The 140,379-nt window shown below is 32.9% G+C and overlaps 6 protein-coding genes, 2 long non-coding RNA genes and 1 other non-coding gene across 15 annotated transcripts; 5 read left to right on the top strand and 4 right to left on the bottom strand.

The window, feature by feature from the left end:
- Positions 1–1,244: 1,244 nt before the first annotated feature.
- Positions 1,245–11,109, top strand: LOC11440579 (polypyrimidine tract-binding protein homolog 3). The gene is made up of 15 exons (XM_024786174.2): positions 1,245–1,350; positions 2,095–2,161; positions 2,827–2,898; positions 2,984–3,060; positions 3,221–3,299; positions 3,604–3,727; positions 4,209–4,273; positions 4,367–4,416; positions 4,668–4,709; positions 4,795–4,846; positions 4,935–4,992; positions 5,083–5,096; positions 6,027–6,134; positions 6,218–6,361; positions 10,268–11,109. The coding sequence occupies exons 2-15, from the start codon at positions 2,105–2,107 to the stop codon at positions 10,655–10,657; spliced, it is 1,332 nt and encodes a 443-aa protein (XP_024641942.1). The 5' UTR covers positions 1,245–1,350; positions 2,095–2,104; the 3' UTR covers positions 10,658–11,109.
- A 21,280-nt stretch (positions 11,110–32,389) lies between these two features.
- On the top strand, positions 32,390–39,292 carry LOC120580854 (uncharacterized). The gene is made up of 5 exons (XR_005646627.1): positions 32,390–32,817; positions 33,140–34,096; positions 34,264–34,387; positions 37,859–37,949; positions 39,100–39,292. It is a non-coding gene; the product is annotated as an uncharacterized lncRNA (long non-coding RNA).
- A 2,653-nt stretch (positions 39,293–41,945) lies between these two features.
- LOC112422629 (uncharacterized) lies at positions 41,946–42,529 on the top strand. The gene is made up of 3 exons (XR_003013113.2): positions 41,946–42,003; positions 42,306–42,376; positions 42,462–42,529. It is a non-coding gene; the product is annotated as an uncharacterized lncRNA (long non-coding RNA).
- A 200-nt stretch (positions 42,530–42,729) lies between these two features.
- On the top strand, positions 42,730–54,426 carry LOC25496153 (uncharacterized). The gene is made up of 7 exons (XR_003013112.2): positions 42,730–42,785; positions 49,565–49,629; positions 49,729–49,854; positions 49,956–50,011; positions 50,877–50,984; positions 51,074–51,217; positions 53,764–54,426. It is a non-coding gene; the product is annotated as an uncharacterized protein (transcript).
- A 4,683-nt stretch (positions 54,427–59,109) lies between these two features.
- On the bottom strand, positions 59,110–64,563 carry LOC25496155 (5-formyltetrahydrofolate cyclo-ligase-like protein COG0212). The gene is made up of 6 exons (XM_013596426.3): positions 64,169–64,563; positions 62,572–62,662; positions 61,510–61,736; positions 60,788–60,863; positions 60,249–60,374; positions 59,110–59,438 (listed from the first exon to the last, which is right to left on the bottom strand). Exons 1-6 carry the CDS (start codon positions 64,529–64,531, stop codon positions 59,284–59,286), a joined length of 1,038 nt encoding a protein of 345 aa, XP_013451880.1. The 5' UTR covers positions 64,532–64,563; the 3' UTR covers positions 59,110–59,283.
- Positions 64,564–65,667: 1,104 nt separating this feature from the next.
- LOC25496157 (polypyrimidine tract-binding protein homolog 3) lies at positions 65,668–81,511 on the bottom strand. 7 transcript variants are annotated; one of them, XM_039835265.1, is made up of 18 exons: positions 81,342–81,511; positions 78,575–78,813; positions 77,504–77,649; positions 76,355–76,823; positions 74,232–74,298; positions 73,429–73,500; positions 73,261–73,337; positions 73,012–73,090; positions 72,580–72,703; positions 71,976–72,040; positions 71,826–71,875; positions 71,546–71,587; positions 71,409–71,460; positions 71,263–71,320; positions 71,154–71,167; positions 70,186–70,293; positions 69,954–70,097; positions 65,668–66,413 (listed from the first exon to the last, which is right to left on the bottom strand). In XM_039835265.1, exons 5-18 carry the CDS (start codon positions 74,286–74,288, stop codon positions 66,024–66,026), a joined length of 1,332 nt encoding a protein of 443 aa, XP_039691199.1. In that variant the 5' UTR covers positions 74,289–74,298; positions 76,355–76,823; positions 77,504–77,649; positions 78,575–78,813; positions 81,342–81,511; the 3' UTR covers positions 65,668–66,023. The 7 variants fall into 7 exon arrangements, with proteins under 7 accessions (XP_039691199.1, XP_024641936.1, XP_039691201.1 ...); XM_024786168.2 differs by lacking the exon at positions 78,575–78,813 and having other exon boundaries at positions 76,748–76,823; XM_039835267.1 differs by lacking the exon at positions 78,575–78,813 and having other exon boundaries at positions 73,261–73,319.
- On the bottom strand, positions 77,184–81,446 carry LOC25496158 (5-formyltetrahydrofolate cyclo-ligase-like protein COG0212). Its single transcript, XM_013596430.3, has 5 exons — positions 81,342–81,446; positions 78,134–78,224; positions 77,932–78,030; positions 77,504–77,649; positions 77,184–77,192 (listed from the first exon to the last, which is right to left on the bottom strand). The coding sequence occupies exons 1-5, from the start codon at positions 81,444–81,446 to the stop codon at positions 77,184–77,186; spliced, it is 450 nt and encodes a 149-aa protein (XP_013451884.2).
- Positions 81,512–107,106: 25,595 nt separating the features above from the next.
- On the top strand, positions 107,107–110,001 carry LOC25496160 (ethylene-responsive transcription factor ERF110). The gene is made up of 2 exons (XM_013596432.3): positions 107,107–107,771; positions 108,885–110,001. The coding sequence occupies exons 1-2, from the start codon at positions 107,324–107,326 to the stop codon at positions 109,652–109,654; spliced, it is 1,218 nt and encodes a 405-aa protein (XP_013451886.1). The 5' UTR covers positions 107,107–107,323; the 3' UTR covers positions 109,655–110,001.
- Positions 110,002–123,366: 13,365 nt separating this feature from the next.
- Positions 123,367–129,182, bottom strand: LOC25496161 (mitochondrial import inner membrane translocase subunit PAM16 like 2). The gene is made up of 4 exons (XM_013596433.3): positions 128,973–129,182; positions 127,346–127,433; positions 124,144–124,271; positions 123,367–123,773 (listed from the first exon to the last, which is right to left on the bottom strand). Exons 1-4 carry the CDS (start codon positions 128,973–128,975, stop codon positions 123,645–123,647), a joined length of 348 nt encoding a protein of 115 aa, XP_013451887.1. The 5' UTR covers positions 128,976–129,182; the 3' UTR covers positions 123,367–123,644.
- Between the last annotated feature and the right edge of the window lie 11,197 nt (positions 129,183–140,379).

The raw sequence follows: 140,379 nt of genomic DNA on the forward strand, positions 1-140,379 counted from the left end.
GTTGTAACCTACATGATTTTTGCTCTTCCCCCAGCACATTTCACTCCCACCCAGCTGATTTGTCGAAAATGCCCATGCGTTAGTTAAGTCACGCTGCGTGACTTAACTAACGCACCTTATAAGCTCTGCGTGACTTAAGTCACGAACCACTGGCCTGGGCACGAGTTAACTCACGTACGTTGGCCGATGGTCAGAACTGAAGAACAAACATTTTTTGGACTATGGTCGGTTATTCAACATTCAATTCACACGTTTTTTTTTTACCAAATTTTACACGTTTTTTGACCACATTTATGTTTGTTATAACCTAAACTACCATTCCCACTTATAAATACTCCTCCATACTTTCCTATTTTCTCACACCATATCACCTTCTCTCCCTCCTCACTCTCTCCCTCTATTTCTTTTTTTTTCTTCAATAGTCTCTAGTCACTTGGGGTAAATGGTGGTCAGTTTTGAGGTAAATGGTGAGTAGCCAACTTGGAGGAAGTGATCAACCTTTGAGATAAAATTAAATTTGCTTCTTTTTACCCCAAAAACATTTTACCGTGGGTAAAAAGAATCTTCTTGGGGTATAAAAAGAACCAGATTTAAATTTAACCCAAGGGTTGATGATGTATTTCCTGGAAGAAAGCTTCTCACTGTTTATCCCATGACCGATCACTATTTACCCCAAGAGGGTAAAAAGAAAATAAGTAGATTATTTAGTGAATTCGAATAAATGTATCAATTATTGTATGAAGTTGATTAATAAAATGAAATGTTGTTATATGTATTAATTTTGTTCATTTTTTATTTATATTTGCTTTTATTTTATAATTTTGTATTTAATGAATTTTATTATATATATCAATTATTTAATGAATAATTCGAATAAATATTTATTTTAAGTGCATAAATAATTTATAATAACGTAAATAAATTAATTTGAATAAAGTAAATAAATAATTAATAATAACGTAAATAAATAAATTAGAATAAAGTGAACAAATAATTTAGAAAATAAATACATTATTATAAAGTGAACAAATAAATTAGAATAAAGTGAAAAAATAAATTAGAATAAAGCAAATAAAATATTTTAAATATAGTAAATAAATTTTAAAAAAGTGAGTTCTCTCTGTGTAATTTAACTCACGCAGAATGACGACTTAACTTACGGAAATTTTAGCACAATGCAGGGACATTATAGTATTTTCAGTCGGGTAAGAGTGAAATGGGCCGGGGGAAGAGCAGAAATCAACCTACATCATAGGTCAAGAATTTCATACAACACATAAACATCACATTTGAGTTACTTACACACGATCTCTCTCTCTCTCTCTCTCCTCTGTCTTTTACTCTCTTGAGGCAAGCTCTCTCTCTCTCTACATGTTTTCAGTGTTATATCTTCTCATTATTATGTACGATTTTCTCTTACAAGTTTTTTGCGCCTTTTTTTAACAAATTTGAGATACCCTTTTGCTGTATATCAATATTTTTCACAGCTCTTTCTTCCACTTCACTCGTTGATTCATTTGTTGAAATGGGTATCTGAGTTTTTCTTGAATTCAATTCAGTATAACATAAAGTTTGAATTTTTATGTGATTAGCACTTTTTTGATTGTTTCATGATTTTATATAATTGAATATTGATTTATTGTTAATTGGGTAAAATAAATTGGGTTTTTTCTTCTGTTATTTTGTTTTTTGGCGTTAGAATTGTGTTGTTGAGTTTCATTGTCAGCATATTTATGTTATTAGTGAATTGTAGGGTTTGCTCATTATTGCTACCGTTTGTGCATGTTTGGACGGACGGTGAGATTGAAAAATCACACTGAGCCACCGTAATTTGGTGAAGCTATAAAGTGTAGCTTTTGCCAGGATCATGGTGACTCACTTTGATTTTGTAAATTTCTTCGAGCTGAGCTCTATTGATGTGCCGAGGATCTCCGAAGGAATTTTAGGGTTCAAACTTTTAAAATTAACGTAATCGCTGATTTTTTAATATTTGTGTATCAATTAATTGATGAGCTGAGGGATTCTGAAGAAATTTTGAACCAGAATTTTTGTTAATCACTAATAAATTAATATTTTTATTTTCTGTTTTTGTAGGTAATTTGAAATGGCTGAACAATCCAAGGTCATTCATGTTCGAAATGTCGGGCACGAGATATCTGAAGTAAGATCTCTCTTTCTGTTTGCATTTGTATTTGTTACTAGTGGTTTTTTTAATATGATCATGTCATGGATTCATTTATATTAACTTAATTATGTCCAGTTCTGTGAAAGGAAGAAACTAGTTTAGATCCTTATTGATATTGTAATAAGTTCTATATTTATTTCTTTATGATATTAATTGCAACAGTTTTTGCACGCTCGAATGTGGGTATATAAAACTTAGTTGGATTGTATTAACTTCAAAAGTTGCTTGTTCTTTTCGTTATTAATTGTTATGTTTTTAAAAGAAAGCTCCAAGATCATGTCGGTAGATTAAATTCTGTTGACACCGTTTGAATTGATCCGATTTTTGAGCCAGTGATTGTGTACAATTTATTATATCTTGTACTGACTCATAAATGATTTTGAATCATGTGATGTGCATGAATTGGTGCAATTCCGTGTCATTGATACGAATGAAGGATTCACATTTCTCATATCACAATTATTTTTTATAATACATATCACAATTATTTTTTATAATACATATCACAATTCAGCGTCATTGATGTGCATGAATGTACGCCTATAGAATACATGGGGTGAACAACAAAGATGTTCTCCTTTAAGAACTTTTAGTTTCAAATTTCTTCAATTATTTAAATACTGTATCTCATCTTGTTGCAGAACGATTTGCTTCAGTTATTTCAGCCTTTTGGAGTCGTAACAAAGCTTGTGATGTTGCGTGCTAAAAATCAGGTTTTCTTTCATACCTTCAAATGAATCTTTTGGTTATTCTCAGACTCTTGGAACTCACGGATGATTTGTTTTATCATTCTTGCAGGCACTTGTACAAATGCAAGATGTTGCTTCTGCTGATAGTGCTATACAGTTCTATATAAATTCTCAACCAAGCATAAGGTATATTTCTCTTCTAATTTTTATCCGACATGAATACTATTATGTTAACTTAATGTTGGATGGCATATTTTTGGTATTCGGAAAGTACTATTCATTCTCAGTGATTTTAAGAAATTGTTGTTTACGTAACTTATGTAATTATCATTCTGTTTCATTCAAGGGGGAGAAATGTTTATGTCCAGTTTTCCTCTCATCGAGAACTGACGACAATGGATCAAAATCAAGGACGAGAAGATGAGGTTGGTTTTATTTTGGTTTTTCTTTAATGAATAATGTTTACCTTTTTTATTATAAAAAATGAGGTGAATCAATTAGCCTTTTTCATTTGGCATCCTTATTCTCCATTTTTCATGTGATCTTTACCCTATAAAAATAGATAAATAATATTTATGTTGTTATATAATTATATTATTTTCCATATAATTGATTTATTGTTAAATTTTCTCTTTCTCTATATCATATACCCCTCTATTTATTCTCCTTTCTTTCTATCTCTTCTCTTTCTCTATGCTGTCTGCGGTCGCCAACTCTTCGGATGCTTAGCCAAATCGAATTCTCTTAGTTACGGTTCATCAAGTGCTGTATCCTATGACTGTGGATGTTCTACAGCAAGTATTTTCTCCTCATGGATTTGTGGAAAAGATTGTGACATTTCAGAAGTCAGCTGGTCAGATTCTCTCAGATTTATTCCTTTCTTTCTCTTTCTTTCTTTCTTTCTTGTGAAGGGCTTTGAGATTATTATGCACTAATTTATTGTGAAACATATCAATATATTTTCATCTTTTTGTAAATAAACAGGAATTTTTTTGTTTTGAAACATATCAATATAAGTAAAAATATTTTTCTTGGTTTATAATGTTTCATGGAATGGTTCACTTTTCTCAACACAATGACAATACGCATATCTATAATTAGATATGGAGAGCGAAGAATGTCACTGCATTCAATCAGTGTTCTATATGTCACGAGAAAAATCAGTCACGAATATCTCGTCATTTCACGTGTCACTTTTTAAGAATCAAGAATAAATTTTCCAATAAGATTTTGACAGAAAACATGGCTGAATGGCCAATAATATCATTGTGAAATCAGGCAATTTCCTTATTTTTATGAATGAAGTTTGTGGTTATATTTGATAAATTGTGCAGGGTTTCAAGCTCTCATCCAGTACGAGACTCGTCAGAGTGCTGTGACTGCCAGAGGTGCTCTGCAGGTTGTTTTGCGATTACATGAACTTCATGCTCTACTTGTTAATTCTGATATCGTTTTTTCTAGAATGATGGTTGTACTTTTGGAATTTTTCTAGGGACGCAATGTTTATGATGGTTGCTGTCAGCTGGACATTCAGTTCTCAAAGTAGGTTAAAGTTATCTCTTTGTCAACAATTTCATTGTATGGATTACTTTCGGAAAAAAAAACCTAGTCGCGCATTGAAAAAAGTTTATAAAAAGTGGCAACCCTCATCTTACAAACCGGTTTTGTAAGGATGAGTTAGAGATTTTTTTGTGCTCCTTTGCTGGCTCATTTTGTATCCTCTCACCTTCTTTTAGTCTTTACCTTTACCTAACTATTTCTTCTGTGCTTCGTTTGATTCATGATAATTGCAGCCTTGATGAACTACAAGTGAACTACAATAATGACCGGTCAAGGTGATTCAATTGTTTTTTTTACTTAACGTAATTTATCTTTTAACACCCTATTCATCGTTGCTGAGTTGATTCCTCATTTCTGCAGGGACTTTACCAACCCAAATCTGCCTACTGATCAGAAAGGCCGACCTTCACAGGTACGTTTATAATTATTTGATGAACCAAATTTTCTTGTTAATCTTTGTCAACAGCGTTCTAATACTATTTTCATCTTCTATGGGATAGGCTGGATACGGTGATGCAGGAAATTATGGGGGAATTCAAGGTTCTGGACCCAGACAAGGTGCTAAACATTTTTACTTGCTTTGGTCTTTACAAGTATGTTCATTGTCTGTTTGTAATGTACTAATAGTTTGTTTTTTTCTTTTTACAGCTGGATTTTCACAGGTGGGTACTTTTCAAGCTAAGTTGAAGTCACCGCATTCAATTATGAATGCAGAATTTAATATATGACGGAGTTGCTATCAATTTGCATCTTATTAGAAGTAGCATTAGAAATGTCTAACTGTTTGTCTCTTTATTTTCTATTTTCAACCACTTGTTAAAATTCCGAATACTTGGTTTGCTTGAAGCCTCTCTATTGAGAGTCCTAGGTTAGATGAATGTGACCTGAAAATGAGCTTACAAGCCGGTTTTGTAGGATTCAGTTATGTTCAACCCAAATTATAAGCCGGTTTTGTATCTCAGCCTATCCTAGATCCGTTGCCCTGTCTTGGCCGTGAGGGAGTGTGTTGGGAGACATCACTCACTTTATAAGTCGGTTTTGTAAGACTTCCCACTAGCAACCAATGGTGGGACTTTTAGTTTGCTTATATTTGACAATATAGCTAGATGATGGGGCTATATGTTTTATTCATTTTTTTAATTTGTTTTAAATATATTTTGGCACAATCGGCTGCAAGCTGCTTGGATCTGGTTTTTCAAGGAAAAAAATTAAGAGGGAATAATTCTTAAAAATATCATACTTTTATGGACAAAAATATTTAGAAGCATTTTTCCTCATTGGGGTTTGTTTCACACGGAGGTTTTTATTGAGCTTTTTGCATTGTGAAACTGTATGGGATTTTCTTTTATTTTGTGATTAAATGACATTACTTTATCACACATTACCATAATTTCCTTGTTTTTAAATCAACCATAGATATGTATCTAATAACTTTTTAATATTTTCAGCCATTTTGTGCTAAATGACAATACTGTGTGTGAACCCATTACTATGGCTTTCTTGTTTATAGATTAAATGTTCACATGCATTTAATATGAACTTTTTTTTATCTATATTTATTGCCCTTTTTTTATCTATGTTTTGAATTATAGATGGGAAATGCTCAAGCAATTGAAGCTGCCTTCGGGGGAGATTTGCCTCCTGGAATAACTGGAACAAATGAAAGGTGTACCATTCTTGTCACAAATCTCAATCCTGACGTAAGTAAATTTGCTTGGAACTTTTCATTAAGAAAGTTGTCTCCCTTGTATTTTAATGTTTGCTTGAAATTTTGTTATTTCAGAGAATTGACGAGGACAAATTGTTCAACTTGTTCTCTATTTATGGGAACATTGTCAGAATCAAACTTCTCCGAAATAAACCAGATCATGCACTTGTCCAGATGGGGGATGGTTTTCAAGCTGAATTGGCAGTTCACTTTCTGAAGGTTAGTTTCATGGATACCCTGGTAATTATATGATCTTGTGATATCCTGATTAATGTTAAGGGTCATTGTTGCCTGTTATAGTTGTGCCTAATGATTAGAATCTATGAGTGAGAAAGTTAATCTGCCTGAAACTATGTAGTTTGATTGATGTGGACTCTTGTATTTATTGAGATGCATTCAGAGTTCTAGGAGTTATTGAGAGTTGGCAACAAAACCGACTCAGCACAATACGACTGATTTATATAGTGTACCTGTACTACACAAGCAATGTTCACACACCATATGAAAATACTCGATACTCTAAAACATGAGAAAATTATTATATATTTCTATTTTATTAGAAGATATTGTGGCTATTAGTCTTATTGTTAGTGGGCTTAGACATGTACTATTACTCATAATTATGTTCCGTTGTGCTAGTATTAGCTGTCTTTTTCTATCTTCTCTTTTTCTATTACTCATAACCGTGATTTATATCACAACATCGTGTGATTCCACGATCTCACTCAATCCTGGAAATCCAGATTGCATGTAGAATCGTATTCTACTAAGATTGAAATCGCAAAATATCTTGCGAAAAATCTTGCGACCTTGTTTTTGTCTACTATGGAAGAAGAATAAAAAGAAAGATAACACATTGGATATTGGGCTTGGGAGAAAAGAAGGCCCAACTCATTACTATTACCATTTTTTTGGGTTACATTACTTTTACCAGTTTGTTGGTTGACTTGATTCAAAAACTTAATGGGTTTTTTTTAAACTTTTTTATCTTTCTTTTTTAATTGTTGTGTTTTGTTCTACATTAGCACTGGTTTGGGCTATTTTAGTCGTGAAGTCCAAATAATAAATTAAGTAAATATTGATGAATTAATTTAAAAGTTTCTCTAACTACATTAAGTATTTTCTTTATAAAATCAATTAATAAAATATTTCTTAACTACAACTAAGTTTCTTATTCCCTTAAATCAATTATCTTTAATGGAAAGAGGTTAACTTAGTTTATGCTCTATGCAATGCGTGTGTAATTTCTCATTTTGGTAGTGTTCTGTCCTAGAACGATGTTATCTCAAAGAAGATAATCATACTCATTGATATGACGGATTGATGAAGATGATGATTCTTTGTGGAAGATCTTGCCGGAATCCATTGAAGAAACCCCGTTGCCGGTGAGACGGAAGGGGGTGGTACCTGCACAAGCACTCCGACGCCCAAGTCAGGTGGGAATCAAGGAGGTCGAGAGATTTATGAGATAGAATGAACTTAATTAGAATTGTAGTGGAGTTCCCTTTGTATAGGCATAAGAGAGTGTAATGAGTTTGAAGCTTTAGTGGGCCTTACATTGTAATTGGGCCTTTGTTAAGTGGATATAAGCTTTTAGGCGGGTTTAGGGTTTAGATCCGCCTAAAAGGCAATATCTATCTAGCAAAGGCCCAATTACATGGTAAGGCCCAATAAAGATGCTCTAAGCCCAATACACTCTCTTATGCCTATATAGAGGACACTCCACTACAATTCCAAGTAAGTTCATTCTATCCAATAAACCTCTCGACCTCCTTGTTTTTCACATGACTTAGGCGTCGGAGTGCATGTGCAGGTACCACCTCCTTGCGTCTCACCGGCAACAGGGTCTCTTCCGTGGATTCCGGCGAGATCTTCCACAACTAAGCTTCTTCATCATCCCGTCGTATCAATGCGAGTATGATTATCTTCCTCGAGATCGCATCGTTCTAGGATAGAACAAGTAGTATCTTGGAATTTTCCGATCTTGTTTAGCTCTCGAAAAACGTAGATTGTGAGAGGGTAACAAGATTGTAAAACATAAGATCCTACCAAAATGAAAAATTACACATGCATAACACAAACTAAATTAACCCTTTCCCATTTAAATATAGCTGATTTATGTTTATGGAAATAAGAAATTTGTTTGTACTTTGTAGTGAAGTAATATTTTAATCAAACTCATTTGATTTTATCAAGAAAATACTCCCTCCGTAACAAAATATAAGCAAAAATGAGTCAGAAGATTGATGTATTTGGTGTAAAATTTAGACCAGATACATCAACTTTCGTTGACTCATTGTTGCTTATATTTTGTTATGGAGGGAGTATTAATTAATTTAATATAGTTAGAATTCAATTCATCATTCCTTTCTTAGTATATTATTGGGTCTTATTGTTAAAACAATAACTCAACCCAAACCAATGTTAATGTAAAACAAAACAGCAACAAATAATTAGAAAAAAATTACTACCGCCGTCCCTAAATATAGGAGCCTTTTGCCAAAATTGCGGAGATTAAGAAAGTTGGTTGTAGTATTAAATTTGTATATAATTACTATTGTTTTTACAATTTTATCCTTAAGAGAGATAGTAAATTTATGTTTTCAATATAATATTTATTGTTTTTGAAGAAAAAATGCAAAATAAATAAGGGTATGTTGGTAAAGAAATAATTAATGTACTTGGAAACACGAAAGGGGTCTTATAAAAAGGGACAAATTATTTTTTCAAAAGGGTCTTATAATTAGGGACGGAGGTAGTATTATTATTTTTTAAAATAAAAGTCACTCGATTTTATAATTAAATCACAACAAAATAATAATTAGTTCCTAAAGCAAATGTCTTCGGACCAAATGCGTTTTTATTACTTCTATCAGTCGCGGACGTCTTATCAGCAGCAGCACTGCGACATCTTTCCCCTTCTTCTGGAGAAATCACGTACTGATTTCTCAACTTTTTGCCATTTTTTTTCAAAATATGTGACGGGTGACATGGTAGTCTAATTCTTCTCTTTATGCTATGTTGAAACCCGCTGATCTTCCTGGTCAGCGGTCACCGCTTCTTCCTCTAGTTTGAGCTTCACCTGTTTTGACAGTCTTCCCACTCTTCTCTTCTCCTATTTGAGACCTGTATCTGTCTGTGTTGAGTATCGTTTTTGTCCCACATTAAATACATCACTCCGAAACTGGTCTGTTCCCTTTAGAATAATTTCTTCTTTTCGTAATCACCTGTTTCTGTTGCCTTGCTAATGCATTTCATTGGCCAATGGCTTGGTGCCATGTCTTGCTGGCTGCAACCTGTGCAGTATCAATTGGTTTGTGCTTTTTGTTTTTTTTTTGTTTTTTTATAGATTGGTTTATTGTTTCTTTCTTTTGCCGTCAAGGATTGAAGACTTTACATATGACAACTAAACCACCTGAGTATCTTCCTCAGCAACTTTCCCTTTTAACAAACTGAAGTGTTGATAGTTTCCATCTGAACTTTTGTTTTATTGTAGTTTGAGAATTCATCACAAATTAGCACAGTTATCTGTAGAATATTCTAAAAGAATCACATTTTGGTTTCAATGGTTTGTTGAAGTAGTAAGTTCAGTTTTTAGACATTTGGGTTTTTCTTGGAGAAATATCAGAAATTGATTCTTCTGTTGATGATAAATATACATTTGAGTCTAATTCTTACCCAATATTGATTCTCCCGTCCTAATATTGTTTCCACTTGCCCACAATAAATTTTACCCTTGTGATATACAACATGATTGAAATTGAGAATTGTATTTCACGACGGTTTATTCCAACGACAATTTACAGTTAAAAATATTGTGCTCATATACTAGTTCATTATTAATTCTACTGGTGTTCATTTTTTCTCTATTCTTTCATTAATTTCACTAGTGCTATCTAGTATGCAATGTGGAATCCTTGAAATACTGTTTTTGATCCATATTTTTTAGATGTTGGGATCAAACATGTGGTCATTTAACGTTACGGATTGGCATTGGACCCTTTAGCCATCTACAAATTATGCATATTTTCTACCTCTATTGTTATTGTGGTCTGAAGAGTTATCTGTATATTTTCTGCTAAAGTGTGAAACTGATCACTAAAATCTTTTCAATTTCAAATATAGGGGGCCATGTTGTTCGGAAAGCATTTGGATGTGAACTTCTCAAAGCATCCAATTATAACCCAAGGTCCTGATACACATGAATACATGAACTCCAATCTCAATCGATTCAACCGAAATGCTGCTAAAAACTACCGGTATTGCTGCTCGCCAACAAGGATTATCCACATGTCCTCCCTCCCACAAGAAATTATTGAAGACGAGATTGCAAGTCTTCTGCAGGAGCATGGAATCATTGTCAACTGCAAAGTCTTTGAGATGAATGGGAAAAAGCAGGCTCTCGTTCAGTTTGAGACCGAAGAGGAGGCAACTGAAGCCCTTGTTTGCAAGCATGCAAGTTCACTTTCCGGCTTCGTGGTCCGTATCTCCTTTTCGCAGTTGCAAAATATATGATGTGGTGCACTTCAGTACGGAGCAAAGGAATTCTATTTTTATTTGGTATACGGGATTCTGAATTCTGGAAAGATAATTTTATGCCGACAATCCCATCTTCTGTCTTTTTATGGTCTCATTGGTTGTGAATTAACTTATAAAAACTTGTTCGTGATTTTTCTCTATGGATCGTTTTTCTTCTCATCTCCATTGCCCCTATTAGTACTTTTTATGTTAGATTGCTGAGACAAGGTTTATGGTTGCAGATGCATGAAGTTTTGAGTAGAAAAGAGAAAATTAGTTTCTTGTTTAGAGTTGAGGAATTGTCTTATGGTTTTTTTTTTGTTTATGATGATTGTTGATGTATATTATTTGGAATACAGGCTTAGTTGGCCTTTGTGTTGTATTCTCAATAACATCAAATTTTTCTTGTCCATCATATAATATTATAATCCAACTAATGTTAAAATTTATTCCCAGTTGGTTTTTTTAAAGCTGCCCAGAAAAACATGATAAATATGATACAAATCCCAACATCAGTTTGTACTAAAAATCTACAACTTTTAACTAAATGTTTGATTTCAAGTGGTTAATAAACTTTCATTAAGATAAATTGTGTAGGACAACCTAAGTTCGATTTTAGATTGAAACAATTTTTAACAAACTTTACTTATCTCTCGGTCAAACTTTAAATTACTAAAGTCATTATGTATAGCGTTTTCTGTCAATGATATCTTTTCTTTTTATACGGTTGATGCTCTCGTCTCTGCACCATTCCTTTTCCGTTTCACTATTATGTATAGCCTTTAATTACTATTTGTTCCGAGTGATGGTGATGATATACAATTATGAAATTATGAAGGAGCAAGTCAGTATTCACATAATGGTGGTCTGTAAGATTTGCAAAGGAAAACAGAAACATGCATATACACATTGGAAAAGTAGCTTTTCCGTTTTCACCATTATGTATAGCCTTTAATTACTATTTGTACCGAGTGATGGTGATGGTATACAATTACGAAGTTATGAAGGAGCACAACAATATTCACATGATGGTGGTCTGTAAGATTTGCAAAGGAAAATAGAAACATGCATGTATACATTGGAAAAACAGCTTATCCGTCTTCCCCATTATGTATAACATTTAATTACTATTTGTACCGAGTGATGATGATGTAAAATTTTTCATTCATTTTTTTGAGGTTTTGGTCGAAAAATCACACAATAAGAAGCTTCATTTTGTGTTTTTGATCTCCCTCCCTCTCCCTCTCCCTCCCTCCCTCTCTCTATCTCACTCTCTCTCTAAGCCACAAAAACACACTATCTCCAACCATTTTCTTCCTATTATTTATATAGATGAGATCATATTCATAGTTTCTTCTCCTTGAGATTCCCACTTTCTCCTCCTTCATTCCCTTAGCTCAACCTTAGATGGAATAAAAAGGTAAGTTAAAGTATTAGGTGAAGAAAAAGAACTTGTGCAGTATGCAGCGTTAAGGGATATGTTCATTTGCTTCTTTTAACAATATTCCCTCTCTTCTAAAATAAGGAACCTAGTTTGACTACGTGCATTATTTATATAACATAATTTAATTGTATTTTTTTATTAACTTATAAGACGAATGTTAGCATATAAGATTTTAGATTTGTCTTTGATGAATATTTTCTAAGTATTAAATTTTTATATTTTTTGCTAATTCATAATTCAAATATTAAAGGTCAAAGATGTGCATTGACATGTATGACACAAAGATTCCCTCAATTTATGATTCTCTCTATTTCTTTCATTTGAAGAGATAAAGACACAATTTTAAAAAAAATATAAAATAATTAATGATGGTGGAACCCACTATTTATTATATGTGTCTATCTCTCTAAATTACATATACTCTGTTTATTTTATCAAATGGATATGATCCTTACCCCCATGGTGTAATATGTGATTCTTGGTTGGATTTGTTACTTGATTGAATAGAAACACGATTTTGGACGGAAAATCCCTAAAGTACAACATTGTATGTTGATCTTTAGAAAATAATTAACATTTTATCTAAAAAATCTATGATAAATGATTCTTGAAGTTTAAAATTACGTTCAAAGATTCACTGTGCATTGCAGTTTTTCCTAAATTCTTCTATATGGTTAATGATATGTTTAAGTTTCAAGGTTTTCAATTGTGCGTGTTCTTATCAAGCTATTTTTATTTTAGTTATTTTTTTAAAGAAATTGTTTTGCTTCTTTGAGGTTTGATTCACGACCGACGGCGAAGTTCACACAATTTTTACGAGGGGGCCAAATATAAAAGTCATAAAATATATTTTCAAATCTAATATATTAAATTTAATCAATAATTTAAATAAAATTATAATTATTTTTACTTGAAACGATAACGAAGAAAATAAAAGTTAAATAATAGTTATTTATAAAAATTTAACTTTATGGAGTTATAAGAACTTAAATTTATCTATAATTTACACTAAACTAAATATATTATTATTATTTGTGCATATCATCTCTCTTTAAACCATCAAAATTGTTAAAAGTAACCAAATAATATATTAATGGGTAGCTACATATAAACCTTATATCAATTATTCAAGTTTTTTTTCTTCTTTTGGGATAGCTAATGCTACTCCATGGCTATGAAGCCAATCGCCCTTGTTCACGACATTTTTCAAACAAAAAATTATGTTCATCTGTTCGACATTATAAGAAACAAGAATAATGAAAAACATTCAAACTTTGGTCAATAGAAGGACTAGCTTCTAACATAGAGAGGGGGAGGACATAGAAGGACTTCACTTATTTATCAGGAAGGTAAGAATATCACATGACATTGGTCAATACAACTGTGACACATAGATTGATTCAATTACTCTTCTCTAAAACACACATGCGTACACACACACATTTTTTTTTTAAACAAATCAAAATGATATATATATATATATATATATATATATATATATATATATATATTACCAAACCAATGGCAATTCCTTCCGCACAAGGTGTGCAAAGAAAGAACACCGATAAATATTTACAAAGTTAAGGAACCAATAAGTAGTCACCACACACACATTTTAAAATAAATTGTATTGTCATGTGTCATAGTTGAATTGATCATGTCACACAAGCACATAGAAGGAAATCACAAGTAGTTTTTTATTTTAATAAAAGAGTAAATAAAATAAAAAACTAATAAGATTAAAAATGTAAGAAAATATAAAAAACTAAAAGCTATAAACTAAAACCTTATTTGAAATAACATCTCAAAATAAGTTACTCCCTCCGAATACTAATATAAGAGAAATAAAAAAGCAACAAAACCAATACAGTCGGTATTTATTGTAATTTTTAGAATATCTCTACAATTATACGCTTATAGAAATTGTGAAACATTGAATACATTTCTTAATATTAAAAAAAGTAAAATTACATGAGAGATATAAAAGTCTTTTAATAATAACTACACCTTAAAAATTGTGATTTTTTTTCTTTCTTATAAATAAAACCTATTATTTTTAACTGCACCTTAACTTAATAAAAATTGGAAAACATATAAAAACATATAATAATATCAAACAAGCTTATAACTTAATAAAATAAGCTAAAATGTTATCTGTGTTACCAAAATGGCCTTTATAAAATCAGTTTTTGTTCTTGTAATTGTAACTAACTAACAATAGTTCTAAAATGGAAACACAATCAACGAGGCCGCTTTCGAGGTGGAACAGCTCACCGTCGCCGCCGAAGTTCGCCTCTGAGTAATGGCGGTAACAGTGGAGAAATCTTTGAAGCAGGATCATCCGAAAGCTTGGAAATGGAAGGGATTTTCGTTGCTGCTGGTGGAACAATTTGAATTGGTTCCACATTTATAAAAAAATAAATTATACTTCTAATCTGTTTATTGGTATAATATATATTTTTTCTCACATGAAAACCATATGTAACGATGCAATTAATCAGAATATGTTTATTCCATTTTCAAACTTTCAATTCTAAAGATAGCATTGATCAATAAGGTTCGAGCTGTATCAACAATATGACGATGTTTTCGCTCAGCGACACCATTTTGTTGTGGTGTGTGTGGACAACTAGACTGATGTGTGATACCATAAGAAATAAAAAAAAGAGTTGAATTGTGCATAAAAATATTTTTTGGCATTGTCACTTCTCAAAACTTTGATTGTTTTCCCAAATTGAGTCTTTATCTATGAACATAAAGTCGTAAATGCACCAAATAATTATGAACGATCCTTCAATAAGGTTATCCAAGTCCATCGTGAGAAATCATCGATGGAAGTAACATAATACTTGTATCCTAAATTAGAGGGCACATGATTAGGACCCCAAATATCATAATGGAAAATATCAAAAGCATGTTTGGATCTTTTATTTGTCTTTTTGTGAAGAGATTGAAGGTGAAAAACACAAGAAGGGGGGGGTTGAATTGTGTTTTCTTTTTCTCTTAAAAAATACTTCTTCTGATAAAACTTCAGAAGCAGTTTGATTGCTTCTGATGAAATGATCAGAGTCAGATTGCAGCGGAAAAGAACAGAGCAGAGAAAAGAAAGACAAAGACACAAGCAGTTATCCTGGTTCCTTCCACAACACGGAAGTAGTCCAGTCCCCCTTGCACTTCCAAGGAGATTTCACTATAATCACAAAGATTACAACTGCTCAATACTTTCTAAGTATGAGACTTCACAAAAATGCTCAAGCACACACGCAAGAGTCTTCCAATGCTCAAGCACTAAGCAAGAGACTTCTAATGCTCAAGCACGCAGGCAAGAGACTTCTAATCAAACAACAATACAGAGAATTGAGTTTGAATTGAACACTTGATATACAATCAGTGGTGTTCACAATACAATACAGAAAAGACTCTAGACTTTGAATTTCTAAGATGTATCAAATCAGTGCAGAAATTCAGTGTGCTTTGTAGAATCAAATTGACAGAGTTTTGGCGCTTTTGAACTTATGTATTTCTATATGTTATCTTCAAGTCTTCACTCCTTTATATAGAGGCGTGAAAGAGACGTTGAGATAATCAGCACGTCTAAAGAGTCGTTTGAAATCCTTTGATTATCCACCAGTGATCCTTTGCCTGATTTGGGTGTAGTCCTTTGAAGAATAAACTTCAAATTCATTCCCATCTTGAGTGTACAATTCTGCAGGCATGGCTGTTGTTTTGTCTTGTAGCGTAGACAGAAAACAGAGTAGTGGAGGTAGTGGTTGTACACTTGTACTTTGTCAACTCTATTAACGAGAGACAAGAGCTCAGTGCTATCCATATATCCGTTGATACCTCCCTTTCAATTCTTCGTTCTTCTTTGATAAGACTGAATTGAAAATCAGCTACTTTGAATCTTCAGTTTGATTAAAGGATCAAATGTAGCTTCTGGTGAAGATATTGCTTCTGATGAAAACTTTTGCTTCTGATGACTTTCTGCTTCTGATGACGTCATCTCTTCAGGAGCAGTTTAGCTTCAGGAGCAGTTTTCTTCAGATGCTCAGAATTTCTTTTTCTTTCCATTGTTCTTCCAAGACCTATTGAAATAACTTGAGTAGCCTTTGGTCCTGTACACTTGAACAATTATTAGTAATAACCAATTGACAATTTTTAATACCTTGTTATCATCAAAACTTAATAAGGTTCATTGTGAAACACATTTTGTTCCAACAATCTCCCCCTTTTTGATGATGACAAACAATAGTATTTAAAATGTTCAATTGTTGTTGATCTAATTAATAAGTTGACTACTGGGACAGAGGTTTGTAAGCTCCCCCTGAGTCTAATAGATCTTTAAGGTGAGGTTTGTAAGCTCCCCCTAAGTTCTATTCTTATTAATTAAATTTCAATAAAATACTTATAAAATCAAATCAGAAGTATTTAAAAGAAATTTAGAAGTGGTTATAGTAGGGCTCAGTGCCTTAAAAAAATACTATACATTTACTCCCCCTTTTGTCATCAACAAAAAGAATAGAAACAAAAGAAAGAGTATCAGAGCAAGCAGCATTAAAAACAGTAAATATCATCAGAGTTAAAGCTTGTAAAACATATTGAAGGTGAAAAAGCACAAGATTCAGAAACAATGATAATATATATAAAGAAAGATTAAGATACAAAGACACAGCTACTAAGAACAAAAGTAAAAAACAAGCTAGAGTTGGGTGTGCAACTAAGGTTGGGCTTGCTTATACAACTGTTCTAAGAGATACTTGATCTGATCATCCTTCTTCTGAAGTAGCTCATCCTTTTCCCTCATTCTTCTTTTATATCCAGCCTGAATTCTAGCAGCCCTAGTGATGTACTCTTCTTCTGGATAGAAAGGAGTGATGTCCAGCAGAGGCACAAAATTCAGCTCTTTCTCCTTAGCTGCTTCATGCATATCATCCAAAAGCTTCTTCAGCGTAGCAGAGTGAGATGACACACATTTAGTTCTAAGCTGATCCAGCAGCTCATCAAAGCTCTTCTGTAGATCCATCCACTGATCATAATAGTGAATAGGAGGTGCAGGAACTGTTCTGCGAAGAATCAGTGCCTGAATCTCATCACTAAGTCTGATCAGTTGTTCCTCTATATACTCAGACTCCAGGATATGGTCAGGGATGGGTGAAGGTTCAGTTTGAGTTGTATTTGATGTGGAAGGTTGGTCAGAGGTTAAGTCTATTATAGTGGGTGAATCTGGTTGTTGTTGTTGTTCTGTTGTTTGGTCAGAAGGTATATGTTGGTCAGAAGTTGTTTGGTCAGGAGCAACTTGTTCAGAAGCAGTTTGCTCCTGAACAGTTTGCTCAGGGATGGTTTGGGTTTCTGTTTGGGTTTCCAAGACAGTCTTTTCAGAAACTGTCTTAGAGGCCTTAGTGGGTGTTGGTTGCATTTCACCACCTAGATGTTTTTCTAAGTTGTGAAGGGTTGAGGATTCTTGGTGTTGGGGGGTTTCTGAAGTAGTTGCATCTGAAGCTACTTCAGAGGCTTTTTGTGGAGATTGGTTATTTGGTGAGTTTGTTTGGGTAGGTTCAGGTTGTTGTATACTAACAGGTTCTGGAATATCTGGATATAGTGGATGAGTAGTAGGCAAATTGAATTTCTCACAAAGTTTTATCCTATTTTTTGAAAATTCTATTTGAGTACTCTCATAGTCAAGTGTTCCAAATTCTGTTAGTTTGGTAGGTTTGGTTTTTAGAAGCTTGTCTATATGTTGGCTAAGGGGTTGGTCATCTGATTCTGTGGATGATGAAGAGGGTGAAGAGGGTAGAGATAGAGACTGAGTATTAGTTGGAGCTTTAGATGGATTACCTGAGGACTGAGCTTCTGGATGAATTGCTTCTGGAGCTTTTGAAACTGGATCTGATGAAGTTGCTCCTGAAGCTTGCTTATTCTTCAAGGCTTGAGAAAGCAGAGTTGCTCCATACTGAACTGTTTCTTGCTCTAACTCAGAAGCTAAAGCAGCAATGACAGGAGTAGGCACATACCCTGCAGCCTTGAGACGCTCATCCCTATCTTTTTCATACAAAATCTTCATCCTTTTCTTTTCTGCTATCTTGGATGCAGAAACCTCCCTAGCATACTGCCTCATTTCTTCAGTCATTTCAAAACTGGGCATGACTATGGGCTCAGAAGTTGCAGTCCTTTTTGCCTTCTTGGGGCTTGAGTCTTCATCCCAATTTTCTTCCATTTCTTTCAACATTTCTTCCCTCCTTCCTTCAGCTGTCTTCAGATTTTTTGTTAAATTAGACCTCTTCCTTTTGATGGTCTGAAGAGCAGCTTCTCTTTTCTTTTTGGGACTTGAAGGCTTTTCAGAAGCAGCTTGATCAGAAGCAGCTTGTTCAGAACCAGTTTGTTCAGAAGCAGGCTGTTCTGCTGTTTCTTGAGTACTCCTTGTCCTTTTTCTGATAAGAGGGACATCATCCAAATCCTCCACTTCCTCAAGAATGGTGGACATAGCAGATTTTTCCTTCTTGGCTTTCTTATGCTTCTGAGCACCCACCTCAGTAGCATCTTCAGCAAGGTATTCTTCCTTGGTGATCTGCTTCTTTTTAGATTTTCTGCCTTTGGCCACAGGCAGATCACCACCATACATTTCTTCTGGGATATCTTTCAGGCTGATTTTCTTGTTGTAGCTCTTGTAGTAGTCCAAGATGTAGGCTCTCTGCACATTCAGAGGATCTTTCTTGCAGATGGGGATGTGATGAGTGACTAGATCAGATATGACATCAGATTCATGCATATCTGTATCTAGTTTCCTGCATGTTGAAATCAGCCTCATCTTGACTAGAGTTGCCCCATTGATTATTTTTCCTGTGACTGCTCCCAGCTTCTGATTATCATAAATACCCACGTCTTTCAGGGCACTTAGGAGTCCTCCTTCTTGAAAGATTATGGAGAGCAGCCTTCCATAGGGAACAAACTTCCTGTTCTCCATCTGGCTCTTCTTGAGTTCCTTGATCATGTATTTAAACATATACTTAGGAACGTTCATTGTTGTTTCCTGAGAGATGGTGTGATGCAGAAAGACTTTGTGACCAAGTGAAGGTTGATCATTTCCTCCACCTTTGGGAAAAATGTTTTCATTCTGGATCTTCAGCAGCATTTTCTTTTCCATGCTTAAGGTGCTGTAAGGCTTAGCATCCTTTGATCCGTAGATAGTGTTGTTTACTATTTCCTTCCAAGGGCTTGTTCTGGGGTTAGGAATCTCTTCTCCATCGTATGTCCCAGAAGCATCTCTCCTCATAGCTTGAGCAATCACTTGCTCATTGATTGTTACAGGAATCCCCATGACGTTTGATCTAATCTCAGTCCCAGTGAAGGCGAGTAGACCCATTTCTTCTCTGGTTTTTCCCTCCAAAGTAGGATCAACCAGAATCATCTGAGCTTCTTCCTGTTTAGCAGCAACTTTGTCAAACACTGAAGCTCTTACCCAGAATTGTCTGACAAACACTTCATAAGTAGGACCGTTGAGAAGACTGAAGTAACTCATTAGCTTCTGCTTCTTGTAGAATCTTACCAAGTCGCACCCATGGTGAGTTAGAGAAGTGAAATCCACAGGATTTTCCGCTTGAATGATTAGCTCCCATTCCTCAATAGACATAGTTCTTCCTTTGATTTCATAAGCAGGAGTATCTATATCCATATTCGATGAAGAACCACCGGCAGAACTTGAAGATGCCATTGATTTGAAGTAGAATTAGGGTTCTAAGGTGTTTTGAGAGGTTGAGAGAATGTGCTTACTTACACAGAGGGTTGAGAAGAAATTAGAAAGTGTTTGTTGTGAAGTGAGAAGTGTGTGAAATGACTTAGTGTTTTTATTAAAACGTTTGTAATTCAGAGGGGACAAACAAACACAGCATTAATGACAAATTGGGGGCGCGTGTAAGTATGTTAAAAAGCGAATAAAAACATCATTGCCCTTTTTGTTATACTCCAATACAAATAGACCACGTCAGAGACTCTTCAGAAAACTACCTTTTGGGTAATGGGACAGCTGTTACATAAAGTAACTGCCAACGTTCCCACTAACCAAGCTTTTCAGAAGCAAAGAATAACACTTCTGAAGTTTTAGTGCTGACGTCATCTTCAGAAGCACATTTTCCTCAGAACCTCAGTTAAGAGCTTCTGATGAACCAAAATGCTTCTGAATAAACTTCAGAACCAAACTTCTTATTCAGAGGCAAGCAAATTTTCAATCAGACACAAAATGCATGTTCAAATTTTTCTTAATAAAATCAAATCTTTCAACAGACAAAGGTTTTGTAAATATATCAGCCCATTGATGTTCAGTATCAATGAATTGTATATCTAAAATTCCTTTTTGAACATAGTCTCTGATAAAATGGTGTTTGATTTCAATATGCTTGGCTCTTGAATGTAGAATTGGATTCTTTGACAAACAAATAGCAGCAGTATTATCACAATAAATGGGAATACTGTTAGCATTGATCTGATAGTCTTCCAACTGATGTTTCATCCAAAGTAGTTGTGTGCAACAACTTGCAGCTGAAATGTACTCTGCTTCTGCTGTAGACATAGCAATAGTTGCTTGTCTTTTGCTTGCCCAGGATATCAGATTCTCTCCCAGGAATTGACAATTTCCACTGGTTGATTTTCTTTCAATCCTATCACCAGCATAATCAGCATCACAGAATCCAATCAACTTATAATCTAGGGATTTCCTATACAGGAGTCCAAGATTAGTTGTTCCTTTCAGATACCTGAAGATTCTCTTAACTGCAGTTAAATGAGATTCTCTAGGATCTGATTGAAATCTTGCACACAAGCATACACTGAATAAAATATCAGGTCTAGATGCAGTGAGGTATAACAGAGAACCAATCATACCTCTGTATAGCTTCTGGTCTACTACTGTTCCAGTATCTTCTTTGCTTAAGGTGCAGGTTGGATGCATTGGAGTGTTCATCACTTTACAATCTTCTAGCTTGAACTTCTTCAGAAGCTCCTTTGTATATTTTGTTTGATGAACATATACTCCTTCTTTACTTTGGTTGATTTGAATTCCCAGAAAGAATTTCAATTCTCCCATCATACTCATTTCAAATTCATCCTGCATTAACTTAGAAAATTCTTTGCAAAGAGATGCATTAGTAGAACCAAATATTATATCATCAACATATATTTGCACAATCAAAATATCTTTCTTAAGAGTCCTTCTGAAGAGTGTTGTGTCAACTTGTCCTCTTTCAAAATCATTTTTAATTAAGAAATTACTTAGTCTATCATACCAAGCTCTGGGAGCTTGTTTCAAGCCATATAGTGATTTCTTAAGTTTATAAACATGGTCAGGATGCTTAAGATCCTCAAACCCAGGAGGTTGTTTAACATACACTTCTTCTTCAATGACACCATTAAGAAAGGCACTTTTGACATCCATTTGATATAATATTATGCCATGATTAATTGCGTAGGATAGAAGTAACCTGATTGCTTCCAATCTTGCAACTGGAGCAAATGTTTCAGTGTAATCAATGCCTTCTTGTTGACTGTAGCCTTGAGCAACAAGTCTGGCTTTGTTTCTGGTTACTTCTCCTTGTTCATTCAGCTTGTTTCTGAATACCCATTTTGTTCCAATAATGTTCTTCTGAGAAGGTTTGGGTACCAGATCCCACACATCATTCCTTTGGAATTGATTTAGCTCTTCTTGCATAGCTAATATCCATCCATCATCTGAGAGAGCTTCTTCAACAGTTTTAGGCTCAATTATTGAAAGCAGTCCTATTAATGACTCTTCTTGTCTAAAATGTGATCTTGTTCTTCTAGGACTATCTTTGCTTCCAATGATTAGCTCCTCAGGATGTGAAGATTTGTGCTTGAATTTAGGTTGTATAACCTGCTGAGTGTTATCTAGAAAGTCCTCAGAAGCAATTTCATTCTGTACTTTTGAGCTAGGTTCTGCTTCTGAATTAGACTCAGCTTCTGGAGTGATTTCAGCTTCTGGACTAGATTCAACTTCTGTATACTTTTCAGAATCAGAAGGTTGATCAGATTCTGATGCATCTTCAGAATCAGTTGTACCTGCATTACTTTCACTTTGCTCTGAAGTTTTACTTCCAGGCTCTCTATCATCAAATTTTACATGCATAGATTCTTCAACACATTGTGTTTCTGAATTATACACTCTGTATGCCTTTGACCTTTCAGAGTAACCTAAAAAGATTCCTCTTTGAGCCTTGGCATCAAATTTCTTCAGATAGTCTTTAGTGTTTAAGATGTAACAGGTACATCCAAACTGATGAAAGTAAGAGATATTGGGTCTTCTTCCTTTAAAGAGTTCATATGCTGTTTTCTCCAACATAGGTCTGATATAGATCCTATTTTGAATATAACATGAAGTATTGACTGCTTCTGCCCAAAAATGTTTAGCTAAGTTGTTTTCATGGATCATGGTTCTGGCCATTTCTTGTAAAGTTCTGTTCTTTCTCTCTACAACTCCATTTTGTTGTGGAGTTCTAGGAGAGGAAAACTCATGGAGAATCCCATGTTTTTCACAAAAAAGTTCAAATGGCTCATTTTCAAATTCTCCACCATGATCACTTCTGACTTTCAAAATTTTCAATTCTTTTTCAGATTGTATTTGAGTGCAGAAGCTGCTAAACACTTCACATGCATAGTCTTTACTTTTAATGAATTTTACCCAAGTCCATCTGCTGTAATCATCAACAATGACTAATCCATATTTACTTCCATATAAGGATGCAGTGTTAACTGGACCAAAAAGATCAATATGGAGTAATTCTAAGGGTCTGGAGGTTGATACAATGTCTTTAGATTTGAAAGAACTTTTCACAATTTTCCCTTTCTGACATGCACCACAAAGTGCATCTGAATGATAATCAATGTTAGGCAATCCTTTGACCAGTTGTAACTTGCTAATTTTAGAAATTAATCTCCAATTAGCATGTCCCAACCTTTTATGCCATACCCATTTTTTATCATTCATTGACAGAAGGCAAACTACCTTCTGATCAGCCAGATCAGAGAAATTTATTTTATAGACATTCTCAACTCTCTTTCCCTTGAATGTAATGGATTTGTCATCCTTGTTGACTAGTGTGCAGTTGGTCTTACTGAACGTTACATCATACCCATTGTCACAAAATTGACTTATGCTCAATAGGTTATGCTTCAGACCATCTACTAGCCACACATTATTAATTGAGATGGAGGAATTACCAATAGTACCTGTACCAATGATCTTTCCAGTTTGGTTGCCACCAAACTTCACTTCTCCTCCATCTTTCATTGTAAGGGTAAGGAACAAAGCTTTCTCTCCAGTCATGTGCCTTGAACATCCGCTGTCTAGGTACCATGACCTTTGTTTCTCTCTTGCCCTTAAGCACACCTGCATTTTTGGCCAATTCAGATTTAGGTACCCATATCTTCATGGGTCCTTTTGGGTTAGTTTTGGAGGTTTTACTTTTCCTCCCTTGTACCTTAGGGTGAATGCTGAGTGGCTTCTGATCATTCAATACTTTAGGTTTGACACCTTTTGGTATTGTTTTCTCAGAAGCAGTAGCTGCTTTGTTCTTCTGATCCTTTTGTTTTGGAATTTTAGATTCTGGTTTAATCAGATTCTGATGAACAGGTTCTGATCTTTTCAGAATTTTAATCTTTTGACTCTTAGGATCAGATTTTGTCATTACCTTGATCTTAAGATTCTCTGGCTTTGATGTGATCTTAGCCTGTGAACCTGAAGCTTCAGGTTTTGACTGAACAGCAGTTATAGCATTTGTACCTTCAGACACAAAGGTGGATTTCAATCCATCCTTGATACAATCACAGTAGCTCTTGAGACTGTATTCTTTGGATTTCTCCTCAGAATATCCAATCCCTTTGGCTTTGTTCTTGTATGTGCTGTAGATCATAGAAGCAACTTTGCTTCTGTCTATTCCAGCCATAATAAAATCATCCAAGGCAATCTCATGTTTATTGCCTGAACCTTTATCACATTTTTCTTGTAGCTTCTGACAAAGACTCTTGAGTCTATCTTCATATGTTGTTGATATGAGGTTAAACCCTTTGAGTTCTTCTTCAGAAGCTTTCAGTTCCAATAGAGTTGACTTTTGTTGTTTCATCAAATCAACATATTTTTCTTTTAAATCTGTCAACTCATTGGTTCTGTGTTCAAACAGTGATAAAAGTTCTTTTAGAGAATCAACAAGTTCTTGTCTAGGGATTTTGGAATATACCTCATTTTCATCTTCTGAATCTGATTCAGCTTCTGATACTGCTTCTGATGATACTGTTGCCACTAACCCAACGGCTGCCTTAGCATCATCATCAGCTTCTTCTTTATCAGAACCAGATTCACTATCCAAATCTTCCCAGGTCGCCATCAAGCTCTTTTTGATTTGCTTTCTGAATTTACTGGAATTGAAGCTTGATTTCTTGGATTTGCCTTTAAACTTCTCCTTCTGAAGATCAGGGCAATCAGCAATGAAATGACCAGGCTTCTTACAATTGAAGCATCCCTTCTGATCTTCTTTCTTGGAGTTCTTGTAGCTACCTCTCTTGCTCAAAAATTTCTTCTGCTTCCTTGCCAGATACTCAAGCTTGTTGGACAGCATAGCCATTTTTACAGATTGATCTTCATCAGAATCTCCATCAGGTGATTCTTCTTCAGATTCACTGGCTTTGTAGGCTTTGGAAGATTTTGAGATCTTTCCTTTAGATGGTAAAGCAATGGATTTACTCTTCTTAGAGGTTTCATGCTCATTTAAACTCATTTCATGCACTTTGAGTGAGCTAACAAGATCTTCAACACTTAAAGTATTTAGATCCTTAGCTTCCTCAATAGCAGTTACTTTGGGTCTCCATCTTGAAGGTAAGCTTCTCAAAATCTTACTAACATGATCAGAAGCAACATAGCTTTTCTTCAGTATTTGCAATCCAGAAACTAAAGTTTGAAATCTTGAGTACATTTCTTCTATACTCTCATCATCCTTCATTCTGAAAAGTTCATACTGATGAACTAGCATCAAAGCTTTAGCCTCTTTTACTTTCTTGCTGCCTTCAAAGTTTGCACATAGAGAAGCAAACATAGCCTTCGCAGTAGATTTGTCACTCATTTTCATGTATTCGGTGCGAGGTATAGAAGCCACAATGATTCCTCTTATCTTGTGGTGTTTCTTATAAAGCTTCTTCTGAGCAGGAGTATGTATTCTTCTGTCTATAGCAGCTCCTTCTTCATCCAAATCCAGATCATCAACTCCATCTTCCAGTATATCCCATAGCTCTTCATCCAATCCCATGATAAAGCTGTACATATTAGTTTTCCACCATGAAAACTCTTCTGGATCTCCATTAAACTTTGGAGCTTTTCCAGAGTCTGTTTTCTTGTCAGCAGTATCATAGTCATGCTTGACACTTGTGTATTTTGTAGTAACTGATTCCTCATCTCCAGACATGTTTTTCTAATAGATCTTGAACTGTAACACGGTTAAGTGCTGTGATAACAAAGCAAGCTCTGATACCAATTGAAGGTGAAAAACACAAGAAGGGGGGGGGTTGAATTGTGTTTTCTTTTTCTCTTAAAAAATACTTCTTCTGATAAAACTTCAGAAGCAGTTTGATTGCTTCTGATGAAATGATCAGAGTCAGATTGCAGCGGAAAAGAACAGAGCAGAGAAAAGAAAGACAAAGACACAAGCAGTTATCCTGGTTCCTTCCACAACACGGAAGTAGTCCAGTCCCCCTTGCACTTCCAAGGAGATTTCACTATAATCACAAAGATTACAACTGCTCAATACTTTCTAAGTATGAGACTTCACAAAAATGCTCAAGCACACACGCAAGAGTCTTCCAATGCTCAAGCACTAAGCAAGAGACTTCTAATGCTCAAGCACGCAGGCAAGAGACTTCTAATCAAACAAAAATACAGAGAATTGAGTTTGAATTGAACACTTGATATACAATCAGTGGTGTTCACAATACAATACAGAAAAGACTCTAGACTTTGAATTTCTAAGATGTATCAAATCAGTGCAGAAATTCAGTGTGCTTTGTAGAATCAAATTGACAGAGTTTTGGCGCTTTTGAACTTATGTATTTCTATATGTTATCTTCAAGTCTTCACTCCTTTATATAGAGGCGTGAAAGAGACGTTGAGATAATCAGCACGTCTAAAGAGTCGTTTGAAATCCTTTGATTATCCACCAGTGATCCTTTGCCTGATTTGGGTGTAGTCCTTTGAAGAATAAACTTCAAATTCATTCCCATCTTGAGTGTACAATTCTGCAGGCATGGCTGTTGTTTTGTCTTGTAGCGTAGACAGAAAACAGAGTAGTGGAGGTAGTGGTTGTACACTTGTACTTTGTCAACTCTATTAACGAGAGACAAGAGCTCAGTGCTATCCATATATCCGTTGATACCTCCCTTTCAATTCTTCGTTCTTCTTTGATAAGACTGAATTGAAAATCAGCTACTTTGAATCTTCAGTTTGATTAAAGGATCAAATGTAGCTTCTGGTGAAGATATTGCTTCTGATGAAAACTTTTGCTTCTGATGACTTTCTGCTTCTGATGACGTCATCTCTTCAGGAGCAGTTTAGCTTCAGGAGCAGTTTTCTTCAGATGCTCAGAATTTCTTTTTCTTTCCATTGTTCTTCCAAGACCTATTGAAATAACTTGAGTAGCCTTTGGTCCTGTACACTTGAACAATTATTAGTAATAACCAATTGACAATTTTTAATACCTTGTTATCATCAAAACTTAATAAGGTTCATTGTGAAACACATTTTGTTCCAACAGAGATGTCCGAACATGTTTGCCAAGTTAACGTGACTCACAATCAAGAGACTTTAAATGTGACAGTTGTGGAACAAACACTTTTAACTTATCTAGACTTGAATGACCTAAACGATGATGAATAATATCTGGAGATGCAGAAACATCACATACAATTGGTGTAGGTGATTGAAGGTAATAGACCATGTTGTTCACAGTCTGCTCCAATTGTATTTCCGGTACTTTGGTCTTGTATAAAGAGAGAACCAGAAGTAAATGTTATGAAACAATTGAGAGAACATGTAAGCTTAATGATTGAAATCAAATTGAAAGGGCAGCCGGGGACAAATAACACATAATCCAAGGATAGAGATAGCAAAGGTGAAGCTTTACCAATACCAATAACCTGCGCCTTAGAATCATTAGCAAGGGTAATTTTGTGAGGTAGTTTTAGGAGGTGTCAAGTTATAAACAAGGGACGGATTACCAACTACATGATCAGAAGCGCCTGAATCTAAAATCCATGACCCCATAGAGTGAGATGGGCAAACTGTTGAATTACTTACATGAGCCATTGTGACTGAAGTTGAAACCTCTTGGACAACCATCAAATAAAAACACAAATATCGGAACAAACTAACTGCAAACCTTTCAAACAACAATGATAAAATGGGCGGATATCCACTGTAGATGCAAAATACAAAAGTGATTTACTGGAAAAGGAAACCAACAACAAGGGAACCTCCAAAGCACTTATCAAACGTAGTCAAAAGTTGCAGAAACAGCGAGCCAACACAAGAACGAACGCAGCTGATGCGGAAAAGCCACTAAAACGCACCTCAAATGTGGGACCCAAAAACTGGAAGGGGTCCAAAATGAACCAAGAAGGGGAAACGAGTCAGATGAGAAAAACCGCGGCGGAAGGTGATGCCCAGAGGGTGGCGTGTGTACTCCACACGTCGATAATTACCTAATGTGATGGCGGCGTGTGTCGACACGTGTATCTATAATTGCAGTGGCGTTTTAGGTGTTGATAGGTCGACGACCTTTGGTGCTTATGGTAGGGCGCGTGTTTAATATAAACTCTGATGAAACTTCGCCGGCGACAATAACTATTTCAAAGTAGACAACAAACAAGCATAAACTTCTAGGGTTAGCCTTGACGACGGCCAACCCTAAAAACCTGGATCCAGAACCTGCACTGGTACCAACTTGAATAATTTAAATTGAATAACTCATTCATTACAATGACGTATGCACACTTATATACACGAGAGAATCTCTCAAGAAAACATAAATAAGGAAACTAAATCAAGCATAATAAGTAGAGAATAATCAACACATACCAACAAGAGTCTTATTTCAAGGCCTTTTATTGCAGAGAATAGTTTATTTAGCTGTTGAATGACCTTTGGATATGTTACTGCACTTTGAACTTGAACTTTTCTTCAAATAAGAGAGGACTAAAGTGCAGGGATTCACAAAACTTGAATATGGTATGCTCCGGTATTTTGTTACTTTTCATTATCCCCTCCTTCAATATTCATGCTCCTTCCATGCTTAAATCATTGTTCATGAAACCACAAATTTTTTTTTTGAAAAAGGAAGGTTTTTTCTAAATTACCTTTGAAGAATGGTGGGTAATTTACCCACCAACCAATGAAAATGAACAATTTATTTGTGGGGTTAAGATAGTTCATAAATATGTGCTTATGTGGCTAATGTGTATTGGTTGGGGTAAATTACCCATCATTCTTTCATGGGTAGCCTAGTAACAAGAATAAAAAATGTTTATTAATTTATATCTTTTAATGCTCTATCTACCACCGTTCCGTAATCATGTTTTTGGTCATGTTTCTATCTAATTTTGTATCTTCCTTGATTGTGTTTAGATTTTTTGAATTTTTGAAAACCATTTTTGAAAATAGTTTTACAAACAAATTCTTAAAATACTTTAGCTGTTTTGTTTTTCTGAAGTTTTTTCAATAGGTATATGGACCATAGTAAAGTAACTCTTATGTTATCCAACAAGTGAAGCTCTGTTGATAGTTAGCAGGACATTATTTACAAGGGTCGAGGTTTAAACTCCGAGTTTCCCACACTTAAAAATGTGTGAATCTAGGTAATTGACTACTTGACCAAAAAAAATGTAATTGTTATGGTTCAATATAATTAATATTTACTTTAGATATAATAATTTAAATTTATTTCTTTTTGTACATAATCTAAAATTGAATAGAATATAAATTATGAAATTAATTATTCAATGTATTTTAATTTTTTTGACAAAGTGATTCAATGTATTAGTAAAGTAAACCCACTTGGGTTGACCTAGTGGTATTGACTTTGAACTTGGGAGTAAGCTCCTCCTCAAGGTCTCAGATTCGATTCTCTCTTGTGCCAATTTGAGAGGGTTAGTTTAGCTTCTTAAAAAAAAAATATTAGTAAAGTATGATTTTGTTAAGTTTTTCTGATAGGTATATGGGTCATAGTATGTAACTATTATGGTTAAATATAACTATTATATCATTTAGATATATAATTTCAATTTATTTCTTTTTGTATAGAATCTAAGTTTGAATATAATATAAATTATGAAATAAATGATTCAATGTATTTTAACTTTATCAACATGATTCAATGTATTAGTAAGTTGTCCTCGTTGCTTCAACCTAGTGCTGTGCCTTTGCAAACTTTTATGTTGAACCCTGGGTTCAAACCCAACTCACACATTTCCGAAATAGTTATTTAAAACCCCCAATCTAGTACATTTGGACCTGGATTCACTGCTACTCCCTCTGGAATGAAAGATAAATAAAAGTTGTAGTTGAAAGGTCAATGTATGTGGTTAAAAATAATATCCTTTGTTTACTTCAGGCGGATGGCTCGAAGCTTTTACTGCGTTGGATGAAATGCAAATCACAACTTTTGGGCCTTGTGAGTGAAAAAAAAAAGTTTTTGGCATTGGACCATACTTAGGGAAATCCCTCTCTCTCTCTCTCCTCAGGAAAATCCCTCTCCCTCTCCCTCTCTCTCTATCTCTCTCATCAGGAAATCCCCCCCCCCCCTCTCTCTCTCTCACATATGGCAATCCTTCTCTCTCTCATCAGACAAACCTTCTCTCTCATCAGGCAATCTCTCTCTCTCTCTGTCTCTCTCTCTTTGTGTGTAGCTGGTTTTCAATGTTATTCTGTCATTTTTTACAAAGTACTGAGATATCATCTTTCTGATGAATTTCATGCCTTTTTTTTTTTTTTTACAAATTATAGATCCCCTTCTGCTGTGTGTCAAATTTTTTCACCACTTATAGATTCATTTTTCAAATTGGTATGAGTTTTCTTGAGTTCAATTGAATAGCACATAAAGTTTGAATTTTTATTCGATTACCACTTTGTTTGAGAAGCCTAATGGTTTTATACAATTGAATATTATTTTTTTGTTGAAAAAGTATATAATTATATTTTATATAATTGAATATTGATTTTCTGTAAATTGGATTTTGAAGATTAATTGGTTTTTTTTTTTTTTAATTTGTGTTTTGATGTTGGAATTGTGTTGCTGAGTTTCAGCGTAGGCATTTGTATGTTAGGACAAAATGTTATTAGTTAACTATAGGGTTTGATCATTAATGATGCCATCATTGCCTACTCGGACGAACCGTGAGATTGAAAAATTATGTCGAGCCACCGTAATATTGTGAAGCTTCAAAGTGTAGCTATCGCCAAAATCACGGTGGTTCTTTGTTTTTTTTTTGTTTTTTGTTTTTTTTGTCAATTTCACCGCTCATCCAACGCGATTAATGAGCTGAGGAACTTCGAAGGGGTTTTAGGGTTCATCCTTTCATAATTAGCAGAATCACTAACTTATTAAATTTTGTCTACCAATCTTTTGATGAGCTGAGACTCTGTTGTCAAAGCGGAAAAGCAGCGCGGTATATATATGGGCGTGTAGCGTGCGCTATTTCATGACGCGGACACTAAAACTAAAAATAATATTATTAATTAAGGACTAAAAAAGTATGAAAATAATATATTTAGTATTAATATAAATGAAAATTTAAAGATCATCAATTTTTTTTTATTATTAAATACTATTATAAAATGTATTTAGTAGTTAATATTAATATAAATGAAGCATATATTAATCTAAATGAAAATTTATTTTGTATTAATACCATTGTGATTTACTTATTTAAAATATGTAAGCTTATGTCATTGGGCCTAGCTCAGTCATTGGGCCTAGCTCAATCTAATTAATAATACAATACTCTTCTACACTAACCCTAATTTCTTTCTCTCCCAGCAACCAAACTTTTTTCACAGATCTACTTTCCTTCTCTCCCAGCCGCCACACCTTTTTCACAGATCCAATTTCCTTCATCACTTTTCTCATGATTTTTTTTACGATTTGCTTGTTGTTTCACATAAATAAAACCATGAAAATCACAATCATCTTATCTTCATCGTTTTTATTCCAGATCTCTACTCATTCTTTCACTTCTTCTCCTTCTTCATTTTTACTGTAAAAAGAAGGATGCTCCCTCTTTGACTCGATTTTCCCCACTGCGCTCCACCCAAACACGTCCAATTTGACAGCTTCTTCCAAACGCGGAGTTCGAGTGCGCCTAGGTAGCGTTTTGGCATATTTGGCTGCTCCCCACCGGTAGCGGCCGCTATTGACAACAAAGAGCTGAGAGATGTTGAATGAATTCTAACCTAGAGTTTTTTTTTTTTTTACAGGTAATTTGAAATGTCTGAACCTTCAAAGGTCATTCACGTTAGATATGTTGGATCAACTCTATATTGATATTATATTCAGCTCTATATTTCTTATTTATGATATTAATTGTAACAGTTTATGCATGATCTAATGTGGGTATATAAAATCATGTTTGTAGATTATATTGTCTTTACAAAGTTTGAAGTTTGATTCGATCAAAAATATTTTAAAAGCCAGTATTTCTTATGTATTATACCTTGTGATGAGTCATGAATGATTTTAAATCATGCAATATTTGCATAAATTGGTGCAATAATGTGTCCCTGATATGAATGTAGAATTAAATTTTTTTGTTAATCTTCTTCCCATTCTCCCCTTTGTTTGCAAATTTTTATAATAGAAATTAAAAATTATTAAATCGTACATTCATATTTAATGACACAGAATTGAAACAATTCATGCATGTCGCATGAATGTCAGTGATATGAATATACTTTTCTGTTTTCTTTCTTTCTCTGACACACACACATTCCTTTTTGGTAACTTATCATCTTATTCAAATGCAAGATGATCTTCTGCTGTTAGCTTTATTCAATTTTTCACGAATGCTCAACCAAGAATAAGGTATACATAGATTATTTATTTCTCTTTAATGCAAGTTGACTACTCTTTTGTTAACTTGATGTTGGACTATATATTTTTGGTAATTGGAAAGCAGTATTCATTCCCATTGATGTTTAGAAATTACAGTTTACTTAACTTACGTAATTTTTGGTATGTTTCATTCTAGGACAAGAAGGCATTGAGTAAGCTTCCCACTGATACAGGACCCCACAGATGATCAAAGGTTGTGTGTTTTCTTAATTGAGAAGGCATTGAGTAAGTTGCCCACTGGGGAAGAGCAAATGTTTGCAATATTTGATCTTAGAGGTTTTGGTCTAGAAAATGCTGATCTTAAATACTTGAAATTCTTGGTAATGTTTTTTTTATACTATCTACGAAATATTTTTAGTTGAAAAGTCTTTAGTGACATCACCTATTTTCTGCTCTTGAACAAAAGTGATTAGCTACAAATACATTTTCTTTACTTTTGACAATTTGATGTGTTCTACTATTACTATCCCAATCTATTGTCTTAAGTATTATTTGTGGATGCTCCTGCGGTGTTTAAGCCATTTTGGCGGCTTATGAAGAAGTTGTTAAAATCACATGCTTCTCAGGTAATTGTTACGTATTTTAAATTTTATATATAGTGAACAATTAATACTAGTATTGTCTTTGTATAATATGCTAAGGGTGGAGATCGAAACCTCAATCTCTTTATTACTTCACTTTGCAATTTTTTCATTGAATCACCATGTCAAGTTTATATCCCCGATTAATGTGTTATATTGGTGGGAGAGTTGGACACCTGACATTTTTATCTTTCATACCTCTATAACATTCTCTTCACATTTTTAATCGAAAAAAAATCAAAAGATCCTGTAGGATTATTTTTAGTCTTGTTTGACATGATTGGTCCATTTTCTTTTTCCTTTACAGGTTAAATTTTGCTCTGCAGAAACTCTCAAAAAGGAATATTTTACAGATGAAACTTTGGCACCAAACTTTAATGATTGAAAGTTATTTGATGGCAAAGTTTCATCTGTAAAATATTCCTTCTTGAGAGTTTCTGCAGAGAAAAATTTAACCTGTAAAGGAAAATGAAAATAGACCAATCATGTCAAACAATGCTAAACATAATCCTACACGATCTTTTGTTTTTTCCGATTAAAAATGTGAAAACAACGTTATAGATGTATGAATCATAAAAATGTCAGGTATCCAACTCTCCCACCAATATAACACATTAATTGGGGATATAAACTTTACATGGCGATTTGATGAAAAAATAGCAAAGTGAAGTAATAAAGAGATCGATGTTTCAATCTCCACCCTTAGCATACTATACACAGACAATACTAGTATTAATTGTTCACTATATATAAAATTTAAAATATGTAATAATTACCTAAGAAGCATGTGATTTTAACAACTTCTTCATAAGCCGCCAAAATGGTTTAAACACAGCAGGAGCATCCACAAATAATACTTGAGACAATCGATTGGGATAGTAATAGTAGAACATATCAAACTGCCAAAAGTAAAGAAATGTATTTGTAGCTAGCCACTTTTGTTCAAGAGCAGAAAATAGGTGATGTCATTGTAGACTTCTCAACTAAAAATATTTGGTAGATAGTATAAAAAAATACATTTCCAAAAAATTCAAGTATTTGAGATCAGCATTTTCAGGACCAAAACCTCTAAGATCAAATATTGCAAGTATTTGCTCTTCCCCAGTGGAAAGCTTACTCAATGCCTTCTCAATTAAGAAAACAGACAACCTCTGATCATCTGCGGGGTCCTGTTCCCGCGGCATAAATATTCATCTTGTATATCGAGTTTTCCTCTCATCGAGTACTAACGACAATGGATCAAAATCAAGGACAAGAAGTCGTGGTTAGTTTTATTTATGTTTTTTTCGAAAGAATTTTTGTTTTCCTTTAAATGGTTTATTGTCAAATTTTCTTTTTTCTATATCATATACTTCTCTATTTATTTTCCTTTCTTTCTATTTGTTCATTTTCTCTATTTTGTCTGCGGTCGCCAACTCTTCGGATGCTCAGCCCAATCGAATTCTCTTAGTTACTATTCATCAACTGCTGCATCCTATGAATGTGGATATGCTATAATAAGTATTTTCTCGCCATGGATATGTGGAAAAGATTGTAACATTTCATAATTCAGCTGGTTAGATTCTCAGATTTATTTATCTCTCTCTAAAACATATTAATATTTTTTTATTGTGTAGCTGATTTATACAATACGGTCCCTGATTTATATAGTGTACCTGTATTACACAAGCACAATGTTCACACACCATATGAAAATACACGATACTCAAAAACATGAGAAAATTATTATATTTTTCTATTTATATTAGAAGATATTGTGGCTATTAGTCTTACTATTAGTGGGCATAATCTTGTACTATTACTCATACTTTCGTTCCGTTGTGCTAGTATTAGCCGTCTTAATTGGTTATGACCAGTGGTCATAATTGTGATTTATATAGCAACATCGTGTGATTCCAAGATCTCACCAAATCCTGGCAATCCAGAATGCATGTAGAATCGTATTATACTTAGATTGAAATCGCAAAAATCTTGCGACCTTGTTTTTTTCTACTCTGGAAGAAGAATAAAAAGAAAGATAGCACAGTGGATATTGGGCTTGGGAGAAAAGAAGGCCCAACATACTATTACCATTTTTTTGGGTTACATTACTTTTACCAGTTTGTTGGTGGACTTAATTCAAAAACTTAATGGGTCTTTTTTTAAAAAAATTATCTTTATTTTTTAATTGTTGTGTTATGTTCTACATCAACACTAGTTTAGGCTATTTTAGTCGTGAAGATCCAATAATAAATTAAGTAAATATTGATGAATTAATTTAAAAGTTTCCCTAACTACATTAAGTATTTTCTTTATAAAATCAATTAGTAAAATATTTCTTAACTACAAATAAGTTTCTTATTTCCATAAATCAACTATGTTTAATGGAAAGAGGTTAACTTGATCTATGCTCTATGCAATGCGTGCGTAATTTTTCATTTTGGTAGTGTTCTGTCCTAGAACGATGTTATCTTGAGGAAGATACGACAGATTGATGAAGAAGATAATTCGTTGTGGAAGATCTCGCCGGAATCCATGGAAGAGGCCTCGTTGCCGGTGAGACGTAAGGGGTGGTACTTGCAAATGCGCCCCAACACCCAAGTTAGGTGGGAAACAAGGAGGTTGAGATGTTTATGAGATAGAATAAACTTACTTGAAATTGTAATAGATTCCCCTTTTATATAGGCATAAGGGAGTGTATTGGGCTTGGAGCTTTATTGGGCCTTACCATATAATTGGGCCTTTGGTAAGTGGATATAATCTTTTAAGTGAGTTTAGGGTTTAGGTCCACCTAAAAGGCAATATCTACTTAGCAAAGACCCAGTTACATGGTAAGATCCAATAAAGCTTCAGGCCTATTACACTCTCTTATGCCTATATAAAAGCGGAATCCATTGCAATTCCAAGTAAGTTTATTCTATCTCATAAACCTCTTGACCCTCCTTGTTTTCCACCTAACTTGGGCGTCGGAGCTACCACCTCCTTTCGTCTCATCGGACGAGGTCTCTTCGATGGACACTACAAGAAACATTACCTTTTGCCAGGGGCAAAATCCCTGTCAAAAGGACAGAATCCCTGGCAAAAGGGACGTTTGTGAGGGAAAAAGCCAGGGGCGGAAGCCATGGCAAAAGCGCTCATCGCAAACCTTTTGCCAGGGGCTACACCCCTGGGAGAAAAACGAGGGGCAGAACCCCTGGCATAACACGTGACTTAAACCTTGGCATAAACCCTGGCAAATTCCCTCACTTTTGTCTGCAAATTTTCTGCAACTCTGACTGCGCCTGCGCTGAAGTGACTGATGTGAAGAAAGTCTGACCTGAAAAAAACCAGGGATATGCGAGGGGTTTAACCCCTGGCAAACGTCCATGTTATTTTTTTTTATAAATATTTTATTTATTAAAATGAATTTTTTATTAATTAATAAAATGTATTTAAATTAATTTAAAAATTGTTTTTTTTTAAAAGTTGTTTTTGATCAATAAACAACTTTAATTTTTTGTACTATACTATTTTTGAGTCCCTCTTTTTTAAACAATATGCATTATTATATTATATTGTTTTATTTTATAAATTGATAAAATATAATAATAGATTTTAATTTATTAAAAAAACAGATTTTAACAAAGTTTTAATTTAAAAATAAAACTGATTTATTATAAGCAATTAGTGTTTGACCATATTTTTTTTAAAAATTCTGCTACAATGCAACTACAACTACAACATGCATATATTTCTTTTATCACAAAAAAAAAAAAAACAGCATGAATAACATACAAAATAAATAACATTAATAAGTAATCAAAATTAATATCATGAAAAATAAAACAGATTTATTATAAGCAATTAGTGTTTGACCATATTTTTTTAAAAAATTCTGCTACAATGCAACTACAACTACAACATGCATATATTTCTTTTTATCACAAAAAAAAAAAAAAAACAGCATGAATAACATACAAAATAAATAACATTAATAAGTAATCAAAATTAATATCATGAAAAAAACATGTAACAAATGAAGAAATTTTTACCAAATATATGAACTTTGATGAATGTGTTGTGTGAAGGGGCTGTGTTTTATGAGAAGAAAGAAGAAATTTTTCTAAGTGTTTTTTAGGCTGCTAAGAGACCAGTGCATGGCTTATATAGGGATGGAAAAAAGACAGGGCCTATGTGAGGGACAAGCCCCTCGCTTTGTTGGTCAAATCCTAGCATAGCTAGGTTGCAGAACAGCCATAAAAAAGCCAGGGATTTCCTGCAAAAACCGAGGGGTTTAGCCCCTGGCAGGCCTGCACTGCACAACTTTTGCAGGCTTCAGTCAACTCAGCAGGAACAAAGCAGGGATTCTCTCACTTTTTGCACATCCGAGGGGCTTTCCTTGGTAATTTCCCTCGGTTTTTTCCTGACATGCAATTGATTCCTTCCCTTTTTCAAATTCAGTTCTGGCGCCAATAAAAACCCAGGGATTTTTTAAAATAAACGAGGGGCAAACCCCAGTGTTTTTTGCCAGCGGTTGTCCTTGGCATTTTCCCTGGCAAATTTGCCAGGGGCTTCAAACCCTTGTCAAAATCCTTGGCAAAAGGTAACTATTCTTGTAGTGGGATTCCGACGAGATCTTCCACAACGAAGATTCTTCATCATTCTGTCGTATCAATGTGAGTATGATTATCTACCTCAATTTAATAGTGTGTACCGCTACCATTAGCATCAGACCCTTTAGCCATCTACAAGTTATTGTGGTATGAAGAGTAATCTGTATATTTTCTGCTAAAGTGTGAAACTGATCTTTAAAATCTTTAGCCATCTACAAGTTAACGTCTTTATGAATATTTTCTAAGTATCAATTTTTTTTTATATTTTTGTTAAATCCTACTTAAAGATATTAAATGTCTAAGATGTGCATTAACATGTATGAAACGACCAATTAGATCACTTATTTTGGGACGGAGAGACTAATAGACTCTTGTTAAAATTGCACATGAGATCCTTTAACTTAATTTAAAGTATTAAATAGTTTTTTTTTTTTTTTTTTTTTTTTTTTTTGCAGATGTGGGAGCTTGATGTGTTTTGCGTTTCATAATGTTTGAAGGTTAATCCAAATTCTCCTCAGACACAAGTCAAATTTCTCACTCTTTCCGGTTAGTTAGATGCTTCACTTGATTTGGTTGATATGTTTCACAACTTGATTTGAATTAGCAATATAATTATTAGACATGGTAAATGGAGTAAAAAAGTTATTAAAACAAACTATCTATGCTCATAATAAGCAGGAGAATAATGCTACAATTCATTCATTGTGTTAAATTCAGATGTTGAGCAGTTGCGTATAATGTTGATTATCAGTTGTGTATAATGCTATATTTTTTGAAGAGAAAAAAAAAATATCAACTACTAGGAGATTGAAAATATTTCCAAACATTAAAAAAGAAAAGGAGATTGAGAAGGTTAGTGGTTACTTAGGGTTAGAATTGCAATTTGCAAGTAAAATCCGACTCTCTTCGTCTCGTGTCGATGGAGAAGAAATCAGAGGCTGCAACAATTGCAAAGGGGCGCAATTATATATCAGATGACATTTCCTTCACGATTCTATCCAAACTTCCTCTTAAATCTTTGTACCGATTTCGATGCGTTCGCAAATCATGGTCACTCTTATTTGAAAACCAACATCTCATGAACATGATTCGCGGAAATTTCTTACTACATGTAATTTGAATTGTTGTTCTTATTACGACCAAGCATCTCTCCTCCTGAAGTACTTGGATGAAACCCATGAAAATATTTTGTATTCCCTCTTAAGGATGTTGTCAATAACATACATTACAATAAATCCTACACATTGAATCGATGTTGTCAATTGCTGATCAAGGAAAATAGATGTTTGTGAAACTTGTACAATAGAATAATGATATAAGGCGACGATACTTGGTACAGAATAGTGCAACTTATTCCAAAGATGCTCCTCAAAAATTTGAGAGTCTGTGTAAACTTGAGGAGCATCTTTGGAATTAGATACAAATAAGTTTCTCATATAAGTTGCATGTAAACGCAGATGTATCTTCCTCAACTTTTGTAAAATTTGAGAGTCTGTATAAACTTTAGGAGCATCTTTGGAATTTGAGAATGGATAATATTAGCAAAGATTTTGAGAATCCACACCACATCACGTGGATGACATGGTGTATTTAGTCCTCATGTTTTGAGGACATGAAAGACCTTACTAATATATTTAGTCCTTCTTTTTCTTCTCCTTTTAGCTCTTTTTTAATTTTATTCTATTTACCTGTGCAGATGGAAAGAAGTTGTTAACTCCTCAACCACGCACGGCTACAGACGTTTTCTGTAATCGAGTCCAATATGTTAACTTCTGGTACCATCAAGGAAGCATGTACTTCTGTTGGTGTTGCGAATTATAAAGGTTGATCTTATTGTTATTGGATCTGTTGCAGTTGATCCGAAAACAGGTGCTCGATTGGAAAAAGTAGAGGTATGTTTAAATGCCCTTTACATTTCTTATGGCTATGTTTAATCATTCTCATATTTTTTGGTTGCATTTCTGTAATATGAAATCAATTTCTTGTTGGATTTGTATACGTTTAAATGCCTTTTACATTTCTTATGGATAGAAATATGAAATTAGATTATATTTCACTGGAAACCTATGTGAATAGATCGAAAGTTAAATCATAGCATCTTACAGTTTTACGATCTTACAACCACTGAGAGATCTTTCGGATGCTCTATCTACCACAGTTCCGTAATCCGGTTTTTGGTCATGTTTCTATCTAACTTTGTATCTTCCTTGATTGTGTTTAATTTTTTTGAATTTTTGAAAACCGTTTTGTGAAATAGATTTATAAAACAAAGAGTTAAATAAGTAAATAGTCCCCTTAAATATACCAACATTTGATTTTAGTCCCTATAAAACATTCTTTAGGCTTTTGGTCCCTCCAAAATTTTTCAATTAAGAAATTAGTTCCTGCTCTACATTGAGTATTACACTAGAGCAGGGACTAATTTCATAAATGAAATTTTTTAGAGGGACCAAAAACCTAAAGAATATTTTATGGGGACTAAAATCAAATGTTAGTATATTTAAGGGGACTATTTTCATATTTAACCCTAAAACAAATTCTTGAAATACTATAGCTCTTATGTTTTTCTAAAGTTTTTTCAATAGGTATATGGACCATAGTAACTCAAGTTTACCCGTTAGTGAAGTTCAGTTGGTAGTTAGCATGAACATTATTTGCAGGGGCTGGGGTTCAAACCCGAATTTCCCACACTTAAGGTGTGTGAATATAGCCATTTGACAAAAAAAAAAATGTAACTATTATTTTTAAATATAATATTATTTCATTTAGATTTAATAATTTAAATTTATTTCTTTTTGTACATAATCTAAATTGGAATAGAATATAAATTATGAAATAAATTATTCAATGTATTTTAATTTTTTTGACAAAGTGATTCAATGTATTAGAAAGTATGTTTTTCTGATAGGTATATGGGTCATAGTATTGTATCTCTTATGGTTAAATATAATTATTATATCATTTAGATATATAATTTCAATTTATTTCTATTTGTATAGAATCTAAGTTTGAATATAATATAAATGATTCAATGTATTTCAACTTTGTCAACATGATGATTCAATGTATTATTAAGTTGTCTTCATTGCTGCAACCTAGTGGTGTGGCTTTGAGAAATTTTATGTTGAACCTTGGGTTCGAACCCAACTCATCACATTCCTAAAATAGTTCTTTAAAACCACAATCTAGTACATTTGGACTTGGATTCACCGCTACGTACTTCCTCTGGAATGAAAGATAAACAAAAATGGTAGTTGAAAGGTTAATGTATGTGGTTAAAAATTAAGTCCGAATACATCATTTTTTCAACTATCATTTTTGCTTATATTTCATTTCGGAGGGAGTATGATATTTTCACCGAGTTTGACATTGCAATAGTCCTGGACTGTTTATTTGAGACGGGACGATTTAGATTTCAACCTCAGTTCACACATTGAAATAATCTCCTTTATTTACTTAAAAGTAGATGGCTCGAAGCTGTTACTGCGTCAGATGCGATGCAATGCAAATCACAACTTTTGGCCCTTGTGATTAAAAAAAAAAGCTTTGGGCCTTGTAGCATACATAGGCAAATCCCTCTCCCTATCTCATTAGGATAATCCCTCTCCCTCTCATCAGGCAATCCCCCCCCCACCCCTCTCTCTCTCTCTCATCAGGCAAACCTTCTCTCTCTCTCTCTCTCTCTCTCTCTCTCATCAGACAATCCCTCTCTCTCATCAGGCAATCACTCTCTCCCTATCTCTGTGGTTGTTTTTCAATGTTATTGTGTAATTTTGTACTAAGTATTGAGATACCATCTTTTTGATGAATTTCGTGTCTTTTAAAAAAAAAATTAGAGATCCCCTTTTCTTTTGCTACGTGTCAATTTTTTTCACCACTTATAGATTCATTTTTCAAATTGGTTTATGAGTTTTCTCGAGTTCAATTGAGTAGCACATAAAGTTTGAATTTTTATTCGATTACCACTTTGTTTGAGAAGCCTCATGATTTTATATAGTTTATTTATTTATTTTTATTTTTTTTGAAAAAGTATATAATTATATTTTATATAATTGAATATTGAGTTTATGTAAATTGGATTTTGAAGATTAATTGAAAAAGATTAATTTTATGTGTAATTTTTTTTTTCTGTTATTAATTTGTGTTTTGATGTTGGAACTGTGTTGTTGAGTTTCAACATAAGCATTTGTAAGTTAGGATAAAATGTTATTAGTTAATTGTAAGGTTTGATCATTAATGATACCATTTTGCCTACTTGGACGAACGGTGAGATTGAAAAATTATGCCGAACCACCGTAATTTTGTGAAGCTACAAAGTGTATCTATCGCCAAAATTATGGTGGTTCTCTTTTTTTGTTTGTTTGTCAATTTCACCGCTCATCCAACGCGATTAATGAGATGAGGAACTTCGAAGGAGTTTTAGGGTTGAACCTTTCATAATTAACATAATCACTAATTTATTAATTTTTTGCTGTCAATCTTTTGATGAGCTGAGGGATGTTGAAGGAATTCTAATCTATAGTTTTTTTACAGGTAATTTGAAATGGCTAAACCTTCAAAGGTTATTCACGTTCGAAATGTTGGACCTGAGATAGCTGAAGTAATAACTCTTACCCATCTCTCTTTATGTTTGTGGTTTTTTTTAATATGATCATGTCATGGATTCACTTGATTAACCCGATTATGGTCCGACATTCATATTATTGACATAGAATTGCACCAATTCATGCACGTCGCATGAATGTCAGTGATATGAACTTCTCTGTTTTGTTTCTTTCTCTGACACACACACACACACACATAATTTCTTTCTGGTCCACTTATCATCATAAATGAGAAACAAAAATGATTAGTAGACTGGTAAACCTAAAAATTTATTCGACAATATTATTCTTGTTGCAGAAGGATTTGCTCCAGTTATTTCAGCCTTTTGGAGTCATAACAAGCTTATGATGCTGCCTCCCAAAAATCAGGTTTTCTTTCATGCCTTTAAATGAATCTTTTGGTTTATTGCAGACTCTTTGAACTCACAGATGAATTGTTTTATCATTCTCGCAGCCACTTCTTCAAATGCAAGATGTTCCTTCCGCTGTTAGTGTTATACAGTTTTTCACAAATGTCCAACCAAGCATAAGGTATACATAGATTATTTATTTTTCTTTTATGCAACTTGACTACTCTTTTGTTAACTTTATGTTGGACTGTATATTTTTGGTAATTGGAAAGCACTATTCATTCCCATTGATGTTAAGAAATTGTTGTTTTTACGCAACTTACGTAATTTTCGGCATGTTTTGTTCAAGGGGGAGAAATCTTTATGTCTAGTTTTCCTCCCATCGAGTACTAACAACAATGGATCAAAGTCAAGACCGAGAAGATGAGGTTGGTTTTGTTATGGTTTTTCTTTAATTGAATAATATATACCCTTTTCGTTTGTGGAAAATGTGGAGAATCAGTTAGCCTTTTTTTATGTTATGTTATATAATTATTTTACTTTTTATATTTTTATATTACTTCCCATTAAATGGTTTATTGTCAAATTTTCTTTCTCTATTTATTTTCCTTTCTTTCTATCTGTGAATTTTCTCCATGTTGTTTGCGGTCGCCAACTCTTCGAATGCTCAGCCCAATCAAATTCTCTAAGTTACTATTCATCAATTGTTGCATCCTATATATGACTGTGGATGTGCTGCATCCTATGTAGCATTAGAAATGTCTAACTGTTTATGTCTCTTCATTTTCTATTTCATTTTCAACAACTTATTAAAACTTTAAATACTTGGTTTGCTACAAGCCTCTTGTTGAAATATTTCTTAATTAATATTATTTATTTTCTTGTTTAATGATTAATTATGAGTCATTATATTACTCCCAAAATAAAGGAGTTGACTTTGTATTTCTCTCCTATTAAAGGAGCCCTTTTTCTTTATAATAAATAAGAAATTATCACCCATATATTTTTCTACATGGTATCAGAGCTCTGTTAGGGCTAGGGTGATATTGTAAAGCTTTCCCTAACTAGTTGGGTTCGGGGACCCTAACCAAACACCACCCCCTGTTGTTTCTTACCCGACCGATCCAAACTATGGTGGACCCTAACCAAACACCACCCCCTGTCGGACGTGAAGGCGGCAACGCTAACAACAATAATTCTATGGGCGGCGCAAACAAAGATTCCGGCAGAGGAATCGGATTTACCATGCCACCACTGCTCAATTTCACGACAAACATCAATTTTAGTGGTGGATTCGGTTACGGAGGAGGTGATCCCAACAACAACATTTTTGGGTCCGGTTATGGGTACCCATTTGATGGTGGTTACAATAACTCAGGAGGTGGTGGAAGTCAAAATAACTCTCTCCAGGTTAATGCTCAGAAACTGGATGGCTCAAACTACGCTGAATGGTCCCAAACTGTTCGAGTTGTTCTAGAAGCAAAGGGTAATTCAGTTTTCTTACAGGTGATGTTCCAGTGCCTGCAGTAACACATCCTCATTCATTACAACACATCCTCATTATAGATTCTAGAAATCTGAAAACTCTTCAATTATTGCCTGGCTTAGAAATACTATGAAGGAAGGTATGAGAAAATCATACATGTATCTGCCCACAACAAAAGATGTTTGGGATGCTGTAAAACTGTCCTACTCTGATATTAAAAGTTTCTTTCAGATTTATGATCTGAAATCAAATTTATGGAATTTAAAGCAGAATGACATGGATGTCACTACCTACTATAATAAATTGATAGCCCTTTGGCAAGAGTTGGATCAATGCTATTATAAGGATGACATTATGTTGTGACATTTAAGGTTAGGCCATCCTAGTTTTAAATATTTAAGTTCTTTGGTTCCTAAACTTTTTGTTAAACAAGATATTTCTTTACTTCAATGTGAGGTTTGTGAGTTTGCTAAACTTCATCGAAGTTCTTTTCCAATTTAATCTTATAAACCTTCAAAACTTTTTCAGTGATTCATAGTGATGTTTGGGGGCCTAATCGTACAAGTATTTTATCCAACAAAAAATGGTTTATCACTTTCACAGATGATCATACTAGGCTTTGTTGGGTATACTTGTTGAAAGGAAAATATGAGGTAGGTCAAATCATTAAAAACTTTTGTAAATTGGTGCATAATGGGATTGCAGAGAGGAAAAAGTCGACACCTTCTTGAAGTTGCACGAGCATCAATCTTATATACCAATGTCCCTAAATATTTATGGGGTGAAGCTGTCTTGATAGCGACACATTAAATAAACCATTTGCCATCCCATGTTTTAAATATTTGGATGCACGACTTTTGTTTACGAACACAAACATCTTGGTAAACCCTGTGCAATCAAATGTGTTTTTATTTGGTATTCACATTCTCAAAAAGGTTAGGCTAAAGTTCACTTTTCCCCCTTAAGTTTCCAAAAGTTGCGATTTTGACCCTCCATGAAAAAAATGAATAATTTGGTCCACTAAGAATTATCCCCTTTACAAATGATTATGAATTTTTTATTTTTTTTAAATTCAATAATTACACATGTGGCATGCCACATATGCATTGACTAAGTTAAAATTGGCCAAAAGGTCTACTATAAGGGGCTAATTCTTAGGAGGTAAAATTATTCATTTTTTTATAGGGGGCCAAAATCACAACTTTGTGAAACTTAGGGGTGGAAAAGTGTACTTTAGTCAAAAGGTTATAAATATTTTGATGCTAATACACAAAATGTTTGTAACAATGGAAGTTACTCCTTTTGAAAACAAACATTTTTTTGGTAATGATCATCTTCGGGGGGGGGGGGGGGGAACAAATGAAGATTCTCCTGAATTGTTTGAAAACATAATTATCTCAGAAGATGTGTATACATCACATTATTCTGTTTCATGTACATCTGCACCTAAAGGAAATGCCTTGAAAAACTTAGATCAACTTACTCCTTCCATTAGTAAGGATCAATCAGAGTTTGAAGCAGCAAATCAAAACAAAAATTAAACAAAAGTTTTTATGGATATTAATCAAAATGCACCACAAAAAGATCCCAGTATTGAAACAGAAAAAAAGATTTGTGGAAGGAAATCAAATTTGGAAAGGAAAAATTTATGCCAGAAGAAACAATGATGAAGTAGTAGAAGACAATATTCCTCAGATCAGCCAAGAATCTAAACCGAGTGAAAGTCAACCGACTCAAACAGCTAAATCTCTCTTTGATCCTAATTCTCTATATACCGATCTTGATGTCCCCATAGAACTTAGGAAACAATATCCTGATCTTAATGTTTCCATAGCCTTTAGGAAGCCAGGTAGGCCATGTACTAGGCACCCCTTGTCTATCTTTGCATCATATTCAAACTTGTCTCCCTCTTTTGCTGCCTTTACAGCTAATTTATCTAGTGTCAAAATTTACCGAGTAATCTATGCCATTGTTCTGAGTGAAGTAAAGGCAACCAAATTCACTCTTGTACATTCTTAGGAATTTTGACAGTAGATAAATTAGAAGTAAATGCAGCAAAATAGGGTGACAAGTTTGAATATGATACAAAGTTAGAGAAGGGGTGCCTAGTACATGGCATACGCTTCTTAAAGGCAATGGGAACATTAAGATCAATATATTGTTTCCTGAATTCTATGGGGACATCAAGGTCGGTATATAGAGAATTAGGATCAAGGAGAGATTTACCTGTCTGAGTCGGTTGACTTTCACTCGGTTCAGATTCTTGGCTGAGCTGAGGAATATGGTCTTCTACTACTTGATCATTGTTTCTTCTGGCATAAATTTTGCCTTTCCAAATTGGATTTCCTTCCTCAAATCTTTTTTTCTGTTTCATTATTGCGATCTTTATGTGGTGCATTTTGATTAATTTCAGAAAAAAACATTTGTTTGATCTTCGTTTTGATTTGCTGCCTCAAATTCTAATTGGTCCTTACTCATGGAAGGAGCAAGTTCATCTAATTTTTGTCAAGGCATTTCCTTTAGGTGCATATGTACATTGGAACAAATTTAGGTGATGTATACATATCTTCTTCGATAATTAAGTTTTCAAACAATTCAGGAGAATCTTCATTTGTACATCTGCACCTAAAGGAAATGCCATAAAAAAAATTAGATGAACTTACTCCTTCCATTAGTAAGGATCCATCAAAGCTTGAGGCAACAAATCAAAACGAAGACCAAACCTATATGTTTCTTCTGAAATTAATCAAAATGCACCACATAAAGATCGCATTAGTAAAATAGAATAAAGATTTGAGCAAGAAAATCAAATTTGAAAACGCAAAATTTATGCGAGAGAAGAAATAATGATCAAGTAGTAGAAGACCCTATTCCTCAGCACAACCAAGAATCTGAACCGAGTGAAAGTCTACCGACTCAAACCGGTAAATATTTCCTTGATCCTAATTCTCTATATACCGATATTGATGTGCCCATAGAACTTAGGAAACAATATACTGATCTTAATGTTTCCATAGCCTTTAGGAAGCCAGGTAGGCCATGTAATAGGCAACCCTTGTCTATCTTTGCATCATGTTCAAACTTGTCTCCCTGTTTTGCTGCCTTTACTTCTAATTGATCTAGTGTCAAAATTTACCGATTAATCTATGCCATAGTTCTGAGTGAAGTAAAGGCAGCAAAATTCACTCCTGTACATTCTTAGGAATTTTGACACTAGATAAATTAGAAGTAAAGGCAGAAAAATAGGGTGAAAAGTTTGAATATGATACGAAGTTAGACAAAGGGTGCCTAGTACATGGCCTACGCTTCCTAAAGACTATGGGAACATTAAGATCAATATATTGTTTCGTAAATTCTATGGGGACATCAAGGTCGGTATATAGAGAATTAGGACAAGGAGAGATTTACCTCTCTGAGTCGGTTGACTTTCACTCGGTTTAGATTCTTGACTGAGCTGAGGAATATGGTCTTCTACTACTTGATCATTGTTTCTTCTCGTGTAAATTTTGCTTTTCCAAATTGGATTTCCTTCCTCAAATCTTTTTCTGTTTCATTACAGGGATCTTTATGCGTTACATTTTGATTAATTTCAAAAAAAAACATTTGTTTGATCTTCGTTTTGATTTGTTGCCTCAAATTCTAATTGAGTCTTCCTCATGGAAGGAGTAAGTTCATCTAGTATTTTCAAGGAATTTCCATTAGGTGCATATGTACATGGAACAAAATTAAGTGATGTATAAATATCTTCTACGATAATTAAGTTTTCAAACAATTCTAGAGAATCTTCATTTGTACATTTGCACCTAAAGGAAATGCCTTGAAAAAATTAGATGAACTTACTCCTTCCATTAGTAAGGATCAATCAGAGTTTGAGGCAACAAATCAAAATGAAGATCAAACCAATATGTTTCTTCTGAAATTAATCAAAATCCACCACATAAAGATCCCAATAGTGAAAAATAAAAAAGATTTGAGCAAGAAAATCAAATTTGGAAAGCCAAAATTTATGCCAGAAGAAACAATGATCAAGTAGAAGAAGACCCTATTCCTCAGCTCAGCCAAGAATCTGAACCGAGTGAAAGTCTAATGACTCAAATAGGTAAATTTCTCCTTGATCCTAATTCTCTATATACCGATATTGATGTCCCCATAGAACTAGGAAACAATATACTGATCTTAATGTTTCCATAGCCTTTAGGAAGTCAGGTAGGCCATGCACTAGGCCCCCCTTGTCTATCTTTGCATCATATTCAAACTTATCTCCCTCTTTTGCTTCCTTTACTTCTAATTTATCTAGTGTCAAAATCACTGAGTAATCTATGCCATAGTTCTGAGTTAAGTAAAGGCAGCAAAATTCACTCCTGTACATTCTTAGGAATTTTGACACTAGATAAATTAGAAGTAAAGGCAGCGAAATAGGGTGACAAGTTTGAATATGATACAAAGTTAGAGAAGGGGTGCCTCGTACATGGCCTATGCTTCCAAAATTCTATGGGAACATTAAGATCAATATATTGTCTCCTGAATTCTATGGGCACATCAAGGTCAGTATATAGATAATTAGGATCAAGGAGAGATTTACCTGTCTGAGTCGGTTGACTTTCACTCGGTTTAGATTCTTGGCTGAGCTGAGGAATATGGTATTCTACTACTTGATCATTGTTTCTTCTGGCATAAATTTTGGCTTTCCAAATTGGATTTCCTTCCTCAAATCTTTTTTCTGTTTCATTACTGGGTTCTTTATGTGGAGCATTTTGATTAATTTCAGAAAAAACATTTGTTTGATCTTCGTTTTGATTTGTTGCCACAAATTCTAATTGATCCTTACTCAGTGAAGGAGTAAGTTCATCTAATTTTTTCAAGGCATTTCCTATAGGTGCATATGTACATGGAACATAATTATGTTATGTATACATATCTTCTGCGATAATTAAGTTTTCAAACAATTCAAGAGAGTCTTCATTTGTACTTCTGCACCTAAATGAAATGCCTTGAAAAAATTAGATGAACTTACTTTTTCCATTAATAATGATCAATCAGAGTTTAAGGCAACAAATCAAAACGAAGATCAAACCAATATGTTTCTTCTGAAATAATCAAAATGCACCACATAATGATTTTGTATTTTCTCGCCATGGATATGTGGAAAAGATTGTAACATTTCATAAGCCAGCTGGTCAGATTCTTAGATTTCTCTGTCTCTCGTGAAGTGCTTTTGAGATTATTAGGCAACAACTTATTTTAAAACATCAATATTTTTTTCATCTTTTTTATTAGTGAACAGGAAAAAGTTATTTTGAAACATATTATTATTATTATTATTATTTTTAAATTATAACATGAAAAACGATGAAGCAAGTTATTTTACATGAGTGGATTTTTTTTCTTGGTATTTAATGTTTCATGGAATGGTTCAGTTTTCTCAACAGAATGACAATATACATAAACTCCTATAATTAGATCGGGGAAATGAATATCGCTGCTTTTGATCTGTGCTATATTTCATGAGAAAAATCAGTCACAAATATCATGTCATGTACATGTGTCGATTTTTAAGAACCAAGAATAAACATTTCAATAAGATTTTGACGGAAAACACGGGTGAATGGCCAATAATACTATTTAGTTTTTTGACAAATAATGATGAGCTGTTTCGTGACATCAAGCGAATTCCTTATTATAATGGATGAAGATTATCATTATATTTGAAAAATTGTGTAGGCTTCCAAGCTCTGATCCAGTATGAGACTCGTCAGAGTGCCGCGACTGCCAGAGGTGCACTGCAGGTTGTGTTGTAATTACATGAACTTCATGTTCTACTTGTCTTGTTAATTCTGATATTATTTTTCTGGAATGATGATTGTTGTACTTTTGGAATTTTCTAGGGACGAAATGTTTATGATGGTTATTGTCAGCTGGACATTCAGTTCTCGAATATTATTGATGAACCACGGAGCAGGGACTTTACCAACCTAAATCTGGCCACAGAGCAGAAAGGCCGATCTTCACAAGTACGTTCTATGTGATTTTTTTTATAATATATTGATGAACCAACATTTCTAGCCGATCTTTGTAAACTTCACTCTAATATTATTTTTATCTTCTGTGATAGTCTGGATATGGCGATGCAAGAATGTATGGAGGGATTCCAGGTTCTGACCCTCACCGGTGGGTACTTTTCACGTTAATGTAGAAGTCACTTCAGTTTGCATCTTATAAGAAATGTGTAACAATTTATGTCTCTTCATTTTCAATTTTGATTCATATTATTAAAAATCTGAAAATGTTGAATACCTACCTAGTTTTCCTAATGCCTCCCTTTTGTGAGTCCCACATCTGATGGGACATATCTCATCTTACAAACTGGTTTTGTAGGGAGTAATTATGTCCAATCCAAATCTTAAGATGATATTAGAGTCTATCTGAGATGTGTTGGCTTACCTGCTATTCGGAGACTCGGGTCACACTCCAAATTAGTTTAAAGGTGGGAGACACGTTTCACTTTACAAATCAGTTTTGTAGGCTTGAGTTAGGTCCAACCAAAATTGAGTCTCCCCATTAGCATCCAACTGTGGGAATTTAAATTTTCTTATCTTTGACAATAAAACTAGATGATGGGGATTTATTTTTTAAATATATTTCCATGCAGACGGCTGCAAGGATTTGAGGTTTTATTTAGAAGCATTTTTTTCTGCTCATATTGAGGTTTGATTCATATAGGAAGGTTTTTATTGAATATTTTGCATCATGAGATTGTATTGGATATTCTTCCATTTTGTGATTAAATAACATAACTCTATGTTCTTCTTTGTAAACCAGCTGTAGATACACATTTAATAAATTTTTAATATTTTCATCCATTTTGTAATAAATGACATGGTACGGTGAACCGCACATGCATTTAAAATGTTTTGTTTAGCTTAATTTTAAGATTTTCCACTCTAAACCTCGTTAAATAAGATTTTAATTATAAGACTTTTTAAACACAAAGGTTAATCCCTCCACATACTTATCAATGTGTTTTGAATTATAGATGTGTAATGCTCAAGCAATTGAAACTGCCTTCGGGGGAGATTTGCCGCCTGGAATAACTGGAACAAATGAAAGGTGTACAATTCTTGTCACAAATCTCAATCCTGATGTAAGTACATTTGGTTGTGACATTTTTCATTCTGCAAGAAAGATATCTATCCATTATTTTAATATATTATTCAAATTTGGTTATTTCAGAGAATCGATGAGCATAAACTGTTCAACTTGTTCTCTCTTTATGGGAACATTGTCAGAATCAAACGTCTCCGAAGTAAACCAGATCATGCGCTTGTCCAGATGGGAGATGGTTTCCAAGCTGAATTGGCGGTACACTTTCTGAAGGTTAGTTTCATGCATACCTTGGTTATTATATAATCTTAATACTATATCTTGTGATATCTTATAGGTTGTGCTTGCATATTAGAATTTTCATACTAGGATCTGAGTGTGAATATTTGATTGATATGAACTCTAAGAATTATTGAGAGTTGGACCGGTTATACAATAAAGATTACTTTGTATCACTCAACACAATACAGTCACTGATTAACAGTGTACCTGTACTACATGAGCACAATATTCACACTATATATGCAAATACTCGAAACTCTAAAACATGAGTAATTATTATATTTTTCTATTTTTGTTAGAAGATATTACGGTATTAGTCTTGCTGTTAGTGCGCTTAGACATGCACTACTAATCATACTTCTGTTGTGCTAGTATTAGCCGTCGTTTTCTATCTTCTCTTTTTTCTGTTTAAACCCTATTGTTTCTGACCAATGTTGTCATAATTGCGATTTATATCGCAAGATCTAATGAAGTATCGTATTCTATTGAGGTTGTAGTGAAATTGCAAAAACTCTTGCAAATATCTTGCGATCTTGTTTTCGCTAGCTCTGGAAGAAGAATAGGAAAGAAAGATGGCACATTGAGGCTACTAATGGAGGTAGGCAGCCGAGGATAAAAGAAAGCTAGGTCTTGAGAGAAGAGTATTGGGCTGTTTTAGGACCTACTCATAACTATATTTTTTGGGGGGTTATATTACCATTTTGTTGCTTGACTTAATTTAAAAACGGAGTGGGTCTTTTTTAAAACTTTTTCTCACTCTTTTTTTTAATGATATTTTTATTGTTGTTTTCTGTTAATCAACATTGGTTTGGGCTATTTTACTCTCCGATCACTTCCAGTTTTACTAAAAGCCATAAATCATAAATGTTTAAAACAGATATTATCCTAATTATTATTTGGGGCATTGAAGAAAGTTGATTCAAATTCCAAATACATGTTTAACCTAAAAAAATAATATTCATGCGTGTAGTTGATTGAGTATCTTCTATTGATTTAAAAATGATTGGTATGTTATCTTCTAAGAAACATAAAATCAATCAAATTGAATTGATTTATCTATCTAATTGAGCGATAAATCGAAAGAAGCACCTATATTAATGACCCATTATAGCAATTAGCAAGCATGTGTTTTGCTTGGCTGTTCTTCGAAGAATAATCGCAGGCTACTCCTGTTAAGAGTCCCACATCGGACAGGACATGGCCTGACAATGTGTTTATAAGTGGGGGCAATCCTCACCTTACAAGCCGGTTTTGTGGGGTTGTGTTAGGCCCAACCACCATTTCTAAGATGGTATCAGAGCCTCTCCAAGATCCATTGGGCCACCTGTTATCAGGTTTCCGCTATCGGGCCACCCACCATTTATGTCCACGAACCAAGCCCAATAGTGCTGGTCGTGAGGGGGTGTGTTAAGAGTCCCACATCGGACAGGACATGGCCTGACAATGTGTTTATAAGAAACCTTGGAGCACCAGGCTACTCCTACCACAATGCCATTTTTTCCTCAGGATTTGTCATCTCTGACTATAGTCAATCTCTTTCAATGCTCAAAATATTTCGAACTCTCCAAATATAAACGGATGGAGCCTAAACGCAATAAGTTCTTTATTGAATGTGGCTTTTCTACTATTGATGTCTGGTCTAGGAGCGAATTTGGAGGGCGTGGATGTTGCTTTTAACTCGTGACCACAATCGTCAATAACCAATGATACTTTAATCAATGCATAAGAACTTCTTTGTATACCTTGATATCATTAAAATGTGGAAATTTATTTACATAACGATTAAATCAAATATAAATGCTTTGGTTCAGTGCCTAAGATTGTAAAATGTTAGATCTTACCAAAGTGAAAAATTGCACATCCATAACATAAACTAAATTAACTTTTGTTTTCCATTTAAAGTAGTTGATTTGTGGAAATAAGAAAACTATTTGTAGTTAAGTAATATTTTTTCAAAAAAAATTGATTTTATTAAGAAAATACTCCCTCCGTAAAAAAATATAAGCAAAAATGAGTCAGAAAATTGATGTATTTGGTCTAAAATTTGGACCAGATACATCAACTTTCGTTGACTCATTGTTTCTTATATATATTTTGTCACGAAGGGAGTATTAATTAATTTAATATAGTTAGAATTCAATTCATCGTTCCTTTGTTAGTATATTACTGGGTCTTCATTGGTAAAACATTAACTGCGTTGTGGTTCCTGGTCAATGGTCGCTGTTTCTTCCTCTAGTATGAGCTTCACCAGTTCGAAGCTCTGTTGAGCTCACAGATTGCTGTTTTGGGACAGTCTTCCCAGAAAACTCTTTGTTTGGTACTTTTTCTTTTGTTTATGAATCTTACTTGAAGATTGTTATTCATTGTTTTCTTTCTTTTTCTGTCAAAGATTGAAGACCTTGGAAACTCATAAACAACCCAATTTGATTTATTTAAAAGACTGCGTGCTCATTTATTTATTTAAACAAGATTAATTTTAATGGCGTTCATTAATTATTGTATTGTTATTAATCTCACTAGTGTTCTCTGGTATGCAGTGTGGTTTTCAAATATTGAATTTCAATCATATTTTCTAGACGCTGGAATCATACATGTGTACGTGAAGTCAAGTCTCAACAGGTTCAATCAGAATGTTGCGAAAAACTACCGATATTGCTGCGTGCCGACAAAGATTATCCACATGTCTACCCTCCCAGAACACATTATTGAAGAGGACATAGCAAGTCTTCTGCAGGAGCATGGAACATATGATGTGATGCATTTCGGTAAGGAGCAAAGGAATTATATCTTTGTCCGGATTAAGGGATTTCGAATTTTGGAAGGATAATTTTATGCAGACAATCCCATCTCCCGTGTCTTTATAATGGTCTCATTGGTTGTGAATTAACTTATAAAATTTGTTCTTGAATTTTGTCAAAAATAAATAAATATTTGTTCTTGAATTTTTCTTTTAATCATTTTTGTTCTCATCTCCATTGTCCCTTTTAGTTCTTTTATGTTAGATTCTAACATAGAGTAAATGAGGCAAGGATTATGGTTGCAGATGCATCAAGTTTTAATGAGTAGAAAAGATATAATTAGTTCCTTGTTTAGGTACTGCATTATTGGTTTTTATGATGATTGTTGATGTATTATATTATTTGGAAAACAGGCTTAATTGGCCTTTATGTTGTATTCTCAATAAACATAAAATTTCCTTGTCCAAATAATGAACTTTTTTTTTTAGTTATATATTCATCATTATGTGTGGTTGAATGTCTTCCTCGATCGAGTAGTAACACGGTTGGTGGCAATAGAGACAGTGGCAGTAGTAGTAGCGAACTTTGATTGATTATCAATAACATAAACCTTTTTTCACGGTTTTGGTTAGGGCTTGCAATGAACCAAATCAACTCGAATATAGTTCGAAATCAAATGATTCGGTAATTAATCTGTTGAACTTGATTCGTGAACCAAATGAGCCGAACTTGAGCTGATTTTTTTTTTTGTTTGAAGAAATCAAAATGAGATATATAACCAAAAGGTGTTTCCACTCGCACAAGGCGCACAAGAGAAAGAAACACCACAAATATTTACAAAATTACGGCAACTGGTGACAAAAAAGCACCAACCAAGGAAAAAAAACATTTACAAAAGAATACCCATCCAAAGCAACGGATGTTTCCACCAATCTATGTAACTATAAACGAAAACCACCTGTTTAGATTTCAACCAGAGCCACCTGTTGAGCTGAAAATTAAGTTCGTTAATTAAATGAGCTGAACATCAGATGGCTTGAATATATATATAGGAGATAAATGGATCTTTGATGTAATCCAAAATATGGGTTGTCTTTGACAATGTTACCACTGGTTAGCATCACAGGTGGAGTGGATATACTTTGATGGCTGAAAAGAATTTCATTTTCTGGGTAGAAGGATTTCCTTTGTAGCTATGCGGAAGAAGAAAAGAGGTGCGCGTGGGTTTTTAATAGAGCAATTAAATATCAGCCTTTAATTTTTAATCTAATGGTTCAAAATCATTCCTATCATTCTCAAATAAGATGTTCATTCTCACTTGATATGTCATTCTTTAATTTTTAAATGTAAGTATCATAACATCTCAATTTTGATTTACCATAAAGTTGGTCTTCACCCTGAGAAAAGACACGTTTAACTTCGTTTTTCTCTTGGACCTCTTCTTCATTGTTATCATCATTATCACTACATATCATTATCACCTCCATGTTGATCATAGTATATGTTTCATCTTGCAGAAAGTGCATCAACTTTGGCCATTCTCTTATTTCTGTTATATATGAAATATTTTAATAAAGCAATAAATACATAATAAAAATGACACGTGCATTGTTCAATATATTTTGCATGAAATATATACATGAAGTGGGAATACAAAAATAAACATGCATTTTTATAGGATTTTTAGATCCTTAAACTTTGAAAGTTAGACTTACCTAAACAAATGTAACCAGGATGTATAAGGAGGTATCTTTTCAACACGTTGTAATTTGATACTTTTCTTAAATATTATATCTTAATTCTAAAAAATAAAATTTCTTGACAAAAATATGTAAAAGCATTTTTCCTGCTCATATTGGAATTAGCTCTATAAGGAGGTTATTAAATAACATTGCTATAATTTTCTTGTTATAAAATCACCTATAGATACGTATTTAATAACTTTTTTCATATTTTCATCAATTTTGTGATAAATGACATGGTTCTGTGAATCACACATGCATTTAAAATGTTTTGTTTAGCTTAATTTTTAGATTTTCTCCAAAGCTCGTTAAATAAGATTTTAATTATAAGTCATTTTAAGCACAAAGGTCAATCCCTCGACATACTTATCAATGTGTTTTGAATTATAAATGAGAAATTCTCAAGCAATTGAAGCTGCCTTCTGGGGAGATTTGCCTCTAGGTGTACAAATCGTGTCAGAAAAGTACAATTTTTCTTACAATTATACGATCTTACAACCACTGGGAGATCTTACACGATCCTAAAAGTTCAATTTTTCTTAGCCAAGTTTACTCTTTGACACCTTAAACTATTTTTTAAACCCACTTTATACTCAAAAACCGATTTTTGAGACGCAGTACAAGATCTTACGATCCTACATATTACGATCATGCTTCCCCCTTCATGGTCCTTAGTAGGATTTCACTCCTGACAACTTTGTATATTATCTTGGGTAGAAAACTTTGCTTTCGAATGGTGCTTTACCTGCATTTTCAAATTTTATTAATTTCCTACCAAATTAACTGATAGCTCACAAGCATACCCACAACAGTCTTAATTCAAGGCCTTTTATTGTTGAGAATAGTTTATTTGGCCGATGAATGACCTTTTGATATGTTATTGTTGTTTGAGCTTGAATTTTTTTGGGTTAATAGGTCTTTACCCCTCTATAATAGAGGTCATTTCTGGTTTTCCCTCCTGTAAATATTTTTGTTTTGATTTACCCCCCTAATAGGCCAAACAAAAACGAAAATTTTTGAAAAAAAAATAAAATTGGTTTTTGTTTGGCCTATTAGGGGCGTAAATCAAAACAAAAATATTTTACAGGGGGATGAATTAAAATAAAATTTTTACAGGGGAAAAACCAAAAATGACCTATATTACTGGAGGTAAAGACCTATAAACTCAAATTTTTTTCAACTAAGAAATGAGTAAAGTGCAGGGACTAGTTGTTACTTTTCATTATCCATTCATTCAAATGCTTCTAGAAAATGACTTAATGTACATTCAATATTTATGCTCTTTCCATGCTTTAATCATTGTTCATGAAACCACAATTTTTTTTTTTTTTTGAAAAAGGAGATCTTTCTCTTCTTTACAAATATAATTTATATTATTTTTGTTTTACATCGCATACTATTCTCTAAGACACTGATCTTTATTATGTAAAATCAGGTTATGCTTTAAAAGAAAAAAAGAGTAAAAAATGGTTATTAATTTATTTCTTTTGATGATCTATTAACCATAGTTCTATAATCCTGTCTTTGGTCATTTTTCTATCTAACTTTATATCTTCATTCAATGTGTTTAGATTTTTTTTAATTTTTGAATACTGTTTTGTAAAATAGTTTTACAAATGGAAATAGTTTTTTCAACAGGTATTTAGACCATAGTAAAGTAACTGTTATGTTGTGTTGTAAATGAAGCTCAGTTGGTAGCTAGCAAGATGGATTCCTCCTCTTTTTGCTAATATTTTTGTAGTTTTTGGTAGTTTGATTTGAAACAAGTGGAAGATATAGCTCTGGTTTTGACGCTACAGCGTAGTACTGGAGCTCTAGCGTGTCATATCGTTGGTATTGGGGGAGAACTGGATTTGAAATATCAAGAAAGGAACTGAAAGGGTTAGATTGTGGTATGCACTATAACTGGAAGGATAACGAGGTAAGATAATAACAGTTGAGGCCTTGAGGGGAAGTGTGGAGCCTGAACACGTGGCGTGAGGGGTCCTTGAGCACCGACATCACCACGGCAAGAGTACTCTTCTTCTTAATTACTCCTCCGTTCCACAATAGATGACTTATTTGAAAATGTGTAATTTTGACCTAACTTACTTTGACCATATTTTGTTATTAATATACAAAGATAAATTATTTAATTACTAATAAGTTCCACTTATTATTTTATAAATAAGTCTTACTTATTTATTTATTTATTTCTCTTATCTATCTGTCATTTGTGTGTGACAATGTAGGTTCACGTAACCTTGACAATAATATATTAAATTACATATTTGATACTATTAACAGTGAGCGATATCTAGCAACACATTATTGCTCCTAGTCATAAGAATGTCATGTGATCCGACAAAGCTTTCCATAATAACAATTACGTGTATCATTACTCTTTTGTCTTCATGTCTATATTGAACACAACACATAGTATGCCACCCTTGTTGAATTCAATATTGGACCCTTAGACGATTCTACTGTTATGTAGGAGGGACAAATTCCATATAGGTCACTCATGTCCCTCACCATGATTCGTTGAATGTCCATCAACCGACTTTATAGTCATCCTGTTACGGACGATGTTTGTACGGCAACAAAATACTCGACTCCTACATCTAAGGTACATAGTGGTTTCAGGTCGAAGGGTGGAATACACCACTTATCACTATGAGAATAATTTATGACATTTACATAATTTTCAATGTAGTATTCATGGTGAGACAATTCAATATAAATACTACTTCTAATACTTATATCTAAGTGAAGATTTGATAACTTTTTATCCATGATTTGCGAGATGTGATCATCAGTCTATCCATATAATAGTCTCTACGCTTTAATGTTGTCCCATTTCACAATAAAGGTTGACTACGGATACTTTAAAAATAATGTTTTTATGTTTAATGGAGTTTCACGATTAAGTTATACTTAATGCTCCATTAAGCGAACTAACTATTCTAGGGACTTTATTATTTTGAAACAAAACAAAATAAATAAATAAATGCCTTATTATTATATATTCATAATATATATTTAGATCAATATCATGATACAAAGTCAAACCCAATGAATATAGATTGGCTATTAGGACTTACTCCCACAAATTAATCAAACAAATTCTTGAAATAAGTTTACCGTTATGTTTTCTGAAGTTTTATCAATAGTTATATGGACCATAGTAAAGTAATTGATATAAGTGAAGCTCACTTGGTAGCTCACAAGAATATTATTTGCAAGGGTTAGGGTACGAACTCTGGATTTTCCGCACTTAAAAATGTGTGAATCTAGTCACTAAACTATTTGACAAAAAAAAAAAAAAAAAATACAATATAAGAATACAACTTATAATATCCTCATCATCATTTTATATTCTGACATAAAACATATAAACACTCATCTCAATATGCTCCTTACCTCCATGAAATCCAATTAGTAACATTTAACAATAAGCAATATTCAGATTGGGCAAGTGCTTGCTTCAATTACTTAAGAACTGGTATTCATATAGCCTTATACAACATTTCCTTTTGAAGTATATGTTAAACATTTCAAATATGTACATAAATCCATCAAAACTCATATTTACTATTTAACCTCTTCTATTTCTTTGAGCAGTAGGGGGTAATTTCTCTGACGGACCAGTAGGAAGCTTCTTTCCAATCTCTAATTCAATCCTCCTCTTGAGCTCTCTAAGTATACGAATTTGTCCCAGCTTTTCAGGAGACAATTTGTCCCAATAAATTCCTGTGGTAAAAGAAGTAAGTTGAGTTTGAGCCTGTTTGAATTTTTTTTCAAAAACTATTTTTAGCTTTTAAAAAAATTGTTGGAACAACAATCAGTTTCGAACTATGAAGCACGGACACTCTTCGGATTAGGCGTGTCTCAGTGTCGGACATTGTTGTGTCTGACACCGAAACATATAATTACACTGAATTATGTGATTTTCTCAAATTACTAGTGGTGTCGACGTGTCTGTGTTCGTATCGTGTCCAGTGTCCGTGGACTCATAGGTTTCGAATGAGAAATAAACGATAATCGCAAAAAATAGACAAACAATGTTTAGTAAGATAGTTCAGCTAAATATGGCTACGTCTCCAACCCTGCCCACTTGTCAGTACCTATGAGCCATACCGAACAAAACTGAAAGGTCAAGCTTGGATAAAAGTTTAGTTATGTGCTTATAACTAAGCGCTTATCATATAAGTGCTTATGTGCAAACTATTTCTATAACAAAATATAAAATAAAGTCAAGCAGTTTTCATACGAGTCGTAAGTTATTTTGATAAACTATCCTAAAAAGCTTATGGAAATAAACTTAACATAACTTCTAGACAAGTCATAAGTTTTCTCAATAACACTCAAACAATCTCATAAGTGGTTATGTCAATAGATAAACTAAATTATGTCAATCCAATCAAGTCTAAAAACTTGTTTGATTAATTTTTTCTTTTAAAACTATTTTATAACAATCATAACACAATCAAAGAAGCCTGTAGAAGGAAGGCACTATAAGCAAAAAGAAAATGCTAGGTTAGATAGAAATGTTTCACCAACCTTGAGGCTTTGGAATGGATGTATTTGTAAAAATGACCTGAGTTGGAGTACAAATGATATCCACTGGTACATCATGGATTAACAGTTTTTCAACTGGAATGTCATCCACCAATTGGCAGTCATGCACTGTAAGAGAAGTTCTCATTGTGTTATAATATCAATAAATGAAAATTATAAATTTTTCATACGAGTAGATTAAATAATCAAACATGAACCGAAACAGGATTAAAGGACAGCGAAAGATATCAAAATATTTTGGTATCTTCCGCTGTCCTTTTAAAGAAGAGATTTCACTACAAAATATAGACTTTTATACCATCTTAGAATTTGTGCTGGACCAGTCACTTTCTGAAAACAACAAAAGTTGATTTTGCCACCGTCGAGTATGTTTAACCAAAATAATATTTTTTACATATTAGATATTAGAGAATAATATGCAATGTGAAAAAGATTAAAGCGCATGAATACTAAATGCACATCTTTGAGAAGTCTTTGAGGAATTGCTAAGGAAAAGTTACAAAAGCAAGAACCAAAATTACCTGAGGTAACAACTAGTGTTGAATCATCGATAGCTCCCATATAACGCAACATACCATACTCAAGTTCTGCAAATCCCTGCACCTCAGTCCTCTCTTAGTTGATGTAACATTCAAGTTCGTAAGGTCATTCATCAAATAAATCAGCTATTCTATACAATAACTATTGGTAAATAAAGTCACAGAGAAGTAAGAAAAATATAGTTACAATAAAAGGTCGTGAAACAAGAATCATGTCGGAATGTTTGTGAGATATTAGTTATTGGTTAGAAATTTTATAATATTTAAACAAGCAGGTGAAACATAATGCCGAGGCAGACTTTTCTAACCAGGATAACAAAGGTTGTCGAGATCAAATTCCTACTTAGGATCATGAGGAGGGGGGGTAGTATGATCATGAAACGTAGGATCGTAACAAGTATTGTTAGATCCGGTCTTACATAAGAATGAGTCATTTCTATGGTATAAAATAGGTTAAAAGACTGGTTTAAGGAATCAAATAGTGAGCCTGACCAATCTCGCAATATTAGCAATTTTGTAAGTAACCGGAGTTAGATTTCCCTGTGGCTGTAAGTTCATAAAATCATGTGATTATACGATTTAACTTGCGATCTTAACAACACTATTGACATAGGTCTATCCTTTTGATGAATAACAGGAAAAGAACATGAGATTGATTAAACATAACCAAAGGAAATGTAAATATAAAAGGCATTTAAATGTACCTCTCCCTTTCCTAATCGAGCACCTGTGTTCGGGTCAACAGCGACAGATCCAATAACAATAAGATCTACTTTTATCTTTTCATCTAATCCAATTGGTCGACCATATTTGGCAACCCCAACAGAAGTACATGCTTCCTTGATGGTACCCGAAGTTAACATATTTGACTCAATTACAGAGAAAAAACCTGTCCTCAGACGTGGTTGAGGAGTTAACAATTTCTTTCCATCTGCACAAATATTGATAGTAACATTAAAAGAGAACCAAAAGGAGAATAAAAAAATGGAAAAGTACTGCAAGTTTTGAAAATATATCTACAACTCTCGTTTCAGCAGTCGGAAACTTAATTATCGTCGGACAAGATTTCTGTTTTATTAAGCTTAGTTTCTTAGTTGTACTTTTGTTCTATGTTAGATTAAGGGTCTAGTCATACTCTCCCTTGTCAAATAGTAAGACCAAACAAGTGCAAATACAGCAGGTACCAACGATGACCATAAGTCTAAAAGGCATCTATAGTAAAGTTAAAATACTAAAATACAACACTATCCACGAAAAATGATATAAAATCTGAACAACTTATAGCATGTTTGGAATTGCTTTTGGAGGGTGCTGAACGCGCGGCCAGAGAACTCTTCATGTTCAGGACTTTGCCTCAGCTTGAGCTGTCACCTTGGAAACTTTTGTTTCGAAACACTCTTATTCTGGATCCGGCTCCTCTAAATTGAACGATTCACATTAGATTGTAAGTGAGATACATCAACCATTAATTTAAAAATCAAGAGTAGACACTTTAGACTTTACAGGATCCTTAATGTTCATAGATACCTTCATATTGAAAAGATCTTGCATGTTCTAACAATCAAATTGTGGAACGTTGATTTTAATAACCCTTTTACTCTTCTGTTATTTCCTATATCTAATAATGCTAATAAAAATCAAATTGCAGAACTTAGACGTAAAATCAACAAGGCAACAATCACAAAAGGTGTTTATACTTCTTGAGTAACCTTCCCCCTCCCTACTCAACAACCATACAAAAACTCCAAATAAAGTACCTATCTAACCTGAAAGAGTGAGAAATCTGACTGGTTTCTGAGGAGAATCTGGGTTAACCTTCACACATTGTGCATCGCGGAACACATCTAGTGCCCTCATCTGCAGAAAAACCCACACGCATCGATTAATTCCTACTCAAAATCACAAATAACACTCATTTCTCCTTCCACGCCCTACCAAAATTTCACCAAAAAAGATGAATCAGAAGGAAGCTTGTAGGATAGTCTAATTACCTAACAAAACAAACAGTGACAATGTTAACTACTATGCTACTAACTAACTGATACAGTTACAATTTAATAGCAGTTATTTTTGTCTAGCTTGCATATCAAATGGGAAGAATCTTGAACACTGCAAATGTTCTAATTACGGATTACGTTTAACAATCTGGACTCTTGATTGTGATTTGCATACACCCATCTGTTTTCAAACACGAAACAGAAATAGAAGCCTGGTCTGGTATCAGACCTTCGGCTTAACACATTAGAGTGCCTGGAAGTGTGTGATACTTTCTTAAGCCAGCAGTATGCAAAAATTTGATAAATCTGAAATCATAATTTTCAAAGTTCTATCAACAAAATTGTAGCTTCAGTGAAAGACATGACCGATAATGAAACAGCCTTGTACGCTAAGAAAGCAAGCAATAGACCGATCATCATATCTGTATATGTGAGTGATGTTCAGTAAAGCAGCGACAGAGCAGAACAAATGGAAAATCATATAATAGTAGTTCACTTATTAACTCATTTTCAAGCCATATCTAATCAAATGTAGGACTCTTAACACATCCCTACACTTCTAGGATGATATCAGTGGCCTAACGAGTCTAAGATAATCTCTAATATCATCAAAGGTTTTTATATTGGCATAATTCATCTTTACAAAACCAGCTTGTAATGTAAGAGATAACTCCTACTTATATAGTCATTTTAGGCCATATCATTTCATCCAAATATGATAGCACGGGTCCAACAGGTCTTGGATAAGCATATCATTCGTATAGTTGATCTCTATTTTACTATACAGATTTATAAAATAAATTGATGAAACGACTAAATTCATTAACTATCATCAATTTCAGAAACTGATTTACCATTCTATGATGACCCAATTTGATCCCTCACAATTTTCTCTCGGTGAAATTTAGTTCCGACAAAAGATTAACCCATATTAGTCTCTTACATTTTGATATGAAGGACAAATTAGTCATTCATTCATTATAATAGACGGACTAACTAGTTTGAGTTTATACTTTGTCAAGACTAAATTGGGCTGAGAGAAAGTTGTGAGGGTCAGATTGGATCTTCACCTATGAAGCACAGACACTCGTCGGAATAGACGTGTCCTGGTGTCAGACATGTATCGTGTCCAACACCGACACATATGATTACACTGAATTATATGATTTTCTCAAATTATAAGCAGTGTCGGCATGTCATGTATGTGGCGTGTCTAATGTCCCTATACGTGTTTCATAGATCTTCACTCATCTATTAATTATTGTGGAATCAAACTGCTCCACAATTACAATTTCTTGAAAGAAACAAAAATTCACTCCAAATTTTATGCAAGAATTTTCCATTAAAATCACATTCACCAGCATACCTTATCAGCAGCAAGAGAAGCACCAACAAAATTAGGAATCCTATGATGAACAGGTCTAGGATTCTGAGCAAAATTATTCCCTTCCATCAAATCCCATATCCTCTTTCTAATCACCCATTTCCAAGCTTTTGGATCATCCTGCATCGAAGATTTCTCCTCCTCAACCGCCATTGCTCGACGAGCTTCAGCGTCGAGGGTGAGCCGCTCCGCCTCGAAAGCGGCTTCATTGAAGGAAGCTTTGTTGTTGTTGCTGTTGGTGGCTTCCAGTTTGAATGAAATGGAAGTGTGTGGTTTTGTGGAGAGAGAGCGGTAAAGAGGAGAGAGAGTGAATGGATAGCGTAACCGTAATGCTTGTGTTTCCATTTTGGGTAAAAAATTCTCGGTTTGTTAGTTACAAAGTATAAAAAGAGAAATTGTGTTTTTTTTGTTTGGTTTTAAAGGGAGAAAAAATCATATGATTAAAAGATAAAATTACATGTCATTTATATTTTTTTATGAAACATAAAATTATATGTGATTTCATTCGATTTGAAGGACTCATTTAAAGCGAGAGTATAGCTGACTTGATATGAACTTAACCCATCAATATTGGTATCAAGGAAAGCTAAACCAGAAACTTTGAGAGTAGCACGGCCTAAGGTCTCAAGCCAACATCATTAAACCAACCCAAATGGATTAATATACGAAAAATATTGGTTTCCATAACATTCCGAGCTATTTTTCGAATTACCAATTTCCGAGCTTTCGGATTATCCCAGAGAGAAGATTCCTCCTCAAATGTCATAACTCGTCGAGCTTTCACGTCAAAGGTGAACCACTCAGAGAGAGTCCAAAGAGGATACTGTATTTTGCAATAATAGTAGTTGGTACTTATAGTGGTGGTGGTAGTATTGATGACGGTCCACTTTGCGATAAATTCTCTATTTCTAATTATGAATAGAAAAGTTCCAAATTATATGTATCTTTTGTTATTTTATATTTTTTTTTGTCAACCTTTTTTTTTTTTCAATTCCTATTTTAATCTAAAGTTTGGTTGGCTATCGGTACCCTGTATGTAACTGTAAGTAAACCTCATTAAAAAAATGATTTATTTTTATACAAAAATATAACTTAATATTGAATAATTTGATGATGGGTATGTACTCAACCAAATTCAAGGGTATCACTGCATGTACCCTTTTTATGAAGCAAGTTGTAATTCTTTTCTGACGAAAAGAAACTTATAACATTTTGTTAATCAGAATATGTTCGATACAACGTGATACATTGATAAATATCTAAAAACTAACTGATGAAGTAGCATCTTTAACAAGGTTATGAGCAACCAACCTCCCTCGTTGTCTATAAATAAACTCAACACTCGAATTTTGGTCATTTAAAAAAATAATTATGGATTTTCTTCTCTATTTGTTGTCTTCACATTTTTTTCTTTGATCCATTCACCTCTGTCTATGTCCCTCAAAAACACTAATTGAATACCTCAAAGATAAAAGATCAAAGATAAATAAATACCTCAAACACTAATTGAAGCCTGTATTCCAAATAATACAACAGAAAGGCCAACTAAAAGCCTGAATTCCAAATAACATACATCAACAATTATATCTTTTCTACTCAAAACTTCATGTATCTGCAACCATAAACCTTTGTCTCATTGTCAGAATCAAACATAAAAGAACTTACAGAGGCAATGAAGATGAGAAGATAGAGTAAAAGTCACAGACAGGTTTTTATAGTTTAATCCACAACCAATGAAGATGGGATTATCTGCATAAAAATTATCTTTCTAAAATTGAGAATCCTTTTGTACCAAATACAGATAGATTTCCTTTGCCCTTTACCAAAGTGCATTGCATCATATATTTTGCGCCTGCGAAAAGGATATGCGGATCACCAAGCCAGAAATTAAACTTGCATGTTTGCAAACTAGGGCCTCAGTTGCCTCCTCTTCAGACTCAAATTGAACAAGCGCTTGCCTTTTCCCATTCGTCTCGAAGACTTTGCAGTTGACGATGACTCCATGCTCCTCCAAAAGACTAGCAATCTCCTCTGCTACAATGTCTTGTGGGAGAGTTGACATGTGGATGATCTTTGTCGGCGAGCAGCAATACCGATAGTTTTTAGCAGCATTTTTGTTGAACCGATTCAGATTTGACTTTGTGTACTCATGTGTATCAGCACCTGGGATTATGTTTGGAGACCTTGAGAAGTTCACCTCCAAATGTTTTCCAAACAACATGGCACCCTATATTTGAAATTGAAAAAGTTTTAGTGATCAATTTGAGCAGAAAAAAACAAACTAATCTACAAGCAACAATAACAATAGAGTTAGAATAATAATCAATCACAAAGTAGATTACTCAATTTCATTTGTGTTGCATGCAACATACAAAGGTATCAAGAAAATATATCCACTAACACTTGAAATTGAAAGTTAAAACTAATTTAATTATAAGGGAAATATTTCTGATGGGCAAGTGAAAACAAAAGTCAGGACTGGAGACACGAAAACGGCATGATTATGGTACAAACAGTCAATTGGAACTGTTTGGAGTGAACGAAATGACAAAAACTGAACTTAACTCACTACTACATCAAAACATTGAAACCAAAATGTGATATATTTTCTCTTCAACAACATTTCTTCATGATGTTTGATATTCTACAAATTACTGGACAATTTGGGATTAATTCTCAAACTGCAGACAACAAAACTTAAGATGGAAACTATCGACAGTTGATATGTAAGTGTTCTCTGTAGTACTTGTGACCTCTAAACTGTTCTCTAATTAGCTTTGTAGCTCCCATTAATACAAATCGGGTAGTTTATTAGTGTCCCAAACAAAATAAACTTCACAGACTAAATGAGACCCTTATCAGCATTAACAAGGTAACAGAAACAGGTGATTATGAAAAGAAGAAATTATCCTAAAGGAACAGGCCAGTTTACAATTTATAAAGAAGCATAAGATTAGAGGGATAGATATATTTCATGTGTGGGAGGGGGGCAAAAACAAAGCTCGCCAAGTATCATAACAAAATAAAGGGTACCAAACAATACTCAACAAGCAGAGAAACATGTCTCAACTAGGTGAATAGAAGTGATCCAGCCGTAAGCACAACAGTGATCCAAACAGATAAAACTCAAACTAGAGGAAGATGTGGTGACCGCTGACCAACAAGCATAGCAGAGTTTGGACTTAGCAAGCAGAGAAGAATTAGACAAAAATTTCACCCGGCACATATTTTGAAAAAAAAGAAAAGACAAAATTGAGAAATCAGTGCACAGACATTTTTGTGTTTTCTCTAGAAGGGGAAAGGTGTCACAGTGCTGCTGCTGCTGATAAGATGATGGCAGCTAATGGGAGTAATAAAAACTCCAGCCGTTGTTAGTTTTTACTGTTTTGAGGCCCGATAATAAATTAAGTAAAGAATGATGAATTATAAATTCCACTATTCTCTAACTATATTAAATTAATTAAATATTTTCTTAATAAAATCAAATAATTTTGAATAAAATATTACTTAACTACAAGTAATTTTCTTATTTCCACAAATCAACTATTTTTAAATGGAAAAAGGTTAATTTAGTTTATGTTATGGATGTGTAATTTATCAATGCGGTAGGGTCTTACATTTTACAATCTTGTTATTCTCTTGCCATCTTACGTTTTGCAAAATTAATCAAATCATTAATATTTGATTAAATGGATGCGCAGATTTCCACATTTTATTGATTTTTAAGGTATTCAAAGAATTTCTTAGGCGCTGATCAAAGCATCTTTGATGTTATTAACAATTGTGCTCAGAGTGAGTTAACATCAACATCCACACCATCCGAATTCACTCCTTCTGGACCGGGCATCAATTGTTGAAAAGCCACAGTCAACAAAAAACTTGTTGAGTTATTGCTTGACCCATTGATATTTGTTGAATTGGAAATGTTTTGATCTTTGGAAATAGACAGTCTATAGTGAGAGATGACAAATCTTGAGGAAAGAAGTGACAGTGTTAATGAATCATAACCATTGATTGAAATATTTAAATCCGGTATGTTAAAAGGAGAAAACACAACATAGGATCCCAAAGGATCTATGAAGTATTCTTGAATGATCGCCACAACAATTGGTGGAGGAGGTTCTATTGGCTGCTTACATGAACTATCGCTTTCGATATAATTAACTTGACTGTCAATAATTAATGTAAGCAGCCTATGGAACCTCCTCCACCGAATGTTGTGGTGATCATTCAAGAATGCTTCACAACTCCTGTGAGATCATATGTTGTGTTTTCTCCTTTTAACATACCAGAGTTAAAGATTTCCATCAATGGTCAAAATTCATCAACGATGTCATTTCTTTTTTCAGGATTTGTCAATTTTAATATAGTCAATCTCTTTCCAATGCTCAAAACATTTCCTATTCTACAAATATAAATGGGTCAAGCAAAAACGCAACAAGTTCTTTGTTGTCCGTGACTTTTCAACTATTGATGTCTAGTCCAAAAGGAGTGAATTTGGATTGTGTGAATGTTGTCGTTAACTCACTGACCACAATCGTCAATAATATTACTGATGCTTTAATCAATGCCTAAGAACTTTGAATACCCCTAAAATCACTAAAATGTGGAAATTTATGTATCCATTTAATCAAATATAAATGCTTTGATTTGATGCCTAAGATCGTAAAATGTGAGATAGTAAGATCCTACCAAAATGAAAAATTACACACATGTTACATAAACTAAGTTAACCCCTTTTCCATTAAATATGGTTGATTTAAGGAAATAAGAAAAGTATTTGTAGAGTTAAGAAATATTTTATTAATTGATTTTATAAAGAAAATTAATTTAATATGGTTAGGGAAATTTTTAAATTAATTCATCATTATTTACTTAATTAATTAATGGGTCTTCACGAGTAAAATAGCCCAAACCAATATTGATGCAGAAAACAACAGTAAAAATATTATTAAAAAAGAAAGAAAAAAAAAGTTTTAAAAAAAGACCCACTCAGTTTTTGAATTAAGTCAAGCAACAAAATGGTAATAGCTTTCTTTCATCCCCATTTCTCTGATTCTTCTTCCAGAGCAGCCAAAAACAAGGTCGCAAGATATTTGCAAGATTTTTTGCAATTTCACCACAAACTCAGTAGAATACGATTCTGCATGCAATCTGGGTCACCAGGCTTGACTGAGATCATGGAATTGCATGATCTTGCGATCTAAATCGCGATTATGACAACATTGTGACAAAAGGGTTTAGAGAGAAAAAGGAGAAGATATAAAAAGATGGCTAATACTAGCACAACCGAGGTTAGTAAATAATAATACATGTCTAAGCCCACTAACAATAATACTAATAGCCGTATTATCTTCTAACAAAAATAGAAAAATATAATAATTTTCTCATGTTTTAGAGTATTGTGTATTTGCATATAGAGTGTGAATATTGTGTTCATGTAGTACAAGTACACTGTATATAAATCGGTGACTGTATTATGCCAAGTGCGTTGCTGCCAACAGTCATCAATAGTGTTAATTGCCAGCTGCTAGTGATGCAAAGTTATCTTTCTTTTATAACCAATCCAACTCTCAATAATTCTTAGAGTGCTGAATTGAATGCATCTCAATAAATACAAGAGTTCATATCAATCAAACTACACAGTTTAAGACAGATTAAATTTCGCACATTCACACTCAGATTCTAATATGTAGGCACAACTATAAAGATTTCACAAGATCTAGTATAAAGATTATATAATAACCAACGTATACATGAAACTAACCTTCAGAAAGTGTACTGCCAATTCAGCTTGGAAACCATCTCCCATCTGGACAAGTGCATGATCTGGTTTACTTTGGAGAAGTTTGATTCTGACAATGTTCCCATAAATAGAGAACAAGTTGAACAGCTTGTCCTCATTGATTCTCTGAAATAACAAAATTTGAAGAAAATATTAATATAAAGGGGAGATATATTTCTTGCAGAATGAAAAAGGTTAGAATCAAATTACTTACATCAGGATTGAGATTTGTGACAAGAATTGTACACCTTTCATTTGTTCCAGTTATTCCAGGAGGCAAACTTCCTCCGAAGGCAGCTTCAATTGCTTGAGCATTGCCCATCTATAATTCACAAGTATGTGGAGGGATTAACCTTTGTGTTTAAAACGTCTAACAATTAAAATCCTATTTAACGAGCTTTAGAATGGAAAATCTTAAAATTAAGCTAAAAACATTTTAAATGCATGTGTAGTTCACAGTACTACGTCATTTATCACAAATAGGATGAAAATATTAAAAATGTATTAAATATGTATATACCATTGATTTACAAGCAAACAATTATGGTAATGTGTTTATAAAGTAATGTCAAAAATAAGAAAAATCAAATTCCCACAATTGGTTGCTAATGGGGAGACTCGATTTTGTTTGGACCTAACTCAATCCTACAAAACTGACTTGTAAAATGAAAGACGTATAAACTTATTTCCGGGTCATATTACATCCAACTTGGGACTCCCAACAAAACCCTCATGGCCAGGACTGGACATTTAGAGTATGAGTGTGATCCGAGTCTCCCGATAGCAGGTAAGCCAACAGATCTCAGATAGGCTCTAATAAAAGGGCAGGCAGCCCAGTGCACTAAAGCTCCCACAAGCACAAGGTCTGGGAAAGGCTCCCACCAAGATTTGAACTCGTGACCTTTAAGTCACATGACAACAACTACACCGTTACATCAAGGCTCCCCCTTCTGAGATAGGCTGTAATACCATCTTAAAATTTGGGACTCTCAAAAGGGAGGCATTAGGAAAACTAGGTATTCAGCATATTCAGATTTTTAATAACTTGGTAAAACTAGAAAATTAAAAGACATAAACTGTTACACATTCCTTAGATGCAAACTGATAATGACTTCTTCATATATTAAACCGGATATCAATAATTGCATACGGCGATTTCAACTAAGCGTGAAAAGTACCCACCTGTGAGGATCCAGCTGTAAAAAGCAAATGAAAAAATATTAGTATAGTACAAATGACCGCAATAACCAAACAAAACAAATCAACCCGAGAAAATAAAAATATTTAGTACCTTGTCTAGGTCCAGAACCTTGAATCCCTTCATACATTCCTGCATCCCCAGAACCAGACTATCTCACAGAAGATGAAAATAGTATTAGAATGAAGATGACAAAGATCAATAGAAAATGGATTATAAAAAATTCACATAGAACGTACTTGTGAAGATTGGCCTTTCTGCTCTGTGGGCAGATTTGGGTTTGTGAAGTCCCTGCAGAAACGAAGAATAAACTCAGCAACGATGAATACGATGTTAAAAGATAAATCACGTTAAGTAAAAAAAACGATTGAATCACCTTGACCAATCATTATTGTAGTTCACTTGTAGTTCATCAAGGCTGCAATTAACATGAATCAAAAAAACAAATAAAAAAATAGTTGAGTAAAATGAAAAGACTAAAAGACGGTGAGAGGGATACAAAATGAGCCAGAAAAGGAGCACGGCAAAATTCTCTAAAAACCCACTATTATATTTTGGCCGTAGCTCATTTCAACGTGGAACTTTAGTTTTTCCAACTCACACCAAAAACTAATATATAAAATGAAACTGCTGCGGAAGAGATAGCTTTAACCTACTTTGAGAACTGAATGTCCAGCTGACAGCAACCATCATAAACATTGCGTCCCTACAAAAATTCCAAAAGTACAATCATCATCATTCAGAAAAAACAATATCAGAATTAACAAGACAAGTAAAGCATGAAGTTCATGCAATCGCAAAACAACCTGCAATGCACCTCTGGCAGTCACAGCACCCTGACGAGTCTCATACTGGATGAGAGCTTGAAAACCTACATAACGATAATCTTCATGCATTATAATAAGGAATTTGCTTGACGTCACAAAATGGTTCATCATGATGTGTCACAAAATAATATTAGTGGCCATTCACCCTAGTTTTTCGTCAAAATCTTATTGAAAAGTATATTCTTGATTCTTAAAAATTGACGCGTGAAATGACATGATATTTGTGACTGATTTTTCTCATGACATATAGCACTAATCAAAAGCAGCGATATTCTTCATTTCCCATATCTAATTATAGGGGCTACGGATATTGTCATTGTGTTGAGAAAAGTGAACCATTCCATGAAACATTAAAAACCAAGAAAAATAATTCCACTAATGTAAAAACCTTGTTTCATCGTTTTTCCTGTTAACTTACAGAAACAAGAAAATATAATATGTTTGAAAATAAATTTTTCCTGTTTATTTATAGAAAGATAAAAAAATATTGATATGTTTCAAAATAAGTTGTAGCATAACAATCTCAAATGCTCTTCACAAGAAAAAAAAGATAGAGAAAGAAATAAATCTGAGAGAATCTGACCAGCTGACTTCTGAAATGTTACAATCTTTTCCACACATCCATGGCGAGAAAATACTTGCTGTAGCACATCCACAGTCATAGGATACAAGACTTGATGAATTGTAACTAAGAGAATTCGATTTGGCTGAGCATCCGAAGAATTGGCGACCGCAGACCGCATACAGAAAGAAAAGAAAAGAAAAAAAAAAAAAAAAAAAGGAGAATAAATAAAGTATAAGATACATGATATACAGAAAGAGAAAATTTTACAATAAACCCATTATATGGAAAATAATGTGATTATAGAACTGTAAAATATTATGAATGTGGTAAAGATCACAAAAATATGGATAATACAAATGCCAAAAGAAAAAGGCTAATTGTTTCTCCTCTTATTCCACAACCAAAAAGGTATACATTTTTCAAATAAAGAAAATCCAAAATAAAACCAACCTCATCTTCTCGGCCTTGACTTTGATTTGCTGACGTTATTACTCGATGAGAGGAAAATTGGACATAAAGATTTCTCCCTCTTGAATGAAACATAACGATAATAACGTAACGTAAGTTATGTAAACTGCAATTTCTTAACATCAATAGGATTGAATAGTGCTTTTCAATTACCAAAAATATGCAGTCAAACATCAATTTAACAAAATAGTAGTCAAGTTGCATAAAGAGAAATAAATAATCTATGTTTACCTTATGCTTGGTTGAGCATTTGCATAAAACTCTACAGCCCTAATTGCAGAAGGAATATTCTGCATTTGGAGAAGGGCTTACAAGAATGATAAAACAATTCATCTGTGAGTTCTATTTGTAAGAGTCTGAGAAAAACCAAGAGATTCATTTCAAGGAATGAAAGAAGACCTGATTTTTGGCACGCAGCACCATAAGCTTTGTTATGACTCCAAAAGGCTGAAACAGCAGAAGCAAATCGTTCTGCAACAAGAATAATAATGTCAAATAAATTTTCAGGTTAACCAATCTACCTATCATTTGTGTTTCTCATTTATGATGAATAAGATGAAACATATATTCGTATCACTGACATTCAAGTGATGTGCATGAATTGATGCAATTCTATTTCATTGATATGAATGTACAATTTAACAAATTTCCAATTTATATACAAAAATTGGCAAAAAGAAGGAAGAATAGGAAGAAGTTTAACGAAAATTTTGAATTGTACATTCATATCAAGGACACATGGTTGCATAATTTAAAATCTTTTATGATTCATCACAAGATACTTCAAATTCTGTCAACAGAATATAATCTACCGACATGGTTTTGCAGATTTCTTTCATAAACATAGCAATTAGATCAAATCAAACTTCAACTTATGTCAACAGAATGTAATCTACTGACATGATTTTGCTGCTTTCTTTTATAAACATAGCAATTAATAACGAAGAGAACAAGCAACTTTTGAACTTAATACTATCCACCTAAATATAGATCAAATAGGAGCCAGCACAAACTGTTTCAATTAATATCATATATAGAACTTATTACAGTATCAATACGAATCTAAACTAGCTTCTTCCTTTCACAGACAAGTGTAAATATAACAAAAAAACACAGATCGACCATAATCGGGTTAATCAAGTGAATTCATGACATGATCATATTAAAAAACCACAAACATAGAGATGGGTAAGAGATATTACTTCAGCTATCTCAGGTCCAACATTTCTAACGTGAATGACCTTTGAAGGTTCAGCCATTTCAAATTACCTGTAAAAAAAATAAAAAAACCTCTAAGTTAGAATTCCTTCAACATCCCTCAACTCATCAAAAGATTGGACCAACAAAAACTAATAAATTAGTGATTATGTTAATTTTGAAAGGTTCAACCCTAAAATTCATTCGGATTTCCTCAGCTTATTAATCACGTTGGATGATGAGCGGTGAAATTGATAAAAAACAATGAGCCACCGTGATTTTGGCAAAAGCTACACTTTGTAGCTTCACAAAATTACAGCGGCTTAGCGTGATTTTTCAATCTCACAGTTCGTCCAAACATGCACAGATGGTAGCATTAATGATCAAACCCTACAATTTACTAACAACATTTTATCCAAACATACAAATGCTTACAATGAAACTCAACAACACAATTCCAACTTCAAAACACAAATTAATAAAAGGGAAAAAAAAACGCACATTTGAATCATAGCAATTAATCTTCAAAACCGAATTTTCAGAAAATCAATATTCAATTATGTAAAATCTAGAAGCTTCTCAAACAAAGTGCTGATTGAATAAAAATTCAAACTTCATGCGCTGCTCAATTGAACTTAAGAAAAACTCAAATGCCAATTGGAAAAATGAATCTATAAGTGGTGAAAAAAATTGATACACAGGAAAAGGGGATCTATAATTTGTAAACATGGGCGCAAATAATTCATCAAAAAGGTGGTATCTTAGAAAATGATACAGTTACATAGAAAAGCAACAAGAGAGAAAGAGAGAGATTGCCTGATGAGAGAGAGATACAAAGAGAGCTACTGCCTGATGAGAGAGAGATGAAAAGAGAACTACTGCCTGATGAGAGAGAGAGAGAGAGAGAGAGAGTGTCTGTGTGTTACTCGTCCTATTTATGCTGTTGGCCCAAAACTTTTTTTTTTCTCAAAAGGCCCAAAACTCGTGATTTGGATTTTATCGAACGTCGTTACAGCTTCGACCAATCCGGCCGAAGTAAACGGAGGAGATTCTTTTAATGCGTGAAACCGAGGTTGAAATCTAAACCGTCCAATCTCAAATAAACAGTCAAGATCTATTACCACGTCAAACTGGGTGAAAATATCACAGCAGTGAATCCAGGTCCAACTTTACGAGATTAGGGTTTTAAAGGACTTTTTCAAGAAAATAAAATAGAATCTTGAAAAGTTAAAAAAACTTTGTAAGAATTAGGGTCTTTATAATTTTTTTTTTGTTTGTTTTGTTGTTGGCTTAGTGGCCACCACATAGTCCTCGTGAGCTTAGCTCAATTGGTATGGACAATGCATAATACATGCATGGTCCGGGGTTCTAACCCTGGCCACCACCAAAAAAAAAAAAAAAGTGGCCACCACATACACAAATTAACATACACACACGGGGAGGGGGGAATGTGGTGACCCTGGTTTGAACCCGGAGTTCCACATAAAATGCCCGCACAGGCACAACCAAATGACTAAGTTGTAGCAACGAGGACAACTTTCTAATACATTGAATCATGTTGTCAAAAATACATTGAATCATTTATTTCATAATTTATATTCCTTTTCAAACTTTGAATCTATACAAAAGGAAATAAGTTGAAATAGTTATATCTAAATGAAATAATAATAATATTTAACCGTAAGAGTTAATATACGTTGACCGATATACCTATTATAAAAATGTAAAAAAACAAACTTTCTAATACATTGAATCACGCTGTCAAACAAATAAAAAATACATTGAATAATTAATTTCATAATTTATATTCTATTCAAATTTAGATTATGTACAAAAAGAAATAAATTTAAATTATCTATCTAAATGAAATAATAATTATATTTAACTATAACTTTTCTCTTTTTTTTTTTGTCAAGTAACTTAGAGGCCAGATTCACATGCTTTTAAGTGTGGGGAATCTGGGTTTCGACCCCCGGCCCCTGCAAATAATGTCCCTGCAACTAGCTACCAACTGAACTACACTAACGAGACAACATAACAGTTACTTTACTATGGTCCATATACCTATTGAGAAAACTTCAGAAGAAAAACATAACAGTAAAAGTATTTCAAGAAATTTTTCACCAACCTTGAGGCTTTGGAATGGATGTATGTTTGAAAATGATGTGAGTTGAAGTACAAATAATATCCGCTAATACATCATAAATTAACAGCTTTTCAACTGGAATATTACCCACCAATTGGCAGTAACGCACTGTAAGGGTAGTTCTCATTGTGTTATAAAGGTTAGAATCTTAGAGAATATCATGTGATGTAAAACACAAATAATATACACTATCTAGGGTAAATTATCCTTGTAAAGAAGAGAAAGATTTCCTTTTTAAAAACAAAATAGTGTGGTTTCATGAACTGTGATTGAAGCATGGAAGGAGTATGAATAATGAATGTACATTAAATCATCTTTGAGAAGCCTTTGAAGGAATGGCTAATTAAAAGTTACAAAAGCAGAAACCAAAATTACCAGATGTAACAATTATTGTTGAATCATGAATAGCTCCCATATACCACAGCATATGATATTCAAGTTCAACAACTCCCTGCAATTCAGTCCTCTCTTAGTTGAAGGAACATTCAAGTTCAAAGTTCAGTAACAAATTAAAATGTCATTCATCCGCTAGATCAATTATTATCTATAATCACTATTGGTAAATAATGTCTAGAGAAGTAAGAAATTTATAATTACACTTCGAAGATATGGAGTAAGAGTGATGTTATATCTCACGAAGAGCTTCGCTCGCGAACATCATGAATACCCATACTATTATATTTTTTTTCCTATATATCTACTATTAAAAACAAGCCATGCATTTTATCAAAAAGAAAAAAGACATGTCCTCAAGAAAGAAAAATCCAGATTAGTAAAACAGAAACCTACAAGGCTGGAGGCTATTTTTTACCTAAGCTACCTGACACAACACATGTATATTAAGCTAAAATATTGGTGGGCCTAAAGTCCTTCCTTTACTTGTCTAAAGGTTGGGCCGGTCTTTAAGTGAGGCCTACCGATCTTAGAGATCCTACCAGAATCTGATTTTACACCCAGTAGTTGTAAGATCGTAAAACACTACTACAATTTAACTTGACATCACTATTCACGTAGGTTTCCAGTGAAATATAACCTAATTTCGTATTTCTATCCTTTTGATGGATAATAGGAAATGGACATGAGATTTATTAAACATAAACATAAGAAATGTAAAAGGGCATTTAAATGTACCTCTCCCTTTCCCAATTGAGCACCTGTTGTCGGGTCAATGGCAACAGATCCAATAACAATAAGATCTATCTTCATCTTTTCATCTAATCCAACTGGTCGTCCATATTTGGCAATACCAACATGAGTACAGGCTTCCTTGATGGTACCTAAAGTTAACATATTGGACTCAATTAAATAGATAAAAACCTGTTTGTGATTACGCGCATATTGATAATAAGTTAAAAGAGAACCAAGATTGAATATAATCTAGACTTTAATATGTATTTACTCCCTGCAAATAGGGGTCATTTAAAAAATGGTCCTTGTATTTGTTAATCCTGGCAATTTGCCCTCCTAAAATTTAATCACTTAAAAATTGGTCCCTCAACCCAGTTAATCAGTGCCACGTCACTGATTAGCTGATGTAACTTGTGAAAAGACCAAAATACCCATGGCTTCATCTTCTTCCTTTTCCCTCTCGTTTCCTTGCAGATTCACCAGCAACTCCCCTTTGTTCTTCTCCCAGCAACACAACTTTACCATAGTTTCTGAATATCCAGAGAAACAAATTGCAAACTCACCAAATCCCAATCAATTGTCATGACAAACAAAAGCTTCAAGCAAAACATTTCTGAAATTAAATCCAGTTACTGAAATCGAATTGAATCAGTAAACTGAAATCATAACCCACAGATTCAGCAAGCACAATAATATCAACAACTTTATGGACCATCATCTTCAACTAAGGGTTCACCATATTATTATGCAAGCAGCCGCACCAAGGGGTGCATTTTCAACACCCCAACCACATCGCATACCAGCTGGACCATCCTATCTATATTATCCTACTACACCAAGGAAGGAGGTTCTTTCTCTACTGCATATCGTCAACTTCAACAACCATTTTCATCTTCAATTTTCTTCTTTCAATCCAATCCCATTCTTTTAGTCATTTTCAATCTTTTTGGAATTCTAAACCCACCACACACCCACCCATGAAATTCCAATTCATTCTTCTTCTTCTTCCTCTCCCATGAAACTCGTAACAGAATTAGAAAACATAATGAGCGTTGAATAAAATTGAATTACTACCTTGAATCATGTTCTGGACAGCGAGATAACGAGAACGGAGAACTCGACGGCCGTTACTAGTTTGATAATCAACTTCGTCCCTCTCTCTTTGTTTCCCCCACCGCCACGTCGAAGAACAAACATATCTCCGTCGTCATCACCACCACAAACCCGAGGCAACCTTCTCCAATTCGAACACAAAATTGAAGCTTTGATAGATTGCAAATTTAAAGATCTGGTTCGATTTTATCAATGGAAGGCTGATGCAAATTAGTGACATTAGTAAACTCACTTTTAAGAGAAGGAATTGGAAGAAGAGAATTGGAATCAGAAAAGGAAAAGTAATGGATGAAGATTTTTGCATTTGTCTGGAAACTCACGGGATTCCCATTTTGGGAAGGGAAGGGCATTTTTGTCCATTCCCAAACCATTTTGCTAATTTGATGACATGACAGTAATTAACTGGGCTCAGGGACGAAATTTTAAATGATTAATGATTGCAAGGCTAGTTTGCAAGAATTAGCGAATACAGGGACCAATTTTTAAACGACCCCTAATTGCAGGGATCAAATACATATTTAAGCCTATAATCTATAACTTTCATTTCATATGTGATTACGTTCAATTAATTTGTTATCCCCAATTATTACCAGTATTGACTTGTCAGTGTTGTGTCTATGTTTGTGTCAGTGCTTTGTACAACTTCACCGAACTTAAATTAGTAAAACAGAAAACTATCCACAAAAAATTATATAAAATCTAGACAACTTATTCCGACAGTAGGATGCATACTTTCAGTCAAAAACCATCATAGTCATACCTTCATAATTCTAAATATCTTGCATGTTCTAACTTGACATCCAAAATGATAAAAGACAAAAAAATTCACATCAAATTGTCAACTTATGAGAAGATGTACATCAGTAATCTATTACATTAACAGAAACATAATATCACAAAGGACTTTCTTGCCCTCAAAACATAAGGATTAAAGACACCATGCCATCAACAGAATGAGGATTCTCAAAAACTTAGCTAATACTATCCATTATCAGATGTGTCTATATATTCTCCTCAAGTTTACTTGGGCTTTGTTGCGAGTTTGGAGGGAAGGGAGGGGAGGGGTTTGGAAGAAAAAAAAAAGGAGCAAGTGGAAGAGATAGATGATGTTAAGAGGGGAAGGCTTTGGGAGTTCATTTTTCTTCATAATATAAAATCATCCTCATTTGGGGGGAACTCAAAAATTGTATTGGAAGAGGGTTTTGGAGCGTTTACATAAATTCTTCAAATTTAATCTATGTAGTTATAATATTCTTAAAAATATTACTTTTTCATTAAATCTGAAAGATTTTATCATTTTCCGATATATTTCCAACCCTCCAAAGTCTTCCCTTCCACTCCCAAACAAAGCCTTAGACATTAAAATTTAAAACCTTGCAACTGTGCAAGTGGAATCACTTATGTTTACAATATAAGTTCAGATCGAGGAATCAAGATATATCTGAGCTTACATGCATCCCACTTGTTCACTCATCCACGCAGGTTCATGTATCTAATTTTGTGTGACTTTCACTACTTACTTGTCAAGCAAGCTTTCATTCTTATTTTGATGATTTCTAATTAAAATAATGTGGTGATTTCGACAACCCTTGTAATCGTGTTTGTTCACAACTTGTAAACATCTGAAATTAACACGATGAAGTTTAAGGCACGCCATTTACATCAAATTAAGCCACTGGTGCAGTTGTGTATGGCCTCTGAATGTGAATGTTGAGTATAGCATAATCTCCCACTTATTATGATCATGTATAATTCATTCATATACCTTTTTTCTAGAACTCCAATACAAATCAAAATATACATTTTTTTCTAGATCTCAAATACAAATCAAATTGTGAAAACTACCAATAAAACCATCAAGGCACCAATCACCAAATGTGTTTATACTTCATGAATACCCTTCCCCCTTCCTCAACACGACACACAATAAAATCCAAATTAAGCTCGTATGTAACCTAAAAGAGTGAGAAATCTAACTTGTTTTGTTTCTGAGGAGATTCTGGATGCAATGCTAAACACACCAGCAAAAAGAAATGAAACTAAGCCAAATAATTCTACTCAAATTCCAAATTATTAAATGATCTTTGAATCTCACGTTCAAAAGCTAGCTCATAAGATGAAGGTATTCTAAACCCCTATGGATTGACCTAGTGGTGAAGGCTCAAGACCTAGAAGTTTGCTCCTCTCTAGGTCTCAATTTCGAATCCCCAATGTCAACAATTTATGTGTCGGTTCAGTCTATACAGGGCTTTGCTCTAACTCCAATTGGGTCCTGCTAACGAAAGGTGGGTTTGGTCCCCGACCGGATACCGAGTTTAAAAAGAAAGTAAAGGTATACATATTCCAAACAACTTCAACAAAAATGACACTCATTTCACATTCTACGCCCTCGTCAACAACACTGCATTTGCATATAAATTAATACCATTTGATCAACGTTATTCAATTTGGGAAAGTAATTTAGCATTTTATAAATATGGAACGAAATTGCTCCACCAACAATTTCTTGAAAACAAAATTTTATTCACTTCAAAACTATGAAACACTGACACTGACACCGACACATCGACGCTGATAGTAATTTAAGAAAACGACAAAATTAAATGTAATCACATATGTCAGAATCGGGTGTCGGATACAGAAATCATTGAACACATGGAATCCCTAAAACTTGTTGAAACAAAATTGAATTGGGTTTGAAATGTATTGAAGAGTTTCGGATTATTACCTTGTGAGCAGGAAGAAAAGCAGCAACGGAATTGGGAATACGATGATGAACAGGTCTCATCAGATTCTCCTCCTTCGAATCATCTCGTCTCGTAGATTTCTCCATGGATAGCATAATCGTAATGCTCATGTTTCTATTTTTGGGACAAATTCACAGTATTCTTTGATGTATGAAATTATAAAATAGTATTTAATTGTTTGATATGTTATGTTAAAATAGTCTTTTAAGTTGAAATGTATGGTTAATATTGTCATGTTAATTCATATATTTATTGTTGTATCGATCTTTATAAATATTTACTTGTTGTTAGTGTTGAAGACTATTTTGACTGATGGAATAGATAATTAAAGATAATTTTAAAATTTTGATACATTGACAGACTATTACGACTATTTGTTATACATTTAAGGACTAAAATGATTATTACTCTACTACTTTAAGTTATAATAGAGAATTGTTGTTCCCACATTTGGTTTGGCTGTGCCACACGAGTAAATTACTCAAATGTCCTTCGGTAGTAAACTGTCGAAGTTTTTAGGAAACCGGCGGCAGTTAACTGCCGAGGAAAACCTCGGTAGTTAACTGCCGAGGAAAACTGATTATGCAGACAGTGGGTCTGCATAATTGTAAACATTTCCAAGCCATTTTTCGACCAGTTTTTACCTGTAATTAAACCAGAGCATTTCCAAAGGCAAAATAATTCATACAAGTTTGAAACTCGGACATAATAAAGATAACTACAATATCTTTTACAATTGTTCATAATTAAATTAAACCGACATTTGGTTAAAATTAAACAAACGTTTGAAATTCATCAAAACATTCAAAGTGTCCATAATTAAACTACTCATTACACATCATTAAATTAAATCCCTACTTACATTCAACGCAATTGCATATGGAACGAACATACATATATAATATATTATCTTCCACCATATTCTGAAACATAAATCCGACGTCGCCGTCGTCGCGAATAAGCAAAGGCATATAGCTTGCCGTTTTCCATGCGTATTCATCTCTATCTTCTCCTAGGTCTATGCATGGCATTTGACCAAACAAGTGACGTGTATATTGATTTTCACCAAGATGCTCATAATAAGTGTTAAGTTGTGCCTTCAAATTGTGAAGAGAGTCCGTCGGCGTTATCATAACTTTAACCGTCTTTTTAAACGTCGAGTACCTAACACGCCCTTCAATTTGTGCAACCTCAGACATGTCTCACTTGAAAAAAAAAAATAACAAAAGAATCATATATTAGAACAAAATTAAATGGAATGTAATAACGAATAAATCAAATGCGTAAACATTAATAAGCTATAAAAGTCATATTATCATATATATATATATATATATATATATATATATATATATATATATATATATATATATCAATATAAATTACATAATGTTAGTTATATATTGGCCACAAAAAATTGACGTTACAATTTCGACCCCAAAAAATATGTCGGTGTAATTTCTACCCAAAAAAAAGAACTAACGCCGACAAAAAAATCACTCATTAAAGACCAAGTGATTGGAGAAGATCAAGTGACATAGAATCTTCCTCATCTTCCGCAATAACTTCAAATTGTTGCTTTGGTTTTTCGGGAGTGTCCAACAAAATAGGCGCCGCTTTGTTTGACTCCTTTTGTGGTTTGGACGGTTTGTTTCCACTTTCAATAGCCATGAGCTTTCGGAACAACTCATGTTGATCCAAATACTCATCTTCTCAAGTCACCGCATCTTCTTTCTTGTGATTGTGCCACTCCGTAGATGATGGAGGTAGTGGACAACCATTCTTCAACGAAATAAACACAAAATGATTTGGAATTGCCCCAAGGCACAAGATGGGAGTTTTTTTATTACCCGGCGGTGGTGGCCCTCTTAGTGGGAAAAACGATTCCGAGTTTCCAACTTCAAGATTTGTCAACACCACCACACACATTTTGTAATAATTAGAAACAATGTGTCTCATGTTCGGAAAAGTCAACCACTTATCAACAAGATGTGCACAAGTTTTTGTATTTGCGGGAGGATGTAATCCGTTTAAAATGTAGTTATAACGATCCTCACCCGCAAATACTTCAACATAATCCTCTCTATGATCTATCAACTCTTGAATAAGATGTGTACGGATCATGAGATGATTTTTTTCAGTCAAGCCCATGAACTCGGCTATAGCCCGGAATCCGCAATGTCCATCGCCGATAACATCCACCACTTTTTCAATAAATGGAACTGTCGCGTCATTTTTTGGAGATCAAGGCTATTTGATTAGCTTTTGACTCACTAATTTATTTCACAACTGAACATTTAATTTTTAAGAAAAGGGGAAAAAATTCAAAACACCCCATATTGAGAGATTTAGGGTTCGGGGGTTGGTTATATTTAGGGAAGGTGTTAGCACCCTAAATATTTGTAGTACTCTACGAGAACCTCTTGATTTTATTTAATTAATGTGCTATAACTTGCTTGCTTATTTTTTTGAAAAGAAGGAATTAATGTGGAAAAATAAAGACCTAATTATCTACATTTTTATTGATTTGGAAGGACATGGTCCTCTGCCTACGTACCCGTGAGGGATCAAAACCTCGTAGTTCGGGGTAGAAATTGACGTTTGATTTGTTGAGTGTTTTTTATTAGTTTTGAAAAAGGTTTTAAAATGAAAAGCCAAGTGGCAAATGAGTATTTGTTTGTGTTTTTTAATATTGAAAAAAGAGACTTAAAGTAAAGTTAAATTGATTGAAGTTTGATTAAGAAAAGAAAATAAAAATGCGGTCACTTGATTTGGATCAAGGTTTATTATGAAAATATTTTTGTGATTTTGATTATTTGCATGTTTTTTGTTGTTTTTTTTTGGAATATTAAATAAAAATTAAACTAACGGAGCAATAAAAATAAAAGCGCGTGGATTTTCGTAGTGACGTTGGATCACCACAAAATCCCTAATCTAATTTTTTTGCATTTTTGGATATATATAAGGCGGTAAAGAAATAAAAGGACACACACACCCACACACTTTTCTCATTTATATTTACATTGGACCTAAATACATTCTAATTGCTGGAAAATAAATAACAATAATTAAAATGCTAAATAGAAATAAAAAAAATGCTAAAATGAAATAAAATGCAAGAAAATAAAGGAAATTGACAACCGAATGGACAAAAATTACTGAAGGGACAAAATTCCGAAGGGACTTATTCTGAAGGGACAGAAAAAAGAGGGAGAAGAAAAGAATAACTCGTCAACACAAGCTAAAGAGGGAGAAGAGAGAAAAGTTCTTTGACAACTCAAGAGAACTTTTGGTGTGTGAAATTGTGTGAAATGAGAGCTCTATTTATAGGTGAGAAGGTTGATGAAGAAAGGAAAATTGGTTTAATGGAAATGATGGACAATTATGGTGAATTTTGAAAAAGGAATGTTAAAGTTGACACTTGACTTGAATTTTTTTTAGACCTTGGACATTTTATTCTTGGACCTATTGACACTTTGTTTTTTTGGGACACTAATTAATTAAAAGAAATAAAATAAAAATAAAATAAATCTAATACGAAATAAAATAAAAACAAATTAAACTAAATTATGTAAAGAAAAATAAAATTAAAAGATGGAAAATAAAAATTATTAAATATAAAAAATAGTAACTAACCTTAAAATAAAAATCAATAAAAGATGGAAATTAGATAATGAAATAAAAAGAAAAAAAAAGATAGAAAAGAGGGCCCGACTCGGAATCAAAATTGAGGTATTTTAAAATGCCTCTCTGCCGATTTTTCACTAAAAAATCAGAGATCGATCAGAGTCAAGTGACACGTGTCAGTGGGGCCTTAGGTCAAAAATTGGGGTATGATAGGAAGCATGAAGCGTGGCATATAATCAATAGGACGCATAAACGGGATAGCCTTAGGCTTTGGATACCGAGTAGGTGGTGGAAGTGGGGAAAGTGATGTTTTACCAAGACGAGCACCTTTTTTCCTTTTATAGGATGATGTTGTTGGTGATGGTGACGGTTGGCTATCCGGATTTTGGGAATCAACAACCTCCCAAGAAGAAGGGATCCGACTAGTCGATGTAATTTTTCCTTTAGACCTCCTAATGTCGACTTTTTTCTTTGCTCCGTTGGTTGGTACTTTTCGTGGTGGTGGAGACATCAAGGTGGTTTCAGGAAATGTCAACTGCCGCAAACCCTCTTTGACCTCAAGCTTCATTTGAAAAGGGAGTTTCTTTAGACGTTCTACAATAGCCTTCAACTCAAACTCGACACAAAAAGCAACTTCGTTACTTTCTTCGCCCATAGATAACCTTAGCCAATGGTGGTATATCTCATCCAATAAAATTGGCTTCTCTTGAAGGAGCTTAGTAGCAATTTCGCATGCACATGGTAGGCCGTAAGATGTCCTTTGAACACAACCACAAATGTCATTGTCCATGCACAATGTTTCCCTACAACGTGTCTCTTCCAAAGCAATGTTGTCCAAAGCATATCTAGACACCTAACCCCGAGTACAAAGTGACATCTTTGAATCTATGTTCCAACACGAAAACACTATGACCAAAGGATGTTTGTATAGCAGTGAACTAAAGCAACAACATGTCATATATTTTCTCCCAACAAGTACCCAAATCACCCACACTATTGTCCAAGTATTTCTTCAATAAAGCATGAGCCGATTCGACCCTGTTTGTGGTCCTGCAACCAAGATGCAACACATGATCTGTCCATGCCCTCACAATTTTGTCCTTCACTTCATTCAAGGTGGTCATGGCATAATCTACAAAAATTGGGAAATCACTACATGAATCTTTGAACTCCACTAATGCATTTGCATATAACTGTTGAGTGGGCGATTCAACCATAGCTTTCCATGCCTTCATTATCTTCTTCACCACATCGCGATTGCTCACCTCTTTCCCATCCTTTTTAAAACCCAAAGGATATTTACAATCTAAGACACACCTTTGTTTAACATTAGCTTGCACATGAAAGTAACAATTCATTGCATAACTTTTCGAAAAAACATGTGCAACCGCTTTCATCAAAGACATATCTCTGTCGGTAACAATCACCTTAGGCATATTCATCTTTGACGAAAGAAGTTTACGCAACATTTTTAAAACCCAAACAAAGTTTTCCTATTTCTCATGTGTCATAAATCCAAACCCAACCGAATATGTCAAATTGGTTGAAGTCACCCCAACTACCTCAAACATTAGCATCCTATACATGTTGGTTTTGGAGGTGGAGTCCATAACCAAAATCGTTGGAAAATTGTTAAACAACTTAATGGATGTTGGATGAGCCCAAAAGATATCTTCAATAGTATTACTTTCAAGTTGTGTTCTTGAGTAATAAGTATAGTTGTGCACCTCCAACTTCGAGATTAGAAATTGCAACGGCTTCTTGTCACCCCTATTTGCCTTCCATATTTTTTGACGTTCATTGTACACTTGCTTCATATTTGTCATGCAATGTGGTCTTTGGTTCTTCAAATGTATCAAAATATTTCTTGGAAGCATCTTGCTCTTGGTCAAGTCACGTACAATCTTCTTGTCGTCCTCCTTTAATCTACCGGCAAGAATGTGTCCTTCTAAAGTCGGCTCCATAGGATGGTTGTGAACTCCATTAAGAATGTTCAATCCCCATTCCTTTGTTTGCTTACTTTGATATCCACGAATCATGAATAAGCAACCACATTTTCTTGAGCCCGTTCTCGCATGCTTCGGTTTTTTTTTCGGAACTTTGTGAGTTCCACTCCTTTCACACACTAGCCGGAACATTGGATTGATCAAGCTTGATCTTTGTGTGACAATTGTAAACCCCGCCTTATTTGCTTGTCGACGCACCCACTCAAGCAATTCATCTCTATTTTTCGACTTAACGTCGTCTGAAAAAAACTTAGCCGTATCGACCTCGAGGGGTTGAAGTGGGAGGACACCGGAGCCGCCAACATACTTTGAAGCTTCAACATGGACGGAAGCTCCATCAATGTTTGTTTTCGCTTCAACATTAGGCGGTTTGACATCTCCGGAATTTTCGACAAAATTTTGTTTTGTCTCTCCCGGAACATCTTTCGCATTCTCTACCATTACTATAATTAAACAACACATAAATATAAATTAACAACTAAGTAATGTATAAACATCAATGCCATAATGAATTAAAACAAAACAAAAAAAAAAAAAAAAAACAAAAGAAATTATTTTTTGAAAATCTGGTAGTAGCTGCCATTTTTTCGTAGTGAAATTTTTTCACTAAGAGTTCCTCGGCACCTAACTACCGAGGTTTTCCTCGGCACTAAACGACCGAAGTTTTCCTCGGCAGTTACAGTTAACTGCCGAGGATTCCCATGACAGGGTTCTACGTAACTGACGTAGTTACCCATAAAACACCCAAAAAATCAATCGAATAAAATGCACAATACCTGTTTTTTTACATCAACAGTGTGTTGATACCTCCTATGCTTGAATGATTTTGGATCAAAAATTGATAAAAAAAAATGGATTTTGGGATTGAATGGAGGTGGAAATGAAGGTGATGAAGAAAATAGTGTGTAGGGGGAGCAGGTAGTTGTTTCATCGGATGAAACATTTTCCTCGGCAGTTAACTACCGAGGTTTTCCTCGACAGTTAACTGCAGCCGAATTTGAAATTTCTCGGCAGTTAACTACCGAGGGGTATTTGTTTACTTGTGTTTCTCAGCCAAACAACAAGTGGGAACAGCAATTCTCGTTATAATATACAATAAAAGGGTAAAAATGGATTTTTGGTAAAAATAAAAGAAAAATGATATGTTATGCGCTATATACTTAAACTCTATATTTGAAATGGTGTTTGAAAAATAAATTATAAACTCGAGGTGAAATGAAAGTTACTGAACATGTCTTTTTTTGTCATATGACCTTATCGGATATAAGCTAACTTATTTATCTTACTAAAGAGACTCTAATAATTTATTTTCCCATAGGTTCTCATCGCCCGTCGTATTTTCCATTTTATTATGTTCGGATTATAAAATTCAAATCATTTATACCATATTAAGGCGCCTAAAGTAGGACTAAGATAACCATATTTAATACGCCTAAAGTTGGACACCTCAACAAGGCCTTGTAATATATGGACCTGGCAACATCACACGTGCTCTGATGGGTTTAATGGCATGAGGATCGAATTGGGGATTAAACATCGCTTATACATACCAGACTTTTGAAGTAGTGGAGACAAGATGTCATCCGACTCCATCAGCTAATATCTTAGGGTGCAACTCTTCTATAATAGGCCAAGGCTCGATCTTTAATAAGACATAGATACCCTTCACAATTTACACAAAAGGAACATGACTTGAACTCGCCCTAAATGTCAATAAATCAAGGCTTCATGAAAAGATCTAGACCATCTAGGACCAGATCCAATGTTGGCTTCTTATAATTTGTTCATGTGTCCCTCAAGGATTAAAAGCCTAAGCATAGCTTATAGATTCTAACTCATGGCATTAGTCCATATACACTCACTTTTTACTCTAGATATCTCTATCATCTATCGTGCTTACTGATTTAAACGTCAGAGTGTGTGCACGTGCACCATCCCATATGAAGAAGAAGATTTATATAGACGAAGGTCCTACATCCAAAGGTCGCTCTTCACCGCCATCCAAAAGACCTTCACGCTTGAAAGGCACCTTCAAGGTTCTTTATTGGTTTTAAAGCAAAAATTCATGAAATTTAAAAGTAAAATTACACATAGTTTGGTATGGATAATTCACTTAAATTTTTTGATTCAATTAAATTAAATGAGATTTAACTTAAATTAGTTTTTTTATATTGTAACATTGGAGTTTTAAGAAAATTACATAGGAATAAAACGCAAACAGACAACAAGCTACACCACTAACAATTTTTGGATGAAAAAATTAATCTTCTCAAAGATTAAATTATAATTGTAATTTAAATATCAATATTAATAATTTTTAAGGGGAAATATAAATATAAATATTTTTTTTAATAAGTTAAAATGGAATATATTATCAACTCAAAATGTCTTTCCTAGCACAAGGTGTGCAAAGGAAAACAAAGAAATCTGTACAATAATTACAAACCGGGAAAAAGTAAAAACAACAAAAAAAGCATCGAAAGAAAAGATAACAACTAATTGTAGCCCAACATAGCGAGGGCATTAAGCCACCAACCATGGTAATTGAAAGAGAATTGAATGAATTTCTCCTTTAACTACGAAAAGAAAAGAGATTTTATTTTATCCATTATACGCATAATATAAGGCAAGTTCTATGGTACACCCAACAATTTAAGTGTATTGGTACACCAAATCCTTAAATTAATAGTTAAATGAGTTATTTTTTGTAGGAAAAAATTATTTTCTATCACCTATAATTATAATAACTAAATCTTATTTACCAAAAACGTCAACGCAATAAAATTTGATTTTTCTGAATTCTTATTACTCATAATAGAGAATTTTGAGTATTTTTTACAATAAAATGTAAAAAAATTAGTATGATTTTTATAAAAAATGAAATGATATTTTTTTTTTCATATAAAATGATATTTTCTAAAATATATATGTCAACAAACACCTATTTTCTTCATAAAAAATGATAGTTAATTTATAAAAATTGTAAGCGAGAGTACCGGTACACCGTAATTTACAGGTGTACCATAGAAGTCCCCATAATATAAATATTAATATTATTAAGCAGGTTTGATGTAAAATATAATTAGTAATCAGCAATGAAATATTAAATCTGTCTAAAGGAATAGCTTAATCACTTTTGATATTTCAGTCACAAATCCCTCAAATTATTCACTTTGTTTTCCTTGTCACATTGTATAATTTAGAGACTTTTGTTTTCCCAAAGAATAGGACATCATATTATTATTCGCATTCTTGTAGATTTTGAATACAAAAGATGTGGATGACTTATATTTTGATGGCTTCTAGATAGTCTCATCTGCATTAGTTTTGTTCAAAGTTTTATATTGAATAGTAAATGCATAGTCAAATGACCCTCCCAGAAAGACCATCAATCAAAATTAGACCGCCAATGTTAAAAATGTGATTACAAGTAGATTAATTTATTTGACATGATACTCATATGGTCATTAAGGTAAGTCTACTGTGGGTTTTATTTATCTAATTACCGCATCAAAGCACAATGTTCTTTGAATATCGGATTCGATTTTCAGGGGAACAATGTTTGGCCAGTGCGCATGCCTCTACGCACGAGCCGGATTAGTCGCCCATATTTAATGGGTCGAAAACCGGTGCAAAAGTTAAAAAAAAACATAATGTACCTCCGTGCATTTTTTTCCATCAAGCATAATCGATTATGATCTATGGGATAATTGATTGTGATATGAATTCTTCCATCTCTAAAGTGTTTTCCAGAACTTATTTGTCAAAAGAATTTAGAATGCAATTCACATGTATGTTTTTATTTACAATTTTATTGATTCAAACAAGTTCAAAATCAAATATGTACTAATTAAAACAAGGGAATTGTTAATCAATGCTTCCGGAGCATCAGTTAATGAAGTAAATATATTGGAACTTGTGTAATCAATTTCTCAAAAGTTTAAAAATTATTGTTTTCAATTTAAAATTGGGTTTGTCTAACATGTTTGCACATGTTAAAAATAACTAATAATAGTAATTTTTTTCTTGGAAAACAACAATTTTTTCTATTTTAAACTTCTTAACATGCGCAAATTTGCACATGATAGAAAAACCCTTTAAAATTTCATTTTTTTTTTACTTCCTTAACCAGTACCCCGTAAACACGGGTCAACATGACCCTTAAAACAAAATAAAAGATGTTTTAAGGCAATGTTTACTAATATGGCAACTTACAATAAATCTGCAACAAAACCCTTCCTATTTTCTTCATTAATTTAAATTCAATTTCTCATGGCATGATTACAAATACTTTAACTGTGTATATATTGCATTACATGCTCGTATCACCTCAGAAGAACAAGAGGTTTGAATTAGAGGAACAATACAATATTGATGCTTATGCAAAACCAGAAAGTGGTATGCCTCTAAAGGATCGATTAAAGAAAATCAATTGAAGAAGAAGTTCTGCTTGAGAACAATTATTATAACAGAAAATTGCGTTTGATCGCAATTTTCACCCATACTAATATGTTTATTTTGGATATTTCCAAACAGACAAAGTTGAATTGAGAGATTATGTTAGCATTATAGACTATTTTGATTAACAGAATATACAATCATAAACTATTTCAGAGTTTTGATACATTGATGAACTATTGTAAGATACTAAAGTGACTGTTATCTAAAAAGATAGAGAGATTGAATTGCTCAAATCCAGACCACGCATGAACCCTCTGGTCCAAAAGTCTCTTAGAATTTGCACGCTTGGAAACATTGATTAATGCAAGTTTACTAAATTTATTAAACATTTTTTGGACTATATAGCAACCATTTAACTTTACATGAGATTCGTACAACATTTGTCACGTTCTAGCCGATTTTATAGACTATAGGGACTAATATAGGACATAAGTTGATCAAGTTCAGTTAATTAAATAATTAAACAAATTTAACATGCTCTTAATTTGGACCATGGTCTATATAGGACTACTAAGTAGTGACATGGATTGGAGGTGTAGCATTGTATGAATGATAACGACAGTTAATTTGACTATTAATGTGTAATCTAAGAAAGACCATGATTCTTTATTTATTTTTATTAAAGAGAAATACCAAGATTCTTGGAAAGGAAAGTACTTTAGACCGTACTTAGAAAAGAATGAGCCGAAAGACAAATAATTCATTTATTTGTTTTTACAAAATCCCAGATAATTCATTCCATTGTAACCAAAAAAATTGTGTCCTCGTGAGCTGAGCTCAGTTGATAAGAACAATATATAACATATGCAAGATTTGAAGTTCAAATCTTAACCACCACAAAAAAAATGTGTGAACTGTAGTCACTAGATTATTAGACAAAAAAAGTAACTTCACTCCATTCCATTTGTAACTTTTTGTCGCAATACGAGTTGACGTATAACCATGAATTTGTAAACAAATATACAACGATGTTGTTATAGCCAACAATGGAACAAAATTATTTGTTTGTCTCTTAATAAAATAAAAATTATATTAAAATTTTATATAGAATTAAGTGAAGCTTTGCAAAAATTTAAAAGACATCAAAAGTAGAGTTGATTCTAAATTTACTGCGAAAGTTGTCTATTATTTATTTTTTAGTAGTGATATTTAAACAATCATTTGAGACAACTTTGGGGGATTGGATCCTCTCCAGTGACACGAGAGGTCCAGTGAAATCTTGGTCATTTAAATTAAAAGGATTATTAATAAATATATGAGAGATAAAACATTAAAGGATGTAGATTTTCACATGAGAATACTGCAGGGAAATTTATTGGAGGGAATCCTCTCCCCAACTTTGGTGATAACTTTTATAATATCTTTTTATTGGTAAAAAACAATAGAAAAAAATAAATAAGAGTATAATTTGAATATGAGCGAGAAGGTTGTTAAAAAGTTATCATAATTATTTGTACAAATATAATTTCTCTTAATTTTTTATGTATATGTGAAGATTGGAGAAACACTTGCTCTTACACAATTTCAAATATAAGTTATCTTAACGCACATACAAAATTATATATATAAATTAATTATTTCAATGTTTTTTTTCTTTTTTCACTTATTTGTGTGTCCAAATCAAAGATGATTTGGAGTTTTGACCAAACAAGTGTAAATGGTGAAGATTGATGTTCGTGATTTATATATCCTTAGACCTTAAACATCATAATATAAGATGTTGCATAAATTAACATGTGCATATTATCAACCTTTCCACGTGTAGCATGAATGAAAAGAATTTAAAGTAAAGCACCTCCAATATCATATGAACCATTCAAATGTTAAAACGTGGCAAAACTTTAGCAACATTCAGACATAGAATAGAAGTCTTGATCCACTCTTTCACATCGAAGTTGTTTCTGTTATAGACTATATAGAAGTACTTTAGACCGTACTTAGCAAAGAATGAGCCAAAAAGCTTGAGCTCAAGGCCACCCACAATCAAAGCATTAGGCAGAACAGAAATAAGGATTACCAAACGCTAAACTTAAAGATAAACAGATATATTGCAAATGACAAACCTATTAAATAAGAGTTTTCAGAATTCACTAAAATGAGAAAAAAGTCTTGAATATTTTTATTGAATGAAAAATGTGACTCTTAGGCTCTATAAGTTATGTTTAAATAATAGAAGAAATAACAAACTCGTATGGACCGAAAAATAACAAAACGAAACAAAATAAAAAGTTCTAGAAAATGCTGAAATATCAATAGGCGGTTTCGGACCTTCAGATGACCTCGAATGACTAAACTAACCCCTACGTCATGGCGAAGCAATGTGTTTAGATCGTGAAGTCTTGGGCTTTCCGAAAAGGTATAATTTGGATCAATCAGACACCGAATGAAAAATATGCACCATTTTGACTGAACCTTTCTTGCGTGCCACATCGTCTTCGATTCGTGCTGCTAGCTTGTCTATATCAAAAACACCAAAACAACTGAAACTCAACAAGAGTTAGCGACGGTAGATATGATACCAAAATTATGACAATGTCATTCTAGTTAAAAGATGAAACTTATATTAAAGTTTTATATAGAATTAAGTAAAATTTTACAAAAATTTATAATGACATCAAAATTAGAGTTAAAGTGTTGAATTATTGCGGGTGCCATCAATCATTAATTTGGCGTGTGTAAGTGAAAATTGGAGCAACACTTGCTTGAACACAATTTTGAAGTTTTATATAGAATTAAGTGAAACTTTATAAAAATTTAAAAATGCACCAAAATTGGAATTGAAGTTGAATTTAATGCAGATTTCCTCAACCATTTATCGGTTTTATTTGTACGTGCAACACTTGCTTGAACACAATCACCAAAATAAAAGATCTTAGTATTAAGGAGTTCGGGGGATGGTGAAAGCGACAATTGGTTAACTGTACAAGATCATTAAGCGACACTGACATTATATTTTTACCAAAACTTTTATGACATTACATATATGAACTCATTTTGACATATATTCAACATTTGCTTCATTTATAGTTGATACGAGACGTTATATACTCACACTTGAATTTCAACAATCTCTCCATTGTCAACCAAATCAATAGTCTGATCCACACAAATTCCACTCCTGCTCCTCCATCGAGCCTAACAAAGACTTTGATACCATTTGTGGAAGAGTCCCAAAAAAGTCAGAAGTGGCAACGAACTAAATGTCCAAAAGCACTAGAAGACATAGATAATGAACGAACCTGGTTTTGGTGCTGTAATAACAGCACGCAGTTTTCGAGCTCAGTCGTTCATCTCAGATCGAACGGTTGAAATTGAAAACTATGTTTTAAGTTAAAACAATCTCAACCATCAAATTGTAATCGAATGACTGTCATTGATTATAGCACTCTACAGTAACAGCAGGAAATCCTATTCCACAATGAACACACTTACATAAACATATATGTGGACCAATTATTTCCAAAAATATATATTATTTAATTTATTTTTCTTTGAACTTTTTTCACTTGATTTGGAGTTGTGACCAAACAACTCTTGATGGTGAAGATTGATACTCGTGATTTATATGCTTAAACGTCGTAATATAAGATATTGTTGCAATCTAATTCCAAGTCTAAGAAAAACTGCAAAAATTGACACGTGCGTAGTATCAACCTTTCCTCGTGTAACATGAATGAAAAGAAATTAAAGTAAAGCACCTCCAATATCATATGAACCATACAAATGTTAAAACGTGGCAAAAGTTTAGCAACGTTCGGACATAAAAGTTGGTTTTGAAATTGAATAGTACTTTTGATCTACTCTTTCACATCTCAAGTTTGTTGGCATCGAAATTTCACTTGACCCTGCATGGTCCCAACTAAAGGACAGTACCATTATTTTGTATGATTATGGATGAAATTGAATCCCACGTTGTAATAGTTCAGATTATCCGATTAAATATTAACAGTTGAGATTAAAACTATGTGAAATTAACTGTATAAATATAAATTACTAGATTGTATTTTTGTGATCGAGATTATGTACTACGTAAAACTACGTGGAGTAATTAAAGTAGACAATCCAGACAAAGCTGTTGAATGGGCCGGCTGGACCCAACCTATCTTGATTTGATGGACCAACAAATATAAATGGGTTGAAAGGGGTCGGCTCACTTTATTCATGGATTGTCAAAATTGAGCTCAGCCAAATTAATAGTGGACTACACAATTTGATGGGCCGACCCAAATAGATAGGGTCGATTTTTTCATGTTTTTTTTTTTTTTTTTACGGTTTCACCAGTACTAAAATAATGGGTCGAGGAAATCGGTCCATTTTAACAGCTCTAAATCCAGGTCTGATAAGGGATAGTACTCTCAAACTTATATACACTCCTAGATTTTCATGATAAACCATACACTACCTCATCTTATAGTTCACGAGCTTGAAATAGTTAATTATGACGTTGTTGATGATTAAAAAGTTAAGATGCAAATCTTTTAAAGAGTGTAATATTTAAAAGCATGAATCCTCTCTATTTCTTTCATTTCAAGAAAAGTATCATTCTATAGGTTTCATATTAGCGTGATAATGAGAAAACAAAATTAAGTCGACGATTAAGAAAACTTTGTATTTTCTTTCTAACTTTTATTAGAGATAACTCTCAAACTTTTCACTATTTAGATATACATTAAAAAGGAAAATGATAATGTGTGTCTTAAGGGTACTATTTGATGACTTTATATATTTAGTTTTGATAGAAAATTGTGCATTTGATGCATTAGAAATTGAAATATTACACTTTTTTAATAAAGTTATTTCTTAATTGTGAATCTTTAAAGAGTGCATTTAAGATACCCGTGAGCAAAATCTATTAAAAAAAAGGGAAAAACTAACTTGTACCTTTGAAGAATAAGTTAAAAACTAAATGTAAATTTTTTCTTAATAATTGTGCATTTAGTGTCTTAAAAGTTTTAAAAGTTATATTTTCAATATTAAACTTATTATTTTATTTCTATTTTAAACTCTTTAATTTGTACCCTAAAAGTACAAGTTAGCACGACCCTTAAAAAAATCAAGTATTGGACTCAAGTGGTTTCATGTTAGCGTGATAATCATAATGAGAAAACAAAATTAAGTTAACCAATTAAGAAAACTCTATTTTCTTTCTAACTTGTATTACATATAATTCTCATACTTTTTACTGATTATATACTTGCTCTATTGTTAATTATAAACAAATTTGATTTTTTAGATTTATTCAATTAATGATGTGTGTGGTTCATACTATGAACTACATACATCTTTAATTGAATGAACCTAAGAATTTAAATTTGTTTATAATTGACAACGGATGGAGTATAAAATAAAATTAAGTAACCAGATTTAAGTGGTTAATAAATTCCATCAAATAACAAATTGTTCGTGAAAACTATATATGTATATCTGTGAAACTATTATTAATCAAATTTTGGTTATCTCATTGAACTATAAATTACTAAAATTTCTTTCTCCTATAAGAAAGCGACAAAATCGTTCCACATGGTCCCAAAAAAAAAAAATCTTATTAAAATGGAGAGGATCTACACCCCGATAAATTAACTAAGATATATGAGTAGAGAAAAGGAATAAGAGCACAAAAAGGAAAAAGGTTTTACTTAGAATATGACATGGATAAGCACAAAATCCGCAAAATAAATAATAGTGCGAACGGGATCGTAAATTTGTAGCTTTGGTGGCTTTGAATAGAGAGAATAAGTTCAGGTTCAATGGTTAGATAGATATAAAACGGTCTGACCCCATAACAAAATCAAAAATAAAATGGGAGACCCACCACCTGTAAGTGGTCATACTTTATATGTACTTGATTTGATTAGTATGAGAAAAACATATCTATGGATTTGATGGGGTTTCCACCATTCCTGGGATTAGCGGTTGAGACTTTTACGGTAGAATAGACAATTCTACAAGTTGTATCAAGTAAAACGGTCAAATATGAAAAAGCATGTTCCGACAATCAACATATTTTTATACTATTTACTTTTGATATTTTTGACTTCCTAACATCAGAAGTTGTTGACATTCTACATAGAGTTCAAAAGATGATGCATAACAATGTCACGACTTCTAGATGCATAAATGTTGTGTTTACGATGGTTGATTTTGTCATCCAAAAAGACTTAATAGGCTTAATAACAGTTTTGTCCCCTAAATATCAAGAAGTTGCGATTTTGGCATAACAAAATAAAATACAATCCAGCCACCTAACTATTCTCCCAAGTCAATTTTGACAAAATCAATGCTGACGTGTGGACGCCACGTGTGTAATTTTTTTATTTATTAAAAAATAAAAAAATAAATTTTTTTATTATTTTTTTAATAATTAAAAAAAAATTACACACATGACGTCCACTTAACATTGACCTGATCAAAATTGGCTTGGGGGGCAAAACCGCAAAAAGGGTAATACTTAGATGGCTGAAACTTTGCCAAAATTACTATTAAGCCATTGAAAAAAATAAAACGGACGTCTCTACCACTCGAAAATTTGTCCCATAGCAATTCCAAAAAACTTATGAGACTGACTCAGTAAACGAGTTGACCTTACTAGCTAACCGCCATGAAAGTATTATACACTTTTCTCTTTTTGAAGAAATGTGTTTCATGAATATTTAACCAACACATACTACAAAAAAATAGTGACAAATATTCATTCAACCAAATTTGAAAAATTATAAATCAGATATAGGTATGGGTCATGTTTGATTTTTGTTGTATATGATGAGAACATTGATCTTGTAGATTGAATTTAAGAGCCGTGTTTTGACCATATATACAATGACATTTATTCATTAAGAAGTGGACATTCATACAATACCATTTATTTTAACTTTTGAATTAATATGTAGTTTTAAAAAAATCTATGTCAAGTTAGTGTAAGTAAATCTTTTATGTTTGAAATGTAAACAAAGTCGTTGAACCCCAGATTTTGAATATATTATATTGTTGTCCCTATCAACTGAGCTATGCTCATATATTTGATATTAAAAGAAAGTTTTATCTTCTGTGGCAAAAGATATAAATTAAGAAGAGGAGATATATCCAACTCATAACTCAACTGATAAAAATACTGAAAATAGTTGGGCGTCATGATCGATGTTTAAATTCTGAATTATCGACGACTATTGTCATTTTATTTATCTATAAAAGAAGAACGGGAATGTACAATGACACCCATAAAAAAAAAGATATTTTTTATATACTTGATCTGGTTGGACCAAAAGGCAAAAAGGATGATTGAGCTGCCTAGGTCTGCCGTTTGCTGGGACTCAGCCACCAGACTATATGTCGTCTGTCTAGTTCAATTGAGATGAGGTGAAGTGATGACTTCGTTGAAGTTGTTCGCCAGCTCCCGGTGAGACGAAGTGGGGATTGTGCATTTGCATGTATTCCGACGTCCAAGTCAAGGGGGTTCAAGAGGTGCGTCACAATTTATGGCAATAAGTGTCATACCTGATCCAAGGCTAAGGCCTCGATAAAAATAGTGGTTTGGTAGGGTTTAGTTGGCAAACTTTAAGCCAACAATCATATCTGCAGGTACAGATGTGGGTAACTCTCGACCATGGACGAGTTTTCCTCGGTCTACATGGGCGTGGGTAACTTCCCGGATCTCGTGACCATCCTCGGCTGGTAGTGTGATATGACGAGTTTTAGAGCGTGTCCATTGTATGGTGTCACCTACTTAATAGACTCAGGTCGGACCCGAGTGGAGTGGATTGGGCTATAGCCAGAACAATACTTATTTGCTCTAAAAATGTAATTGGAAGAAATTTTAAAGGTAAATATAATTTTTTTGGGTTAATTAAGTTTTTGGTCCCTATAAATATCTGCAGTTTTGTTTTTAGTCCCTATAAAAATAAATCACACTTTTTAGTCCCTACAAAATTTTCCGTTAGTGTTTTTAGTCCTTGTTAAATTAAAATTTGTTTAATTATGCTTAAAATTTAAATTTTTTTAATGATTTTTTACATACTTGTTTAAAACATTATAAAAGATTCCACCACAATAAATTAGCTCAAAATTTTATTTTTAGGTCCAAATTTTCGTTAGTTTTATCTTGAATTTTTGGCGTTTTAAAAAAATTATATTTAATTCATTACATGTTAAAAAATTCTAATTTTTTATAAAAGAGATTATTATAATGTTCTTAACATGTCTGTTAAAAATCATTTAAAAATATAAAAGTTTAAGTATAATTAAACAAATTTCAATTTAACAGGGACCAACACATATTTTTAGTTATTGTAAAATTAAAATTTGCTTAATTGTGCTTAAACTTTTAAATTTGTAACATATATTTCTCACATACTTACTTAGAATATTATACAAAGTTCCTCCACAAAAAAGTAACTTAAAATTTTATTATTAGGTCCAAATTTTCATTAATATAATCTTGAAAATTTAGCTTTTAGAAAAATTCATATTTAATTCATTACATGTTAAAAAACTAATTTTTTTTTTTTTACAAAAGAGTGTCTTACGATGTTATGAACATGTATGTAAAAAATCTTTCAAAAATTTAGAAGTTTATGCATAATTAAACAAATTTTAATTTAACAGGGACTAAAAACACTAATAGAAAATTTTGTAGGGACTAAAAAGTGTGATTTATTTTTATAGGGACCAAAAACAAAACTACGGATATTTATAGGGACCAAAAACTTAATTAATCCAATTTTTTTTTAAGGTAATTCAAATTCTTCTTAGTAAATTATTTTGTTTGAATTATAAATTTGATGGAATTTCAACATAAAAGGTAATTTCTTAAGGTGATCCAAATTCTTAAAATACTTATTCAAAGTTAAGTCTAGAAAAATAAAAGTATTCAATATATCATCTGTGGGTTTAGTTTATTAAATACTTAAAGTCTATTTTCTTTTTCCAAACCCAAGTGTAGCTCATGTATTTCAATTCTGTCAAAATAATATTAAAAAAATTGACATGATTTTCCCCTAGATTTTATCTAAAACTGTGGTCTCATTTCTTGTCAACTCAGGTCTAGAGCTGATGTTGAGTAATAAAACATTCTTTGAAGGAGATTATTTAATAGTTATGCACGTAAATATGTAACTAAAATGGATGAGAACGGGAAGACAAGTCATATGAATAATTTTTAATATAAGTCAAAACAAAATAATGAATTGATACAGCATGTTGCAATTGTTTATGAGAATTGATGTTGACACATTTTATAAGGTTGAGTAACACGAGTTAAATATGCTTTTGCCCCCTCGGCAGTTAACTGCCGAGGAATTAAAAAATCGGCTGCAGTTAACTGCTAAGGAAAATATTGGTAGTTAACTACCGAGGATCTTCTGCTACAAATATGACAGAAGCTCTCTCATCCATTATTCATCTCATTTTTCAAAAAATTTTACCAAATTTCTCTAAAAAACCCAACCAAATTCAACTAAATTTATTCAACAAAATCACAAGTAAAGTAATTATAATGCTATTAACTTACATTTTAGTTGTTATAAATGTTTTTTTTTTGTTGAAGAAGTTGTTATAAATGTTTTTATTTGTTAGTTTTTGAGTAAATTTATTATTTTTTAGTTTTTGAGTAGATTAACATGTTATAATTAATTTTTAGAGTATATGTTAGTTGATTAATGTTGTTAAAATATTTGCATAATGTTTATGTTATAATTTAGAAGTTTACGGTTATTTATTATTTTGGTGTTTTATATTTATTTTTTTATTTTAGTTTTTAATTAGATTTACATGTTATAAATCATTTTTAGATTAAATGTTAGTTGATTAATTTAGTTAAAATGTTTGCATGATGATTATGTTATAGTTTAAAATTTTAGGCTTATATTTTAATTTGGTGTTTTATATTTATTTTTTTATTTTAGTAAGAGTATATGATTTATTTTAAGAGGAAATATAAGTTGAATAATTTTGTTATATTTTACGTTATAACAAAAAAAAAATTATGTTAAACATAAGTTGAATGATTTATGTTATAGTATATGATTAATTTTTATTTTATTTTAGTAAGAGTATATGATTTATAATTTTAGGGTTATTTTTATGATTTTAAGAATCTATGTATAATTTGCACATCAAGTGTTTGATGAAATGTTTGAATGAGTTTTTCATTGATTGTTTTTAATTTCTTATTGTGTAGATTTGAAACAATGACCGGGTGGATCGACGTTCATGCACAATTCAACGGCGGAGAACCTCAGAGGTTGAAGGTTCGGTACCTTGGTGTAACGTTAAGAGGTCTCAAGGATGAACTGACTGAATTCAACCAAAGAGTCAACCCCAGAGACACAAGGAGGGTGGAACACGTTCTGTATAAATGTCCAACGCTCGACGAGGGGAGAGTTTCATTCACTTGAGTGGAATTAACGAACGACGAAAACGTGACGAGCATGTTTTGGGAGCCCAACATGTTCCAGTGGATCGATATGCGGGTGACGTTGCTGAGATCAACTGAAGATATCATCAAAAATTTGATTCCGCCAGAAGATCGTCATTAGGTACGGAATGAATGCACCTTCCAGCTACAACAATTGTCTTCCTTTGAATGGGGTAATTCAAACTTGCCAAACGACAGGTCTCCAATTTTCGACCGGCATTCCCATTGTTCCTGTCAAAAGATTAAATTCTTGTTAGGCCGGTTTAAATGAAGGTATTGAAGTGTCAAGGAATGGACCTCATTATTTTGACATTTGAATACCATTATTTAATCACAGCCTAACAAGAATTTAATCTTTTGAATAGAACATTGAGAATGTTGGTCGAATATTGGAGTCCTGCTGCTTGACAAGTTTGAATTTACCCCATTCAAAGGGACCTCATTCTTTTGACATTTGAATACCATTATTTAATCACAGCCTAACAAGAATTTAATCTTTTGAATAGAACATTGAGAATGCTGGTCGAATATTGGAGTCCTGCTGCTTGACAAGTTTGAATTTACCCCATTCAAAGGTAAGACAATTGTTGTAGTTGGAAGGTACAAATGTCCAATTGCAACAATCGTCTTTCTCTGAATGGGGTAATTCAAACTTGTTAAACGACAAAAATTCAGTATTCGATGAGCGTCTTGAATGTTGGTATTCAAGTGTCAAGGAATGCACCTCATTCTTTTGACACTTGAATACCATCATTCAAGATGCTGATCGGATGTTGGAGTCCTACTGCTTAGCAAATTTGAATTTGCCCCATTCAGTGGTAAGATAATTGTTGCAGTTGGAAGGTACATTCCGAAAGGTAATGTAATGTGATAACATATATAGTTAAATATGCATAATACATTTTGTTTTGAATGGAACAATAATTATCTTATTTATTCATTTCTCGAATTTATTTATTCATTACACAATTTTAATTAGTTGAATTCACGTTAGATTTAATTAGTTTTTATTCGAATATGCAATTATTCAAAACGCGACTTTAATCGAAATTATTTCAAATGCGATTTTATTCTAAGTACCATAATGTCAAACAAAATTTGCGGGACACAAAAATAAAACATAAAAAAATCCAAAACAATTAGGCATTAAAAGCCATTACATTCATTCTTCCTCTTCACACAAGTCTATCGGGTTGCCCGCTACAGTCCCTGGGGCACCTTTTTTTGGTTGAGGACCGAAATAGCATGTCCTCTCGCTCCTCCTCAACCTCGACTGATTGTACATCGGCACCTTCGAACCCTTCTTTTTTTTGAAACCATAAAAAACAATTCCGTGCCATGTCATAGGCGATTTTTCTTTGTTCTTCTCATCACTCTGAACGTTACCCTGATTCTGATTCTGAGACATATCTACATTAAAAAAAAATGGCCATCAAAACCTAACTAAACAACACTGCCATAAAATCGTAAAATCAAAAACTAAACCTAAACCTAAACTATCTTCAAAACCTACACCTAAACCTAAACAATTCTAACAATTCTACAACGATTCATCAAAACCTAAACCTAACAATTCAATAAAAGTTCTCTAACAATTTTAACCTAAACTATCCTAACATATCATAAAATCATAAAATTAATAAAACCTATATATCGAACCTATATAATCGAAATTTAACAACAAAAAAAAAACAAACAATTCGACCACAAAACAACAATGCAATAGGATTCAAAAAACTTACTTGTTTTTGTGATTTAAATTGGATTGGAATGACTTGGAATGGCAGAAAATTGCACCTAAGAGAATGAAAACCGCAACAATGGAGTTTTGGAAACTCTTATGTATGTTCTATTCTTATAACCAATTTTCGGCAGTTAACTACCAAGGTTTTCCACGGCAGTTAACTGCAGCAGGTTATTGAATTCCTCGACAGTTAACTACCGAGGGGGCAAACGCGTATTTTACTTGTGTGCCTCGGCCTTATGCAATGTGTTAACAACAATTCTTATTGTTTATCTACGAGAGTTTGGTTGCAGTAAAAAAATGTTTAGTGTACTGATCAGTGCGCGGTGTGTGAAGATGGTGATGAAGATAATATTCATTTGTTCTTTATGTACGGTAAGTGTGTGTTTTGTTGGCAACATAATGCATTATGGAAACTCTTAATGAATGTCTTTGATCCTGTTCAGTGGCGGAGCCATACAAAATAGTTCGGGTGAGCCATTAAAATAAATTATAATTTATAAACACAAATTAAAAACATAATAAGCATTAAACACGAAGTTGAAATGACTGAGTTTGACTAAAAAACTAGGATGGATACTTAAATAATTAGATATTTTACAACTACTATAAATTATGAAACTTTTTTTTTGTATAATACAACTGTTATCTGAGAATTTTCAGTTGACAGGACAATATGCATGAGATTTGAAACCCATGTAAATTTGAAGGTCTATAAACCTCCACTAACATGCCAAATATATGCATCACAAAAATCACGTATGTCACTTTTAAAACCGCCGAAAATTAAAACTGTTGAAAAATTGTTTAAAATCTCGCAAAATAGACCTATGATTGAATTATTTAAATTTTTCGGATGGGCCATTACTTCACTTCATGGGAATTTGGATCAATCGAAACCTAAAACCGACACAAAATTGTATAAAATCTCGCAAAATAGACCTATAATCGTTAATTTTTTAATTTTTTCGGGTGGGTCGTGGCCCACCCCAACCCATGAAGGGCTCCGCCTCTGATCCTACTGCAAGTTTCCCGACTAATGTTTTCGCTACATTACAACTTCTAGATCAGTAGCAAATGCAAGTCTTTGGTATGACCCTTTGGATTATCCAGAAGCATCGCAATAACAAAGTTTGGAATAATATCATTGAATCAGCTCAATCTATTTGTGAACGTACGAGGTCTTTTCTTACTAGTTTGATGAATGCCTAAATATTCAAAATCATACTATGTGGCATTCTCAAACTCAAGGAGATTTGCAATGACACAAACCAAGTCTCGACACATACATGTAATGTAGACACTTCTTTCTCCCTTTTTTAAATCGTGTTGGCCTTGACATGTATATTCGAGATGATGAAGGTCGTTTTGTGCTTGCCAAAACTGAATGGCTGACACAACTTCTCGATGTGGATTTTGGGGAGGCTCTAGGCTTATTATCAACACTTCAATGGATGTGTGATCTGCATTTGGGTAATGTAGATTTTCAGCTTGACTTCAAAACTGTGGTTGATAGTCTTTATGGTGGTAAAAGTGCCATTTCTAATTATAGTACAATGCTCAATGATAGTAAACGTATGTTAGCTTCTGATTTAGCAACCTCTGATGTTATGTTTATTCGGAGACAAGCCAATTAAGTCACTCATAGTTTTGCTAGGATGACTTCGAGTCATGCTAGTTTCCATAATCATATTAAGATTCGATCGTGTATCTCTACTCTTATTTTAAATGAAATACAATAAGCTTCTTCTTGTAAAAAAATGAATTGATACAGTTGTTAAAACTTAAAAGACTTAGAGCATCCATAATCGAGACACCTATTTTTTTGGTACTTAATGGGATGTCAAGTGTACACATCATTCATTTATAATTTTTTTTTAATATTAAAAAAGTGTGGGTCCCATTTAAAATTGACGTCGTAAGTGAGACATCACGTCTTATACTAAGACTCCAATTTTTTTTTTCTTGTCAATGGAGATACCTAATATGTATCGGGTCTTAGTCTATTAAATAAGTAGTGAGTGGTTTAAACTTTGTATTAAATATACCGAGAAAATTCAATTGAGAGGGGAAAATTCATCTACATAGCAACAATATAAACAAAATAGAAAGACCGACTTGATAAAAAAAAACCTTAAATTTTACTAGTTAATCATGCAAATTGCCTCTCTTACCAAACTTGTGTAAGTTGCAACTCATTCCATTCTAATCTTATAAGCCTTTTCACACAAGAATATCAACAAAACAAAGGTTTTACAGGTTAATCATGAATAACTTAATCCCAAAGATAATAACCCACTAAAAAAATTACCATGTCGGTATATAAAAGCAAAACTTATTTTAGGATAGGAACATTACATAAGGTCCCCCTCAAATATAAAATAAAAAAAATATTACATAAGCATACACATATATAAAGTATAAAATAAACAAATTGTTTTTGACTCCTTATACATATCAATTCAAACATGGTTTCCTTTTCTCTCTCTATCTCTAAAAATAGTCACCGACAAATTACACGAATGGCCAAAAAACTCTGCAACTAGGTGTTACTTGGTTACTTCCATTTTGCATCTTTTTTTGCATAGTCAATTCATTATTCTTTTATAAGTGTGAACATAATACCAATATCTTAGAGGCGGCGAACCGCATACTACAATGCTAAAAAAACCCTCAAATTTACTTCATACACACATCCGATGTAAACAAAATTAAATCGTCAATCAATCATAACCGTCAAATTATTAAAAATGTTTAACTTAATGATCATACTAACTTGCACCCTTAAAACATATGTTAAGGTTTTTTTTATAAAAAGCAAGTATTTATTGAAAACCATTAAATTACCATCTTGTTAAAAATAAATTGGCACAATTTACGATGCATAATTTCTATCTTTAAAACCTTAACAGATGTCATTAAGATACAAGTTAACATTTCCATTGATCATAACTGTTTTATTAAAAGAATATGGATTAGAGGCCGTTGCATATAGTCAAAACGGTACCTTGTAATTGACTGATCAAGATTAAATTTGAATTCATTTTGATTGGTATGATGGTATTGATTTGAGATCTAAGAGTGTATTCCTCTCTAAAGTCTCATGTTCAATTTTCTCCGGTGTCAATTTGGATTAACTGATCTAGCTTCTTAAAAAAAAACAAAGATTAAACAATTTCAAATTTTAAATCTATTTTATTTTGTTTAATATAAATTTTGAAGTTGAAATTTGATGTGTCTGATCTGGATACAAACTTTGTATAAGTTTCGATCAAATCTGTAAAATGACTGATTGTAATTTGTTGACGTGTAAAAAGTAAAAAATGAAACTAATAAATATTTCACTTTTTTAAAAAAATAAAATATATTTCACTTTTATATATTTTGGAAAACGAAAGAGAATTTGTTCACCATGATTTTTTATTTAATAAGAAAACCAAGGGGGTGTGTATCTATGTACAAGAGTATATAAATAAGGAGACAGAAGTAGTATTAAAATATACTCCAATACTATTAAAACGGGGGCTATAGTTTTTGAGCACCTCATGTTAGATTGTGTCAAAAAATAAAGCACCACATGTTCTATTTTGTACAGATTTATTTACTATACTTTATTCTTTTCAAAGAGTATTTAAATAAGGTGTTACATAGTTTTATTCTCAATACAATTTCAAAGGGTCTTCAAAGAAAATTTTACAAACCAGCAACTTTTTTTTCATGTCCTTGTTAACTGTGGCTCATCAAAGAGGTTCAGGTGAGTTCACCGGGTACACGGTGAAGCGCGAAGGCGACGATCACGAAGGTGGTAGCGACGACGGTGGAAGTTCTAATGCATCACAGTTGGATTTCAACCAAATGTTTTCAGGGTATAATGGTGATAGAGAGTTATCAGAAATGGTTTCAGCTCTAACACATGTTGCATCATCAGGGTCAAATCAAATGAGTAGTAATGAATGGATTCAAAGGAGTGATTTTCCTTTGATATCAAGTTTTGGAAATGCTTCATCTTCTTCTTCTTATGCTTCAAGTTCATGGAGTGGTCAAAAAAGAGGGCGTGATGAAGAAAGTAGTGGTTCTAATCAGTATATAACTCAAGCTGTTGTTCCTCCTAGACTCTTTAGAACTGTTATGGTACCTTCTCAAGAATCATCCTCATTATCATCAGGTGCACTTCTATATCATACTTTTTCTTAACTCCATCGTCTACGCCTGCAGTATCAGTATGGTGTCATAGTTATACAAACGGTTGAATTTTATCGCTTAAAATCTAACCGTTATAACAGCTACAACACCATACTGCAGTTGTAGATGATTTAACTTATTTTTTCATTCATTTCTTGATCACAAAACATTATTGTTTGAATCATCTACAACTGCAGTATGGTGCCACAGTTGTAAGAACGGTTACATTTTATCGCTTAAAATCTAACGGTTATTATAACTATAACACCAGACAGCTGCGGGCTAGATGATTCAAGTTATTTTTCATTCATTTCTTGATCACAAAACATTATTATTTGCACATATTCATCACTTGGTTTATATGTGTTGAAGCTTGATGTTTCATTGTTTGATTCTTAGTTTTATCTAAAGCCAAAAATGGTGAACACCATTATTAGCATTATTTTAAACTTATCTAGCTAATTTTTTTGTTAAATATCTTACCAACTTTTTTGTTAAAAAACCATGCACAATGAATTAAGGATTCACTATTCACCTCTTATCTTGTGCAGGTGCATATCATTTCAATGTTATACTGCATGCATAAAACATACTTCATTTTTCACATTTTTTTTCTTCAATCTAAACATTTTGTCATAATTCAATACCTTATCTTTCCATACTAACTAAATCAAAACAAACTAAATCAATTGTTCTATATTAAACTCAACATACAATTTAATAATAATAATTATTTTGAATTTTACTTTTGTCTTTTTTATTAAGCTACTCATAATACATGAATAATGTTGCAAGATCATAGTCCTCCATGCATAACCATTAGACCGTCGTAAGCACCGACACTTCTAATCAAAAGTATGTCTTGTGTTTGCCTCTGAGTCAACACCAACACGTGTAACTAAGTTCTATTAATTTATTTTTTCAAATTATTATCGATATTGATGTGTTACTATTATTATTATCTCTTGTGTCCGTGTCTGTGTTTCATTTATTATTACTAGTACAAAATGTTTTGACAGAAAACTATTGTTTCTACAAATTTTCATCAACAAAATATCATAAAACTGATCAAACTATCATCTTTATACGATTTCAGTGACCGAAGAAGCTCGAACAAGTACTACCATAGCCACCTCGGCAGCGTCAGCCGCGTCATTCGAAGACTCCGGCGAGCAAAGGAGACGATACAGAGGAGTGAGACAAAGACCATGGGGAAAATGGGCAGCAGAAATAAGAGATCCACACAAAGCACAAAGAGTATGGCTAGGAACATTCGACACAGCAGAAGCTGCAGCTAGGGCTTATGATGAAGCTGCATTGAGATTCAGAGGAAGCAGAGCAAAACTCAACTTCCCTGAAAATGTTAGATCAATTATGCCGCCGCCACCGCAACAACAACCACAACTTCAGTCTTTTCCGGCCACTGCGGTTCCTTCTGGAACACCGCAGCGGCCGGTTCAAGGAACCTCTGACATGATCAGAGACTATTTGGAATATTCTCATATTCTTCAAAGCTCTGGTGATTTTCAACTACAACAAATGCAGCAGCAACAACAATTACAAGCTTCTAATTTGGTTCAACAATGGTATTATAATTCACAAATGGCTGCACTACAATCACATTCATTGTTATCATCTTCATCACTTTCTATGAATTCTAATATGTTACCATCAACTCCTTCATTTTCACCTTCCACTCAACTTTCATCCTCCTCTGCTTCTTTTCCCCTGTTTTCTAGTCAACAAATGGGATTTTTCCGGCCGCCAGAAAACCGACCGCCTGGTGGTAGCCGTGGTGGTGGAACAGAGTTACCACCGTCGACGTGGTCAGATACTAGTGGCCATCCGCCACCACCTTATGGTTGATACGAAGATATTAAATGTTGGACACCATAGTATTAAATATCGGACATCAGACACACTTTCGATCAGAAACGTCGGTGTTAATGCGGTTGTGAGGATAGTCATAACTTGATTCATTCCAATTCTTGATATTACAAAAAAGAAAATAATAATAAAAAGATGTCAAAATATATTTAGAGAGATATATCAAAGCCATTTAAAATTATCGTTCACTCAATAGTTAAGTTTCCTTCATTTTTTTTTTTTCTCCTATACATATGTAGGAAAAAAATGAAAGAAAAGAAAGGCATTGGTATTTGTTTATTTTTGTATTATTTCATTAAGATGATAGAAATTTACTTGAACAGTTATTTTTATTTAATAATTTTTTTGTCAATATTATTGAAAGGAAGATTGTTTGAAGTGTATTCATGTCATTGTACGTATCGGTGACCATTTGATCAAAATAAAATTTGTTAGATTTCAAATCTAGATTAAGTTTGTTTTAAACAATTTAATTGAAAAATATTTACATTGATTCAACGATCTCTGATATGGTGACTGTGTGAATGCAAAAATTTGACTATTAGAATCAAATTTGATTTTGGTTGTTTGAGGAAGTAAGTGGCGGGATTAAAGTTAGAGAGGCTATAAAAGTGGAGGTAAAAGACAAAATAGAATTTAGGATTTATGGGTTAGTTTATTTTATTCTATCAATGTTCAAAGATTTGATGTTAACATTTTCTTAGTTATCCATGGAAAAATGTAGAACCCATAGCTTTTCCAAAAACATGTCTTCTATCAGCCTAACAACCATAGATTTGATCAAAATGTTTGTATGCTTTTGAGTTTTTTAGTATTATTTTGTGGTGACTAAGAACATAGTCATGTTGGTCATTCTTTATCTTTTAGGTTATTTGGATAAGCTCATTTATTCCTATCTTACTAATTAAGAGTAATATATTTAATGCATTTGTGATAATCTTTGTTGAAATAACAATCTTCATGCAAACGTAAATAAAGAACAAACGATGTTTGATAACAAAGTTTAATTAATTTTGCGTATGTCTTATACTTTATAACGATTCCAATTCATTTGTATTATGATTTCAAACTCATGATTTTTAAAGAAAATCGTAAAAATCTATTATATTATGATAAAAGAACTGAAATACAAATAAAAAAAGATAGTACAAATCAGTCAACTATCTAGCTTATATAACAAGTAATCTTAAGTAACTATATGCTCAACATTTATATTCTCTTTTGAATATCATCCATGAATGGCACCTTGAAAGTGATGCCCATACATTCCCCAATCGTAACACAATAAATGTTTATGTCTAACTCAAATGATAGATCTCTATCGTTTCGTTTGATTGATATATCCACTTATCACCGACTATAAATCATATTTAAAAATTTCATATTTTTATGCTAAAAGTCATTTTCTTAAACAATGTAACTACACACTTGGTGTGATATTTTTTTTAAATAATTAAAATACATATACATGGAGAGAGAAATAATTAATAATTGTAGACAAGGAAAATGTTAAAAGGAAGAAAAAGTAAAAGATATCATTATAGTTTATATCGTACAACACTTGGAATTTCCATTTAATAGCAAAGCATGGTCTTGTGTACCAACCATGTTGTTGAGTTTAAAAGTCTCAAAAGAATAGCAAAGCATGATTCATAATACATGCGTATGCACCTATGCATTTTATCTCATGACTAATCAAACACAATTCTCTTCAATATTTTTTGGTCTTAATCTCCTATATATATCTATAAAAAAAAATCGGATAATTCAAAATTCGATTGAAAAGATAAGTTAATATGTTCATTGATTGTTTTAAGTTAGATTTTGAATTTCGATTCTTCTAAACGATTTATTCTTAACTGAAGTTATTTAACAACTTGAGATCAACTATTTGGTCAAATTGTCTTCAATATAAGAAAGCACGCGGGATTCAAACACAGAAGATTAGCTCGCATTAAGTGAAACAAGTTGTATTAGTTAATAAAGGCACAAATTTTAAATCGGTTAAGGGTGTGTTTGATTTGCGAAAGAGTATGTATTGGACAAAATAACCCAAGACTGAACAACACAACACATGACAAATTTTTATAGTATTGAATAATTTTTCATCTTATATGATTTTTTGTGGACAAAAAGTATTTTTTGCACAAGCTAAAATGATATATATTAACAACATCGGTGAGGTACCCAGCACAAAACGTGCACAAGTAAATCACTGTCAAACATTTACAAACGCAAGGAGTCGCACAACGTACCATATACCTTGCAAGTACGAATGAGTGCAACGTGGAAGCCCCACCATATAACAAAACTGAAAGTGATGATCGCATAACTCATAAGGGGGGGGGGGGTCACCAAATACAAGCCTAACCAAGACGACACATAAGACCATAACGTAGATGACGTACCACACCCTAGAAAGGGATGACGTGTTGTTTCCAATACCTCGCAACCAGCCACACACAAAGAATCTGGGGTGTGAATTACATTTCTTCGCAATAAATTATCTCGGGTCGGAAGGCAGTCATGGAGAAGGCGCCACACGAACAGAGAAACCTTTGTCGGCATGTACCTATGCCATACATTGTCAACGAGACTCCTATCTGCTTGATTCCCATAAGTGGTGATAAAGCGGTAGGCCTCCCGCACCGAGTATCCGTGAACGATATCAAGTGTCCATCTCCAAGTATCAGAAACATTAACCTATAAAACAAAGTTATGTAATAATAATGAGCACTCCCTCACACTCTCCTCCTCCCATGCTAGCAAACGACGTCTCCACACCTATCCCCATCCTCCTTCGTCTCACCCCTCTCTCTTTATCTCAGCCACCGTGCTATCCTTATTTACAGCCAAATCAAAAAGTCGAGGAAATTTGAATCGCAAAGGCGACTCCCCAACCCAATGATCGAACCAAAATAAGGCACTATTTCCATCTCCCACCACCCGACGGATGTTACCTTCAAAACAATTTCCCACTCCCTCACCAACTCCCCCACGAACATTACATAACATCCTCCACCATGACGAACCTAATCTGCCCCCTCCTTCAAACGACCACCCTCCTCGCCATAACACGCTTTTAAAACGCGGTACCATAATCTCTCTTTATCCGCTAACATCCGCCAACACCATTTTCCTAACAAAGACAAGTTAAACTCTCCCAACCTCTTTACCCCCAATCCTCCATCCTCCTTTGGAACACAAATAAAGTCCCATTTTATCCATGCTATTTTCCTATTGTCCTCACCCCCCCCCCCCCCCCCTCAAAAAAAATATTTTAAAAATAGATTCGATAGAAGAAATTATACCTGAAGGGTGAAGAAGGAAAGAAAGTATCAGACGGTCACCAAAAGACAAGAACTTGTTATTCCAAGATGATAAGTGAGCAACTATACGGTCAATCACAAGTTTCCAAAAACTTAGTTTCCTAGAATCCCCACCGATAGGAAGTCCCAAGTACACAAACGGGATGACCTCCGCTTCTACAGCCCATAACCAACGCCGCCTTTGCCAACCAAGAATCAGCAACATTAACACTGGTGACCATACTTTTGTGAAAGTTGACTTTTAATCCCGAAATCTCCTAAAATAAAAGAAATACTGCCGGCATAGAACGCACGTTCAACCAACTCTTTTCACCTATAATGAGAGTGTTATCAGCAAACTGCAAATGTGTAAGCCTCACCTCCCCCATTCGGCCCACACCATAACCTTGGAAAAGTTGCGCTTCCACCATAGCCTTCATCAATATATTAAAACCTTCAGTAGCTAACAAAAATAAGAACGACGATAGAGGGTCCCCTTGACGGAGTCCCCTTTCCATCTTAAACTCATCTGTCAGACATCCATTAACAAGAACCAATGCAGTTGCCATTCCCAAACATTCTGATATCCATTTCCGCCACAATGTTGGAAAATTCATGTTTCTCATCACTGAATCAAGATAATTTAAATCCACTAAGTCATATGCTTTTTCAAAGTCTAATTTAAACTTGAGGAGTTCCTTCTTCAGGCGTCTAACTTCATTAACTGCTTCATTGGCAACAAAAATTCCGTCTAAAATTTTCTTTCCTTTAACAAAAGCAGATTGGGATTCGGATATCACACTACCAAGAACACCTCAAAATCTATTTGCCAAAACCTTCGCAAGCACCTTATACATACATCCAACTAGAGATATTGGCCGATAATCATTGAATTGTTGAGGGCTGCTCACCTTTGGAATCAATGCTATAAAAGTAGAATTTACTCCCTTCGTCAATTTCCCATTTATGTGAAATTCCACTATAAATCTCATGAAATCGTCTTTCAGTATGTCCAAAATTGTTTAATAAATCCGAAGCTGACACCGTCCGGTCCCGGGCTCTTAAAGCTATCACAATCCCAAACCGCCTGCTTCACCTCTTCAACCGAAAAAGGTTTGGTTAAGTTTCCGGCTTCTTGATGAGATAGTTTTTGAAATGGAAGATCATCAACTCCTGGCCGAACCACATTATGATGTCGAAAATGGTTAGAATAATGATTGAAAACCACCGCTCTGATATTATGAACCCCTTCGACATTGACTCCATTAACATGCACCAAATTAATATTATTATGACGTCGTCGTGTTGCCATAATTCCGTGAAAGAATTTTGAATTTTCATCTCCTTCTTGTAACCATATCTACCTCGATTTCTACCAATTCATGCTACATTGAACCCGAGACAAAGAGTGCAAGTTTACAGATAAATTCTGAAGTTCCTTAATCTCCCTTCTACTAGCACATTTGTTTCTGCTTTGTAATCAAAAAATGAAATTCGATTTTTAACTGACAAGATTTTACCCTCCATATTTTGAGAATGCTTTTGATGCCATTCCTTCAAAAGTGTTTTCATCATTTTGAACTTCTATTACAGCACGTAACCACCCCATCCTTGAACGTTGAAGGAACCCCAATTTTGATGCACAAATTCACTATAACCAGAATAATCAGCCCAACATTTAAGCATCTGCAAGGGTCGCAGTCCCCTATTAGCTTCATAAACATGTAACACCAAAGGAACGTGATCAGAGAGACCCCGTTGATACGCTACCTGAATACAATTAGGCTACGCTTCACACCATTTCTCAGACAACAAAAATCAGTCTAGTCTGCTCATGGAGATGCCGTCACCACGGTACCAAGTATATAAACGACCACAGATAGGCAAATCTATTTGTGGACAAAAAGTTGCGATGTGGTTTAGTGAGGGACAAAAATCTTTGTTTTTGTTTCTCAAGTTTATCAGTCCCAAAACAAATTTTACAAATCAAACACTGTACAACTAGAGTTGTTATGTTCTGTCTTTCGTTTTTTAGCAAATCAAACTCATCTAATTTTTTTTTCCAATTTAACTTAAATTACATTAAAAATATATTTTAAAAATACTAAATGCTAATCCCACCACTTGCGCATTGGCTAGTTAACAAAGCCTAAGGGTATGAAAATATTGTTTGTGCTTGATTACTTTCCAAGTTGAGAGGGAATGAAGTGGTTCAGTCAAGTCATGGAACATGGTTTGAGAAGGGATGGGAATTTATGCAATCTTATAATAAATTTGTCAAAAGATAGTTTTGAATGGCAATTGGTCTATAACATTTATTCTTGTTTAAATGTTTCAATGCTTCTTTTTTCAATTGAATAATCATGAACCAACTTTTCAGTGCAAAGACTTGTTTGAGATATATATTTTTCTTTTGTATAATGTTTTATAATGATGCACTTACACAAATTTGAGAAAAATAGGGGGGAAAATGTATAGAGTAGGAGTGTTGAGGAATAAAAAGGGGTTTATTAATTTACCAAAAAAAGAAAAAAAGAAAAGGGTTTATAAAAGACGACCATTAGGATTAAAAGGAAACGTTGAATATTGTTTTTGTTTGTTGAATCATTGAATATGGTTGTTAGATTGTTGATTTTTGAATTTGAATCTCTATCTCTCTAATAGATATAAAACTCTTATAAAATAAAACAAATTAAGAAAGACCAGCAAAAAAATAAATTAATATGCATTCTTTTTTACAAAACTAATTAAAAAGAGTTTTTTTTTTACTAATTAAAAAGAGTTTAAAAAAGTGCTCATTCTGTCTCTTAATACATGTCCATTTTAAAACCAATCTTTGTTCGTATTATCTTACAAGTTTTATATTATATGATTAATAAACATTGGAAAAAATTTAAAGATAAGATTTCCTCTCAAAATAAAAGTTTAAAGATAAGATTTATTGACATAGATTCATTCCATAAATAACTTATATTTTTGCTCAAAGTAAGATAAGATATAATTTATCCAATCTTTTCTTCAAAAAAAGAATTTTCTTGTGGATAACATGGTTGATCGAGTCTTATAAATAATTTAAGGGTCCAGCTAACCGGTGCCTCCGGGCACTGGTTAAGCATATTATAAAAGAGAATTATTACCATAAAAGAAAACTGTTTTTGACTTTATTATTATAAATTAATTACACAATTTCAATACATTAACTAATATATAATTTCCTTTTTCATATCCTTAACTAGTGCCCTGAGGGTATCGGTTAACATTTCCCATATTTTAATAAAATTGCGTTTGTTGTTATAAGACCTCCATGAGAGTTTTTTTGTTGAATACAATTTTAAATGAATTTTCCTCGTGTTTGTTTTGATTTTGATTTTTAATTATGTTTTTTTAGATTAAAATGATTTTTATAAAAAACGTCAAAAAAAAAAAAAAGAATTTTATAAACAAAAAGTGTAACTTTTTTAAGTGTTACTCATTGCAATCACATTGCATGGTTTACTCGTGTTTCGAAGAAAAGTATGAATATTATTTTTTACTCCTTCCGATCTTATTTACAAGATACAGTTGATTTTTTAAATTCATTTAATAATTGATGCATCAGGTTTAAAATATAAACTAAATACATCAATTATTCAATAAATCTAAAAAGTCGACGGAGGAAGTATTTCCATTTTCTTTAATTGTTAAAAGGAATTGCGAGCACAATTAAACGTGAAAAATATCTCCAATTAATTTTGTTCAAAGTTCAAACATTGCATTCATTTTTTAGTGATATGTTCATATTGGGTAATGGGTATCATGTCAAATAGTAGTAAGATGATGTAATTTTCTATTTAAAGCAACCTTGTTGGGTCGTGTGCATTGTTGACCCCACCCACTTTTAAATCAATTGTATCTTTACCAATTTTTTTTTTTTTTTTTTTTTTTTGTTGTTTTAGACCAGGAATTTATTTAAATACTATAGATTTTAGACTAGGATTTTTTTAAAATACTAGTGAAGCAAAATCAATGGGACAAAGCTCAATAAAAAATTAAGTAAGCCCTTGTTTCGGTTTTTGAAAGAATAATGCGTTGTCACACCAAACCCTAAAAACAATAAAACTAAAACTAAAAGTTGAATTTATCTTCTTTTAACAACTTTGGTCTTTGTCGTGAACTAATGATAATTTGATTAAATAATGCATATAGATTAAATTCTAAGTTCACGTGTACACCAATTAAGGTCATGCCATCTCTTATCCTTCTTCTCCTTTGTGGTGACTCTTCATATTTACATCCATCGTGCTACGATTCATTGTTAGTGCATAGTACAGTACCAATGTTAGTACACAATACATTAGTACTACATTGTTTACTAAAGTTAATTTGAAAACGGATTTCAATTTTTTAAACAATTCAGAAGCCCGTTTGTTAGGAAAAGTGTTTTTCTCTTTGTATTTCTAAAAAGGATTTTTATGAAATCTTACTCAAAATTAATAAAAATCATTTTAAAATAGGTGTCACGGATGTGAATGCTCTTAGAACATGAATATCACAGTTGCATTGCAGACATGGAGCAACGTTTGTTAGAAACTTATGGATATTTGGAAAAATATTTGAGTGGCATGAGTTTTAATGACATTGGTGATTTTAGTGTACTTTAATGAGAAAAAATGATAGATAAATGTTTAAAATAAATTATTTGGTCAAATAAATTGAGTCCGACTCATTTACACCGCTAGTTTGAATAATATGGATGTGAATGCTCTTAATAAGACTTCAAAATAAATTGTTTTTTTAAGTTGATTTTTATTAGATCAAATATTCTAATGATTAGAAATTCATTTGAAGATGATTCAACGATTGTCTGAAAGATCTTTTGTATTTAATTAGAGTTAAATATTTGTTTTATTTTTTTATTTAATTATAATTTTTGAATTAAAATATTGAATTACTTCTGGACCCCTTTTTACATAAAAATGACCCCGTCGTATTATTGTAATTTGGATTTTATTAATTAAAGAAGAAAAATTGAATAAAAAAGCTTTTGTGATGTTCACTCCTTTTAATTCGAACAAATATAAAACGTGTCACGTGTGCATCTCGTGGACAATAACATCAACTAAACACGTGGGATGATATACTTGACTCTTTTTTTCTAATGTGAAATTAGAACTTTTTACATGTAAATCTACAAAGACAATCATCAAGTAAAATATAACTTCACTTAGCTAATGCTTGTATTAGGGAATATTTTTTATTTTTTTTAGTAGAATGACAAAAGAAAAATTAAGAAGAAAAGAAAAATCCCTAAAAACAGTGCTCATCATGAGACTTCAAGCCTTTGATTTTCAACTCTGATGAGGGGGCATGTCAAAAAGTCACACCTAGTCTTGAAGAGCGTCTAAGCTTGGCCAAGAAATATGTGCAATAATTGCCCTCTCGAAGCACATGTTCGAAAGAGATGTTGGGAATATGCTCCTTTAACCCAAAAATCTTCACCAACAAAGAAACATATACATGCATATGAGAGTGATCTAGATCTTGACGAAGACAGATGACTTCTAAAGAATCTATTTTGCAAATAACTCGTTGAATAGAGTTGTTGATTGCCAACATCAAACCATGATAAACCCCAAATAGCTCAGCAAAAAGTGCATCTCCCTGCCTCAAGAGAATCCAACTATCCAATTTTCCTTGTTACCACGAAGTAAACCTTGACAACCAATGTTACCGGGTCCGGAAGCACCACAACTTCCGTCAATATTCAACTTAACACATCCATATTGAGGTGGGGTCTATTTAACCATGTGACAATTGATGTGGTGCTCAGAGAAGTGAATATTAATAAAAGCTAGGTCGGTACGCATAATGTTTATAAAATAAATGACTTATTCTTTTTTTTTTTTTTAATTATTTGTTTTAAAATTATTTGTATATATCAAGTAAATCATGTGATAGAAAGAGAGATTGAGACAAAATTACGTGTTAAATTGATGTAGGAATAACTAAGGATGTATAAATGTCTCTATCAATTGAATTAAAATTAGGTGGGTGTCTCAGGTTCGAACTTCAACTTTTATATATATTATACAATATCTCTATCAATTGAGTTAAGATCAGAGGAAGGATTCTCCAATGCTTTATGGTTCTTGTTTGTGAAGCAATAATATATTTATCACTACCTAACAAGTTACGATTGAAACATGTGGCAAAATAGTTGTAAATCTTATCTACGATAATTAGAATTTATTGAGCTTATGTTATTGGACATTTTTTATTTCTTAGTTGGTGGTATAATTTTTTATATTTTAATATATATATATTCAAGGGTTAATGGTGTTTTACCCCCTGTAATATAAGTCATTTTTGGTTTTCTTTCTGTAAAATATTTTTTTTTGATTTACCTCCTTCTGAAATATATATTTTTTTGGAATACCCTCTAATAGATCATAAAAAAAAAAGAAAAAATTTTGCAAAAAAAAAATAAAGTGGTTTTTTTATGACCTATTAGGGGGTATTCCAATTTTTTTTTTTTACAGGGGGGTAAATCAAAAAAAATATTTTACAGGGGGAAAACAAAAAATAACCTATATTATAGAGGGTAAAGCACCATTAACCCTTTTTTCAATTTGTAACCATTATTATCATAACTATTATTAATCGAATTATCGTAATTTTAGTTTCTCCTATACCCTCATTTTGTTATCTTTATTATGAACATAGTATGAGAGTCGAGTTAATGATTGTAATGTTAGAATTGAGCTTAGAATTTAAGTTCGCCACAATGATGAATATTAAAGTTGTATTAAAGTTCTACGTTAGTAACCAAAAAAAAAAAAAAAAGTTCTACGTTGCATAAGTTTCATAGGTTTCAAGAGTGTTAAATGTATAAATGTGTTTATACACCACCATCTTTTCCGTTTGCTTTTAGGATGAAATTGAAGCTATTTAACATAAATTTTCATTCAATCCTTCTTGAACTACCTCAAAACCAGACAATTAACTTACAAATATTTGTCAATTAAAAAACAAAAAATGTAGTTAAAGATAAATAATATCAATGCCAAACATTTAATACTTTAACAACCCATTTTCCCAAGACTGTTCTCATGAGGTTCAAACTCATTTTTGTGGTTCAAACTCTGACCACTACAAAAAAAAAATACTATTTTTTCAGTACTAACATTATGGAATTAGGAGTTATTATTGATGATGGTTAAAGAAAACCTTGATGTGAGGTTTGTTAGAAGCCAATGAGCCAAGTTATTTATCAATTAGATTACATTTATATTGGGTGAAATCAATGCGGATTCCACAAAATTTATTTGTAATTTGAGTGTTGCTCTCCACACATAAACACATATCTAGATCATCTCTTAGCTGATGTGAGATTAATTAACAAACCACTTATGCACAACACTATTAGATTTGGTGCGTGAATATAAATGATAAATGACCTAATAGTAAAAACTTGATAACAAATGTCTCAATAAATCTTAAAAGAAACTCTAACAATATATTAAAAATCGTGGTTGATCTAAACATGAGTAAATTAAAATTAATTTATAAGATACATACTAATTGAGTAACACAATATACTTGGAGTAGAGAGACTTTGTAAGCAACACCATGCATTAATTGAGTAATAATATGTCTGAAATATACCTAAAAGTTTTTTTTTTTGCCAAACCTAAACTATTGACAATATTAAATTCATTACACCTAACTTCATTACAAATCATACACGTGGTGTATGAAAAACTTCACTTTTATAGTGGAGGAGTCACTTGATTTGTTTTTATGAGTTTAGGGATGAGGCTTAAGAGGGTCACTTGTTTTGATTACCTGCCATTTTGGGTAAGGCAATTGGACCCAAAATTGTGTATATAGTACATTTATATGTGTCACATTCCTTTTCTTTCTTTTAATCATTGAATATCGATCACATGATCTTCATTAACATGCCAAAGTTGATAACTTTAACATATAGGACCAATGAAATTTAATAAATTGAAGTGTTAAAGATTTGTGATTGAGTTGTAAGAGTGTAAGGATAAACATGAAAATGGTGTGCTTTGTATTACATGTGTAATCATTCAATGGTCTTATGATTTGAAAATGATGTAGCATGTGGATTTGTCTCATTATATTATGCTTTAGTGACTTTTTGAGGACAATATTCTTTGTCTATACTCCAAGAATATTAATTATAACTAGGGTTGTTTGTGGTTCATTGTGGTAGATTTTGAGGGGAAGAAATATCAACCCACCGTTCTAAAATGTAAGTAAAAATTGCTCAATAAAAATTAATGTATTTGATTTAAAATTTATACCAGATATATTAATTTATGTTAACCTATTTTTATTTACATTTTGGAACAGAAAATTAAAATATGATCACACATTTTGAAGTGATTAAATACAATTTAAATTGAATCGGTTCAATCAATTTTTATTTATCTAACTAAAAGGAAAATATGGTTTTGAAGTTGTTTTTTCATTTCGAATTATTCTCTTAAATAAATTTGCCCATAAGAATGTATATTATTGAAATCATTCAAACATATTAGAATTTATATTATATTTACTATATTATTGGTGTCATTGAAAACGATAAGTATAGTTTGTTGAATATGAAAGACCAAAATGTGAACATATTTTAATTAAAATTAAAATTTCATAAAAATAATTATTCGTAATTTATACGCATTTGCATAATAAAAAGAGCATACAAACAAAACGATTTATGCCCGTCTAAATGCCAGTACATCAACATATACAAATATACTAAAAGTTAGCATTACGAATCAACAAGAATCAATTATTTTTAAAACATGAGAAAAATATCTAATACATTTTTTTTTGGAAAAAAAATCTTAATACATGTTGATTTTGTACAATTTTTGATATTTTTACAGTTTGACATTTATATTCGGATCACTTTAGATTGAACCATTGAAATTATATCTAATCAGTTTCCACAAACTAAAAATACAAATACTAATGTAAGTTACATACAAACCCAACTTCTCATAATTTCACAGTGATTACTAGTTGAGTTATTTTCATTTTGCAAAGTATTTGTACTTGTTTTTTTTTTTTATAAGATTTATTTATTTTGAACATCCATTTCATAACAATTTTTGTGACAACTTTCTCTCTCATACTCACATTATATTTTTACTTTCTCTCTCTATTATTTTAGTTTTTGTGCCAATACATATTTTTCTTTGTAAAAATATAGTTGTCCACTTGGTTGTCAAATAAATGGATGTTCAAATAACACTACTTTTATTTATACTTATATACTCATGAATCTGGTGTATAAAAGATGTTTGTTTTTCTATGACATCATGGTTTCAAATATGTACTTCTAAACTATTGAACTTAATGCATGTTTGATATCACAACCGAATCACACCGTTATAGTTCTTGCATAATCACGATGAATCACTGTGATTCCGACATATCCACCGTGACACCAAACATATGCATAGCTGACCAAACATCAGTGAGTTGAGCTTACATAAAACCAATAAGAGTTAGTTCATAAGCATCAGCAGAAATCGAGAGTCGGTTACTTGCCTTGTCGTTTGTCTTACTTTTGTGTGCTGGTTTTCGGTGGACCGATCACTTTTGATTCGAGATCGAGAGTCGGTTCTTTGGCTCAAGTTTGGTTATGGGCTTTATATGGTTTCTTTCGATGGACCGGAGGCCGCGAGGTGGTGGAAGCTGATTGATCTTTTCGGATGTGGCTCAGCTTTGGTGTTGAGGACTTAGAGTTTAATTTTGACTGAGGGGTGTTTCATTGGGGGTGAGTAGTGAAGATGGGTGTTGTGGGATGTCGTTTTTACAATGTTCCGCCTATATACGACGCCTTTAGATTGTATTCTCAGTTTCAAAGGTCTCTGTTCGTCTTGAGGAGGGACCTAATGGTTAAATAAAATTTGCTGTTTCAAAAAAAAGCAAAAATCGAAGATTCAACATGTAGAAGTTAGACTGAGCTAGACCTATCGTTTAAACAATTGCCAAGTCTTTTTCAACATGGAGTGTGTTTGGTTTCATGTTGAAGTAGACTCTCAACTTGTGGATGTGGATTTACATTTCTTCAAACACACTTATTAGCTTAATGTCATAAGCAGCTTTCAGTCTAGGCACAAATTTATCTTCATCAGAGACAGCTTATACATTAGGATACATATCGAAACACAGCCTACGACTCTTTTTGGTCTAAAAATGAAGTGGCAAAACCACCTGAAACTCTCAGACACAGCTGCTAGGACCCAGTTTTGAATCCAAGTGAAGATTTCTATCCTGACAATATCGACATTGATAGTTGATCGAGTAATGATAATAACCATGAATGATGAAACTAATGAACATAACATACATGACAAATGTTAATAGTGAAAAACAGGTAGATGTTTTCTTACTATTGATATTCTTGGTTACTGATATCATTTTGATCAACATTTTATGTTAAATTAAAAGCATTGAAATCGCCGCGGTTCTTCAGATAGCTTTCATTATTTGCAGTAAATTCCCAATTTCCCAACTACACATTTACAAATAATTTTTATAGTAGAATGAATTTAGTTTATGATTGCATAAATTCGTACACAACATGGTGGCCAAAATGACCACATAAGATGGCGCAAAATTGATGGAGAAAAACCGAGTCCTCAACTAGGGTTTCCATCACCCTCGCCTTTTTTGAGTGTCTGCTCCAGACATTCCTTCGCCCGATAAATTTTTGACTGGAGGTAAAAACTCCCACTCTTGGCATTATTCTCAAACATTTTCTCGTATTTCTGCACAAGACAAATATATTTAAGACTATTAAAACAAGGATTGAGTATGTTTTTGAACACTAAAATTTACAAAGTTTCTAGTCTATAAAGATATTATTTGTTTCTGCCGTAATAAAAAATGATTTAAGTCCCTCATCAGACTCTTATACAGAATTAAAACACAATTTCTATAGGTTACATTGTTCGTAACGTAAAACAATTGTAAATAAAAAAACTCAATTTCTTTACGTTAGGAACGCCGTAACACGAAATTTGACGAAGTTGTTTAAAACTGACCATAGAGAGAATAATGCTAACCTTATAGGAATGAAAATATATTTAAACCCGATGAAAAAATGGGTAATAGCAACAGCACAGATAATACACTGACCTTCGTAATTTCCTCCCAGGACATTTCTTCAGTAACACCAAGAATCTGCCGAGCTTCTTGCTCTGTAATCTTAGCTTTGCGGATAGTATTTTGTATTGTTTCTTGTGCAACGCCATTTTTTGAGGCATCTGGAACAACATAATGTAGAGAAAATGAGAAGAGTTAGCAGTCACTAAATGTATAGATAGATCTGGTAAAGACAAAATATGAGAAAGAAAAAGCTAGGACCTGAAATAATATAAAGTAGGTCGACATATTAAGGGTATAAAAAGTAAAGAATTTTGGTACGGGACATTGCTCTTTAGGCTTCCAATTTTTCTCCCATGCATCCCAAAAAGACCAAAATACTCCCAACGGCAGTTAACTGCCGTTCGCTCCCCAACAACAGTTAACTGCCGTCAATGTAGTCAGGAACGAGTTCCTACGTAGGATCGGTCGGCCGGTGAAAGAACGTAAACACGAGGAACGTAACACGGTTCGTAAGTAGGATCGATAGGTTGTTGATAGAATTGAGAGAAATATATAGGGAAAATAGAGGGAAAACAGGGAAAACAAGCATAAAAACAGAGATATTAGAGGAAAAACAGAGAAAACAGAGGAAACAGAGGAAACAGAGCAAAACAGAGAAAACACGGTTCGTAAGTAGGATCGAAGCACGGTCGAGGTGCTGTGGCACATAAGATCGTGCGATCCTACGTGCTGCGACTCGTTCCTGACTACCTTGACTGCCATTGCAAATTTTAATTTAACAGTTCAACGGCACTTAAGTGCCGTTCACACCTTACGATCCATTTATAAGACAAGCTATTTACCCATTTATAAGAATTTGATTGGATTGGTTTTATTAGTTTGACTTGTCTACAAGAAACAACTATTTACCAATTCAGTTTGATTGGACAATAAATTTTGACCCAGTGTCATTCTGACCACATACAATAACTTCGTATGATGTTAATAAATGCTGCAAACAAAAAGCATTATCCATTTATTTATTTTTACCAAACTAATAAAGCACAATCCAATACAATCAAACCGAATTAAATTGGTTAGCTCCTTAAAACAAGCAAATATAAGACAAGCTCTTTATCCATTTATTTGATTCCTTCTATTTATAAGGCAAGCTATTTACCCATTTAAATAGATTGTAAGGTGTAACGACAATTGACTGATATTAGGGAGCCAACGGCAATTAACTGCCGATGGGGGAGCGAACGACAGTTAATTTCCGTTGGGGGTATTTTGTTCTTTTCCGGGTGTCCGGGAGAAAAATCAGATGCCTAAAGAGCAATTTTATAATATAGATAGATGTAATATTGGAATTTAGAGACCTATGTCGTTCATTTTGTTCAAAAAGTAAGGTCGCGTATTTTCAAAGATTGTCGAATCATTAATGTACATGGATCAAATCAAACAAAGTAAAGAAAAGATCCATGTGCCAACTTGTCCAATCAAGTGTAAAAACCAAAGATGTTCCCACATAATGGAACAAAAAGATGCCAAGTTAGAAAGGAATCAAGTTGATAATTTACTGATCACAACATTAACTTACAGAAGCAATAGAAAAGATGAAAAGTAAGGAGAATCTGTAAGATCGACTACTATATCAATCCATTTGCTAGTAATGCTTATATAGTGTTTCCACTTTAACATTCAAGGTCTATGCATAAAATTAAGTCCCATAATGAGAATCAGAAGACTTCAGCAAGACAAGAGGGGATGTCAAACATTCGAACAAATATGGATTTGCTATTGCAGTGATAAATCATCAGACATTAGAAGGTGTGACGAGTTTGTAATTCAAATAGGTTCGCGGATGCGAAAAAATATCACCAACTGCATTCAAGTACAACAAGTACGACGGCTAAACTAGGAAGCTGCTACAAAAACAATGTAACCGTAGAGTATCTCAAAACTTCTAGAGAAACTACTTTGCAAACATCAGTTAAAAATGCAATGTTGTATGCGAATGCCGGGTAAATGGGCATAATAAGATGGGCAATATTTGGACTGAAATCATAGAGGAAGAAAGCCCGAGAAAATGACATAACTGTTTAAGATCGTTTGATAATTTAAAACTATAATGCACTAGACCTGAGAGAGTGGAATTATAAAACTATCACTGTATCAACCATTTCTGAGTAATTTAGTTTCAGTTTCAATCATTTTCTCTTGACTATGAACAATAGTCAGTTTAAGTCCAAAATTCACACAAAACCTTGTAGATACATTTTAAATCATGAAAAAGTGTACAACTAATATTTTGATCCAACACTTATTGTACAGATTTCGAATGGTAATTCTTAGTTTATTCGATCAAATTGAAACGGCCCTGGATCTAACTTGTCTCTTGGGGATAAATAATACAATCGTTGTGTTAGTCCCCTGCAGCACATGTAAATCCCAAAGCACTCACCATTTATTGCTTCATACAATTAACAGTGGTAAAGTAGGAGCAAATCGTGCATCGAACAAGAAATTGTGCCACATGGGATTGTGAAAGACTTTCAATAGGGATGCAAACCAATAACAAACTATCCCATGTAATGATTCCAACATGTCAGCTAGATTGCGACAACAATAAAAGCAGTGTTTTCAATTGTAGATCGCGGAAAAACAGAGGTTTGTTCAAATTCTGTTAGGCAATAGTGCTATAATGCTGCTACAGTCACTATTTCACAATATTTTGTACTAAATAATGTGTCATGGAACAATAGCGATTTGTTGAAATTCTGCTATGCAATAGCTCTATATGCGACTGTTTAACAACAATGAAGTAATTTCTTGCTCAAAATGACCCATGAAATCCCACACCAACAATTGGCAGACAGGAAAAATATACCATAACTCCAATATATCTAACATTTAACAATTGGCTCCTAAATTCTCAAAATAGTGTAAAAAACAACAAAATATCAAGCAATTATTAAGTGTTAAAAATTATTTTGGTTTAGGAACGAGACATTTGCATATTGTTTATACCCATGAAAAACAAGTTGTTTATAGACCCACGGTATCACTATGCGTTAATTTAACGTCTAATTTGCTGCTTCTCAAAATCACAGTCAAATTGACATTGGGACGCAAATACAAAGTGAAACCGAGCATATGCCTAGAAATCTCATAATGTAATACTATATTAGCAAGCATACATGTTTTATGAAACAAATCTCAAATTTACAGAGGAATAGTTTGTAAAGCTTACTGGTAAGGGCTTGACGATATGCCTGGACAACTGCTCTTGCTAAGATTCCCCCACCCATCACAATCAAGTTTGCGAGAATCTTTGCAGCCTGCACAAACAATTTGTTCGAAAGTTTTGTAAGAAACATTTTCAGAAAATCTATTGCACAAAGACCAGTTACAGATAGATGATTTCAAACAACTTTGAAGGCTCTATATTCAACCGATACATCTCTCTATCATTTTTAATTCAGTTTGGAACAATAGGGGTCACAACGCAAATAGGCACAAACTAAACAACAGAGAGTATTACAAATTCACATAGCAGCTAACTAAAACAAGTTCTCGGTAACAAATTTTTCCTTGGCAATAAATCTAGGCTGGCATTTTCCATACAATACAACACATTAAAAACATCCTCTTAAAAACTGATACTTACAAGGAACTCAATTCAACATGTGATAAATAGAGCAATCCAAAAGGAAGGATCTCTCAAGTTTTACAATGCACTAAAAGCTGTTATGCTATTTCTAACTGGGACAAACATCAAACATTTAATAATTACTAGTTCCTAATATGTCTTAAACATTAGAAAACACAAACAAACCAAGTGTGTGTTTGGTTCTGTGGTCGCAAAAATTGATTGTGAATAAATGAATTTTGTAAAATTGATTTTTAGTTAAAAGTGATTTGAATGTAAAGTGTAATATGTTTAAACACATTTAAGCTAAAATCAATTCATGTGGCGAAATCAATTCTATTGCAAAACATTCAACAATGTCAAAATCAATTCTACACCTCTCCTCAAATGAAACCAAACAAACCAAGCTATGCAATAAGAAAAGGGGCAAAACAAGCTAAACATTCAAGCATAACAAAATTCACATAACACCCAATAAAAAAAATTCCAATAACAACGTTTTCATCCAAAATTAATCTACAAGGCCAGACAAATAACAAAACAATAAGAAGAAAAATAAGCTCCTAGGCACTAATACCTACAAGAAACTAAATTCAAAAGTCTAAACTTTAATCACATGAGATAATAGAGAAATCTCAAAACGAACAATTTCCCAAATTCTTAAATATAAAGAAGTGTGTGTTTTGTGTTGTGGTGGAAAAAAATTGATTTTGAATAAGTCGTGCCCGAATGGTAATCACATATCAGCCAATGGAAAAAACTTCAATAACAACATTTTCGTCTAAAATAAATTGGGGCTGTTTGGATTGGCATATTTTTGAGCTTATGCAAATAAATATGCTTATATTCATAAGCTTGTCAAAGTAGTTTATGAAAAAACAGTTTATGAGGATACAATTTTCATTTAGTGAGAACTTATGAATTAACACAGAAACTTAAAAAATAAGCCAATCCAAACGTGCCCCAAGTATCTTAAAAACTGATACCTACATGGAACTCAATTCAAAATTCTAAAACATAATCTAATAACAAAACAGAGAAATCCCAAATGGAACAATTTCACAAATTCTGAAATACAAAAAAGCTAAAAAATAAAAAATACACAAATTCAAAAGTCCTAAACTTAATCTAACGATAAAATAAAAAACCCAAAATGAACAATTTCGACAAAAAAAATACATATATTTTGAAAGGAAAAAAAAAAGAAAGAAGGGGCATAAGAATTTACCATAGCTTAAGAATGAACAAAATGAACCCTTTATGAATTTTTGTTCTCTGAGATTGAAGGATTTTAGGGTTATCTGATGAAGAATTGGGATTTTAGGGACGGGGGATGGGATGGGATGGGATGGAAATGACGGCGAGAAAGGCGGACGGGGTTTAGGGTTTCAATTTGGGGAGTTTGTTTGTTTTGTTTTCTTTGTCCACACGAATGATGTTTGTGTTTTTGTTTGGAAAAGTCTAGAAGAAACAATAGTGCAATTACACAATTGGACATACTAATAAGGCCCTCTCTAGGGTGCACATTACACAATAAACTTCATTAATTAAAAAATAAAGAGAATAACAATTGATATCAATGAAGGTAAGTGTCCATCTTTGTTATATATTGCAACTAATGTTTGACATTGGATTGCACTATCCCGATAATTCGCCAAATATCATATTATACTAGGTATATAACCCGTAACGCACGGGTTTGATCAAAATATAATTTGCCCATGAACCATACCCAAACAATATTTTTAACTGGATCCACCAATTTTCCCACATTATCCATCCCACCTTGAAATATAATATTGTTTCTAATATTTTAAATGCACCATATTGTTGCCAATCAAACCAATTGCTTAAATTTCTTTATATGACTTTGTTATAACAAAGCTCTAAAATGTTCTCTCGTATTGTTATGTATAGAACCTAAAAACAAAATTAAAAGAAAAACAACGTCAATCTTGTTAAAAATAATAATGTGCTCTCTCTAAAAATAAAACACAGCAACAATCTTGTTAAGAAAATAATGTGCTCTTTCAATATATAATGATACAAAATTGAAGAATATCATCCAAAAGTTAGTTGAAGAAAGTGATAATGGTGATCCAAAACCAAAACAATACCATCGAAATTTATACACAAAAGGATATGACCATAGCCCCTAATTAAAATTATAACCAACCAATTTTCAACAAAAGTGTAAAGAAGTTTGTTGTGAAATTGATATTAATAGAAGGCATGGTGGAAACATCCCGGGATTGACTGAAAATGAATGTGGCATAAGTTGTAGTTATAAACGGTGAGTGGGAATTATAAAAAAATACACTTTAAATTTTTCCATTTTGTAGGTTATAATTGAAGGAATGTTAAGATACATCCAATGATGATGGTGTAAGAAATTACAGAACATTTGAATAGTTTGTAGGTGCATAAACCGTTACTATTAGATTCTTAAAATATGGCTATAGAAAAACAATGATGTTTATGCTCATTAACCCATTGTATTCTAATGCATTGTATAATTGAGTTAGCATTATTGTGAAGAAAAAAAATGTGAGAGGTTACGTATTAGATTAGTTTATTAAATAGAATGATTAGAGAATAGAAATTAAACCCTTTGTCACATAGGCACAATCCTAGCATTCGAGATAGTCAAGTTTAGTTTACAAAGAGAATAAGATATAGATAGATAGATAGATAGATAGGTAGATGCTCCAAAGATGCGACACTCATCTTGTTCCTTATCTCCTTAAACTTGTCATGCTTCACAAATTTTGCTGAAACGTCTGCTTCATATATAGCAGTAGGACAATGTAACGGTTGTAGTCTCCTTTTATTTACTTGATCTCGTGATTCCTTGTCTCAATGTGTTTACGGTAAAATGTCACAATATTTTTTTAGATATGTAAAGTTTCATATTGTTTAATTTAAGTTTAACAATTAGATTGGAGAAAAATATGACAACTTATAATTTTTTTCTTGATTTACATTGTATTTCAAATGGTTCAAGTAAAAAATAATAATTTATTTAAGACCTAATAGGTCTTTACCCCCTATATATGAACAATTTCTTGATTTACATTGTATTTTAAAAACGAATTTTATTTTTTTTCCAGAATTTTTTGTTTTTGTTTGGCCTATTAGGGGGTAAATCAAAAAAATAATTTTACAGGGGGTAAATCAAAAAATTTATTTTACAGGGGGAAAAAACCTATTAACCCTTTATTTAATATGGTTCCTAATCTTCACACATTCTTTCCCCATAACTTATAATATATTAAAATAGACCTCGAAATTATTTGTTTACAACTCATCAATTATACGCTACATGATTACCTCACATTCTCATTCTCCTTTTCTTTTCTTTTTTTAACTCTTTCTCGCATTTTCTACTCTCTATGACTTTTTTAATGGAGGATAAATAATAACTACAGATATATTAAGAAAGGATGATAAGTTTTGTAACTTAAACTTAGATAGAATAAGAAAGGGTGAGAAATTATTATACTATATGGGAGAATGATTTTTTAGAGGTGACGCATATGCATAATCATAGCTTAAGAATAATGAGTCATATTTAATTTATAGGAATATCTTTGAGGTACCATGTCATCACAATGCTAGATCAAGAGTAACTCAAACTTACTTTACAATATAAATATAGAACACAAATATATAATTGATATAAACACTTATACATTCAACCTTAACCTCATACTTTCAAATATATAAAATCCATATAAACTTTCTTAAATTAAATCTAAAAATATTGCTAATAAATTTATTAAACCTTAATTAAAAGAAAACAACTAAATGACAATAATGCCATTTAATTATCCTTAAAATAAAGTAATAATAAAACTTCCCCAAAAGAATGTGAGTATAGTTAGACAATTTCATAAGATGCACCCAAATTTACTCTTAATTGTAGGAAACTCAATTGATGGAAAGTATGAAGGTCAGCCAATTCCATGATCAAAGGTTAAATTTCCATGTAAATCATCAAAACATAATTTTGACTCTCCAATTTCATGAAGATCAAGAACATTCCATTAGAATTTTGAATAGATGTGTGCTTCTACAATTAGTTACCTAGGCCTTGAATAGATGTGTGCTTCTACAATTAGTTACCTAAGATACTTGATCTTATAAGAACCTATTCAATTAAAAATATAATAAGAGTATTTTCACTTATTACAAAGACACGGATACTTGATCAAATTAAACTAACACCTATGGATAAATATTCTTACTTTCTCTTATTCGACCTTTAGGATTTTTGGTGTTGAGAGTTTTGAGTTTCTTGTAAGATCCAACCAAATCCTCCTCCATCTTATGGCAATTAGCTGAGAAGGAAAAATCTCTAATAGTTATAGCAACAACCACATGTTGGCTTGGAATAAAAATGAATAAAAAAATATTCATTTTTTATGCATTTTTAATATGTTTCCTTCCACATGTTCAGTGAACTCTTGATCTCATAACAATGTTAAATAAAAAATAATAATGAAAAAATACTTTAATTTCAATGAAAAAAATACAATCACCATTTCATATATGAAGTGTCCTTTCAACAAAACTCTCTCTTTTTCAAAACCTGTGTATTTGAAATCAAAGAAAAAATATCCATTAGAGAATACGAAAAATTATAGAAATATTAACACACACACACACACATAAAGCTTGAAGAGAAAATCAAAACTATCAAAAAATGAAATGGAAGAAGAAATGAAAAGGATAACATAAGCAACATATATATAAGCTTAGAAAAAAATGAGGAGCTTTATAGTAATAAATTTGTGTGTGTAAGAGGATTGATTAAGAATATGAATAATTTTAAAATGTAACCCCTCAATATTAATAAAATGGATTATAATGCATTCATTGTGTAACTTGCATGAAGTGAAGTAAATGGAGAGTTTTTGTAACTGATGGAAAATGAAAGATAGATAGTAAATAAAATTCATATAAGAAATAAGAATTATTGGTGAGGTGACACATAAGCAAAATGTAGCTTAGAATGAGAGAGAATGCATGTAAAGAGATAGTTAGAAAAATAGTTAGAAAAGGGATGTTGGTGAGGTGACACATAGGAAAAATGTAGGTTAGAATACATGTATATATAGATAGATAGATAGATATTGCAAAAGTTGTCAACAAGTCAAGTGGAGAATATTGTTACAATAATGTGGAGTTTCTGGAAATCTCGTAATTTAAAGTTGTTGCAACAGGTGTCTGAGACAACTGTTACAATTATGGAAAAAGCAAAGCATCTCCTAGAAGGTTGGAGGAAATCTAATCGAAAGTCTTTCAGGTCAGGTTCAATCACCTTCAAACACAGGTCCTCAAACTCACGAGGGTTAGAATACGAATAACAGGTACGACGACACTATATAGAGGAAACAAAGGGGTGGTAGACTCAAATGCAATGTTGATGCCTCGTTTTCTACCTCAAATAATAAGGTAGGTATATGCATGTGTATTTGTGATTCAACATCGTTCAAACACCATGTTGTTTTCACAACTGTGTCTAGTTAACATTGGAGAAGCTTTGCGACTTTATCATGTAATTCGGTGGTTCAATGAACTTCAGCTCACAAATGTTGATTTTGAGATAGATTCGAAAACAGTAGTTGATTATTTTAACAAAGGCAGAGGAGATAGCATCAAATTTGAATCAATTATGGATAATAGTATCCAGTTTTCTAATTTCTTTTTAACAAACTCTCATGTTGAGTTTATTAGGAGACAATCAAAAGAGATTGCTCATGAGTTAGCTAAGGCAGACACATTATTTCTTAACTTCCACATCTTTGATGAAAGTCCAACATGTATCACTATTTAATTTGAAATGAAATGATATAAGTTATTTAAAAAAAAAAACTAATTAATCAAAAGCTCGTAGGTTATATTCAATAAATAAATAGATTAATTTTAGGTTATAACGATTTAATACAAATGAGGGTGCTATAATTTTCTGAATCTCTACTCGTAAAATAATTTCTTTTGATAAGTTAAGAAAATCTGCTTTCTGAATTTCCTTGTGTTGAAGTTTGACTTCTTTGACTTGTCCTTTCATTTTTCCTTCTGAAGATCAAGGCAATCAACAATGAAATGTTCAGGCTTCTTACAGTTGAAGCATCCCTTCTAATTTTCTTTCTTGGAGTTCTTGTAGCCACCGCTCTTACTCAGAAACTTCATGTTCTTCATCTAAACCCATGACATGACTATAGAAGTTGGTCTTCCACCAGGAAAATTCTTTAGGATCTCCATTGAACTTTGGAACTTTTCCATAGTCAGATTTCTTGTTACTACCATAATCATATGGAATAGCAGTACTAATACTGGATTCAGGTTCCACACCAGACATCTTTTTCTCTGATCTTTTTCTATTACACTATTAAGTGTTTTGACAACAGACCAAGGCTCTAGATACCAATTGAAGGTGAGAAAAAGACAAGAAGGGGGGTTGAATTGTGTTTGCTTTTTCTTTGTTTTCTCCTAAGCTGAAAACACTGATCAGAAGCAGATAGAGTTCTACTTCTGAAGTGATGTTCAGGACTAACTTGCAGCGGATAAAAACTGAGAGAGATAGAAAGAAGAAAGACACAAAGCAATTATGCAGGTTCCTTCCACAAACCGGAAGTAGTCCTTTCCCCCTTGCACTTCCAAGGAGAGTTCACTATGTAATATCTGATTACAATTGTTCACTGCTAAAACTAGCAAGAGACTTCAAATGCTCAAGCACAACTACAAGAGACTTCCTATGCTCCTGAACACAATCAAGAGACTTCTAATGCTCAAGCACAACTGCAAGAGACTTCTATTCAAATCCATTCCCAATGAGAGGGGACATCGTTGCAGGCAGAGCTGTTTTTCTTGTCTTGTAGCAGAGACAAATATAGAGTAGTGGAGGTAGTGGTTGTACACTTCGTACAATTGTACTTTGTCAACGCTTTTCAAAGAACAATCATTCAATGCTTTCAAATCCTTTCAAAATAGTCGTTGCTTCACTCTTCCAATCTTCTGCAATGCTTAAACGAGATTAAATCCATTGAAAATCCTTTGAAGCTTTAAGTCTTGCATCTCCTGATGAACTTCAGCTTATGGTGATCTTCTGCTTCTGATGAGATGCTTTTGATGAACTTGCTTCTGATGACGTCATCACTTCAGGAGCACTTTTACTTTAGGAGCACTTCTCTTCAGATGCTTCAAGCTTCCTTTTTGTTGATTCCATTGCTCTCTTTTGTTCTTTCAGAACCTATTTAAGATGTCAAATTTTTGTCTATGGTCCTGTACATTTGAACAAATATTAGCATATCCAATTGAAAATTATTAATACCTTGTTATCATCAAAACTCTCAAAGGATAATGTTAGACACATTTTGTTCCAACATAATGCCCTACATTGATCTTCCAGGCTTGTAAAAGGGACATGATAAAATCATGGCTAAGGTCCACAATTTGTATCACACCTCTACGCATCCATAATTGTTTCAATCTATTTTCCAAAACCTTATAACCAGTCTTCCTTCCAAGCAATTGAACTATTACTCGTTGTTTCCAAGGTTGCTGTATGAATTTTTCCTCCTTATCAGAGAAAGAAAATCTTGGGTAGTCAATCTCCCCAAATTTTCTTCCTTTAATGTTTCCTTCAACCAACATTTCTTCTTCCTCGTTCCCCCCTTCCCCTCTTCCAGGCTTCCTTCTTCCGCGTTTCCTCTTTCTCGAAAGTCACCATGGTTCCAACGACAGTTTCCTTGTAGGAATAGGAAACTATCGCCGTCTCCTTCCCCCCTTGCTCCACTCCCATCTCAGCCATCCCTCCATCACCATGAACCACACTATACATCCTACCTTCTTTTAATCCTAACCAAAGTTTGAATAAATTAATGAAAAAGGTCCCCGTGATCTTAGTTCAGTTAGTAGGGACATTGCATAATATATGCAGGGGCAATGGTTCAAACCCCTGACACCCCACTTCTCCATATTTAAAATATTTGAGTTCTATCCGCTAGGCTACTTGACAAAAAAAAAGAATTATTCACCAGAAATCACCCCTTTATTTTTCTCTCTATTTCAATTTAAATAAGTGATTTTCACATAAATCTATATTTTTTATTCGTGATTTTTTTTTTGAGTGCATCACTGTGTTGTTTCTACGTACCTAGAACATCAATTTTAATTGAGTTCCAATCTATCAATTTTACCTTTCATTTCACAATCAATTCACAATTATCATTTTATTCCATTATCAATTTTAGGAACCATTACATATAGTCATTGATTTAATATGTATTGAACAAAGAAAAAGAGTACAATAACACCACACCAAGACGACTACACAAGCAACATAGAAGTTAGATCACGAAATAAGCAAAAACAATAAATTAAAATCAGATGGTTGTGGTAGTTAGATCACGAAATAAGGCAAAACAATAAATAAAAATCAGATGGTTGTGGAAACTACTTATTTATATTTAAAGAGAAAAAGAATACAGATGGAAGATTCTAGGCCAAGAAAGGAACGATAACCATCAAGAAAGAGCATATCTCTATAATATTGGGGCAGGTTCAATAAAATTTCTTTAAAAAAATGATTTGTTTACATATTTTGGTGTAGGTTCAATATAATTTCTTTCAAAAAAATGATTTGTTAATTTACATATAAAAGAATGGAATCATATATTATTAAATATTGATTTACTTTTGACTGTCAAAAGAAAAATATATTGATTTACTTTTGAATATTAAATAATAATTAATTTTGTGGAATCGTAATATTGACTAAATATTTTTTAAATAATAACAAAGCAAAGAAAAAGACCCCTAAAACATGAAGAAAATGTTGTGACGATTTTATTTTTATTTCTTTAATATACTTTTAACTATTTTATTTGCTTACATTGGAAATCATAACTTAATGATCCACCAATTTTCAATGGTTGATTTCATTAAGTAAGATGATTTATAGATAAAGAAGAAGCTACACTAAGTAAAAACATCTCATTGTTATGAACATGGATTGGTTGGGGATCAAAACTTGGCTTTTCATTTTGAATAGCTCTGTCACAATTATCAGCTCCTATACTAGCAGTTTGTGCATAATCTCTTGAACTTTGAGGATTCGTATCCAACTTACTCAATGAACTTTCAAATAAAGCAATAGTAGTTTTTAAGAATTCATTTGCACATTTTTTGAGAGCTTTATCATTGGGAAATTGTTTTGCCTTTCCCACAAGATAATCTTGAAAAGTTTGTGCCTCAACTATTGCCAAATCCAAGATGTATTTTGAGAGGTCATGATAATTTGTGGCTCCTACTATTTTGTAGTCACCTTTCAAAAGATCCAAGCATTCTTGAGAGTATTTCCGGGCATCATTGCATACCTCTTCATACAACTTGAGACCTAATGTTGGAACAACAACATAAGATATGAGGCATAAGCAAATGATAAACAATGATGATAACTTGGTGGGTTTCATTTTTCTGATGATATTGATGAATATGGGAGCCTCAAGTTAATTTTGTATGTTGATAAGACCAACAATCAAGTGTATATATAGTATAGCAGTACATACATTTGTTAATTTTTTTTTTGGTCAAATAGAAAATTATTATTATTAAGATGAAATTAATGATATTTTAAAAAAAAAGTCAAACTAGCAGTATTTTTTTTATTGGAAAAAAGTCAAACTAGCAGTACATATATAGATTAGAAAAATATTATTATTATTATTATTGTTGTTAATTAAGATATAATAAATGAAATTTATTTTTTAAAAATTCAAACTAGCTCATGGAAATTAACCTTGACCATAAATCATTTTACTAATTTAATACAAAGAAACATAAAAGTTAGATCACGAAATAAGAAAAAACAATAAATAAAAATTAGATGGTTGTGGTAGTTAGATCACGAAATAAGACAAAACAATAAATAAAAATCAGATGGTTGTGGAAACTACTTATTTATATTTAAAGAGAAAAAGAATAGAGATGAAAGATTTTAGGCTAAGAAAGGAACGATAACCATCAAGAAAGAGCATATCTCTATAATATTGGGGCAGGTTCAATAAAATTTCTTTAAAAAAATGATTTGTTTACATATTTTGGTGTAGGTTCAATATAATTTCTTTCAAAAAAATGATTTGTTTACATATAAAAGAATGGAATCATATATTATTAAATATTGATTTACTTTTCAGTATTAAATAATAACTAATTTGTGCAATCGCAATATTGACTAAATATTTTTTAAATAATAATCAATAATAACAAAGCGAAGAAAAAGACCCCTAAAAAAATGAAGAAAATGTTGTGACGATTTTATTTTTATTTTTTTAATATACTTTGACAATTTTATTTGCTTACATTGGAAATCATAACTTATTAATCCACCATTTTTCTATGGTTGGTTTCATTAAATAAGATGACTTATAGATAAAGAAGAAGTTACACTAAGTAAAAACATCTCATTGGTATGGATTGGAAGGGGATGAAATTCTGGCTTTTGATCATTTTGAATAGCTTTGTCATAATTATCAGCTCCAAGACTAGCAGTTTCTGCATCACTTCTTGAACTTTGGGTGGAATAGCAAAATATTATTATCATTAGTAATTAAAATATATAGTTAGCTCATATATTTGTTTACTTTTTACTTTTTGGGTGAAATAGAAAAATATTATTATCATTAGTAATTAAAATGAAATAATGATAATTTTACAACCACTCTTGAGAGGATTTGAACTCCATCATTTCAGATTTCAAGGACAAATTTTTACTATTGAGAATGAATAATGTCACATGTCAAACTGAATACTGTTTTTTTTTTTTTTTTTATTATTATTTTTTATCTATTTCAACTATGAAATACATTAATTTTAATTTATCATTTGAAGTATTGTAAAAATATTCCTTCACTTTAAACCATTTTGACTACTATATTGACAATAAATATCATTTGACCATATATGTATTCTTTTTATTTAATATACTAGTTTTGTCGATAAATAACACACTTGTAAATTTCAGTCAAAAGACAATAAATTAAAGGAGAAAACTTAGGTACAATTCCTTAAGTACTTTTCGTATGGTTCTTAGCTAAAAATACATATTTTTTTGGATATAACAAACTTTGAGAAAATTATGGATTTGAGGAAATCATGGTGAATTTAGTTAAGAACCATACGAAAAACACCTGCGTAATTGTACCTAAGTTTTCTCCTAAATTAAAGGATTAATTGCACTTTTGAACTCCTATCTTTCCAAAAGTTGCGTTTATGGACCCCTAACTAATTTAAATACAAAACAGCCCCCTATCTTTTGATTCTTTGGCAGCTTTGGACCCCCAGTTCATTGTTGACTCGGTCAACGCTGACGTGGCATCCTAAGTGAGGTGCCACGTGTCAATATTTTTTATTTTTTTTGCCTTGGGGTCCAAAACTGCCAAAGAATCAAAACATAGGGGGCTGTTTTGTATTTAAATTAGTTAGGGGTCCGTAACCGCAACTTTTGGAAAGATAAGAGTCCAAAAGTGCAATTAAGCCTAAATTAAATCAATCTATTTTTACAAATTTTCACAATAAATTTTTTAGTTAACTGTTTGAATAGATCGGAAAAACTCAATAGTTTACTTAACACTCTTTGGAAAAGTTATAAAACACATTTGGAGAACAAAGTTCGTTTCTAAGCGTAATCCTTCAAAGCGCAAAGAGAATCAGAGTTGAGAGCTATTAATTGATCACTCAACTAACTTTCAAGTTGAAACACAAGCATACACTTGAATTTGGAATTACTATAAGAAAATTGAAAAGACACTAAGCTAATGGCACTTGAGTACAATCATGTATATAAAAATATGCAAGTTTGGTTCCATGATTCAAGTTTTATACCAATGAGACAAATTTGGGTGCTCATAAGAAGGATTTGTAATGGAACCATAGGTTTGAAGTTAAGAATTGTTGTGTATATGTGGATGTTTGGAACAATAATCCATGGGGCCATAAGGTTCAAGTAGCTTAGCAAGGATTCCCTTCTTTCTTCTAGGATTCCATCCCATGTCTTTGCATAATTGATCGTTGTACCAGATGTGCAAGGCAGCTATGTAAGACCTCCTATAGTACTTCCTGGAGTATTTCTTCAAATATTCATCCCATTTCTCCACATCTTTCATTGCCTCGATGCTTGGCAGTTGGAATGTACCGTTCAGAAGCTCTGCAATCCAACGACACCTAATCTCAGAGGTATATAGATTAGAAGCACTTTCAGAGAATCCAATCACCGCCAGTTGTGGAATTTGAGGATGTATGCATTCCCTGACATGATCCATAAGGAAGGAATGCTTAAAGTTAACTAAACAAACAAGATTTCAGTTTACTAAATAATACTACAAAATTGGCTTCACTGAAATCCACTTGGGTTGGTCGGGTGGTATTGGCTTGGGACCTGGGAGTGTGCTCTGTGCTCCTCCACGAGGTCTCAAGTTCGATTCTTCTCAGTGCCAATTTAAGTGGGCTAATTTAACTTCTTAAAAAAAAAAAAATTGGCTTCACTGACCTATATAATGGAAGGGCTGCATTTGGAGATCCCTCTGGTTTTGAAAAATAGGTGATATAAATATTTGTCTGAGAATATTGTT

The sequence above is a fragment of the Medicago truncatula genome, chromosome 6, assembly GCF_003473485.1.
Source record: "Medicago truncatula cultivar Jemalong A17 chromosome 6, MtrunA17r5.0-ANR, whole genome shotgun sequence".
Taxonomy (NCBI): Eukaryota; Viridiplantae; Streptophyta; class Magnoliopsida; order Fabales; family Fabaceae; genus Medicago; species Medicago truncatula.

Coding starts and splice junctions, on each gene's coding strand:
- LOC11440579 (XM_024786174.2), top strand. CDS start 2,105: ATGGCTGAACAATCCAAGGTCATTCATGTTCGAAATGTCGGGCACGAG. Junction 3,300..3,603: donor ATCAAGGACGAGAAGATGAG/GTTGGTTTTATT, acceptor TCGGATGCTTAG/CCAAATCGAATTCTCTTAGT. Junction 6,362..10,267: donor TGGCAGTTCACTTTCTGAAG/GTTAGTTTCATG, acceptor TTTCAAATATAG/GGGGCCATGTTGTTCGGAAA.
- LOC25496155 (XM_013596426.3), bottom strand. CDS start 64,531: ATGGAAACACAAGCATTACGGTTACGCTATCCATTCACTCTCTCTCCT. Junction 61,737..62,571: donor CAGATTTCTCACTCTTTCAG/GTTAGATAGGTA, acceptor ATATTTGTGCAG/ATGGAAAGAAATTGTTAACT. Junction 60,864..61,509: donor CTCGATTAGGAAAGGGAGAG/GTACATTTAAAT, acceptor ACTGAGGTGCAG/GGATTTGCAGAACTTGAGTA.
- LOC25496157 (XM_024786170.2), bottom strand. CDS start 74,288: ATGGCTGAACCTTCAAAGGTCATTCACGTTAGAAATGTTGGACCTGAG. Junction 73,338..73,428: donor TGCTGCGTGCCAAAAATCAG/GTCTTCTTTCAT, acceptor TCATTCTTGTAA/GCCCTTCTCCAAATGCAGAA. Junction 73,091..73,260: donor AATGCTCAACCAAGCATAAG/GTAAACATAGAT, acceptor GTTTCATTCAAG/AGGGAGAAATCTTTATGTCC.
- LOC25496158 (XM_013596430.3), bottom strand. CDS start 81,446: ATGGAGAAATCTACGAGACGAGATGATTCGAAGGAGGAGAATCTGATG. Junction 78,031..78,133: donor ACTGATTCAATTCGATTTCA/GTAACTGGATTT, acceptor CTGGATATTCAG/AAACTATGGTAAAGTTGTGT. Junction 77,650..77,931: donor GGAAGAAGATGAAGCCATGG/GTATTTTGGTCT, acceptor TGTTAACTTTAG/GTACCATCAAGGAAGCCTGT.
- LOC25496160 (XM_013596432.3), top strand. CDS start 107,324: ATGTCCTTGTTAACTGTGGCTCATCAAAGAGGTTCAGGTGAGTTCACC. Junction 107,772..108,884: donor ATCATCCTCATTATCATCAG/GTGCACTTCTAT, acceptor ATACGATTTCAG/TGACCGAAGAAGCTCGAACA.
- LOC25496161 (XM_013596433.3), bottom strand. Junction 124,272..127,345: donor ATATCGTCAAGCCCTTACCA/GTAAGCTTTACA, acceptor ATGTTGTTCCAG/ATGCCTCAAAAAATGGCGTT. Junction 123,774..124,143: donor CCTGGGAGGAAATTACGAAG/GTCAGTGTATTA, acceptor TGTCTTGTGCAG/AAATACGAGAAAATGTTTGA.